Source organism: Podarcis bocagei, assembly GCF_964188305.1.
Source record: "Podarcis bocagei genome assembly, chromosome: 8".
Classification (NCBI taxonomy): domain Eukaryota; kingdom Metazoa; phylum Chordata; class Lepidosauria; order Squamata; family Lacertidae; genus Podarcis; species Podarcis bocagei.
Genome location: NC_138133.1, coordinates 51,558,977 through 51,689,309, shown reverse-complemented (window position 1 = coordinate 51,689,309; position 130,333 = coordinate 51,558,977). Strand labels below are relative to the sequence as shown.

The following is a 130,333-nucleotide window of genomic DNA, read 5'->3' as shown; positions in this document are numbered from 1 at the left end:
ACCAGGACTGATCCATCCAGCCACAGCTGAACTGACATTACAGATTTGGTATGAAAATAAAATGTGACCAGTAGGTTTGCCCCACAACAGGTGGAGGAAGAAAGGGGAAGCAAACAGTTAAAAAATGCACCTGCTGTACACCCCATATTGGTGCCTCAGAGCATGTTAGAAGCTTAGTTATCCCCACCCCACCCCAGCTTTAGCAGGAAGGAAGTTCTGCTGAAATGTTATAAATGACAGAAAACTGCCAAAGGGCATAAAAATATACAGAATGCATTGCTGTGTCAGAGCTATGGCCAAACTAGAGGCTTTTCACTCACTGAAAATGTATTTTTTTAAAAAAAAATACAAGCAGAATCAGCTGGGAGTGGCTGATTATCAGGTTTGCAGCAGGCATGAATGTGAGATTTATCTCGCCCTTTACTCCCCCACTACAGTCCTTAGGAAAATTCCTCCTTGGAAGATGCTGCATACATTTGAGAGGAAATTCCGTATTACCTTCAAGAGGAGATTTTCCACCCCACAGAACAAAGGGATTTTCCTCAAATGCAGCAGGGCAGAAAGGGGTTAAACAAATCCCTCCCCTTGCCTCCAAACGTTGTGGAACCCTGATCATTTATCCGTTCTCTCAGTTGGTGGGTTTTTGTGTTTTAAAAACTGTGTGGTTAAATGGGGCAGGGGTGGGGAAGTCATATCCAGTTTTGGCCTGCAGAGACTAACAAGTGCAGTTTTATTAATGACACCTATCAGCAAAGTAATAAACTATTCCCTGTTAGCTACCTGATTCAGAGTGGTGACAGATCTTGCAACGATGTCCAATGGGGTTCAAAAGCGGCAGCTATATAAATTACTGTAGCAGATACACACATATGCAAGCAAATATACCGTATTTTGCGCCCCATAAGACGCTCCGGCCCATAAGACGCACCTAGTTTTTTGGGGGGGAAATAAAGGAAAAAAATTATTTCCCCCCCAGGCGCGGGGCTGGGGCAGCCCGAGCTTCCCCCGACCCCAGCCCGCAAACAGGCAGCTCTCTGCAAGCCGTGGGAGCCCAGCGGTGGTTCCCGCTGCTTGCGGAGAGATCCGCGAAGCCTGCCGGCGCTGGGATCAGCGCGGGCAGGCTTCGGGATGCCTGCAACTCTCCCCAAGCAGCGGGAACGTTCCCGCTGCTTGCGGAGAGATCCGCGAAGCCTGCACGCGCTGGGATCAGCGCGGGCAGGCTTTGGGATGCCTGCAACTCTCCCCAAGCAGCGGGAACGTTCCCGCTGCTTGCGGAGAGATCCGCGAAGCCTGCCGGCGCTGGGATCAGCGCGGGCAGGCTTCGGGATGCCTGCAACTCTCCCCAAGCAGCGGGAACGTTCCCGCTGCTTGCGGAGAGATCCGCGAAGCCTGCCAGCGCTGGGATCAGCGCGGGCAGGCTTCGGGATGCCTGCAACTCTCCCCAAGCAGCGGGAACGTTCCCGCTGCTTGCGGAGAGATCCGCGAAGCCTGCCGGCGCTGGGATCAGCGCGGGCAGGCTTCGGGATGCCTGCAACTCTCCCCAAGCAGCGGGAACGTTCCCGCTGCTTGCGGAGAGATCCGCGAAGCCTGCAGGCGCTGGGATCAGCGCGCGCAGGCTTCGGGATGCCTGCAACTCTCCCCAAGCAGCGGGAACGTTCCCGCTGCTTGCGGAGAGATCCGCGAAGCCTGCCGGCGCTGGGATCAGCGCGGGCAGGCTTCGGGATGCCTGCAACTCTCCCCAAGCAGCGGGAACGTTCCCGCTGCTTGCGGAGAGATCCGCGAAGCCTGCACGCGCTGGGATCAGCGCGGGCAGGCTTTGGGATGCCTGCAACTCTCCCCAAGCAGCGGGAACGTTCCCGCTGCTTGCGGAGAGATCCACGAAGCCTGCCGGCGCTGGGATCAGCGCGCGCAGGCTTCGGGATGCCGGCAACTCTCCCCAAGCAGCGGGAACATTCCCGCTGCTTGGGGAGAGGTCCGCGAAGCCTGGAGAGCGAGAGGGGTCGGTGCGCACCTACCGCTCTCGCTCTCCAGGCTTCAGCGAAAGCCTGCATTCGCCCCATAAGACGCACCCACATTTCCCCTTCATTTTTGGAGGGGGAAAAGTGCGTCTTATAGGGCGAAAAATACGGTACATACACAAACATAGAAGACAGAGTGGATCAGGAGGAGAAATCCAGCTTGCAAGAGACTCGTTCATTTCTTTCTTTCTTTTATTTTTTTGCTCAGCACTGAGTGTACCCAGGAACAAGTTTGCCACCACCTACCAGAAAAAAAGACTGAAGTAGCCAAATTCGTCTTGCGTATTATTGCTCAAGCTCAGCAGCACCTTGAGACAGGCACTGACCTGCACACATTTTTTCAGTACCTGCCCTTGCTGGTATGAGTAACTGTCAGGCTTTTTATTTTATATTTTATTTCAATAAAAGGGTCAGATGATTTGAAATGCGGCTGAGTCGTTACTATCTGAAAGCTGCTGAATGTTTAGAATGCTATGTCCTGATAAAACGTCTTAGCAAGCTGGGAGGAGATTGAGGTCATGCATGTCACCCAACGCAACTTCTTCATGTGCTTTCCTGGAGTAAAAATCCCCTCGTGATGTTACAGTTTGTTCAGCCTCTTCCCCCACCCCTTCTTTTTGCACTTCCTATGAAGACACTTGTTTTTCTTTCACACACACTTTTGGAACCTGGAACCTGCTGCTGCAAATACTGGTGTGTGTATGTGTGTGTGTGTGTGTGTGTGTGTGTGTGTGTGTGTGAGAGAGAGAGAGAGAGAGAGAGAGAGAGAGAGAGAGAGAGAGAGAGAGGGACCGTTCTGTCACTGAAGCTATTCTTCAGTGTCCGTGTATTAAATCAATTACAGGAATAAAATTTAGCTCCTTCCAACAGCTGATATGAAGTGGTTAAGAATCTCACATCAAACATGCACAACCAGAAGTCAGGCAAAAACAGGGTGGGACAAAATTGAGCAATGTGGAGTAAAACACTTACACATTTTAATCCATCTTTACTTTTCCTCTCCTTGGCCACAAAACAGCCTCTCAGTAGCAAAGTAGTTAGGATGCTGCACTAAGGGGCCCCCTAAACAGTGGCGGAGGAAGGGGCGGGGGGGGCGCTTCACCCCAGGTGCCACCTCTGAGAGGCGTGACAAGTAGGCATCCCGTGGGAGGATTGCCCTGCCGACCCCAGGTGTGGTGGCACAAGCAGCCACCAATGCGCCGCCGCAGCTACATGCAGAGGATCATAGCTGTCAACTTTTCCCTTTTCTTGCGAGGAAACCTATTTGAAATAAGGGAATTTCCCTTTTAAAAAAGGGAGACAGTTGACAGCTATGCAGACGATCCTTCTGCCGCCGCTGCAGCCATGAACAGAAGATCCCAGCGCTGTCAGCAAACCATCCAGCAGCACATGCACGCCACCGCTACATACGGCGCGTGAGCATGAGCCGTACATGTGGCGCACACGCATGTGGCGCCAGACGGTTTGACCCACCCCCGACACCCCACACCAGGGGACAGTTAGTCTTCCTTTGCCCCTGCCCCTAGACATCCTTTGTATTGTGTATTCATGATCATTTGTGTGGCAGTTAGACGCTGTTGTGTTTTTAATACTGTTTACTCCTGCAAAAGTTTTGAGGCTGCTTTGTTTCCAATTGGTGCATGTCCTGTAGCTTCCTGCTGAAATCCTTTTTTTTTTTAATAAATTTTTATTGGTTTTACAACATTTTTAAGAAAAACAAACAAACACAAAACAAAACAAACATACAAAATAATTTCAAAGATATTTTCATAAACCTCTTTTCTTGGACTTCCCCATACCCCCCCTCTCTGCATCCCAGTGTCCATATTTGAACTAGCAACTCCCAGTTGTTACTTTCTAATCTCTGTCGTCTTAGTCCTCCTTTATTGTCTAACCTTGTATCCCTGTACCCTGTTACTTCTAGCAACCACAACATTTTAACATTCGTTGAGTTTATAGTAGTCCTTAAGATAGCTTTTAAATTTTTTCCATTCTTCTTCCACCATCTCTTTGCGTTGGTCACGGATTCTGCCTGTCATCTCAGCCAGTGTCATATAGTCCATCACTTTCATCTGCCATTCTTCCAGAGTAGGTAAATCTTGTGTCTTCCAATACTTTGCGATGAGTATTCTTGCTGCTGTTGTGGCATACATAAAGAAATTTCTATCTTTCTTTGTCACCAATTGGCCGACAATGCCCAAGAGAAAGGCCTCTGGTTTTTTAGAAAATGTACATTTAAGTACCTTTTTCATTTCATTATAGATCATTTCCCAGAAGGCCTTTATCTTCGGGCATGTCCACCAAAGGTGATAAAAAGTACCTTCAGTCTCTTTACATTTCCAACATTTATTATCGGGCAAATGGTAGATTTTTGCCAGCTTGACTGGGGTCATGTACCACCTGTATACCATTTTCATAATGTTTTCCTTTAAGGCATTACATGCCGTAAATTTGATACCGGTGTTCCATAACCATTCCCAGTCATCTGACATAATGTTGTGTCCAACATCCTGCGCCCACTTAATCATAGCAGATTTAACTGTTTCATCCTGTGTGTTCCATTTCAACAGCAAGTTATACATTCTAGATAAATTCTTAGTATTGGGTTCTAGCAATTCGGTCTCTAGTTTTGATTTCTCCACTTGGAAACCGATTTTCCTATCCTGTTTAAAAAATTCCATTATTTGGCGGTATTGAAACCAATTTTCTACTTTGTGCTTCAATTTCTCCTGACTTTGTAGTTTAAACTTGTCTCCATCCTGTTCTAAAATTTCCCAATACTTCGGCCATCCGACCTCCATATTGAGTTTCTTCACTGCTTTAGCCTCCACTGGTGACACCCATCTAGGGGTTTTATTTTCCAATAGGTCTTTGTATCTTATCCAAACATTAAATAATGCTTTTCTAACAATGTGATTTTTAAAGGTACTGTTAACCTTGTCATACCAAAGATATGCATGCCAACCAAAAGCATTATTGAAGCCTTCCAGATCCAAGATGTCCGTGTTCTCGAGGAGCATCCATTCTTTCAGCCAGCAAAAAGCTGCTGCCTCATAGTACAATTTTAGGTCCGGCAGGGCAAAACCCCCTCTTTCTTTAGCGTCAGTCAGTATTTTGAATTTAATTCGGGGCTTTTTGCCCTGCCAGACAAATTTCGAAATGTCTTTGTGCCACCTCTTAAAACATTCCATCTTGTCAAGAATCTGCAAGGTCTGAAACAAAAATAACATTCTAGGCAATACATTCATTTTAATTACTGCAATTCGGCCTAACATTGACAGTTTCAGATTTGACCATATTTCTAGATCTTTTTTAATCTCTGACCAACATTTTTCATAATTGTCCTTATACAAATTGACATTCTTAGGTGTTAAATAAACCCCTAGGTATTTGACTTTCTTAACCACTGTCAAACCTGTTTCCTCCTGAAATTTCTCCTTTTCCATATCTGTTAGGTTTTTCCCTAAGACTTTAGTTTTTTGCTTATTCAACTTAAATCCAGCCACCTGGCCAAATTGTTGAATTATTTCTAAAACCCTTTTCGTACTAGTGTTTGGCTCTTGCAAAGTCAATACTAGGTCATCTGCATACGCTCTTAACTTGTAATGTTTAGCTCCGACCTGCACACCTTTGACCTGCTGGTCATTTCTTATCATATTCAGCAACACCTCCAGAACCGAAATGAAAAGTAATGGGGAAATTGGGCACCCCTGCCGAGTTCCTTTTTCTATCTTAAGTTCCTCAGTCACAACATTATTTACAATCAGCTTAGCTTTTTGTTCAGAATATATTGCAGCCATACCATTCTCAAAACCCTGGCCTACCCCCATCCCATGAAGATTCTTCCTCATAAAACTCCAAGAGATATTATCAAAGGCTTTCTCCGCGTCCACAAAGATCAACACTGCTTTAGTGTTTATATTCACCTCCAGCTTTTCCAAAATGTCTATTACATTCCTTACATTGTCTGCTAGGTGTCTTTTAGGGAGAAAGCCTGCTTGGTCTTTATGAATCTTCTCCATCAAAACTCTTTTAAATCTTTTTGCCAAAATGTCTGCAAAAATTTTGTAATCCACATTGAGGAGTGATATCGGGCGGTAGTTCTTGAGTTGAGTCTTTTCAGTCTCTGACTTTGGTATGAGTGAAATATATGCCTCTTTCCACGATTCAGGTGCCCTTTTTCCCTCAAAAATCTCATTACAAACTTCTCTTAGTGGTTGAATCAACCATTCCTTCAGCGATTTGTAGTATCTAGAAGTCAGTCCATCTGGTCCCGGAGATTTGCCCAGTTGCATATTCTGAATGGCAGCCTCTATCTCTTGTTCTGAGATTCTCTGGTTCAAGTCCATCTTACTTTGCTGAGGGATGTTTTGTAATCCATATCTTCCAAGGAATTTGTCTATATCTTCTTCATTTTGCGGGCCTTGGGTGTAAAGTTTTTTGAAATAACTTAAAAAGCAATTTCTAATTTCATTAGGTTTAGATATGTTCTTTCCATCGACCTCTAGGCTTGTAACTGTATTTAGTTTCTGCCTTTTCTTCAATTGCCATGCCAAAAGTTTACCACATTTATTTGCTGATTCAAAAGTCTTTTGTTTCATTTGCTTTATCTTCCATTCAATCTCTTGGTTCATCAATTCCATATATTGAGTTTGATATAACTTAATCTCTCTTAAAATGTCCTGAGACTTTGGTTTTGTTCTTAGTTTCCTCTCTCCTTCCTTTATCATTTCCAAGATCTTCTCTTTTTTCTCATTTTGTTTTTTCCTCTTTATTGAATTTTGTTGGATCAGAAATCCTCTCATAACAGCTTTACTTGCGTCCCAGATCACTCTTTTCTCCACGTCAGTCCTCAAATTTATTTCAAAATAGTCTTTTAGGGTCTTTTGGGCCTTCGTGAGAATCTCCTTATCTCGAAAGAGGGTGTCATTCATTCTCCATCTAAATTGACCAGTTATTGTGAGTTTCATCTCCATCTTCACGGCGTTATGGTCGGAGCAGGTTTTTGGGCAGATTTCCACTTTCTTAATCTTTGGAGCCAATCCACTAGTAACCCAGATTTGGTCAATTCTGGTCCAGGTCATCATTGCTTGGGAGAAGAAGGTTCCCTCTCTCTCCAGAGGGTTCCTTGTTCTCCAAATGTCTATCAAGTCCATGTTTTCTGTCATTTCGAAAAAAGTCTTAGGGAGTCTCCCTTCTTTAGTGACTGTTAGTCTTTGTGCCTTGTCCATATTAGTGGAGACCACGCCATTCATGTCTCCCATGATTATCATGTTGTAGTCCAGATAGTCCGTCAAAGTTTCATGAAGTCTCTTAAAGAAGTCAGATTTGCCTTCATTTGGTGCATAAATTCCAACAACTAAAAGTTTTTCTCCTTGTACTTGTATCTCCACAGCCAGATATCTCCCTTGTTCATCTTTGAATATCATTTTTGGAGCCCATTTCTCCTTCACATATATTACCACTCCTCTCTTCTTAACTTTGTCTGATGAAATAAATTCTTGTCCTAACCTTTTATTTGTGAGTAATCTCCTGTGGGCTCTAGTTATGTGAGTTTCTTGTAAACATATCAAATCCAATTGTTCTCTGTTCAAAATATGAAATACTTGTCTTCTCTTCAAAGGCCCATTCAGTCCATTACAATTCCAACTAAGGAATTGCAGAGCCATCTTGTTATTTCCTTAAGGCTCCTCCAACAGCTCCAAGTTGTTGCTCTTCTTCTGACGGTGGTGGTTTTTGTCCAAACGAGAAATTCAGGATATCCAGTGCTCTCCTCTGTTCTGCAAGTGCGTCCACAGTCCCCTTCTGTAGGTCCTCCTGATATCTTGCCAAAAATTTGTCTTTATCTTGAATTGTCTTTATTTTCACTTTCTTTGCCTTGTAGTCGAATGACAGTCCTTGTGGGAACTCCCACCTGAAGCGGATAAAATTTTTCTTTAACAAAAGAACCAAATCCTTGTAGAAGTTTCTTAAGTCCAAGATGTATTTTGGTATGTCTTTAAAGATCTGTACAGCTGAATTTCCAATTTGCAGGGCTTTTTCAAAGTGTAGTCCTAAAATTTTATCTCTTTCCTCCTTAGATCTGAGTGTGATCAAACAATCTCTTGGTGTCTTTCTATCTTGCTTTTTGCCCAGTCTAAAGGCAGTTGTAATTTTGAAATCGTCTTCCTCCAGGTCCCAACAATCCGCAAACTCCCGTGTCAAATATTCCACAAGGTTGTCACTTTCATTCTCCGGAATCAGTCTTAATTTTAAGTTTCTCTCTTTCCTCTGTAACTCCCACAAGGCCAAGGTTGCATCATGCTCATAGACCTTCTTGGCAAGTGGCTCTAATTTCTCCTGCGTCTCTCCAGCTGTGGCTTTGGCCTCTTCGGCAATTTGACGCGTGGTGGCGTTTTCCTCGACCAATTTGTTTATAGATTCTGTATTCTGGTTTAATCTTGTTGATATTTCTGTTAATTTTTGTGTGTTCTCTGAAGTCTGTTTTGTCAGAGACTCCAGAGTCTGGTTTATCTTAAGCAAAGCTTCTGTCACAGCTTCCATAGAAACGGCTGCTCCTTTGTCCTGTCCTGTTGTTCCAGCTAGTCCGGCTGTTACGCCTGAGATTGAACCTCTTTTCTTTGCTTGTTGCAGCTGCAGCTGTTGCTGTTGTTGTTGCTTGGTCTTGGCTCTTGTAGTTATCTCTTCTTGTGGCCCACTCATGTCAAGGTCAATTCCCACGGGATTTATTCTCCCTTGGAAAATTCCACTGTCTTAGGCCGTGCTGGACTTCACTTTATCCTCTAGAGGGAGCAAATCAAAATGGCCATAGAAGGAAATTTCCAAATACATGAACAAAGGAGACCATCCAAGATGTAGAAAGAAAGGAGATTAACCCAGTCAAAATCAATGTTACTAAAGTCTTATAGCTTCCAATTGCCACAGTTGCCCAGTATGCTGTTAATACTGTTTCTTCTTATAATGTACAAAAGTCAGGCACTGTGGAAACTTTGTATCAAGGTGTCACTTCACAGGGAAAAGTCAGCTCAATGTACTAAGAAGGCAGACCGTTTCAGACTTTCAAATAGATGAGATAGCAGAGGTTTTTTCCTTCAAGTAAATCATGCAGTTAATAGTCAAATTCACCTCCCCTCTGCCCTGCTTGCTAGAGGGGAGATCAAAGGTCTAAATGTCCGGTTTATATGATCAAAGAGCAGGTCTAAACGGATGCAAGTTTAGAGTTCCGTTGCTTTCACTTTCATGCAGCCGGGGGAGGCAGACTTCCTTTGTTTAAATCTCCCCGTTTTTAGCCCAATTTCCGAAATTTAAAGGGTCCCGATTGTTTTTCAGCTCTTACTCACGGGAATTCAGTCCAGATTTTCTTTTCAGGAAGGAATCGGCGCTCTCCGCTTATGGCGACGCGGCTTCACTTCGCAGGCTGGGTAGCGACTCTCAGCACCGCGCTCTCTCCCGATGTCGATCCGTAGCCTTTAAAAAGGCTCTTTCACGGTACCGGGGGGCGCGAAGGTGCCCACCGAGTCTCCTTGCTCTCAGGCTTCAGCGCCTGGGATTTTAGGGGTCCCCCGCTCGCCGTAGCGGGTAGGACCCGAACTTGCGAAGCAGTCCTTCTCCGGAGCTCGGAGGTAGGACCGCCATTAAGCGCTGGCAGCTTTTTATCCCACCAATGTCCTGAGTCTTGTTGTTTTGTCACGCTTTTGTCAAGCTATTGCACAAAAGTGTCCCTCCAGATGTCAGTGATGGGGTAACGTTGGGAAAGCTTTACAGAACTAATGAAGTGGAATGATGTGTGGACGGTGCAGTACAAAGCCGCTACTAACACACAATTATTGCATCAATCACCCGATAGCCCCTCCGCCGCCAGACCTGAGCCACCCATGTCAGAGCCAGGTCACCTGTGCCAGACCCAGAGCCTGAACCAGAACTGTCCGCGCGCAAACACACAAAAATAAAAATAAAACCGAAATCCAGTACATTTGCTTTCAGATGTAAAATTTCCCCTGGATGGGCTTGTAGGACCCCCAAAAGAGGACATGTCCAGGAATTACCAGACATATAGCAACCCTAGCATCTATAACATGTTGCAGAATACAATCACAGAAATCCGCCAGTCTGACGAAGCCCTTAGATGCCATTCCCAGCTTCAAAACCCTCTTTGACACTGAAGTTCACAGGTGAACCCTGAGCTCACTAGAGCAAAGAGTGGGAAGGGGGCTGGGGGCACACATACCACTTCCAATGTTGTAATAGCACAGGGTTCCCTACAGCTGGAAGGCTTCAGCCCAATGTGTTTAGAAGCCTGTTTCAGATATTTGTGCTAAACATAATAGGTTTTGGAGGGGGTGGTGTCAGCAGACATAGCCCTGGCACCCTACACACAAACACACCCCACTTGCCAGTTCTGGCTGATAGCAATTCAGACTGCTTTCTATAGCTCAGCTGAACCTATCTTTTGTGAGAATCAATTGCTGTAAGAATAAAATGCTATTTGATACTTAAACATGCTATAGTTATACCAATAAAAAGCACATTTTGTTCCCTACCAAATCAAAACACTTGTACTCTTATTCTTAATCTCCTTATTATATAAGCAGTTCACCTCCTCCATCCCATCTGCTTGCACCTGTTTCATATAAAGCTGCCAGCTGAAAAAATGTTTTGATTCTTACTTAGAAGCTGCACATACTGCGCAGACAGAAATTTTCACAATGGGTCTATGTCACAAGAGTTACTGGATTCTTCAATCACGTCTGAATTTGAACAATACCTTCCAGGGCCACTTCTGATGTTAACAAGGCTGGGCTGAAATGCCCCTAAATGGGCCAAACCAAAACAAACGCATTTTGCAATTGCCTTGGCAGCACATTTGCTGCAATTATGAGGAAATTGCACTTAACCACATGTTTTATGAATTTTATTTTTCTCTCTCCTCAATTAACACAACTGTTTCGCATTTGTTTTTTTTCAACAAACTAGGCAAAAAAAGTATTCATTTGGAAGAGACAAAAGGCACAAAGTAAGCAGGTTATTACACTGAGCATAATGAGAGATGCAAGAGTTTGAATGCTAAGAAATTCCCTGTTAAACTGTCTGTTTGGCTGATCATAATTGGATCCTGCATCACTGCATGGCACCTGTACATTCTGATATGTTGTCATAGCCCTCCGAGCTATGTAAACAAGCAAGTCCTGTCGTGTTGCTGGCTGACTCCAGGAATCAGGGAGACAGACAAAGCAAGTCAAGAAGAAGTACTTGCGCTCACACACATAGACAAGTGAAATGACTAAGCAAACAAGATGACTTAAAGGAAAAGTAGACAAAATAGGAAACCACATTAGGACTCCACTGACGTTTTTTTGAAAACGTCTTGTCTTCAGATGCACCATGATTCAGAGCTAATAGGAACAAGGGAAAACTACCTGATATGTCCATCCAGTTCAGTATTGCATTCACTGACTGGCAGCAGCTCTCTGAGGAGATGCCAGGGATTGAAGCTAGGACCTTCTGCATAGAAAGCAAATACTCTGCCCATGAGCTGCAGCCCTTACCCACCACAGTAAAGTAAACCATGTTTTTCAAAACCATGCAAAGATCACATGATGTTGCCTGGTCATTTGAAGTCTTGACGGCACACTGGCATACTCTGAGATCACTCTTTTCTGCAAGTGCAAGTAATGTGCTGCAAAGCTCTATTTTCATATATGTCAGCTAAAGATATGATCCCAAGCTCTTTATAGTTGAGCGTTCTACACTTTTCATTTTTTCATATTCCCCACTTCAGAAATCCTGTGCGATTCCTAATTTCTTACAAATTTATGGACAAGAAGCCCAGTTTCTGATACCCAGCAATGATTTTGTGTGTGGATCATACAAGATGGATCCCTGAGAAACCTACACTGGCAATCACAGACAGACATCGCTTGCTGCTTGTATATATGGCCAATAGCTGTTCATTATAGAGTGCCAGACCTGCTTGAACAATTTGCACCAATGCTTGAACAATTTGAACCAATAGTTCAAGAAGCCCACAGCCTGAGGACAATACATAGGAAACTGCTTTGAGCCATGGCAGACTACTTGTCTATTTAGCCCAGTGTTGTCTACTCTGACTCACAAAGTACCTGCTAACTCTTTTATGTGATGATGTCAAGGATTGAACCTGGGTCCCTCTACACGCAAAGCATGTCACTAGGCTATGCCCCCTCCCCAAATACATGTTGTTTTTAAGTAGTTCATGTGCTTAAGCAATGAAATGGTGCCTCAGGACTTAGCTGCCTAGCCCTGCTGTGAGATCAGAGCTGATGAGCCAATGATTTCTCCCTGCCTAGCCCCACTATGACATCAGGGCAGGGCAGCCAGTAGACTATGAACATGATTGTTCCTAATCATAAGGGAAGGGATTAAACTTTCTATCAGAGTGGCTCAAGCAAGTCAACCAACCTAGCTCTGCCCACTCTTCAGAAACAGAAATACATTTCAACAGCATTGGCACACACCTCTATTTTTCACCATTGCAGTTTAAGTAGGTCCATAAGTTCCTGTTAGACAAATGCTCTTTTCAAATCTGCACAATGCAAACACATAAAATCCATCTAATTAGAACCTGGCTGCAGATCCTGGTTTCTACTCTATTTCTTTCCTCCTTGATATATTACCTACCACATTTAATAATGCAAAGTGTGTTAAGGGGGTGGAAGGAAAACTTCCAGCTAAAGCTTAGATTAGTAGTTTGGGGGGTGAGGGAAGAATTCCAAAACTCTGCCAAAAAACCATTTCCTGCAATTAGCCCTCAAGACTCAAGGATTATTTGGAATCACATGACAGATAAACTTTTGCAAAGCACTGACTGTTCAGCCTTGATGAGTTCTATCAATCCTCTGGGGCAGCCTCAGACTCAGGGGACAGCTCAGACATTGCCCTTTGGGATGAACAGCCGAAAGAGCTTTGCCTTTCCAATGACGCATTTTCTGCAGCTCTACCAGAGAGTCAAACCCTAATCTTTTTAATTTTCCTTAAAAAAAAAAAAGCCTATCCAAAATCCAATCACCGAATTAAGGCATATAGTACAGGCAGTACATCCCTTTTGCTACCTAAATGCATTGAAGTGCTATGTGATTGGTTCGCAGGTAAGGAGCACACCTGAAAGATGTCCTACATCTGTTCATAAGAGTGCCCCCCTGTGGCACTCTTCAATCTTCTTTCAGGGAGGAAAGGAGACACTTGTTGCACTCACGCAAATAACCTGTTTCTGCAAGAAGCATCAGGTTTTGTAGCAAGTAGCTTCACTGTGCCATACATTCAAAGCAATTACAGTAAGCTGTCAGGATCACTCTTGGTAAAGTAAAGCTGGAAATCCCCCTAGAAACATGGGAACGAAGCAACAAAGCTCTTCACAGTGTCTGAGACTGGAGCTTTAACAATGCTATTAAAAGCTGGGTTTAGCCACTCGGCAATGAATTCATTATGGTTTGTTTACTGTTAGTATTGTCTTGCGACGGCTTTGAGGTGTGTGAGCTTCGTATATAAAATGACAATACCCGAATTAATCTGGCTTCTCCCTGCTTAGTTCAAGTTCAGCTGAGGTTGCATCTCATCGCTAGTTCCACTTTCAAGGAATGCATTGATTCCAGTACAATATTCCTGCCTGTATAGAGTTGCCAACACCTGGCCTTTGAGAGCAATTGCCTGCTTTAAATAATTGCAGTGCCAGGAGAAGTTCAGCCAGATCCAAGGACACACTCTCTCTCTCTCTCTCTCTCTGTGTGTGTGTGTGTGTAGCCCTGTTCATTAAAATCCATGGACCACTTTCCCAATTCCTGATATTGAAACAGTGTCTGCCTTTTTATGCCTCACTGTAATGCAGCAGCGATGTGAATGGAGAAGGAACATCTGATGTACACCTTTCCTAGTAAGACTAGGATTTTGCAAGCATGTTGTCTATTAAATGTAATGAGATATGAATAATTCTTCAAGAAAACAGACCCTGGCTTCTAATGCCCATGTTTTACTAGCAGAAGATGGCTCTAAAGGAGAAGCTGTGCTAAGCCTTGCAATTTCCAACTAGTTAGATTTGTACAGCCAAATGGCTAAATTGTATTTCTGTTTCTTTTTCTCAGTTGCAGGAAACTGATGTAGTTTCTCTCTCCCCCCCCTTTCTTTTTGGATGTAGGAATCAGAGTTCCCAATCCCAAAAGCCATGTAAACTTATACGCACTTACCGCATTGGTCTGAATAGAAGCCTTGCTTTCCCCCCAAATTCTGACTGTGAAAAGTTAGAAGTGCAGCTTATATTTGTGACCTTACGGTATGCAGCCAGGAGCACAGGGCAAACAGCGCCAGAAGCGCAGCAAGGCGGTGCCCGCCCCACACATAGTCCCCCATCCTCTCCCCCAAGGCCAGGAAGGGAGAGAGCAAGGAATAGGAAAGGCCGCTGGCAACTCAGCACGGCTCGCCCCCCGCCGCCACCGCCGCCAGTATGCAGCCAGGAGCAGCGAGGAATAGAGCAGCTTATTTTCAGGTTTTTCTCTCTCTCCCCCCCCTCCAATTTTAAAGGTGCGGTTTATATTCGGGCCAATACGATATATGCATATAAACTTATAAGTAAACTTACATGCACATAGTGCACTAATATTTTATGTGTGCAGAAAACCTGGTTCATGTCAACAGAAGAAGTCCATCTGCCTTCACAGAAGAACGAACATATATATTGGCTACCTCCACTGATATGGGTGGAAAGCTGTTTTGGCCAGATGATTTCCATGTACCCAGAATGGCGCAAATGTTGTTGTTTTTTTTAAATTAAAAAAATCAGCAACAGCAAAACAAAACTCACATTTTATCCAACACTGTATAATCTTTGGTTGAGATTCAGCCTAGGAAACATGATACTGCCCAGCAGGCTTTCGTTAAGGCTAGAGGTTCAGCTTTTCTTTGAATCTGAATTTGCTTCCTTAAATCCAGCTTCACTTTTCCTCTTGATGTTAAATTGCATTGAGAAAGATTTCTCATCTCGGAATTAGAATGATATCAATACCAAATGTACATTATCCATCGGAAGGGTGTGTGTGCCTGAAAGAGAACCACAGGCACAACTAAAAATCTGCTTTCTGGTTTTTCTGCAGCAGTTACCATTGCCAAAGCGACAAGCCACTTTTCCATTTGAAAAACCCCTTGCCTCTTCTGCAGTGGAAGCAGCTGCAGGAAAATGAGGAGGCAAACTTATAGCAGTGTACATGCACAGTTCTTAGGATCCCAGCCACAGAACCACATGGCATATCTAGCAGCAGAGGAGATTTTCCCATAATGCACTTTTAATGAATGCCAGATAGGGGCACATAAAGACTTACTAAAAAGCACAAAAGTTCTGTCTGATCTCTACTATCTATCTAGAAAAAAGAAACTGGTCATTTGGCAGATATACATTTATGTGGGGATTCTGCTAGCAACATTACTGTGGTCACTAATTCATTCAACTTACACCACTGGGCAGGGGACTTTTTAAAATGTACTGATTAACTTGATTTGCAGCTGAACTAGGACATTTGTGAACCGCTGACCTAGAAAGCTATCCCATCACCAGAGCACTGAGCCATCTAGTCCTCATACATACTGTTTCACTTAGCAAAATTATTCTTGACAAGTGCTTAATCCATGTTACAGCTTAATCCTTTTTGGTATTTTAGGAGGGGGGAAAAATCAAAATAACTAACCTCCGGCAGGTTAAAATTAGCTACCTACTGGACCCAAATTAGAATTCTGCAAATGAAATTGACTTGGCCATGCAGATTTCATGTGCCTTTTCTTTTTTTCCATCACTAACTATATTTTTCTTGAAATTTGTTCATTACATTGATGTTACTGTTATTGCTTTTATTTATGTATATACCACTCTTTGGCTCAAAAGTCACACCCTGGGTGCTGAGCTGAAGGGGCACCATCTCAAAGCCTGGTAAGGGAGGCACAGAAGCTTTTGTGGGACATAAATTTTCAAAGTGTGTTTGTGTGTTTGTGTTGAATCCAGATTTCCTGTAAGTGGAATTCTATTCACAGAACACTCCTGTCAGAGAAGGGGGGTAAAATTACATTAATTCTCTCTTCTCCCTGAAGTATTGTGTACATATGGGAATTTCCAACACATTTTGTGATGTCGTAGTAACATAGGAGCATCTGATATTGCCTTATAGTGAGACAGACCACTGATCCATCTATCTCAGTATTGTCTACAGGATTTCAGCCAGGGAACATTCCCAGCCCTACATGAACATGGTAGTGGACCAGGGACCTTCTACCTGCAAAGCAGATGTTTGACCACTGAGCTATTATTGTGTATTAATGACAGCCATCTTCCTCAGGAACTCAGATAGAAGGTCTAAACATCAACCCATTGTCTTATGTTTCATTTACTTTCCTACAAGTGAGAGTAAAATCCTTTCTAAAGTCTCCTGAATCCTCAGAAATGAAAATCCAGTGAGTGGAGCATGAATTATTCTCTGGATTATCTTGGTAGAAGATGGAGAGGTAGAGAAGGAAAGAAGAATCAGACCAGCACATTTCATGCAGAAGAAAAGATGTTTGTACCTATAAGACACTAGAGAAATTGTTCAAGGGCAGCTAATGTATCTGAAATATGACTCTTGCAACTGGGCCAAGGTCAACGAGAGACAGAGTGACCTGCCACAAAACTGTTTTTCCCTGTTCATCTGAGCCAGAGTCTCCCTCCCCCCCATTTTCCCCACAATATTTCAGAGATGACTATAACTCCTCCACTTCCGGAATATTTGGCACTTCCTCAAAGATGTTCACAAATGTCTGGAAGCAAAATACAGGCGTTGCATAGAGGACAAGCTGTTCCTTAATTCCTAGACTTGAGGGATTGCTTTTGTCTGTTGGCATTTTGTGTTTTTGAAGAACAAATGCCACTTGATTTTGTTTGCCTGGTTCCTAGGACCAATATGTAAGCCTTATGCTAGATGTGGTTCTTATTTGATCTCTTCTCTCCTTGACTTGTTGGCTGAAACATTGCTAACTACTACTACGGAAACTGGTTTATGTTCCATATCCAGTTTGGTAATGGACCTTTTGAGAACCTGGAGCTGGGTTTCCAAGAGCAACTGTGCTCCTCTCAAGCATTTCTCGTCTATCAATTATACAGCCTCTCCCAGTAGGCTCTTGTCTGAAACCTGGAAAGTCACTACCAGTCAATGTAGACAGTACTAAGTGAGATGTGCCAGTGGTCTGACTTAGTACAAGGCTACTTCCTATGTTCATGAAATCCTGTGGAAACTTGCTTAGGAGTGGAATAAGATCCACTGAACTTAGAGGGCGATTTGATTGATGCTGTAGGTGACAGGTGGACAACACATAACCCTTATCACAGTTTTAGTGAGCCATAGGTCTGGCAAGGAGGAGGAGGAAGGGAAAAGTGGCTAGCAGAAAGAGAAAGAGTGGAAAACAAAGAAGTGGCAGAAATAAATAAAAGGAAATGGCACCACCCATATTTGGTTCAGGCCCCACCCACTTGGGGCTCCTGTTCCACTCACTTCCAATATGCAGTCCCCAACAGAATGTCCCTGAGGAAATGCAGCTCCCATCAGAAAAAGGTGACCTCCTGTAACTATGCAAGAAATCCCTGCACAATAAATAAGGCATTTATGGGACATGATGCTCTATGGTTGCTGATTCTTACATTATACCATGTCTGAAGCTGTTGATTTAAAACAAAACTCTGTACTGAATCCTGTTTATCCACAGGAAAATAGGTAGGCCTTGGCATGCATGTGCTATGGTTGTAGGGAGTGGCTTCATTTTGGTGCTATTTGTGTTAAACTGAGATTTAAATGGGGTGAGAAAAATCATGTGGTGTATGGTGCAGATTATGCCAAGTGTAAGAAGAAAAAAGGACAGAAAAAAGGTGCAAAATTAGAAGAATGCTATAAAGTGGTTGGCTTTTAGGGCCTCATGTTGTAGCCATTTTTAAGAAGCATTGCTTGTCTAAATAGATTTTCCTCTTGTATGCTTGCCCAGAAAAGATCACTCATTTGCACAATGTTTTGACAACCATCTTAATTTCTTTTTGATTGCAATTGTTGGCCATCTGCTTCTATTTCTTCAGTATGTGTGCATTACATATTAAATGTAGTGCACCCCCCTCTTTTTATATTAGCTCTATTAAAACAGCATAAGATGCTACAGCAAGAAGTTCATTGAAAACATTAGAAAATGTCAACAAACCAATTCCCTTTTGGGGAATTATTGCTGAGTTTCATATTTTTATGAGCGCTCCACGTTAGGAGGCGAGTCTGAGTTCATCCCAACCAATATGGAACATTTTGGCCTTGGTAGCATCTGCCTCACGGTCTAAGAAGCAACTGCCTGTATTGTCCAGGGAAGGCTAGATTGCCATTTCCCCTGAAGGCCCTGGATCCCTTGGTCTGACTCACCACCTCGACACAAGTTCCTCCTCTTTGACAATCTCCTCCCATGCAAATCAAGATGGATGGTCATTGTTCTCTAACTTCCCTGCAAACAAACCCAAACGAATTCTCAGTAAAGAGCCAGTATTGTATAATAGCCTGTGATGGGATGATTAGCTGCTTGTGCGTAAAATCGTGGTCCCTCAGAGTTTGTGCAACTCCACAAACCTCTGTGTGTGACAGAGCTCCTCAGACATGTCTGCCCTAGTCACTTGCAGATTCCGACAGTGGTTGTTTTCGGAAGCGCTTCCAGCATAGAAGCTCCTTAACGGAAACACGTCTTCTGGACTCACGACGTGACAGCTTCCGGCGAGGAATGGGTCTCCCTATGGGAGCTTCTGACACCCCCCCACTGTTCTCGCTGGACGTGTCCCTGAGCCCTCCCTCTTGCTCGCTTTCCCTCAGAGATCCTCCCCTTTCCCTGCTAGTTCCTGCTTTAGCTGCTGTGTCTCTCTCAGCCCTCGTGAGACTTTCCTCCAGAGACCCATCTCTCCCCCTGCTGGTCCCTGCTTCCGCTGCTGAGTCCCTCCCAGTCTCCGTGAGCCCTCTCCCCACCTGTTCCTCCGATGGCAGTTCCCTGACATCCACCTCCCCTCCAGGACCCCCTTCACCCCCGCCCATTCCCTCTCCTCTGGGCGGTGAGGAGGTAAAACCCCGAAAAGAATCCTCTTCATCTTCAGACGTCTCGAACATTTCCCTCCATTGGTCACCGTTCCGGCTCGCTGAATCCTCCTCCTCCTCGGAATCTGTGAACCCCTCCAACTCTTCTTCTTCGTCGGTGGTGGCAAAGTATTCCCTCCGGAACCTCGCCACTGGCTGAGGTTTACGTGGGAACCTCTGATGAAAAGTTTCTATTAAAACCTCGTCATTGACATCCTCTGCCATGACCCAGGTGTTTTCCGACTCCGGTTCCCCTTCCCACGTTACCAAATACTCTACTTGATCTCCCTTCCACCTGGAATCGAGGATCTCCGCTACATGGTAGCTGTGTTCCCTTTCCTCCATTGCTGGTCCCCGAGTGACCCTCCCTTCTCTGTCCCCTTTATACGGTGACAGCAACGACCTGTGGAACACTGGGTGCAGCTTCATGTGGTTCGGTAACCGGAGTCTGAAAGCCACTGGGTTGACCTGTTGCGTGACTTCAAATGGGCCCAGTCTTTTGGGTCTTAACTTCTTACAACCCCCTTTGAATGGTAACCCTTGGGTTGACAGCCACACCGGGTCCCCCACCCTAATGGTTTCACCTTCTCTTCTGTTTTTGTCTGCCTGCCTCTTATATTCCTCCTTGGCCCTGTCTAAGTTAAGTTGGAGCTGGCGATGGATCGCTTCCATTTCTTCTACGAACTGTTCGGCAGCTGGAACGCTCCAGTTCTCCCCTTCCCCCCCTGGGAAAGCCCGGGGATGGCACCCGTAATTAGCCAAAAAGGGGCTCATCCCCGTGGACACGTTCTCCACATTGTTGTAGGCAAATTCTGCCAACGCCAGCTTCTCCACCCAATCATTCTCTCTGTCATTCACATAACACCTCAAATATTGCTGGAGGATGCCATTGGCTTTTTCCGCCTGCCCGTTGGTTTCAGGATGCCGGGCAGTCGAAAAATTGACCTCTACATGCAGTAAGCTCATGAGCTTCCTCCAGAACCTGGAAGTAAATTGTTTCCCTCGGTCTGAAACCACCCTCAAGGGGGCGCCATGCAACCTAAACACATTTTCTACAAACAGTTTAGCGGTTTCTTCTGCCGTGACAGCATGTGAGCAGGCTATAAAGTGGGCCATTTTGGTTAACAGGTCTACCACAACCATGATGGCTGTTTTCCCTCTGGACTTTGGCAGATCAGTCATGAAATCTATTGCCACTGCTTCCCATGGTCTTTCAGGTGTGGGTAGTGGTTCTAATAACCCTGCCGGTGCCCGCCTCTCCCCCTTGGCTCGCTGGCATTGGTCACACCCTCTCACATACTCCCGCACATCTTCCCTGACCTTGGGCCACCAAAATTCCCTGGTAACCAGCCACATGGTTTTGTGTTGCCCAAAATGCCCTGCTGTGGGGCTATCGTGCAGTTGCTTGAGTACCTTCTCCCTCAAATCACCTTCAGGTATATATAACGCTCCCTTGTAATACAACGCCCCATTTCTCTCCTCAAAACCCCCGGGTTTGTCTCCCTCCCTCCTGAGACCCCTGAGTTTGTCCTGGGCGTATTCATCATGCACCGTTCCCTCTACCAGTTCCCTTTGCCCCACCAATGCCGCCCCACACACCCAGCGGTCCTCTGGAATGACATGTCTTTCTTCGGGTGCTCCCTCCCCCTCCAAATATTCAGGTTTGCGTGAGAGAGCGTCCGCCCTAACGTTCTCTGGGCCTGGCACGTAACAAATCTCAAAGTTAAATTTGGAGAACTCCTGGGCCCATCTCAACTGCCGTTGGTTGAGCACTCGCGCCGTTCTCCAATACTCTAGGTTCTTATGGTCAGTGCACACTTGCACCTTATGTTGTGCACCAATTAGCAGGTGCCTCCATCTCCGGAAAGCCTCATGAATAGCAAGAAGTTCTCGGTCGTACACCGTGTAGTTCCTCTCGGATTTGTTCAGCTTTCGCAAAAAAAAGGCACACGGTCTCCACTCTGACTCCTCCTTCCCTGGCTGCAGAAGAAGCACCGCCCCTATGGCTCTGTCTGATGCGTCTGTTTCGACCCTCATCTTTTTTTGTAAATCCACATGCAGAAGTTGTCCTTCAGAGGCGAAGGCCCTTTTCAGTTCCTCAAAAGCTCGCTCCGCCTCCTCAGTCCAAACAAATTTCTTCTTACTGCTGAGACAGTCCGTAATGGGCGCCGTCAGGTGTGCAAAGTTTCGGATGAACTTACGATAAAAGTTCCCAAACCCTAGGAACCTCTGCACATCCTTCTTGGTTTTGGGTGTTTTCCATTCCAGCACTGCCTGGACCTTGCCGGGATCCATGGCTAATCCCTTGTCTGACAGGCGGTACCCCAAGAATTCCACCTCCTTGGTATGAAACTGACACTTCTCCAGTTTCACCCACAGCCTGCTGGCTTGCAGCCTGCTCAACACTTCTCTGACGTCTCTCACATGCTGCTCCTCATTCTCAGAATACACCAACACGTCATCTAGGAAGGCCACACAATTCTTGTAAAGCAAAGGCCCCAGTACGTGGTTCATAAACGATTGGAAGCACGCCGAGCCTGCTTGTAAGCCAAATGGCATCACGAGATATTCAAATGCCCCCAAAGGGGTGAACATGGTGGTTTTCCATTCATCCCCTTTCCTTATACGTATCAGGTTGTACGCCCCCCTTAGGTCCAGCTTTGTAAAAATCTTTCCCTTCCGCACCCTGGTCAAAATGTCGTCAATCCTGGGCATAGGGAAAGCCAAGGGTTCTGACACTGCGTTTAAGGCCCTGAAGTCACACACAAGTCTCAGCTTGTCCGTGTTTTTTTTATCCACAAAAAACACTGGGCTACCTCCCACTGCTTTGGACTCTCTGATGAAGCCTCTCTTCAGGTTCTTGTCAATGAACTCTCTTAGCTCCTGCATTTCTCTGTCTGACATGGCATACAACTTGCCTACAGGAAGCTGTGCCCCAGGGAGTAAATTGATTTGACAGTCAAAGGGCCTATGCGGGGGTAGTTGGTCAGCTTCCTTCTCGCTGAACACGTCGCTGAGATCTGCGTATTGTGGTGGTACCTTCACCTTCTCCATTACTTCCGTCCCTGCTAGGGTGGCTTGGGCCCCTGCTGAACCCTTTCCCCCTTTGCAGTGTTCTAAGCAATGTGCTGAACCAAAGGAAACCACTCTCTGATGCCAGCCCACCAGCGGATCATGTAACGCTAGCCAGCTCATCCCCAAAATAATAGGAGCTCCTCCCAAGGTGGCCGCATTAAACGCTATCAGTTCTGTGTGCCTTGCCACCTTCATTATCATTGGGACGGTCTGCAAGCTGACTTCTCCTCCCAACAACTCCCTGCCATCGATCGTGGTCACCTGCAGGGGGTTGCTTAAAGGGATAGTCTGTATCTGGTGTTCAGCTGCAAACTCTTTGCTCATGAAATTGCAGGAGCTGCCTGAGTCCAACAGCGCCTTTATCTTTAAGGGGTGTCCATTTTGCAGCTCTAGCGACACTTCAATCACTAGGGCAGGTTGAGGAGCTTCTGGCATGGGCACTTTCACTGCTCTTTGGCCTGGCTGCTGTGCCCTGACTGTGGCAACCAGGCGTTGGCTTTTACCTGCTCCGGTTTTCCCTCCTCTCTTCCCTCAACAGCTCCCACCATCCCTTGCCATTCCTTGCCATTCCTTCCTCTGGGGGCAGACTCTGGCAAAGTGACCTGGCTGTTGGCAGAGATAGCATTTCCGGGCGCCTTTTCCCTCCTTCTTTCCCCCCTCACTGGGCTTTGAAACTGCGCGCGCGCGCGCTGTTCCGATTTCCATCGGCTCTGCCGGCGGGAAAGTTGTCTCTGGAATGTCAGGAATGCGGAACTCCTTCCAGCGTTCCCCCTTCCCTTCCCGCCTCTCCAAAGCTCTCGCCTCCTGGCGCGCTCCTATGGTCAGCGCAGATTTAGTCAGCTGATCCATAGAATCCGCCCTAGGACCCCGGGAAAGTTCGTCTTTCACAGCCGAAGCAAGGCCTTCTTCAAATAGCATTTGAATGGGTGCCACCGATAAGTCCCACCCCAATCTGTGAACCAGCATGGTGAACTCAGTCCAGTACTCACGGACAGATCGGCTTCCCTGCTTGCAAGCCATTAGCTGTCTGCGCACCACTCCCTCCTCAATATCGCTGGAAAACATGAGATCCATTGCACGAAAGAACTTCATGGTGTCCTTTAGGACGTCACTGTGCGTTGCCATCAGGGGTCTAACCCAGTCCCTCGCCCCTTTTTCAAGATGCCCAATCACAAAAGCCACTCGCGATTCCTCGTCAGGGAATTCATCAAACTGCACATTGAGGGCATATTGCATCTCTGTTCTAAAGGCATGGTAGTCCTTGGGGTCCCCCCAAACTTCTGCACCAATCCTGGTACCTTTCTGGTGAACTGGGTGGCTCTCCCCTTCTTGTCTGCATCCTGAGCCCTTCTCTCCTCAAGCCTCGCCGTCTGCAGCGCCAGTTGGATTTCCAACGCTCGGTACCTTTCTTCCAAGCTTGGACCCGCTCCAACTCCTGCCTCTCCGGTTCCGGCTGGGTCGCTCATGATGCCTTCTCCTGCACAGGCAGCTTACAAAGACTGTCGGAATGCTGTGATGGGATGATTAGCTGCTTGTGCGTAAAATCGTGGTCCCTCAGAGTTTGTGCAACTCCACAAACCTCTGTGTGTGACAGAGCTCCTCAGACATGTCTGCCCTAGTCACTTGCAGATTCCGACAGTGGTTGTTTTCGGAAGCGCTTCCAGCATAGAAGCTCCTTAACGGAAACACGTCTTCTGGACTCACGACGTGACAGCTTCCGGCGAGGAATGGGTCTCCCTATGGGAGCTTCTGACACCTCCCCACTGTTCTCGCTGGACGTGTCCCTGAGCCCTCCCTCTTGCTCGCTTTCCCTCAGAGATCCTCCCCTTTCCCTGCTAGTTCCTGCTTTAGCTGCTGTGTCTCTCTCAGCCCTCGTGAGACTTTCCTCCAGAGACCCATCTCTCCCCCTGCTGGTCCCTGCTTCCGCTGCTGAGTCCCTCCCAGCCTCCGTGAGCCCTCTCCCCACCTGTTCCTCCGATGGCAGTTCCCTGACATAGCCACATAAGTTTTGTGCAAGCAAAATAAAGATGAATGCCCCATAAGCAGATCATCTGGGGGAGTCCATACAGACTCAAAATATCATGGGGAGGGTCACACGAGTACTGTACTCCCAAAGATTATGAGCCAAGCACGGGTCACTTTCAGAAGCCTGCCACTGGCGACCATAAAGTAAGCACTCTCTTTTCTTCCCACCAACACCAGATATATAGCCATTCAGATTCCACATCCCATGCTGGTTCCAATAGTTTGCCTTTGTGCAGTAAGAACTAGTTCTGTTGTTCTGTTCTGTTGGCCACTACTCACAAATTATTGCACTTTGTTTTTTAAAGTTAGGAGACATTCCAAAAGTTATCCTGTTAATACTTACTTGCCAGACTTTGCAAGAACATTTGTATGGGCACATGCAGATTTATTTTTGTACAAAACAATGCCCACGGAAGGAAGTGAGCTCATGATGAGATTTGCTTCCTTAGCCTATCAACAGGTAATTGGCTATAATGGCCATCTGGAATTTTGAAACTATTAGTAAAGGTACTGTATTAAAACACTTGGTCTTATTACCATTTCTATTCCTTTCTATTGAATTTTTTTCTGAGCAGAGATTGCATTGCAATTGTTATCTCACCTGCGCCTCCCCTGGGATGTCTATGTGGCCCCTTCACACCTGCCTTAATGTCATTATATTAAGACATTTTTGCTTGAAAAGGCTTTGCAGAGAGAGGGTGCTTTGCATCCCCCTATTGGGTTCTTCCATTTTGTAGTCTCCATGCTGTTTAGCTTGTATATTTTAATATTGTTTTATTGCATTTTATTGTTTTTAATGTTTTCTTTTAATTTGTGAGCCATTTCGATTTTCTCTTTCTTAACAAAAACAAAATAGCAGGGTAGACATATGATAAAAACAGCTGCACAGCAATCCGGAAAGGGTGGGAAATATCCAAAGATTCACCCTATGCATTTCACAAAGGTGCTAGAATGATGAACCTTGGTATGCTCAGGCTCCACTGGTCCACTGGTTATCACAAAGCTGTGATTTGTTGGAAAGCAAATGCTGTTGTAGCTTTTTGGTGCAAATAATTAAAGGAGACTGACCGTGACAAAAAAAAAACCCTCCTTGTTTTCAATGCTAACTGTCAAAAAGCAAACATTTGGACATTATCCATTCATCTGGAAATGCTTTTGTGTCCTAAACATGCTAAGGTGCACACATGCACACACACTTCGTGTGCGCACAAAAACACAAAAGCTAGCCAAGAAATCAAGTTCTAGTGTGTCTCTAGAGGAGGAAGCTAACATCTCAAGTGCCTTCAGGTGACCACGGCACCATATAGGACTGGACCACTCGCTGCCAAATCCTTCACTCCCACATACTGTATTTGGCTTTAATGGGAAAACATACAATAGCAATCCAGAGATAATACAAATGTATAAAAGAGAGAACGACTGAGAGAAACTATAACCAATTTACAATGGCATGTCAGAAATTAATGGCCAAATGTCAGAGCAATATGCCAACATTTTCTGAAAAACCATTCTATATCATGATACAACTGATAACTGAGAGGTTGATATTTATAACTAAACAGGTAGCTCAATATGCATCATCTTTACTAAATAAATGAGATTTCAGTTTAGTTTAGTTTAGTTTAGTGGAAACAGAAGATTTTTAAGTGCATGAATAATGAAATATCTTTGGGGACACCACTGGAGCGAGGTTAGTGTTTGTTTTGCATCTGCTATCATATCATTCTGTGCCTATTTCTAGTTACTACTGATATTGACATTGGTTATTTGTCAGGGTTGTTCAATACTGTTTATGATAAGAATCTGTGATTGGGAGTTACTGAAGTAGTTTTATAACTCCACCCCACCCAGTGAAAGCATACAGTACCTTCAGTAACTGGAGCCTTCCAGGGTTGAGAGGTGGAGGGGGTAGTATTTGATGGTGGATGAGGGACTTGGGCCCATTGCAGACCCATTCTCAGTGTCCCCTCCCTCAGAAGCAAGGCCTGTGAAGGAGAACAAACTGTACAGGACAATGTTCTGGGATTAAAATTAGCCACAACCTTATTGATTCCAGATGTTGGTTGGACTTGGCTTAAGCATTGGGTATATCTCTCTCACAGCCCTGCTGGTGGAGCACTATCACATGACAGGGTTAACCCCAGGATTAATGGCTCCTCTGCAAGACACAGGTCTACACAGATGACCCATCCAAGCCTCTGAAGGAAGCTCTATGGCCCATCTGCCGTACACCTTGGCTTTGGGGCAGAGAATTCCAGTGAGACCCCTCTAATGGCGTACCCTGTTAGCACACTGTTCAGAGGTAGGGGGATGAACCACTTCACCCATACCCACCCCACCCCCTGCCGCCTGATGTTAAAATAGAAGTATTCCACCCAATTCGCCAGAGCTGTGACTATTGCTATGGGGAAAGCAAAACCTGCAAACAGGGCCAATCTGTTTTCAGGCAAATTCCTTCCCAACTCCGAAAACAGCAACCATTACCAAACCACAGTAAAGCCAATAAACACAGTGCCCTAGGAACACCCATTGAAAAACCCTACAAACACGTGGTCATGCACATATTGGATGCTCCAAAAATGGCCACTGCCTATATGTATAAGTAAGTTCACAGTGCCAACCTGCCTTGAACTTTGAGGCTTCATTGCAAAGAAAAAGAAAAAGAAATCCTTCATGGTAAATATTTCAGACAATGAGGACATTATATGCCCAATCCATCATATCACATAAAAAAAAACCCAAGTTTTACTCCATATGCCTTCAAGTGGCCTGCACAGGCTATTGACAATATCTGTCAAAATGATAAATGGTCCCAGGCATGTTTGAGACCATCTTGCATGAGTGTAAGCATGTTCTGCTAGTAGAGCCACCATGCTTTGAGACTTTAATGGAAGGCTAGGAAGTCCCTGTCAACCCCCATCACAATTATGCAATCACTTTCCTTGGGAACTTTCATCAGCAGGTTGACACAAGCTGTTGGTGTAGCAAGTGTTCTTAAATAAACACGTTTCTTCTTTTCCTCTGTTTATTTGGAGTGGACTAAATTGTCAAAACCTGTAAGGGCAGCTGCCACAAGCTGCCTTTAAGGCTTAAATTTGCTTTTTAAAGGGTTTACCCCCCCCCCTAAAAACAGTAAGTACACAATGTTGCTAATTTCAAGAAGATGAAAAAAGAACGGTTTTTTGCATTGTAAAGAACTTGTACTGCAGTGAGGGTTATTTTGGATGTGAGGGGGAGAGAAGGCTCAAGAGCTGTTTTAACAGAACGGTAACAGATTGATCAGATTTGGTAGCCAGAAGAAAACCCATCTTTTTGCAAATATCAAGGGCCCCATTAGAACAGAAACAGAAAAAGACAAGTAAGAAATATTCATATACACTTAGAAAGATCACAATATAAGTATAAATATTATCAAGACATCATTGGAGTTGAGAATCCTGTGAAAACTTCATTATCAACCTTTATATTTAGGAGTTGATTGTAAAAAAAAAAAATCATTGCTGAAGCTTGGCATCTGAACACTGATTCCCTCAAAGCCACACACCCTCTCCACAGTGCACCTTGGCAAACAGCAGTTGGTCCTTTGAGAAGTGTAAACATCTAGCCCCCTCCCCAAGTTGCATTTGCTAAAATCATTGTTTATGATTTCTGTACAATTATTTCAGTATTGACTATATGACTGACTATATCAGTCTGGATCTAGGGATAGGCCTATTAATCTGTTATTTTGGCATGTGTGCTCACAAAATGACATTCTGTCTCATTTCTGCTTTGACCTACTTTTAAAAAGAAATATGAAAATTCACATTTAAATGTGTATGTCTATATATATTTAAATGGGCATGTCTATATATATTTTCTTCTCAAAATATTACTCACTTTTAAATGCACTTCACTGTGTATTTGTGTATACATTGAGCTGAGAACTGCATCAGAACATTTAGAAAGTACAAAAGTCCATGTTATTGGACTACAACTCCTATCAGCACTGAGTGTTGGCCATGTTGACCAGGGCTGATGGGCATTATAGTCCAATGAAATCAGGAAAGCACTACATTGGCTATCCAATCATATTATCCAAGAAAGACACAGAAAAGCTGTGTGTGCGCGCGCACACGTGCATGTTGACGAAAATAGAACAGTGGCTTGCATACAATGGTTGATCTAACTTTTGCCAACCCTCTGCACTCTCTAACCCATTGCAACCCTCTATATCATATTCTATATTATTTCAGAGGGTCCCTCGGCTCTTATGGGCAGCTTGCAAGGGAGGGGAGCAAAAATTGGGTGCCTATTTTGTAAAAGCATATGTGCACTGACCTAGTACAAACCAATCACTTTTAAATTAAAGCTCTCATTAAAACAAAACAAAAAACAACTTGTATTTTGCTTTTCTTATGGTTACAGTGAACAATATCAAGCAAGGAAGGTGTTTATCAGTCTTCCTTGTGCTGCTTTGGCTTCTTTTGTATAATCTGACCTTATGAGCTCAGATGCATGAACTCTGGTCAATAAGCTCCCTTTAGGGTTGAATGAAACTGCCTCCTGCTTTGCTGTCTGTGGGTGGGTGTCTAATCATTGTGACACCTGCAGTCGGACAAAACTATTATTGCTTAGCCTAATATAGGCATCTTGTTTTGCTAGCCTGTCTCCACGTCTGGTTTGGGATAGCCTTTGAAAACAGGAAGCAACTGCTATAATTTTGAAGAATTCTGGCAATCAACCCATTAAAAGAACAAGAATTCTAACTTTTTAAAAAAAGAAGAAGAAGAAGAAGAAGAAGAAAGAGTTATATTTGGAAGCATCCAAAACAATCTTTCCTTAGCTAATCACTGACAGTGATTTGAATAAGCACTGAAATGGGGAAGGGAACCTGATTTAAATTAGCCTGTTTGGAAAAGAATAGAGGAAACAATATATTATGTGAGGGGATACAGAAATGATGAATAACAATTTATTTTCAATTACAACTGTTTTCCAGTGAAAGAAAACAGAACAACACCATTATGTCTAAACAATTATTTTCACAAAGTAAATGCATTCGCTGTGGAGAACTGAGTTGCTAGAAAAGAAAGTGAAGAATCACTTTATATTCATTTCTAGCAGAATTGCTGCAGAATTACAAGGCGACTATTTCGGCAGGGGCAGCTTAACACAACAAAATGTAGCTTTGGGTGAAACTTTGGACTAAGGACATGAAATTTACAGCATGCGTTAGCCTCCGTGAAAATATGGAAAAAATGATGTATCGTTGGCATATTACTCCTGTTAAGCTTGGAAAAATGTACAAGACTGGAGACAAAAGATGTTGGAAATGCAAAAAAAAAGAGGGCGACTTCCATCATATGTGGTGGTCATGTGAAGAAGTGAAGAGGTTCTGGGGTTCTATCTATGATGAATTGAAAAAGATACTGAAATACACATTTCCTAAGAAACCAGAAGCATTTCTTCTGGGAATGGTCGGTGAGGAGATTAGAAAAGAAGATCAAACCATGTTCCAGTATGCAACGACAGCAGCAAGACTGCTGTTGGCACAGAACTGGAAATCATCTAAAATCCCAACTATTAGTGAATGGCAAAACAAGCTATTTGAGTACTCTGAGCTAGCAAAAATGACACAGAAGATCAGGCATCAGAGTAATAAAATCTTTATTAATGATTGGAATAAATTTATATCATACATGGAGAAAAACTTAGGTAATATTAAAATAACAGTAGGTGAATTATAGAATCTGCGAAGTAAAGATAAAGGTAAAAAGAAGGAACTGCAAGAAGGGTATCAATGGGATATAGCTTAAATCGTGGTGGAGGGAAGTCAGAATGATGTTTTGATAATTAATACTTTTGGAGAAATGTATTTACGTCTTGATATTTTATTGTCTACATCTGTTTATTTTGTGATGTCTTTTTTTTTTCTTTCCTATTGTGATTTTAAAAGAGTGAATATTGGAAATAAAAGTTATTTATTAAAAAAAAAACAAAAAAAAAACAAAATGTAGCTTAAGACTCTGTTACTAATCACAGTGATGGTGTGAGCCCTTGATTAGTAGAAGCTTGGAAACCGATCTCCTCATCGCACAAAATAAGCCAGCCTCATTCTGACTTGGTCTCAGTCCACTTTGAGCTAGGCCCAACTCAAAAAGATACTCATACCCTACCTTCTATCACCATCCTATTTCTGCCCCCCCACACCACCATTTACTACCCCTTCCTCAAGGTAAGGCCAATTTTGCTCAAGGAAGACAAAGGGGTGGGGCAGAAAGTGGAAGCATATTTCAACCAATTAAGCCTCAACCAACAAGAATGCTAAAAAAAACCACACCTTTGAGCTTGATTGGAGCAGAGCAAGGTGAACTAGAGGTGGACCATTTATCAAATCATTCCCACTATTTCCAATTTTCAGAGGTGAGTACTGTGCAGCCAAAATGACAGTATCTGTTTCCAAGAAGGATGTTTCAGTGGGCTTGGGGCAGGGAAGCTCAAGGTTTGCAAAAGTAGAAAAGATCTTTAGGAAAAGAAGCCTAATGGGTGAAAAAACCCCAAATAGCATAATGAGGACCGTGCACATACAGTGGCCATGAAACACTGATTGGCCATTAGGAAGGAAGAAAGCAAAACTTAGTGGAAAGGGGAACAGATTAACATATCATGGCTGAGGGTATAACTGGATGACTGAAACACTAACAAGGAGCACTTCACACTTCACACATTTTGTTGCCGGTCCCACTCATCACTACTTTCAGGTTCCCAAATATATTTCCTCAGTGTATGCTATATTACATTATTCTTAGAACTTGTGTTCTCTTGTTAGGCACAGGGAAGAAATTTGTTTCACTTCACATTTAAAGGCGAATCTAATTAGCACATTGCAAAGAGTGTGACTTTTGAAGGAAATACGTATCACAAAAAGGATGGAAAATATGCAGAACACGAAGAGCATCTTGGTCACTTTGCTAAACATTTAAAAGCAGCAATCAAAGCAAATTCCTCTGGGGCTTCTCACCCATTGCTATCTAAATCTGGCTACAAAATTGTACACACCCCACCACCCTCCCCGCAGTCGGGACTATGAGCATGGTTTATCTAAATGTGGAATTACTTTTGAGAACATGAACCTTTTGATTAGTTGGCTCTGCAGTTTGTAAGCATTCTTTCCTGTCAAAACAATATTCATATAGGCCAGTGACTGTGCTGTAGTATTTCAGTCCATGGGGCTGAATATATAGAAAAACACTTCAAAAACAACCTTCTTAAAGAAATAAGCATCCTTACTCTTGAACTTTACATTCATAGTAATCTTTGCCCTCATTAATCACTCTCAACATTGGACTTTAAAGCTTGAAGAAGGAAACACTGAAAAGGAGAAACAAAGAGTGTTTGAGGACAAGGGAGGGAAATTAACTCTTGATTAGAAGTATTCTGAAGTGCTGAAATCCACTTTTCCATCCAGCCCGAAGTCCTTTCACATTTTATTCATGTCTAGGAGGATCCACACAGATAAGCATCAGTAGGCTTGTGCTGTTGGCCCCACTCCTGGTGTTGTGCAGTTTCCTGGCCCCTCTCTGTGACATTCACACAGAGGGACCCTCTGAAATAATATAGGATATGATATAGAGGGCTGCAATCAGTTTGAAGGTGCAGATGGTTGGCAAAAGTTAGCTCAACCATTGTATGCAAGCCACTGTTCTAATTTCCTCTGCATAAGGGAAACCTGCATACCTAAAGCTTAGGCATAGAGACTTTCTGATGGAAACCTGCACAACTGGGGTTCCAGAACACATGAAATCCTACTCATGTATAGAGATATCATTGCCCAGTGCACATCCATGTATTGGATGGGGTGGGAAGTTGTGCTACATCAGGACTGGGACCACGTGAAGAGAACTCAGCTGAAGGGGCAATTTATATGCCCCCAAGCCAGCCCAGGATATGTAAGGCCTTGGATGCAATCTTGATTCCTTCATTAAAATCCACGTGAGTTCCCCTATTAACTTAAGAGGGGTGAGTACCATTTTGCATGACCCTAATTACATGCATGTGCACAGCTGTGTGAAGTCCATGTTAAGGCAGCATATTGTGCAACATTAAATGCAAAAGTTAGATGACTTTAAAAGAGAATTAGAGAAACTCATGGAAGAGGAGGCCACCAACAGGTACCAGCCATGATGGCTATGCTCTGCCTGCCTGGCCAGGTGTAATCATGCTTCTAAATGCAAGTTGCTGGGAAGTGCAGGTGGGCAGAGTGCTGTTGTCCTCAGGTCCTGCTTGTGGGTTTCCTTCAGGCTTCTGATTGGCCACTGTGAGAACAGGATGCAGGACCAGATGGCCTCATCCAGCCGGGTCTTCTTGCATTCTTAAGAAGGTTTATCAGAAATGCCGTCCTAAAACTAAATTCATATATTTTTCACACTTTCCCCTGTTTCTCCTAAATACAAATACAAAATGATGCCTCTTATTGCAAAGGAAATTAATGAGATTTGGAAATTTTCTCCAACTGTTTTGGGTTTTTTTTATGGCAGCTCAATAATTTATAGTGCTTACTTTGCATCCAAAGTGCTGTCTTCCACTTTGGATTACATCACAAGCCATTGTTCAGACATTATAGAGGTATAACTCCTTTATGTAAAGGGAAGACTGATATTTCTATAAGTAAAGGGCAGGCTGACATTGTCAGTAAAAATGTATTTTTTATACTCGGGTCTAATATCACTTTATTCTTATCTGGCCAATAATATTGAAATATATTACCAAAATTACCTTCCTTTCTCCTTAAAAGAAAAAATCAGCTGAAACCAAAAAAAAGGTTTGCCATTTTTGCCAGCAGGCAAATCTACTCACTCAACTAAGGTGGAGTTACTTTAACCACCCAAGAAGTATAATTATCACCCTGAAATTCTCTGTCTGGAATATATTATTTCTGTCATGAAATGGAATTTCTACATAATAATGAAAACAGGCCCGTGGATTTACCGGACTTCATTGGCATCCGTATGACACTAAGAATAACCAATCAGAACACTTAGCAGAGTTTATTTTTTTTTAAAATATTTTTATTGGGTTTTCACATTTTATATAAACACAAACAACACACATAACACCAAAACAAACATAAAAAACAACAAACATGAATAGTTCCCGAAAATCTTATTTTCTAACCCTAGTCCTTTACTTCCCCCCACCCCCTCCCCTGCATCCCTGTTCCCAGATTTGTGTCAGCAAGTTGGCATTTCTTCCGTCTTAGTATTAGTCCTTTTATAAAAAACAAAAATAAATTTTCCCTAAGTTGGACCCCAATTCTCTTCCCTCGATTTCTCATTTTTTCTTACATAATTTTCTTATTACTAAACCCCCTGGTCTTGAGTGTTGTTTAAATTTAAATACTTCCCTCCCTCCCATCCCCGCTTTGCGTCCTTTCCCAAGACATGTCCAAAATAACAGTTTTTAGCCTGGATTCCGCACATCCGAGGCTCTCAAATCTCTTTCAGTCCCTCTCCGCCAATTTTGTTGGTAGTCCTTTTTGTCTATCATCGAGTCTCGAAAGATTTCCTTAACCATCAATCCAATCAGTCCATAGTCTCTTCCCATATTTAAAGGCAACTGCTGAGGAATTTCCACAAGGCCTAAGTCTTGGTGATAGTCAAAATCAAAGTCTATGTGGAGGCCCCAATTGTACTTCTTTATTTCGAGTTCCTGAATTCCATAAAGTCCCAGGGCCTCCACTTTCGTCTTCTGTATCTTTCGTAGGCTTAAAGTAGATTTAATCCAATAGTCTCCTTGCTTGTGTTCTCCAGATGTCGGCTTCTGGTTAGTATTTTCCCAGATAACTTGTTCTCTTTCTTGTTTTGTCTTCTCCTCTTCTTTGTTTATAGTTTCGAATTCAGCTGTGGGTTCTTTCTCACTCAGGCCCTCATTACATTCAGCAGAACTACTTGTTTCCAAATCCAAGGTCGTCAATTGTTTACTCATAGCTGTAGTCTGCTCCTGTAAGGTTCCCACCAGTGAAAACATCCTTTCGATTTCTCTCAGTATCTTTCCACCCACAGCCATTGTAATTCCACAGAATTCCCCCTAGAGGGAATCTGGTTACTGAGTAATCTTTTCTCCAACAATCCTCTGTCCTATTATTGTTTCTTTGTTTCCCAAAGTTTTAGTTCAATTGTAACTCCTTTTAATCCGGAGAGGTCTTAAACAGCGATTTTTTTCACTATTAATAGTCCATTTGACAGCTTTTGACAGCTGTCAAATTCTGCTCCTCTATACAGGCTCCAAAGCAGGTCGCTCCCGGGCCCGGGAGGGAGGGTTGTTTGCCACAAAACAAAGACTCTTCCAACACTCCACTCTCCTGCTCAAATTTACCTTTCTAAATCTTGGAAGTTACTGTCTTTTTAAAACTCACCCTTTACAGGGTAGGCACTCCAGCTTAGCTCTTATTTCGTTGCTCTGGATCGTCTGCAAGGGGGGGTGTGGGGACTTCCTTTTGGCACACCCCCCGGTCGTCTCAAATTCAGAAGGTAAAAATTTTAAAGTTCAGTTCCAAATTACTCACGGGTTCTTTTTTCAGTCCGAATTTCAAGGAAGGAAGTCAGCGCTCTCCAGTTATGGCTCGCGGCTTCGCTCAGCGGCGGTAGCGGTCGACTCTCAGTGCCACGCCGTCCCCTGTATCCCCTCCGTAGCCTTTAAAAAGGCTCATTGCGAATCAGGGGGGCGCTTAAGGCACCCGCCGAGTCTTCAGTCCGCAGGCTTCTGCGCCTGCGGTTTTTAAGGGTCCCCGTGTCGCCGGCACGGCAAAGACCCATCCACCGCTGAGCCGATTCCCTCCGGAGCTCGGAGGGAATCCGCCATTTCCCGATCGCGCCAACCCGGAAGTCCCAGAACACTTAGCAGAGTTTAGTCTTTCTAACCATATCCCAATTCTGTAGAGTTATTAGCCAGAGAAAAGACAAAGAAGAAAATACATTTATTTAGACTGATGGTCTTGTGATCTATTTGGCCTTTGCAACCAATATCATCCACCGTTATAAAATCACCAATGCTCTTCCTGGGTATCAGCCCATTCAATATTGTTTCTATCCCATTTCCACTGAATGGTGGTGAATAATGATGGATGGTCTTAGGATATGTTCACATTAGCAGCATACTACACTATCTGAAATCTTAATATTATCTGCTCTTTTCTTTATTTTCTTCTCTAAGACATAGGAAATGGACCCAATGGCAGACAACTAATAAGCTGGTCTGATGCAATAGAGACATTTTTTGTATCCTACAGAAATACAAAAAAGGGGGGGTTTCTGAAAGCAATCCTATTATTTTTACATCTCCCTAGCTTCATTTCTTTGCTCAGGAAGTGTTCTACATCCCTGAAGCATTTATTATGAATTCTAATTTCTATCAAAAGTCCCACATTAGCACTAGTGGAAAAGGGTGTTAAAACTTGCAGCCATCTGACTATAGTATTCGCCTTCTTCTTTTAAAACTGAGAATACCCTGAATACCTTGCAGCTATCAAGAATTTCTGGTCATTATTAGCACTAAATGATGTGGCATGTTTTTCCTCTTCATCTCTGGCTGGCAGCACTCTGGTTTCCTTTCTTTCGTTCTAAGGGGAAGGTGAGAAGCTGCTTTGCATTGTCTGGCAAGAAACACTTTCCCCATGGGATAGACAATGCCTTCCTACAGACAGGAAGAAGGCTTCAGCAGACAGGATGCACAGCGCTCCGAACTCAACAGTTTATTTTATTGTCATCAGTGAGACTAGAGAACCCGTAACCTAAGGCATTTCTGAGCTTGACACAATTCCCGCTGAGCAGTGAGATACAACCCGATACGGTAAGGATGGGAAATGGGAAGTCATCAAGTAAAAGACACAGGTCACATATAAAGACACTTGCACAAATATAAAATTCAAGATGCAAATAGCCTTCAGAGACACAACGTGTTCCAACAGTCTTCACCAGTTGATTCAGTTCCTCTGTTCCTCTAGAAGTGGAAGTATCACTGATTTTATCATCTCCACCAAGGTACCAAGGTGGTGTAAATAATATGCCCTGAGTAACCATATAAACAAATAGCAGGATCTTAGTTTTAAATAGTGTCCAGGATCTTGTTTGTGACCTCAGCCTTACGAAATTCAATATCTGTGAGTAGGGAATTGCTCAGTTAAATTCAACATAATCATATTTAATCTCAAAAGGAGAAATTTCACTCAAAATGGAAGGGTAAGTTAAAGGGAAGCTAAAATGTATATTTATGAGGGTCAGGAAGTTTGTTAAACATTGGGTAACTATTTATAAATATTGATTTATAAATATTCGAACAATTCCGAAGTATGATATGGGCATGATTGTATGATATGAGGGTGAGTTGCCTTCCAGCAAATGTATTCATCTCATTCACTAATTCTTGAATTCATGGTGGCCAGATTTCCATGATTACACAGAGCTGTTGTAAAATACTCACTTGTGCACTCAGGTATTTCCATTATTGCGTGTTCAGACCCAGAAACCTTCCCCCCTAAATAAATTCACACTTGATTCAAAACTTTGGTTTGGTTTTTGGCAGAATTTAGGCCACAACTTTATTGATTACAGAAAGTGACTGGTTGCATAGGCTCTGGTTCAACTAGCTCCCTGCCATGCAGGTAGCGCTGACCCAGGGTTCCAGCATAGGTCAGCCAAGGGTGAACACCTAGATAAGCGGAAAGCTGGGCACAGGTTAACTCCGCCACCCAAATGTCCCCCTGGACTCTGGCACGGGCACAACCCCCTCTCAGGGGTTGACCAAACCACCAAGTCCCTGGATTCCTTTAACGGAATACCCTTCACATAGGGATGGCGAGAGCGGGCGAAACCCAAATGGCAACAGCCAATCAGCCAAGGGGGGGAAATTCCTGCCATGCCCCTGTCCCAATGACAGACGAGACACGACGGCATAGCAAGGTCAAGCGCAACAAGTCCTAAAAGTAGGGAGAGGTGGGCGGGTGTTCTGAATGCACGTGCCGAAAGAGGAAGCTCTGGGTCACGTGCATGGGCATAAATAGGTCCCTCGAACCGTTTAGACTGCGTCCCATTGGCCAGATGGTACCCAGCTTCGAGGGACCTACCAATCGGGTGTTGTGGCTAACCAATTGTACCCACCCACAACACAAGGTGTCGGTTGTCCAGGTCTCATTGCAATATGTGCCCTCTTTAAGGGAGGACCTGATTAATCATTAGAAAAGTCTCAATTTGAGACAGTGAGGAGTATTCAAAGGAATAACTATGGAATAACTGTGGCTATCAGACTTCAGAACAGTCAGATTTTCTGACCTAGAAGAGGCCTTGAAAATAATCTATGTGAACCTGCTCAGGAATTGTATTGGTACTTCATCTGTTAGCTGCTAAGAAGCATGGTAATTTTGTATAGCAGAGATGAAAGCTAATGGCGTTCATATTGGGAACGATGGTCTTAATTTTGCCTTGTGTTTACTGAGATTCAGTGGTAGATTCAATGTAGAATTCAGAGCTAAAAAAAAACAACAATAACCTGGGCATATTGGAATGGAACCCAAGGTATGCCTAGCTGAACTTTCCAAATTGTCTGCATTTGTAGAAGTGGATACTAAATAATGATGTGGGAAATGTCTTTCTTGTGCTTCTCAGAACATAGTGTTCAAGGTTTTGACTGGTGTTATATGTCGGCACAACAAATTACCTTGATTTCCTTCCATCTAGAAAGATTTGGCCTAGTTTGGATCAATATTAGTCTTGCTTCTTGATCTATACACCGGCTTTATCAATACAAATACTGAGTCAGACTTCAATGCATTCTCTTTTGTGGTAGATGTCCAGAACAGAAGCCCAGTTTTAAATAACATAAAGGCAGAAAACACATGCAGATGAAAATAAAAATAATAATAACCAGGAAATCCACACTTAAAGCTGCAATAATGCTCCTGTGGAAAATAAAAGGCACAGTGGCTTGAGTTCAGAAGGGGATGCCAACCACAGCTCTGAATTTCCAGGCTGTGTGTCAGGTTCTGTCAGTGTTACATTAATTCAATGGAGTTTTATGTCTGTGATTTCAGGATGCTTGAATAGTGGGGCTATTTTAAGAGAAACAGTAACAAGAAAAAAATGATTTCAGGAAGGTTATTTATTTATAAAAATGTGTTTATGTAGACCTGAAATAATACAGTGGTACCTTGGGTTACATACACTTCAGGTTACAGACACTTCAGGTTACAGACTCCGCTAACCCAGAAATAGTACCTCGGGTTAAGAACTTTGCTTCAGGATGAGAACAGAAATTGTGCAGTGATGGCGCAGCGGCAGCAGGAGGCCCCATTAGCTAAAGTGGTGCTTCAGGTTAAGATCAATTTCAGGTTAAGAACGAACCTCCGGAACGAATTAAGTACTTAACCCGAGGTACCACTGTAGAATGGGAAACCATATAACAATATTTTTTAAAAATAAATTCATGTTTCCTCTTGGATCAATATATGCACATTACAAAGACTTAAAAGACATCTAGTTACCCGGTACACTGTGTTTCAGCATATATTAAGTAGGCATCTTTTTAATGTGATAATCTTGGTGAGGTCTGTGGGATAACCTTCTGGTGACCAAATGGAACCCCAGGTCTAGACCTGCAAACTTGCAGTCTACTCAACTTCACACGGCTATTCATTGACTCACTGGAAATGTTTAGGAGAAACTCTTCAGGAATCCAGTGAATTTATATATTCATAAGAATATATTTATGCACTCCTAAAAAGGACCAAGTAGATCTTCCACATTCTAAAAGCAGAAAAATGTCTTGCTGTGCTGTTTCTATTCTCATTATCAGTACGTTTTAAACGTATTTTATATATGTATACAGTTCTTATTTTATCAATGGTTAATTGCATTTTAATTATTGCTCTTTCTATGTTTTCAGCATTTCTTGTTTTTATCTGTAAGTTACCTTGAATCCCGTCAGCGGGAAAAGCGGGGTATTATTATTATTATTATTAGGTTTGGCTCTTCATATTTACTAAGAAGAAGCAGGGATATCTGGTCCCATGTACCCATGGTGACACAACTTGTCAGCAGACTCTTTAGTTCAGGGATGGGGAACCAGTGGCCCTTCAGTTGTTGTTAAACTACAACTCCCATCAGCCCCAGCCAGTGGTCAGCCATGATGGATGTCCATCATCTGAAGGTTCTCATCCCTCCTTCAGGAGTAATGGGGTGAAACTTTACCTCACTGCCCTGTACCCCCAGGTCACTTCTCAAAGTCACCTTTCTCCAAGATCACTTTCTCTGGCAAAAGGAAAGTTGGCAGTAATTTGAATGATAATCACAGTGGTTTCTCAGGTTTTGTTTATGTATATTATGCTAATAATAGCAAAAAAGCATGTTTAAACAAGCAAAGGTGACCTCTGAATGTGTAAGTGTATGTACTGCTTTAAAATCATTATTTAAATCTTTTACAGCAGCTTGGTGGTTTTCATCAAGATAGCATTGTCGACTTTTCTAAAGGGAGTCAAACATTTTCCTCCCATGCTTCTAGGTCTTGTATGAAAGGGAGAATTTCATTTCTTCCCTGAAGTTCATTTCATGGGGTGCATTGCCCACAATATGAGACTTTACATGATAATCAGAAGAGAACAAGAACAGTGATCATCACATTCCCTGAACGTGCTTCTGCCCCCTCTATTTTTCCTCACAACAACCCTGTGATGTAGCATAGGCTGAGAGATAATGATTGACCCAAGGATATTCACTGGGCTTCATCAGACTCGCAGATATTCATAGATGCCACCACACATTCAGCCATACTGACTACCACATGAAAAGAAAGGAACATTATGGCAAACATATATGAGATTTACTTGAACTCTCGTTGACTGATATTTGGTGTAATCATGTCTCTGCTTTTTTATTATTCCCATGGAGATATTGTATTTCTGAGATTTATTACAATTTCTCATCATTTTCATTTTACATTTCCAGCAGCTCTAAAGAACTTTACACTGGAAAATAGTCCATCAGGGGAAGGTTTAAGATAATATCTTTATTTCTTTCAGACTTTTACAAACAAAATATGAGATAAAGGCAATTCTGAATTACTTACGCAATGCATATAGTCTGGAAGAGGAAATGCTGGACAGGGTTTAATTCATATAATCCTATTTGAGATGGAAAGTGTGACAAATCCTTTTCGCATTTTTAAAGAGTAAGATCACCATATATTACCACAGATTTTCAACTTGGCTGTGAAGCTGCAGCTCTCAATAGTAAACTGGATCAGAAATATATTACACAAGCAATATTAATAAAAGCAGTATTTATTAAGACTGCTCAGCTGTTCAATATATGTATGATATCATATGCATGATATAATGCTCAGTCTATGTATGATAGTGCTATCCCACTTCTTTCAGGTCTAGTTTGTAGGGGAAGTGTAATTCAAAGCAGCGGTACTGAGTGCTCTGCTTGGTAAAGAAAATGCAGGAGTTTTTGATAATGAATTGTCATGGGGATGCTGTCGAAAATGATAAACCCCTGGGCTGATCTCTCTCTCTCCTCTGTATAATGTGTAATAACACTTAAATACCCTCCAACATTCTTCAGCTGAAAATCAGGATGACGGTCTTTTGATGCTGTGCAAATCAGCTGGAAGCCTCCTCCGCCACAGTCTCTGCCTGACAGCTGCCCACTCCCTTCCCTCCTCACTTGCTTCCTTTGCCCACACTGCACCTCATGCCACCATGACAGTGGTAGCAGCTTTGGCAGTGGCAGAGAGGGACTGGCAAGAGCGCTGCACTCATTCTCCACCTCCACTTCAGTGGGGAACTGCCTCCCCCCACACAAGGGTTCCACTTCATGATGGTTCCACTGCAGGCGCAAACACTGGGCTCATCCTCCTCTCTGAGCTCAGTAGCGGCGGTGGCAGAGAGGGGAAATGGGACATTCCAGGGTCAAAAAGAAGCTGAGATGACTTCTGTAATTCCAGGGATGTCCTGGGCAAATCGGGACACTTAAAAGGTATGCACTTACCCCACTTGTGACATCATCACCCTGAGCCTTTCACCCCACTCCACCAATAATGATCGCTCACCTATCCGTTGGTGGGTGCCCTTTGCGGGGCCACGCGCAGCACCCCCAATCCGCTGGAGACTCACTGGATGGTCACGCTGGCCCGCCTTCTCGCATCACAACCATTGGGGTTCCCGCATACCCTAGTTCAAATGAGCCAACCCATGGTGATGGCGGAGGCAGGGCCAACCAAGCAGACCGAGAGTGAGCAGGCTTCACTCCAGTCCACTTTAGGGGTATAAAGAGAGGGGTGGAGCCAACCTGGGAGCGTGCAGTTGGCTTCGGAGCGTCACCCACCCAACCCTCTCTCTGTTTAATGCTTTGATTACAGGTTAACCTTTTTTCCTTCCAGGTCAGAGGGCATTGCTACAGTCTTATGATGGTTGCTGTTAAAGAACTGGGAAGGAATTTTCCCTGCCGTGCAGGTTTTGCCTTCCCCGTAGCAATTGTCGCAACTTTGGCGGTTTTAGGCCTTGGGCAGAATCCTTTAGTCTGTCTTCTCTATAAGGGGGGAGAGGGGGAATGATACTGAGCAGGGATAGCAAAAGGCACAGTGTGGCAGTGCCTCAACATAGGTTGGCATTTCCAAACATTACATGGGAAAGAAGGCAGCTCAAAACAGAGATGCCATTTCATCAGCATCCCGGCATTGCTCATAAAACGTAGTTCTGCCCTAATTCTACGTGACCACACTTACTTCAGCCAAAACAACTGCCATATCTCCCTGGTAACTTGTAGAATAAAAGAAGTGTGGCAGCCAATGAACCAGAGCAGGGGAATGGGCGGGTGAAAACTAACGCAATGACATCACGTTGTGCATTTTTTTCAACTCAACATTACCAAGGGGATGTGAGCCAGCAGCTCCCACACATAATCCCATAAAATGTAGTTTGGGCTACAGCAGTGCATTTAGTTGCTGCTGCCAAGGGCGTGAAAATGTCCTTATTATATAAATGGAAAACAAAAAATGAGCTGCATTCTGTACATCTTCCCATAAAGCATTGTACAGCTTTATAATTTATGGCCCCTCTTTCTTCAATCCCATTTTAATGAAGTTAAAATTAAAGGCAAAGCTATTTCTAGCCAGGGCTATTTTAACAACATTCTTTAATAGCAACCTCAAAAATATCGCACAGATGCAAGCCTTCCATATGTGCTTGAATAGTGAACTCCAACTGATATGTGTTTGAACTCAAACTCACTTTTCAGTGCCAACTTTTGAACTATTGAGCAAGCGAGTGCAAGGAAGCCAAAACAAATCTAATTATCCCACAAGTACAATGTGAGCTGCTGAACTAGCATTTTAAAAAAAGAAACCAAAAACACCACAGTGTCATTACAACCATTATGAGCACCACGGTGGGAATAATAATGTTGACAGTGACAGACACAAATTTGCTTAGCTTTGAAATGTTCCTTCCAGAATTTGAGCAAGAGGTAGAAATCCAGCTATCCTTAACACAGGAACTAGCAACACCTGTCAGTGGAATTCAAACCACCTGCTTGGGCTTCCTTGGGGAATTTGGTCTGCAGCTGGCGGAATGCACTCCAGCACAGAGCCTGGATCTTCCCTACAATCAGAGAGAGGGGTGACCCAGGCTGCTTTCTTTAAATTTTTTTATTATTGTTCTATTTGTAAAATTTAAACCTTGCCCTTCCTCCCAAGAGACAGTTTACAGCATAAAAGCAACACAGAAATATCAACAAAACCTCAGAACCTTTCTCACTTAAAACACAATCCACTCATAACATAGCACAGTGCAACCTATCAGCAATCAATACAAATATCAAACAGGGAGGTCACAACATACAGCAAGAGATACAAACCAATCAAAAACCAGAACAGCTTCCTGCCATCTTTCCATACAAATTTTCTCCTTCAGCAGCAGACACTATTCATACCTTCTCCTAATAAAGTGCAGAGTGCGGGGGAGCTAGTTTTAACTTTTGTACACTTGCAAGATCTTAACATACCCAGAGTCTATACATCTCAGGTATGTCGTATCAGGAAATCCCCCGTCCTTTCTGCAAACCTCCCAGCCTTAAACACTCACAATCACATTGGTCAGTTAGTCCATGCATAGCAAGGAAGATCCAAACAATCTGGGGAGAAAATGCTGGATGATACTTCCAGATTAAGCAGCTGTTCCTGTTATGTTATCTTGTTCCTTTCCTTGTAGATACTAAGGAAAACCTCTCTGTAGCTGACAAAAATAGCAAAATTAATAAATAAATATAATAAATAAAAATCAGTTAGCATATGTAGCAACCACCAAGAGAGAGATATACTGTATAATTAGTTTCCTATTGGCTTTATGGTGATGCCTTAAAATACAACTACTAAATATTTACATTGCATTTCCTATAGATGTATAGCCCTGAGTGGGCACTGGAAGGACAGATCCTGAAGCTGAGGCCCCAATACTTTGGCCACCTCATGAGAAGAGAAGACTCCCTGGAAAAGACCCTGATGTTGGGAAAGATGGAGGGCACAAGGAGAAGGGGATGACAGAGGACGAGATGGTTGGACAGTGTTCTCGAAGCTACCAGCATGAGTCTGACCAAACTGTGGGAGGCAGTGGAAGACAGAAGTGCCTGGCGTGCTCTGGTCCATGGGGTCACGAAGAGTCGGACACGACTAAACAACTAAACAACAACAACATAGATGTATATGAATTTTATTTCAGGGAACAGGGGCATTTATACGAACTTGCACCAATTGCAAAGCTGCAAAAGGGCCAAGAAAGTTGCAGTTCTGCCCAGGCCATCATCACAAGGCTTACTTGTCTAGGGTCAACCCACTGAAGCGAAAGATACACTTCTGATGGCCCTTTAGGTATGCCAAGTAAGCAGACAGTTCCAGCAGGATGTAGATAAAAGGTGGACTAGCTAGAATGTAGGAGGGAGACAGGCAAAGAAAAAGAGACAGAGCTCCATCCAGTGAGGTGCAGTGAGCATAGTGATGACCTTAGACTGCAGAAAGCTGGCTTCATATCCCTGCTTAGGTGACTGTGGTGATCCTGAGTCAGGATCCACTTCTCAGCCTAATAACACACTGGGTTGTTATAAACGAAATATAGGATAATGGACACATGTACTGCCTTCAGAGAAAAGGAACCCCCCACTATCTATAGGCCGACACATCATATCCAAATCCAAAACCAGGTGCCCAGATATTTACGGTTGGCCATTACCTAATCCCCTCATGCATTGCAGGGGGTGCATCAGTTTGGGAAACGATGGTTGATGCAAAGTGTCAGCACACATTAATGTATCCAGTACAAAATGAATCCTTGCCTTGGGAGTGGACAGGTGCAAGTGAGAACTGTGTCTGGCTTTTCTCCTTTAAAAAAAAAATGTAACCAGAATACTTCCAAAACAGGTAGCTGTGCCGGTCTGTTGCAGCAAAAATTTAAAAAGAGTCTTGTGAAACTTCAAAATCATACAAATTCATTATGGCATCACCTTTTGGGGACTATAGTGCACTTCATCAGATGTGTTATTGGATGCTGGGGTGTTTCTGAACAGTAAGTTCAGAGGAAAATTAAAAGATGTTAGGCCCTAAACTCAGGGCCCATCTACCCCTAAGGCAGGGGTCTGCAGCCTGCGGCTCCGGAGCCGCATGTGGCTCTTTTACATCTTTGCTGCGGCTCCGGGGCGGATACTAGCGAGGGGAGGAGGCGCATTGTGCGCCCCAACACTCCTCACTGTGGCGGGCGCTGTACTGGCTGTGACGTCGTATGGGGGCGGTGCGTGCATTAGTCACGCACCGTCCCGACGTCACCTTCCCGCCCGCTATCAGATCGTGGCTCCGGAGATATATTTGTTTTAAATGTCGCAATGGTTTTGCGGCTCCCAGTTGTTGTTTTTTCTTCGGAAACGGGTCCAAGTGGCTCTTTTTGTCTTAAAAGTTGCAGACCCCTGCCCTAAGGCAAACGGAGGCAGCTGCCTCAGGCAGTGGAACCCCATGAGTGACCCACCTGCTGCTGTCGCCACCAGAAAAACAAGAAGTGGTGTGGTGCTTCCCTTCACTTCTCCTGCAACGGGGGGGCACTTGGGGTGCCACTGGATAAGTTCCCTGGCGCCACTGTGGGCACCTCCCCCCCCCAGCATCTCCGGAAAAGCAAGAAGTGGCGTCGGCTTCCGGGTTCTGGTGAGATGTTGCTGGAAACCAGAGGCCACTACTGCTTCTCCCATGAGGTAGAGGGCGCTGCCATCGCCAATACCTAGAAGCCAACACTGTAGCTGCACAACCCCCCACTTCGGCAGTGAAATGGGATGAGCCAAACTGACCTTTCTCTCCCCAACTGCCATGTACATGAAGACTGTACTCTCTCCCCATTGAAAATAGCCTTCTATTGACACCAGTAGGCTAACTCCAGCGTAATTTTAAGCCCCATTCCAGGACAGGTGGAGAGTCTTGGGGCAGGGGCAGAATGAGTTTGGGGGGGGCAGTGAGGGAAGGAGTACCCCCTTCCCTTTTCAGCTGCACCACCCCCTCCACAATGGAATTAGGCTTGCAAATAGTTGTCTATTGGTGTTAACTGAATGCTGTTTCTAAACCTAAATAACACATGTAAGGAAGATGAGGAGGTTGTGTGCTGATTAGGGAAGCCCAATGTGCCATATCTGGCCAATGTTCCTGCAGCCCCTCACTCAGGGGCAAACTACTAGCTTGAGTTCCAGTACATAATTCATGCTCTTTTCTTCTTTTTTTTAAGACTCCAAAAATAAAGAAAATCAAATATGCCAGAAACATTGACATCAGACTTATGCATAAGTGATTAAATGAAATGCCAAAAGTAACAGTTTCAATTGGATCTCATTACCTTTCTGTGAGGTGGCTCAATGTTATTTTTGGTTTAGCCTTTAATAAACTGCACAACCACACCAGCCTAATAAGCATTTGCTTTGCACTTTCTTTTGTTTAAAAACTGTGTTCTCTGTAGAAGTGGTTACAAAATACACTGGGGTATAAGGCAGAATGTTTCCCTGTGTGAGGCCTGCCTTTCTTTTTTCTTTTTCTTGACGGATAACAAAGGATGGCGGAAATTGCGTCCCCAGCCATTTTCTTTCTTTTGGATTTCTACAAAGCATGAACTTTTTATTTAATGGTCTGGAACCAAAGGTTCCAAAGTGTGGAGGTGAAGAAAATTTAAAATGAGGAAAATCAATCTCACAAGTCAAACATGTGCAGTGGGGAGTGATTTCATAGCATAAAACAGATTATTTATTCCTTGGGCATATAATTGTGCAAGGTACCTTAGATCTCCTTGAGGAGAGGCAGGCAGAATCCCCTACGTGAGATACGGTGGCTTACATCAAAAAGAATTTCAGAACAGAGGGTTAGATCCAGACTAAGTTAGTAGAACTTAGTAGAATTAAGTTAAAGAATGACTAATTGCCCAACTGATTTCAGTGGGATCTAAATTACACGTAGTGTAAATAAGCAGAAATATACCCTACTTGTCAACGAGACTGCTTCTATGACTATGTTAGATAGGGATCATTATAATGAACCAAGACAGCTTGACTATTTTATCTGCACAAGATGGCAACTAACAGTGGAACTTTTCGCCCTTGGACTTCTGCCATGGTCAAACATCTCCAAAAAGCAAGAGCTTCTTATCCAACTTGGCAAATATTTTAATGGCTGATGATAAGCTGGTACCGAGTGTGTTTAAAGCTGGACAGTAATCTTGTTAGTATCCTACCAGGGTGTTTTTTTTGAGGGGGGTCTTTTAGTTGAATGCTCTAAACCATCTTGTGGTTTTGTATGACAGAGGATAGGAAAAGAAAAGGAACACAATGAGGCTGTTTGTTGACACTAAAAGAACTTTATGCAGCTGTGGGCTTGTTGGGGAGGAACAAAGTACTGCCATATCATGGTGCCATAGGGGTCCGTCATTGGTCATGAAAGAGCTGCTGTTTCCACTACTGTGCAATTGCACAAAGGAGGAGCCCTGGGGATTCATACTCCTGTTGGATCAATGAGCCACATGGATTATATATCTCTTATCTAAATAAGTGACATATGTCAGATCGTCTCTGTGACTTAGGCTGAAAAAAAATCACATATGGTGCAACAGTGTCAACAATAGGTACACCTGGGTACAGGTAACCCTATTTTCCAGAAGCTGATAGCAGTAGCGAATCTCTGCACTACATCATTCTGTAACCTTGGTACACAGCAAAAAAGGTAATTAATGAGCAAAATAAGAAAATATATCTGCTATCAGTAAAGCTGGCATCTTTCTCCCAGGGACAGAGTATCAAGGCCAAGGAAGATGTACAGAAAATATTTTACCTATTAAGAGACCCATGCAATTTTAAAGCCAAAATATTTGTAGTTTTTGCTTTGCGTTATCTCTGGGTTTTCTGTACAATTTGGGAGGTCTGAGTGATAGAGAGGCTTCCAGATCTTCTAGACAGGCATATTTAATAATATCCTGATATATTGTTACATAGCAGCATCCCTAAGCCATAACCACATGTGAGATACTTGTATTTTCTTTGACAAAGTTTGCTTTTATGGAATTATAGCTTGAAAGTAGACAAGCTTTTGGAATTTGTTTTATATGTTATTTATCCTGCTCCCTGTGCCTTTCCCCAGTATATCTAGAATGTCCACTATAAATGCCCTGAGTGCCATTTATAAGTAGAGATTAATACAGCATATGTGTTAAGGGGAAGCTAATAAAGTCCAGAACAAATTAAACCAGAAGTACAACAAAACTCTATTAACATTGGTGCACTGGAGACCTCTAAAAATGGCACACAAATCCAATGGTTTCATCCAGCAAAAATACCTGGGATAGATTGCTAGTTGAGAATATTTCACAATGCATTTGGCTCTCAGTAAACATGCTCCCAGTTGTTAATATGCTGCTTGGTTTTCAGTGAAAATGTCAAGTAATTATGATTCCCCAGGTTGAGTTCCTTCAGAATTCTGTTCTTTTTATTAGCTTTGGGGGCAAGGTTTATCTTTTTTTTCCCTTTCTTTTTTCTCAACCTTAACTACCCCCAAAGTATCACTTAATCATTGCAATTGTGCTAAAAATCTGACCTCACAGTTAGAGGAAAACATTTGCTTTTGTTACAACACTTGGTCAGATTCAGCCCACTGCCCTTAGCCAGTCTCAGCTCAATTCCTCCCTGATGTTTCACAGGCGCTGTATTGGCAAATGGGAAATGGGTAAAGGGTGTCTTTCCCTCTTGGCGTCCTAGGTCAGGAGTGCACGATTCAAATCACTCTGAGGACCTCTTTTACATTTTTTCCTAAGCCAAGAGGGCTTTATCATTACAACAGTGCAAAAACATTTTTGTTACAGTTTTACCTCCGTCTGTTCTGTTTAAGCCGTTTGCTGCTACCCCTGTTCCCTCCATAGTATAGGCTTTCTTATCTGTATGAAACTATAGGTCTCAGTATTCTGCTGGTGGTGACATTTCAGAGATGCTCCGAAGAATTCTGATCATGACTTAAAGGCAGTATTCAAAGCATTTTTCTCTTTTTGCCTTACATCGCTTTCCATAATGGTGTGCAGCCGCTGAAATCTTCTAAGAGCTATGCAATATTTGAAAGAGCGCACAATGTCCTACTCAGGTTTAAATTACAGGAGTTTAGTTTCTTCCATTCCCAACCGCAAGTCAAATATAATAACGTAAGAAGCGCCATGCCAAATTGGCAGGTTTATTGTGTTGCTTCATGCAGAACACGTCTCATCTGTTCTTCTGTCTGTGGAGGAGAAGATGTGGTGGCAGGACATAGCTGGCAAGATGCCACCAAACTGAATTAGTGGACACACAATGCGACTCCCTCTTCAACTTTGTTCTGCCTGTAATGCTATATACAGCAACCAAAGTCCGTTGCTGTATTTTTATACTTTAAATAAACACAACACTTGGGGGGGGGCGTAATTGGGATTGGAGAAGCAGCTGGGAGAAGGGAACTTCTTTCTCCCAGCCTCTGTTTCCCAAGAAAGTGAGTTTTCCTTTGTTCTGTTAAAGAAGCCCATGTTTGGAACATCACAGAGGAAATGCCATTTGAGGAGACCATTTGAACTAGGGAAGTAGAAGGTGAAGAACAAGTAAGACACCTCATTCTTCCTTCCACTGAGGAAGCATACACAGTATACCTTTAAAGCACATTCAAAGCACATTATTTTCCTCAAAGAATTCTGGGGATTGTGGTTTACCCCTCACAGTGTTACAATTCCCAGCAACCCTTAACAAACTACAGCACCCAGAATTCTTTGAGGTGAAAAATGCATTTCAAATGTGCTTCATAGCATGTACACAGCATTGCTCCGTCCTGAAGTGGGTTTTTCCGTTACAATCACAGTGGTACCTCGGGTTAAGTACTTAATTCGTTCTGGAGGTCTGTTCTTAACCTGAAACTGTTCTTAACCTGAAGCACCACTTTAGCTAATGGGGCCTCCTGCTGCTGCCACGTTGCCGGAGCACGATTTCTGTTCTCATCCAGAAGCAAAGTTCTTAACCCGAGGTACTATTTCTGGGTTAGCAGAGTCTGTAACCTGAAGCGTATGTAACCTGAAGCGTATGTAACCCGAGGCACCACTGTATACATGTTTATGTGTAATGTGTAGTTTGGCCCTCACAGCTGAAAACATGATGTGGTAGTCATTTCTATCAGCCATGTGGATGAGTAGGGAATAAGTGGTGGATGAAATCTCCCCTATATGGGAACTTCAGGAATTGGCTGAACTGCAGACAAAGCGCTGTTCTGGCCTGCTCTTAAGACTGATCCTCAGAACTTATGGAGCAGCTTACAGAAGAAAACTGGGAAGAGAGAAGAGGTAACTGAAAGCAACTTCAACTCAGTGAAGTTATTTACGTCATTCAGTGAATAACGTAAAAAGCCTATTAGTATCTGTTTATTTCTGAATATTGCTCAGCAAAAATAATTCAAATCCATCAGCTTATGCTAGCTGAAGTTCTGGAGTTCTTAGGGACTTATTAAATATTTAGAGATGGTGCTGACACTCATAAATTTCAACTTTGGATACAAACAAGCAGTAGTGAGGATGGCTGGAAGGAAGGTTTCTCATCTTCCCTCCATCTCCCACTCTCTCATTTTCCCTGAAATGTGTTGTTACAGCAGCATGCACAGGGAGCTCTGAGAAATGTATTATTTCCCAGTTAGTCACATTTGGCTTTTTTGGGGAGGGGATTAAAATATAGGATTATGTTTCAAACACCATTACTGATATCTAATCTCAAAATTAACTTCAACAGCGTTTTCAGAGATCAGCAAAACATGCCTCTTTACCACTTGATTCTTTACAATTATTCAAAGCGTCTTATTTTAAAAAATGCCTCTTTATTGAACTACCATGTTTCATTTGAATTTGAACCTCCCTAGTCAGAATGCTGCAGTGGATGAAGTAGCTTATGTCATGATAGATATTTTGGTCTTTAAGGTGCTGCAAAACTCTATAATGTTCTCACTATGAAAAGCCATCTTGCAACCATTATTGTAGACTAACAGAAGTAGGGTTACAAGGTTTAGAACATCAGTTCCATGTCATGTAAAAATGATATGTGTCATACTTTTACATCTTATGTCTACTTCCATCTTAGATCTACTCAGACTTGTATTTTATCATCTAAATGTCTCTGGAATCAATTTTTACATATTCAATAAATCCAAATAAAGAATATCTTTTCTTCCGGATGTTGCTAAGCCATTCTTGTGATTCATCTTGTGAATTCTAACAGTGTTTCTTTTTCCAGCTATGGAAACCCAACACATGGCTAAAGCTTTTTCCATTATCACCAGCAACTGTGGAACTTGTACTTCTATATATTATTACCATGCCATGTTTTTCCCCAAGCATCAGGTTCAGCTGAAGGAAGGATGGGATCCAGAACACCAGTACTCTATAACCTAGATCATTTATCATCCTTCTTGACACATAAATACTTAAGTGGTTTCAAAGACATGCTGAGAAAACCTCAGCAAATTGGTGGTAATCAAGTAAGCATAAGAAATAAAATGTCTCCAAGTCTGAATCCCATGAAACACAATGACAGTTTCTTGAAATGAGATGCTTTTTTCCCTTTTAGCATCAAATCCTGACACTGATTTGAAAACCTGACAACGATTATTCAACCAGTGTGTGGAATGCCGTAACTCTTGACAAGCCAGCCAGGAGGACTGTCTTAGTTCCATACTGCCAGAAAACAAGAATTGTGTGTTCCTTATCCATCTGATCTACATGTGTATTGTCACTTGTCAGCACAGATTGCAAAGGCTATCTTTTTACAATAGTCAATATCCATGCCTGTGGCGCTAGCAGGGTATTTCTTCTGTTAGCTTTTGTTTACCCTGGTGATCAGTGAGACTAGAATTATATACCATTGGTTCAAGTATAGGAAAACAGTAGAGTCGGACAACATTCCTAACCAGAAAAGTCTGCAGACCTGACATCAGGTTCACTATGGAACACAAGATGTTTGTCACTCTTAATTGAAGCTTGATTTACACATGCAGCAAACTAAGAAGGAAATGAGTTAATTGAATGAACTGTGCCATTCCAGACTGCAGGTGTATCACTTTTGTATAGCTCCCCATGCAAAAGGAAAATGGCTAGCTGTAAATAGCTAACTAGCGTATCAGGGGAATTTGTGGTAACCCAATCCTTTGCCTCCTGTGCTGCTTTTCGACTTGCAGGACAGTTTTAACATATTCAAAACTGTGATTTCCTACAACTTGTTTAATAAACAAAAGATGCAGATCTGCTGGGGGAGTGCATTCCATAACCTGGCTTCCACAGACAAGAAGACTCAAGCTCATGTTCATGGTCTCTGTGCCTCACAAATTAGAGGAGCATATAATTCCTGATGTCCACAGTATGCATGCAGGTCATGTGGAAGGTGAGGGCCCCAACTGGTTGGGGACTTTAAAACAAAGAACCAGCACCTTCAATTAGACACTGCCTAAGAACTGTTCCAACTGCTATCGTAATGATAAAATATGGTCAAAGAAACAAGCTCAGGTCAGCAAACCTTGATGCTGCGTTTTGTACCAACTGAACATTTCAAGGGCAGCCTCATGTAAAGCGCATTACAGTAGTCCATCTGTGACCAGGGCACGTGTAACTTAACTATCACAAAATCAGCCTTCCTCAGGAAAGGCCATAGCTAGTGGACCAGGTAAAGCTGGGCAAAAGCACTTCTGGTTATAACCTTCTCCAATCTGCCAAAGACAACACTGGATGGGGTTCAGGACCACCCCAAACTAAACCTGTGCCCACAACAGAGGTGGATTTGGGGCAGCACAAGTGGTTCTGCCACACTAGGTGCCATGTCTAGGGTGTGTTGCAACTATGACACAGTGAATTGAGTACAACAGAGGGAAAGCGGCAAGGGCACTTAATTTTGGCCTTCTACAAGGCGCTGCAGAAATTTGAAAGACCAAAGTCTGCCCCTGCCCACAGAACATATTGAATACTTCTTCCCAGTTGAACCCTCCCTCCTACCATCAGTACTTCCACCTTGTTTTACTACACCTGTGCTAATAGTTGAGTGGGACTCTACCATACTTCTTTTTAGGTAGAATTAAAACCATCCCACTACTTTTCAACAGGCATAATTGAACCTGGTTTAATTTAAACCTAAACCAACATCCTTCTCTTTTTTTCATCACTTCAAGCATTTGGGGTAAGGGATGAGATTTTATTTTTTTTAAATGATACATTTCTCAGAATCAAATAGCCAGCCATTAACTGGCCAATATCTTCTTTACGACTAGCATAAAGAGCAGGGGTGAGTAACATGTGGCCCTCTAGTTGTGTTTAGACCAATGGAAATGATGGGACTCAAACATCTGGAGGGCCACAGGTTCCCCATCCCAGTATACAGTTTCTGTAATAAGAGGTAGGGGTGTTATATGTGAAGTGAAAAAAGAACACTGTAGCTTAAGAAACAGAGATAAAATTTACAATGCTAAAGTGCTATGGGGTCAGAAAATCAAAGTGACAAAGAAAAATAATTAATAGGGAATTGAAATCCCTAGAAAAAGAACCTAAGGCACAATATCAGCCTCAAAGCAATCCACAAGAATGTTATTAATTATTTTCCATATAGTCATTTTAGCAGACAATGTTCTTTGCAACTTTTATCTCAGAACACTCTTGTTAGGAAAGATATTATTTCTATTCCCACTGTGACAATATATGTAGCATCACTAAGAAAGATCAGAGGAATCATGTTCCACAATTGGGATGGGGTGTGATTTGCCTGTGATCGTTCATTTAATTCAAAAGTCAACTGACATTTCAAATCTGGTCTCCTCAATTCAAATCCAAAAGCAGACCCTCTGGGGGCATGCTAACTTCAGAAGAGATAAGAGAACAGAAAGTTTTGAAAGCAAATTAATCAAAAAATATTGAGAAGACAAATAAGGAAAGGTCCTATGAGCCTTTAACAGTACAATCCAATACATGCCTACTTATAACTAAATCCCATTGTGCTCAGTGGGAACTACTCCCAGGTAAGTGCCTTTGAACTGCAGCCATAGGAGGCTAGACATATAAAGTCACCCATAGTAATTGCTATTCAACTGACTCTAAAAAAACAGTTCAGGTCAATTCATTCTAGGAGACATAGATAGTTCACATGAATATGGCTAGCAGTCTCTGGACTAGTACATGAAGTCTCAGTAAATACTCTGAGCCAGCACTCATCATAACAAATTACTAGGAATAGCGGAACAGCTTGGTCACCTATAGATGTTCATCACTTGTGCACAGCATGAAAAGTCTGATCATCAAGATAGAATCAAAGAATAAGAACTACTCACCAGGGTCATGTGCAGTACAGGCAACTCCCTGTTTCAAAGCACGTGCTGGCGGAGCAGGCATAAGCTTGCCCTGCTCCATTACACCCCATCCCACCCCATTCTTCCCTCTTCCAGGTTCAAAAGGACCCACATGTCAGTGGCCATGCACCAATTGGACACACCTAAACTCCTCGTCGTCTGTACTCTAAAAAGAAAATGAGTGACAGTAGGCTTCAGGGAGATGGGGAAATACTATTGATCTCCATTCAATCAATATGTAAGTAATTGAAACTTATAAAGAAAATTTCCAAAATGGCAGTATTTTTTTAAAAAAATAAAGAAATTGTGCCACAGTTTCCTGCTTAATGGGATCCCATGACCACATTTCATTCATAAAGCTCAAAGGATGTTTCTGCTTTTTGAATCTTTCATAAGGTGTTTACTAAAGAAATAGTGGTGTCAATATTGCCTCAGTTACATATATGTTATCTTTCCTTTTCATCAGTTTTGGAAAGTATGGGTCAGATTCTTGGCATAGCTGCTTGGTCTACCATAGTGAAACAGGGGCTTGTGGGCAAATCACCCACCTCGTTATAGCATCCAGTGCTCATTTTGGTCAAAAGGAATTCCAAGCATTGTCCCTATATGAAGAGCAGGTGGAATAAAGTAAGGTCACAACTTTATTACATACAAAGGATATGCAGCATGCCTAACAGTTCCTATGTATTTTCCTGCAACCTTCAGCCTTTCAGGATTAACAGTTACACCTTCTTAATTCAAGGAGGAAAGCATGTGTTGGCCTTTTCCAATAACCTCTCTAGGTGACCCTCATCCAGACTTGATATCTCCACTTTTCCCAGTTTACATACATAGAAGGTATTCTGAGGGAGACCAGCAAATATCATTATCCATAAGCTGGAATGCTGTGAGCCGCTGTGACAGTAACCTCATGAGGAATTACCAGCCCATCTTCCCACAAGCTCTTTGGAGGTGATGAGAAAGTTCCCTCACCAGCACAATGTCTTGAGCTGCTCGTCCTTGTAGCCTTTGTGCCTTAACCCAAACCTGTATTGGCAACTATTTATATTTGCAACTCTGCCAAATATCCCAAAGCCTTACCTCTACCTAAGTCCAGTCAACCATCTGGTTCTAGAACCTGTAGAAGCTGCAGAGGCAGTAGGCAGAAGACTATTATCTTCCGTTTAATATGGATCAAGGAGAAAAATGATCCCTGCTTGACCCCAGAACTGGCACTCAACTACTCTGACACTGCCTCACTTGTAGGGCTGTTGGGATGTCATGCTAAGTTCCTACAGCAGTGGAGAGGCAGAGCATCAGTCTTGAACAACGTAGTCTTTCAAAACAGTCTCATCACACAGCCTGGACAAACTCAGCCAACCTATCCTTGAATAGGCTATGAAAGAGATCACTGATCAGACTCTGACACATGAAGAGGCAAAGCCATGGCTGCCACCCTTCTCTTCAATGGAAGCAGGCAAGGTGCTTGCCCTGATGTTGTGGTACATGGGAAAGCACAAATGCATTCATAAGATACATTCAGTGCCCCTTAAGAAAGGTGAAAAACATTTAAGGGCACAACCTGGTTTTTTATCAATAAGTGCCAACCATTCTGAAGTGCTGATTAGCCTGTCCACATTTTCAGGTCACAGCATTTTCAGACAAGAGATCGATGTAATGATGCACAGACTTTTTTTAAATAGGGAACAGATCTGCTTCTTCACATTTGGCCTGCAATTAATACCAGGGGAAGGCGAAAGGGTGATTAAAGAGCAAGTGCAATTTCTGAGGACCAGGGTAGATTGTGCTACAAAAGCCTAATACCTTGGTGTAGGATACAAAGCAGAGCCATTGCTTCATCATGCATGTGATAGTTTGATTAAAGTGAACACCACAGCCAATAAAGTTCTTAAAACCATAAATATTATCAAAGCCATAATATATGGAGAAAGAAATGCAAAGAACAGATTTAATGAGCCCTTGAATCAGACTTCGGCTTCTTGTGCCACAGAATTGTTTTCTCATGTTGGAACTGCTATTTGCTCTAAAGTGATTCTTACGAAAGGGCAAGTTCAGTGTAACCTTTCCCACACGCCTACACTGTAGGGTGTGCGCAAAGCTCACAGAGAAACTTCCATTCTCAGAGAAGTCACCACCCTTAAACTCCCCAGTGTGTCCCTAATTTCAATTTCATTAGTGTTGTTAATTATTTGCATTATTTGTCATTAATATCAAACTACTCAAACTGCTTTCAGACCTTCTCTTGTCTGAGGCATCTCTTAATGCCTAAAGGTTTCAATCTTAAAAACTGAATTGTTTTGGAAGCAAAACAAGTGACTGGGGGATTTTGGACAGGATAGTTAAAGAAGACCACCATCACAAAAAAGGAGGTATATGTATATTGAATTTAAGATGGTGCATTTGCTTTCAAGAGAGCTTACTATTTAGGCAGAAGTTCCCTGTAGTTTCTATTTTAGTTAAAGTACTTTCCTCTGACCCCAGTGGATTTGTGATAACATTATTTTTTTTCCTGGAAACATCTTCTGTGTCATAAATACTACATGACTTCACTATAAGTTCAAGCCAAGGAGAAGTTGGGTTATGAAAGAGCAAGTTCTTCTTCAGACACTAATATATTCCATGTTCGTAACCAGAATATAGGTAACTTGTGGCTTCATAAATTTGAATTTCTTCCCTTCTAGTCCTTCTCTTGGGACACAATTTTAACTTGTGGGGTGTTTTCCAAAAAGGAACAGGGAACCTGCAGCCCTCCAGATCATCAATTCCCATCATCCCTGACCACTAGGCATGCTGTCTGGGGCTGATGGGAGATGGAATCCAAGGACACCCGAAGGGCAACAGACTCCCCACATCTGCTCTATAACATGGAATGCCAGTGCAGGGGCTGCCATGGGAAATAAATAAAAAAAATTAAGTGCCCAAGGCAATAAGTTGGGTAGCACTGAAAACAAAATCGTATGTAACTTGATGATGCATAGGTTATCTATACTCCAGAGTCCCTGTGAATTACTAAAACTGATTTTTTTTTCTTTCCTGAGGGGCTGATTTCAGTCTTTTTGGCATTGCACACACAGCTGAAGTGTTGACTTACATGAAGCGGAAAAGGTGCTTTAGTGGTCAGGAAACATGCTCTGTCTCCTGAACCAGGAATGCAACATTCATGCAAAAAAGAAAAAAGAGAAGCCCACCAGAAATTCTTCATGATTTATTTTTCTCATATGCCAGCCTGACATTTGTGCTTTTATTTTTTTTTCCAAGCAGACAATCACTAATATATTAGCACAGGGGCTGGTAATACACAGGAGACTCTTAAGGCATGTGTGATAGAACATTAACTTTGGGAAATATATTCTACTCTGAGGCTGAGCTACTAGAAGGGGGCACAGGCAGGCACCAACATTTAGAGAAGTAATATGGAGGGGCAACGAAAACTGAGAAATGATTCTTTAAAATAAATAAAAAATCAAATTCTACCACAGTTGCTAACCCCATATATATTAATTGCAGCTGAAATTTTCTAAGTAGGTGCTGTGATTCTCCAGTGGTTTGACTTTGCCCCTGGAAGAGCACTCCATTGTCTCTCGAGACAGATAGATGCCAACCAAAAAATGATTCTATTATTCTGGTGGTTGTTAACCAGACACTGAACAAGTGCTTCGGGAGCAATTGGAATTTGAAAGGGCAATGGAGCAAACTCTATACACATTCCACTTCTCTCCTTCCAAATACTTTTCAGAGTCAAGACTCTACTTTCTTTTAAACCCCAACCAATTTTGGTGGATATTCAAAAGTCATTAAAATGGTTTATTGGTGTAATGAAAGCTGAAACAATTGCATAGAGCCATTCCTGAAAGAAATTCCAAGAACACAAAACTGGGTATGGCAGGCAGAAGTTGTCCCTGTAATGCTAGGGTACACGTGACTTGATTATAGAAACACACTCCAGCAATGAAATTGAATAAGCTTTTTAAAACATTGACTATCATACAAGTTGTGTCTGTGCTGAATAAAATGGAACATAAACTATTAATAGAAGCCAGGGTAGCCCTGCTTTGAGAAATGCCAATTTGTTGCTGTCTCCCAGGGTATATAATATATTAGAAATATACTAGGTCCAAACTTCTGTTCTGCAGGAAGGAAAGGCTGTATGTAACTGCCATCATTTGCAGAGGGGTTTTTTTAGCCTGCTTCAACCCATTTTCTACAAATGCTAACTTCTGGTAGCCCATGAAGTGAAGGACAAGAGGTGTTGTCAGCCAAACATAGCGGCGGCAGCTATGGGATTGTTCTTAGTGTACTTCCTTGTTAGGACCAAAGCTCAGCCCACCATGCCAGCCAGCATAATCTCCAGGAGTTTAGCAGAAAATATTTGCTGTTATCTTCAACTCCTGGCCTAACAAGAGTCTGCAACCCTGACTCATTCCATGGGTCATCGGTTTTGGAATAAAAAGTTGGGAACCCGATTGTAAAATCTGTATTACTTAATGCAACTCTAGTAAAGAAAAGAGAGCTAGTCTGGCATGGTAGATAAGGGAATAGGCTTTAAGCCAGGAAATCCTCACTTGAAATCTTGCCTCCGCCAGGAATTTACCCATGACCCATGCCACTTTTTCTTAGCCTCCCATCTATGACATGAGGGTAATACTGGATGACCTTGCAGAACTGAGATAAACGTGTACAAAGTGGGTATGACCACTTTGAAAATATACCATATAAATACAAAACAATATGCCAGCAACACCCGGCCTCTATACAAAAGAAACGATGGACACAAATCTGACATCAGAAAGGGCAATATTCATAAACTAGTAAGATAATTTTCCATCTTCTGGGACACTCTGCCAATGATCTGAAGGTAAGCATGAAGCTGAAAAATGGAAGTTCATCTGGAAGTTCAAATGCATCCATTTGGACCTGTATAAAGACAATGGCTTCCTTTTCGCCTGCAGATATCAGTTAACTCAGCCTTGCCAGTTTATCACCTGTTATTGTTGTTGTTGTTGCCATCATCGTCACAGTTATTCTGACTGCATTCTAGCTCCAATATAATTCTCTGTTATACATTATAGCAAATCCCCCCCAATAGTTAGGAGATTCGTATGACCCACACTTCATATAGTTGGTCTGTGGCAGCGTGATGAAGGACCGGCCTAATCCTCTCCATTCCACAGTTCAGGTGATCTCTCGTGCAAACTGCGCCCTCTGAATAAGAACCCAATAGCACAGAAGCAGGATTCACATGATTTCTCCCTCTTGCCCTTTTGAAGCGGAGAAAGAGGCCTCCGTGCTGTTGGGTGCTGATGTACAAGGATTAAGAATCCAACTTAATTAAGATAGTTCTTTCACCACAGGAGACTTATCAATGCCCTATCTGGACTGAATTATCAGTCTACATGCACGAAAACATCTAATATTAAAAACGTATTAATTTTATGTGCAGTCCTAAACTGTGACATTTTTGTTCGTTTCAGTCAAGGTGTTGCCCAGCTGTGGATTTTGGAATCCTATACATGTTTACTTGGAAGCAAATCTCACCGAGTCCAATTAGTCTTACTCCCAAGTAAGGCTGTATACACTGCAGCCTTGATAACAATTTTCTTAATTTATACAGAAGAAGAAGAAGAAGAAGAAGAAGAAGAAGAAGAAGAAGAAGAAGAAGAAGAAGAGTAGTAGTAGTAGTAGTAGTAGTAGTAGTAGTAGTAGTAGTAGTAGTTTGGATTTGATATCCCGCCTTTCACTCCCTTTAAGGAGTCTCAAAGCGGCTAACATTCTCCTTTCCCTTCCTCCCCCACAGCAAACACTCTGTGAGGTGAGTGGGGCTGAGAGACTTCAAAGAAGTGTGACTAGCCCAAGGTCATCCAGCAGCTGTATGTGGAGGAGCGGAGACGCGAACCCAGTTCCCCAGATTACGAGACTACCGCTCTTAACCTCTACACCACACTGGCTCTCAAATGTAGCCTATTGCTACCTTCATTCAATTTTCTCTCCCTCAGATTTTGAATCCCCCCTCCCCTGCATATGCTGTAGGCTTCTTTGCCTAGCAACCCTCCTTGCCATATATTGGGAATTATCTGGGTAAAAAATAGCCCCATTTATTGGTGAATATTATAGAAATGCACACACAGGGAAACCCAATTGGTTCAGCTTTATTCCTTCCACAAAACAGTGATTAAAGGAACACCAACAACAGGCAAGCCTTGCCAAAAGGGAACGGGAATTTCAAAGTTTGGGAAGACTTCATGAAGGATATGATACATGTTTCTGGCAACAAGCCAGCAAAGGCAGTTGCCTCTGGATTTTTAACCACGGCGGGTATATCGAAGAAACCTTGCAGACCGTAATCTGGCCATGTTACACAACTATGTCTGCTGCAGCATTATTAAGCAGGTGTATTTCCAGCTGGAAATAACCATGTCATTCTCCAAATCTGAATCACTGGTAATTTCCATCACTGTTCACCCTTTCCTCTGCCACCTGTACACTCATGTGTTAGTCAGAGGGTAGAGACAGTGTGCCGGCGGAGAACACAGGCTCAAAAATCAAAGCCAGGAGGCGGGTGATGGCATGAGAGACTGAGTCTGAATTGTAACAAGGCTTCTGACTAACATTCCATCAGGGAAGCGTACAGGAAGCCCGGCAGAGCCAGGAAGGACACTGCCCTGGTGCTTCCTTTCTGCCACTTCAAAAATATCAACTTACAGGCCGTTCAAGGAGTGCTTTGGACAGATCCTGACATAAACTCTTGGCCTTGGCTTCGTATTACATTGCTGAAAAATGGAAGGAAAGAACTGCTAAGAATAATTATTGCAAACTAGGACTCACCAAGACTGGTAAAGAAACAGCAATTTATATGCGTTGCATGTGCGATATAACATTGTGCCACCAAATGGTGATGTGGAGTCCCGTTTTTCTCTGTTTTCCCTGTTTAAATTTACAGCGCTTTTAACTGAAACGCTTCTTTGAAGTGTCTAGATCCAGCCCTAATCTGTACATATTAAACATTTTATCAACAAGAGCATTGTTAGGGAATTTTTAAAAAACCAAAGCATGGTATTTTATCTTCACATTGTGCTGATTTCCTCTTTTGAAAACTTATTTTAGTTTATTGTAGATGGGTAAAGGTAAAGATAAAAGGACCCCTGACCATTAGGTCCAGTCACAAAGGACTCTGGGGGTTGCAACGCTCATCTCACTTTACTGGCTGAGGGAGCCGGCATTTATCCGCAGACAGCTCCCGGGTCATGTGGTCAGCATGACTAAGCCGCTTCTGGCGAACCAGAGCAGTGCACAGAAATGCCGTTTACCTTCCCACTGGAGTGGTACCTATTTATCTACTGGCACTTTATGTGCTTTCGAACTGCTAGGTTGGCAGGAGCAGGGACTGAGCAATGGGAGCTCACCCCATCACAGGGATTCAAACCTCCAACCTTCTGATCGGCAAGCCCTAGGCTCAGTGGTCCCCTGTAGGCCCTAGGCTCTGCGCATCCCCTGTAGATGGGTAGTTTCTGAATTTTCAACCAGTGTCACATTCCGTAAACGGGAAATCCTGTTATCTAGGGGTAATGGTACCTCACAACATAGAATCATAATAATTTCTTACTGTGCCTCCACAATAAACTAAAAGGCTGCAGCTGACATTACCCCTTTTCTGTCCCCCCGTCACGAGTACCAATTTTTGTAATGCAGTTCTCCAAGCAAATAGTGTTTAGAAAAATGCATATATTAGGGGAACATATGCATAAAAATGAAGGTATTTTTAAAAATAACATATAAAAATCCACTATATTGGGAGAAATTATTTGCAAAAATGTATACCTTAGTCAAAACTGCACACAAAAATGCAGAAATTCAAATTAAAACAGAAAATTTTTCATGAAGATTAAAAAAAATCACAGAAAATTGCTACAGAAAAGTGGGAAATTGGGTTTAAGATTGGAAAAATAAACTGAGAAAACTGAAACTGACAGATCATCTCATCCAGCATCCCAAAGAGTAAGAGATTAATATGGGGGGAAGAAATGTGACAGTGGCCAGGAAGGAATGGGTCCAATTCTTCTTGAATGCCCTCCTTGAATGTTTTAGCCAGGCTGAAATGTGTCCCTAACTATGGTAATGTCTCTTGCTTGCCTAGATGAAGCATCGGGAGGAGGTGAGTTGGAAGCCTCTGACTTCTGTGTGGCTGGAATGCAGCTCAGTGTACAAAGGTACAATGTTGTCCCACCCACTTTTTGCTTCTGTCCCCACCCACCACTGGCCTCTGGAAGGTTGTCCATGAGGAAATGTGTCCCTCAGGCTGGAAATGCTTCCCTAACCCTTAGAGCTAGAAGGTCAAAGGCTTGGACATTCCTCCCAACATATTTTACACCTAAAAGTAGTTTCTTCTTGTTTACTTTTACCACAAAGTGGCATGTCTTTTGCTTGGTAGGTAGGAGAGAACGGGATTCCTTGTCCCCGTATAGTTTACAGCCGTGACGCTGTGAGAGATTACCAAGGGAGTGGTTTGGACTGTCTTATTATCAGTCATGAAAATGGCTTGCTTTGGAAACTCTTTGCAGTATAATTAGAAGCCAGTCAGTTCAGGCCTATATTATGCATTAGAAGATAATGTAAGCACACTATTAACCAGTTGAAATGCATGAACTTGATACTTGCTTGTTCTTAAATCAAAAGGTTTCTCAATAGTCTTTCAACTTTTTAAAAAATATGGGATTGATTAACCAAGTCTAATTAAATTTATGAATTCAGAGAAAAATATTAAATGTTATTAACTGTGGAAGGAATGTGCGTCCTTAATAGCCCAGCAAGTTCACAAAGACAAATGAAATCAGTTTACAGGGGTTAAGTAAGCACAATATTTTATATATTACAGTTCAATTTGATCTAATTTCAACAATGCTGCGTAAGAGTTTCAGAAATAATTTCCCAGACTGAACATTTTTTAACAAATGTTACTACTCATATCATTTCAAAATTGCAGCTACCAAACAACCAGAGCTTCATGAACAAGATGTTTGCTTTAGCCTTGTGGATGAACTGCTTTTTGCCTCTTTGCCATTTCACGCATTAAAGAAGCCCTCTCTGTTTTTGCACTACACTCCGTTCTATGTTCTTTTAGATTGCAGAGGCTCTGTAAGAGGAGGAAGAGAGGAGGAGGAGGAGGAGGAAGAGGAAGAAGGAGATGATGCAGGCAGTCCCGAGTTGGCTGCCATAGTGAGATTTTAAAATAGCACCAGCAAACAACCCTGACATGATACTTTTTCAGGCAAAAACAAAACAAAACCAGTGAGTAACTGACGAAACATATTTCTACTAATGGTGGGAGACTCTATAGATATCAAACTGTTGGTAGAGATAGCAGATTAACAGCAATGGAGCCTTCTATTTTTTTATTTGCCCACAACAGAGGTCCCTGCAGTTGAAACCTTATTCTGTAAAGGAATCTGCGCCAACAGAACACATGATTAACTGGCACCTTGGAAGTCGTCCCACTGAGCACTACACACATTCCTTAAAATTATGGGCTTTCACGATTGAAATATTGTGCTCAGCACTTCACAGAATCCAGTTCTCAGTTATCAAGCTCCCTCATATCCTCTTTCTTATGGGCAAAATCCACCCCAATGCCAAGGCTCTGTGTAACTTGCATTCCCACAGAAACGTTTAGTCATAAAGCTACTTCAAAGAAGACCAAATTAAACTCTTCTCCCATTTGCACTCCTTTCAAGCCCCTTCGTATTGAAGGGGGGTGGGGTGCACATGTTTTTGAAATCCACACTTTCTCTCCCAAAGGGTTCAGTCAATAAGACAAGCCTCACTTAGTCTGCCTGTTGTGTTCTCTTGGACCAACACAGCAACAAATATCAGATAGGAATTCCGTAAGAATAATACCCATACGATGTGATAGAAACAGAAGAGTTGCAACCTAGCATATTTTCTAAACAGCAAAATGCATTTCAATCCATAGCAAAATGCTTTTGGGAGTCCACCCTATTTTGTACTCATACTTTATAAATAACAAGTTTTATGTAAGCAATGTGATACTGTGCATATTATCAAAATTTCCATGTCAACAACCAGTAGCAAAACTAATTTAACGGTTAACCCCACATTAAAACAAAACTACATGTAACAACAACCTATTTACTACATTTCATATCAGTGTGAATCCAAGCAACAGTTTCTACAAACTACTTGTTTGCAACTGAGGGCAAAACTTCAAATTCAGAAAAAGCAAGTGGTATAGCCCCCCCCCCCCCGAGACTATAGCAGAAAAAGAACTCTTAAGTCAGTCTTTCTCAACCTTGGGTCTTCAAATGTTGGTGGACTACAACTCCCATCATCCCAAACAACTGGTCCTGCTAGCTAAGGATGGTGGGAGTTGTATCCCTACAACATCTGGGCACCCTAAGTTGAGAAAGACTGCCTTAAGTTCTGATAGAGAAGCAAGCGCTCTGCCTAACTTCCCTTTACTCATACAGGAGTTACTGTAAGATCGTCTCATCTGGCAGCCTTTTTTTCCACTAAATGTACAAACTGTGAGAAATGAAGCAACATGCTGGCATCTGTACTTGCCATGGTAAAATTACTCAGACTTAGGAAGAACAAAGTTGCTTGTACAATTTATTCTAGAAAGGGAAGTGCCTGATTTGTTCTTTTTAAAGCTTCCTTCTCTCTGAGTCTCCACTTAATCAGATTCATGTTTGGCAAGCTACCTGCCTGGCTAATTCTTCATTAGGCAGAACCTGAACTGGGTGCCTGCATGAAGGCCTGGCTTTATTGGAGCAAACACAACCAACGTTTTCAAGGGAATCACTGCCAGGAGGGCTTGGTGATGAAGAGAACCCCCCCCCAAAGTGTCCCATATTTTATTAGAAGGCAGGATGAGGAAGCCACCCCCCCCCCATGGAAAGCGCACAAATATGAGCTCTCTGGGTGGCAGATTTTACTGCTGGTAAAAATGAGTAGGAACTGTATCATATGATCTGGTTTTGAGAAAGATTGCCTTGAGTTGCGGTTGCGGTTTGAACTTACTTCTCTCCGTTCCTTCGTTGTACGGGTGAAAATTTTGAAACTTAATAAATAGAAGAGGCAATTTGGAAAAGCCAGATTAAAGCAGCAGAAGAGCCATCATTATCCTTAAATCATGGGGTAACCTTTGGGCAGGAATGATAGGAATATATTTTTTCGATCAGAAACATCCACAATCCCCTCTTAGTCGAAGAGCAAAGGAACTCTCTGTTCTTCTCTCCCCTGCAGTCTCCTCTCCGTCCTGCTCTCGCTCTCGCTCTCCTTGCCTGCCTATCATCTTGCTCTAATTGTTTCCAGATTTGTGTGGGAGGTCAGGGCCCGGGAGTGCTGCTTCATGCCAAGTTTATAAACAGAGCAGTGTTTCCAGATGGCCACTGGCTCCAGCCTGGCTAGCAGGTTGATTGGGACCAGAATAACAACAGGTGGAGGACAGACAATGAATTCCTTGACACTTATTTTACTCCCTTTGCTTCCCTGCTCCCCCCACCCCACCCCATTCAGCAGCCACCACAGTTATTACCAGGCTCACCAGCAGACCCAAATATATTTCAACCCAGGGAAGGGATGGAACGCACCAGAGGCAAACAAGTGACTTCCTCATCTCCAGAAAAGAGAAGGGCATGGGGTGAAGTCTGCCTTATTTTACTGCCACAGGCTACTTATTGCTGCTGTTCATTAGAGTTGCCTGCTCAGCTTTGCAAAAATGGTGGTGGGGTGGCTCTTAAAGGTAAAGTAAATGAGAACTGGCATACACGTATATATATATAAAACATTATTTTTACTGCATACCTCAGGTGCATGAGTTCTTTTTCTGTCCACCAAGGACCCCACAGTCCACTCTTTAGTTTCCCAGCTGTTGTTAGATAAGATGGATTTTAAAGCAATATATATTTTAAAAATGTTTTCTGTACCCCATTATTGTTTCAGACTGTGTAGGCACATAAAGATGTGCTTTGTTGTGCACCATATTGCAGCCCAACAAATGGTGCCACTCTCAGACCATAAAACGTAATGGGGTGGTGTCCCACACAAACAGAAAAATAAATCTCTTCAAGTAACTGAAGCAACTTCCTCCTTCACTGCTACCATGGCAAAAATCCTAATCCAGCATTGCTAGCTTTAAAGAAGTTCAGACAGGGAGAGAATGTTACGTCCATTTCCTAATTTCTAATTGCAGACATTTCCTATAGTCCTGTGTGTACCAGTGGTGCACTGCAATTCACTTTACTAAACTGGAGAAACACCTCCTCTGTACTGTTTTACTCAAACTGGGAGCATTTCACTTATTTTCTCTTGCTGAACAGGAGCAGTTTGAAACATATGCCACAAGGAGGAAGCTACTAATTAATGGTACAGTAGCCCTGAAAACTTTAAATAGTACTTTTACAATCCACACTGGGCAGCCTGGCATTGCAATTGCATTGCAAGTGAACAATTATTAAAAAAAACTAGCCTGAAAAAAATATATTCAAAAAACCACTAGAATAGTGTCATCTGGATTCTTCATTTAAAAAGAATGAATAATAGATGACAATTCCAGACTAAAGAGCTATAATACGAAAGCATCAAGTCTTTGCCTGTCAAGCTATCATCTAAAAGCTAATAGAGAATTGCTAAATTTCACCCTAGTAACAATGAAGCACATCGACTATTCACTGTAATTCTGTATCTATGTTAGAAATGCATGAATGGCAACTTGATTTCTAACTAAATGTTAAAAGAAACCAAACCATTAAACATATAGATTCGTAATCCATCTGTCTGCTTGACATGTTTGTTTCTTTTCCATCCACTAAATATTTATTTAATATGCTGCATAGTCACCTGGGAATGCTGCTATTATTGTTAAATTCGGGGGAGGCAGTTCAAAATGTGTCCATTTTTGATAGCATCTCTTTCCCAGGGTTTGTACAAATTCATCCCAAAATGTGTTTAGAAATGAACTACATAGCTGACTTCTAATGTTCCTGCAAGTAGCCAGCTATGCTTCTCCTCAAATAACTTCTGAAACACCTCAAACCAAAATGAAGTTATTTTTCCCTTTCAAAATCTTGGCAGGAGGGTGAAAAGACTTGTGTGGAGGAGGTGAGAAATACCATTTCCAAATGCTGAAAAAGCCAAGTAAACTGTCTGTGGTAACAACCCAAAGTCAGCGACAGTACATTATTTATTGCACTCATTCAAAACCATTGCTGTACAAAGTTGATGATAAAGAAGTTGAAGCATAGATACTGCAAATATAAGCCTTAACTTCACAATTTGATTGGTTGAGGCTTTGTTCCTAGGATATAGCAAAGGCTACACATCCCTGTGGTAAGAACACTAGGGTTTATTATACTACCTAGGAATTTCTCGATTTCACCACATTATTGTCATTTGATAACTTTTATTTCTTAATGCCATTTTTAAAATGTTACTATACATGATTCCTGCATTGCAGGAGGCTGAATTAAATGACATTTTTGTTCCCTTCCAATTCTCTAATTCTATTATTATTATTACTCTCTGTGTTCCATGGGCATCATGCAGTGCAATAACCTATGATATTTTTTTTTTTCAGCCACAGACTACCAGATTGGAGCTACATGTTGCTTGGTTCTCACTGTTATCATGGTCTTTGAATACCGACTAGAAAGCAAAACTCGTTCTATGTCAACGTTCTGTACTGCAAAGTCTTTCACTCAAAAAAGAGAAACATGCTTCTTTGTAATTATTTGCATTTGGTTGTGTTGTGCATTCTTGAATTGATTTCCCCCAGTTATGGTATTTTAACATTCACAAAATGATAAGAGTACAGCATTGCTGCTGCTGAAATCCAAACTTTACTTTTGAAAAGAAGCAAAGGGATACCTAGAAAATGAAGAAATCAGCCATATATGCATGGGGCAAGGAGCTTCACTGCAAACTGAAGTCTAGACCTTTTCAATTCCCTTGGGGGGTCTATTTGTTAGTATCCTGCCTAATTCTTTCTGGCTTCATGTGCTTCTGTGCAAGGCCACAACAAGCAAATGTGCCATATCAGGGATTCGAGTTTTCCAGGTGCAAATAAACTATTATGAGTGACAATCTTCATGCCCCCTTGTATGCATCTTCTGTAGAGGGTTCCACGCAATATAGTCTCAACAGTATTGAAAGCCCCCCCCATGATATGCCTCTGGTTACATCTCATCAGTGAAGCTCAGAGTTCTGCTCAGTGATGCAAGGGAGACAGTGAGTTGGCTATCCATCCATGCTAGTCCTCCTAGGCAACTCTTCAGAAGGGGCCAGAACCATCTCCTCGTCTTAATTGATACATGCCTTTCATGTTCCCTCAATAAAGTTGTGGCCTGTTTAACCTATTATTCATATCCCTCTACAATATGTGTTCCTCAGAATAGCAGAGCTTGTGTTGATAGGTGTCTTGGTGCAGACCTGCAGAAGGCTGAGGCATCTTGAAATCAAAGAAACTCTCATTTAAAATCAGTCTCTGTATTAATAGAGTTCCATTAAAGCTATTTCTGCAAGCAAGATCAATGGGGAGATATTACAAGTATTTATAGAGTTCAGTAGCAGCCACTGCTAGGTTTTCTTTGTAGTAATGTGGTAGCAAGAGGCTGATATCTTAACTCTAAATGGTAAAAAAAGAGGGCCATATTAAGCTGAGGATTTGAAATGTACGGGTTTTGACCGCAACAACATAGAAAATGTCCACATTTCAGCCGCTGGTCAAATGTGTCTGAGGTTTTCATCCAGATGATCTTTCCTTATATAGCGATAAGAGTTCCAACCTCACCACCTCTAGTTACAGTATTTCCAGAAATCAAACTCCTGTTGCATCATAACACCACACTTTACAATTCCACATCTGAATCCACTGGAATAAGGAAACAGAATCTGCCTCAGCTAAAGGGATTTATTACTTTCTGATTCAACAGTAAACTTGTGGTATTTTTCTTCCGTTCTCCTCACCTAGTTGTACTTTACAGCATTCTTTGCTTACTCAGCATATTACTTAATGCCTGCAATTCCAATTCTCTCCCCCCCCCCATTTTTGTGGTTTCCTTTCCCTATGTTTTTGTTCTTCTTCTAGTGGTTCTCTCAATTTCTTTGTTTTAGTTCGTGCTTATTCTAAAATGTACCGTGGTTTATTTTAGGATATTTATATTTGGAACGGAATTATAGTCTGAAAATTTATGCAATAAGTACATATTTTGGTTGGAGAAATATTACCCTGTCTGTTTTGTTTTGTTTCGAAATACTGTTTACAGTTGACAAGTTGTAATTCAATTACGGTACTCTGCTGCTAAACAGGCAAAAACAAAAACAAAAAAACCAACAATGATAGTTATAGAGGCTTACAGCTCAATCCTATGAATGTCTACTAAGAAGTAAGCACCATTCCTGATAGCTGCATCAAAAATCTCAGGTGGTCATAACTGGGCTAGTGAACATGTAGGTTTTTTTCTAAAGCAGAAATTATTTGTTTCAAGTTTTTATAGGATGCATTTGTCCTTCAAATATGCCCATCTTCACATTTTCTTAATCTTCTCAAGCACCTGAATTTGTATGCAGAGCAGTTATAATATATCTGCACACTTTCACACAACTATTTCATCACAATTCTGGTGTGATTTATTTATTTGTTTGTTTGTTGGTTGGTTGGTTGGTTGGTTGGTTGGTTGGTTGAATTTATACACCGCCCTATACCTGCAGGACTCAGGGCGGCTCACAGAATAAAATCAAAATGTAAAACTACAAAATACATAATCAAAATAAAAGCAACAACCCAATGACACCCCCTCCCTACAAAAAACACATTTTGAAAGGACACAGGATATCAATCAAATCAACCAAAGGCCTGGTTAAAAAGGAACGTGTACCTTTATGGTACAGAATCTCTTCCAAAGAATAACTATGTTTATAAAGTTTATAAACACCTGTACCATGCAACTAAATAAGGTTTTTCAATCCAAAATAAATTGGCTCATTTCAGTATTGGAGACTTACCTTCAGCAAAGTCAGTTTGCATGGCTGTAAGCCACAAAATTTATGCAAATGCTTCCCATTTTTGTACACTCTGAAACCCATGTTTAAACATTTAGCTGACTGGAGGTCTTAAACCAAATTCTGATAGTAGTTTCATATGTTTCCAAATCAATGGCTCCATGGTGTCTGCGATGTCATAGTACTTCCATATCATGTGTCTGGAAGAGGAATTATATATCTGTTCTTGAACGGCTGACACAACCTTTTCAGAAGTCCTGCTCTTCTATTAATATAAGTCTTTATGGAATAATCACTATTGCCTGTCTTCTCTACTATTCTTGTCTTACAGTTTTCCTGTTTGGTATTTTATGTTACATGCATTATATTTCGAGTTGCATACCTATTCAAGGAAAGGGGGCTGCAAATGGCTTTTTTCCAGATTTTCTGCAAGTATAATCCATTTGGAGAAGGGAAAATCAGGTAAGGCAAGTATTTGTGGCTAAAGCGTGGTTTTGCATAAACCTACTGTTTAAGTTTGGATATATGTTATTAATCTAACTGCACAGAAATAAATAGTCTGCAATTTATGAGGAAAATGCATTTTTACTCTAAATTCAGACCCCCAAGATTGTGTGGGCTAAAGTAGAAAACCTATCAAGAAAAAGAAAGGAAAAGAAAATTACATCTGTAAATCAATCTATACTATGTTGTTTCAGTTGTGTAAATCTTCAAGTAATCCCACGTGTAAATTAGGAGTCAAATAATTACTTTGTTGTTGTTGTTGTTGCTTCAGAGTTACCATTCTGCTTAGAAAAGCATATTGGCTGGAAAGTACTGGTGACAATTTTAAAGATACTTCCAGAGAGGAATGTGTTCTGATAAATCATTAGGCTTAGATGCTTATCTAATCCGTTTTTTAAGCAAATACAGTATATCACTTTTGTCCTTTAAGGTAATTATCTCATCCTATGATCCATTCAAAGCATCTTGTCATATGAACAGCTGGTTTGAATGGTACATACACAGATTAGCTCTAAATAATCTTACAGAGTCTAACAGGAAATCTAACATATTTCCTAATTATCTGTGCTTTTATCTGTAGCATTTTTCTCATTCATCTTCTTGCTGCTCAGCTTTTCTTCTTTCTTTTTGGCTCTGTATGCAGTAGAAGGTAGATATCTGGCAGGGGTGAATATTTTACCGAAGCATTCTTTTATTTTTTTTGGCATTGTCTGCTTTGACAGAACCAATCCCATTTGGGGTAGTTTAAATCCAGCGGGCACACTGAAACTCAACACACAAAAAGGTGTTTGGTACTGTCAAAGCTGTCTGTGCTGCTGTGTACTGTTTATTCAGTGGGCATACAGGCACAGATCTGTATGCAGCCTTTTCAGGTTCATAAGAATATTTGTGTTAGTGCCCTATGTTTCGTATCTAGGGATAGTGAATTAACTGCATACAGCTCCTTTAAGAAAAACCTAGCCACCGTTCACCTCCATCCAACTAGGGGCCAGACTAGATGGGACACCATTATTTTCTTAGAGTAAATAACAGGTGCAGGGGACACTGGTAGCACCCATTAACCCTTTTGTCACAAGGCAAATAGGAAGCCCAGGGACCTAATGCAGGTGGTTAAAGCTCCCTTCCTGGTCGGGTCCCAGCCTGGATTAAGCGGCCCCACAGGTGCTACTTCCTTTTAAAAAATCACACAATAGATGACTGTGTAAATGTTGCCACTTCTGGTTTGGCCCTTGGAGAAACGGGGCACCAGCAATGCTTTTCTAGTATGCTGCTAGGGTGCTGTATATTGTTCTGTTCAATAAAACGGTTACGTTGTGGAGCATCGAGCGAGATTCAACGAACAATACAAATGCAAAGACCAGAAGAGCTAGAACAAGTGCTCACAGACTGAACAAGTCTTCAGCTGTTGAAAAGAAAAGGTACCTCAGAGACTGAGGTGCTTAAACCATGTGGGCTGAAAGGCCACACACCCATCATATTAATTCATATATACAAGTCTTATTCACATCTTTTTCATGTAGGAGGCACTCATGTGTAGACCAAGGAGCAAGGCTGTGCTGCTGGCCCTGCCCTTGTCATCATATGACCACTTTAGCCCCGCCCCCTGACATCCTTGTGGTGATCATGGACCTCTGAAGAGGAGACTTCGCAGCTCCTCACCATCAATATGCCTGAACAAACAGGGTCCTGGTTGCATGTAGAGGTTCCTCTTCAGACACCCACACTCAGCATTTTACACATCAGTGTCCTCCACGCAGCATTGCAGGACCCTCTGGAACAAGTGTGCTTTTCTTGATGAGGACAAAACAACGTTTTTCTCACATCCCTGTTAGCCCCACCAGCTCTTCTAAGTGCAAGAGTCTAACTACTGCTCCACTTACTGCGAGATGGTCCTCCCACCAAGTCACAAGTGGTTATCTGTAGGGCAGCTCTGCAATAAATGTCCACCTCCCAGTTTGAGAGCTGGAAGAGGTGGAATAGCAACACTCATTCCAAGAATCCTGAGACAGTTGCTGCTTGAAGGCCTCAGAATTCCCCTCCCAATGAGCCTTGTCTCTTAGACCCCCAGCAATGGTGCAAGGGCCTCTGTGATAAGTTCTCATCTACCCACTAGGGAAGAGGTTCCTAGAAGGAATGGGGCAGCAGGAACTCTCTTGTACTCCATGAAGCGAGACAACCGAGTTGCTGATCTCCTCCTTCCAGGCATCCAATAGGAAATGGGAGATTGTGTGCAGAGGCTCCTGTCACAATACCGAGACACTGTTCAACATAAATGAATCACTGTTAATTTAATACAATTAAATTAAATCATTTAATTGAAAATTAATTAGAAGTGTCTTCTTTTATTTAAGCATTCCCTTTTCAAAGGGGGTTCAATTATTTTGTTTATATTCATTATTTTTAAAGACAAAATTTCTATAGAGTTCTGTTTATGCAAACCCTTCCTCTTTTTTTAGTTTACCTATTAAGAGATGCTGAGTACATAAAAAGCAGTGTGCAAACTAACAGCAGAATCCTGTTCACGTCTACTCAGAAAAAGCCCCAGTGAATTCACTGAGGCCTACTTTCTTGGTAAGTGGGTATAGACAGGATTGCTGATTTAAAATGACATTTCACCAGAGACAGGCAGCAATGCTCAGAAACCTTTAGCAAGTTGTGGTCCAAATAACACTTTTAATACATCCTTTTGCATTTGAGAAACCTTAGATGGGATTTGAAAGGCGAGCAAAGGAAACAGGTACATTGGAAAAACAAGATTTCTGAATGGCTGTGTGAGTCTCAGATTTGTTGTGTGGGGCTCCATACTGCAGTCAATATGCCATATCCTCCAGCTCTCAACACCAGGCTAATCATGTTCCGACTAAACTTATGTTGTATCATTATCTTTAATATGGTAGGATTAAAATTGAAAGGCCCACTGAGTGTTTTAAAAATTCAACCCATTTCATTTTAGTGATTATGAAGTGTAATATGAAACCCCTATCACAATTTCTCCCTTCTACCCACAGCTCTTCTGTTTCATTTATATGCCTTCCCCTTTAATTAACTATGAAATAAGATGTCAGCTTCTCATTCCATGCAAACTTCTCATTCTGCTATTAAAAACCTCATATATTGTTAGCAAATAAATAACTCAAAGATTCAGTTAGGAAATCAGTCCATCCAGATTAAGTAGTAGATAGGTAGCCGTGTTGGTCTGCCATAGTCAAAATAAAAAAATTCCTTCCAGTAGCACCTTAAAGACCAACTAAGTTAGTTCTTGGTATGAGCTTTCGTGTGCATGCACACTTCTTCAGATAGCTGAAGGTATCTGAAGAAGTGTGCATGCACACGAAAGCTCATACCAAGAACTAACTTAGTTGGTCTTTAAGGTGCTACTGGAAGGAATTTTTTCATCCAGATTAAAACAACCATATCCTCTGGATGTAGAAAAGAAATTAAGAATCCCCCGAGTTCCAGTTGGCACCAGGATGCACAAGTTATTTGCTGTTCAGTAAAACAAAGCTTCCATCTATAATCTTTTTATTCTGTTTTCAGATAATATAAATGGAGGGTTGGAGGGATTTATTTTTTAAAAATCAGAACAGATGAGTTTGGCGAATCTTTTTGTTCTTTTAGATTTTTACTGTTTAAATGGTACATACAATAAACAGATATGTACCCTTCTTGTGGGTTAAAGCATCTTCCTATACATTAAAAAGAGGCACTGAGAACTTTAGCAGAGACAAATCGTTTTGTTTTTTCATTTGGTTCGGGATAATGAAATTATGCCCCTAAATGATAATAAAAAAGGAACAAATAAACACCAAAGTGCCACTTTTTCCCACTCTAACCTCTTGGAAGGAAGGAAGGAAGGAAGGAAAGAAAGAAGGAAAGAAGGAAAGAAAGAAAGAAAGAAAGAAAGAAAGAAAGAAAGAAAGAAAGAAAGAAAGAAAGAAGGAAGGAAAGAAGGAAGGAAAGAAAGAAAGAAAGAAAGAAAGAAAGAAAGAAAGAAAGAAAGAAAGAAAGAAAGAAAGAAACCACTATAGTAATACGCAGGCTTTTAGCTATTTAGATGAAAAGCAAAGCTTCTGTTTTTCTAAGGCACTATTTTGACCTCAAGTAGATAAAGCACATTAAACAACAAACATTCTGCAAAGAGTTACTGTGTTCTTCCCCCCATCGACTCTGTTTACATTAGGAAATCTACCCAGGGACTGAGGGGAAGGGGAAGGCGGGAAAGCTGCCTTTCATCGGCTGCTCTCAGTTCCACTGGCTCCAGTTAAAGCTGGCCCCTGTTTCTCGGTAAGCTTACTCCACTCCAGATGTGCCTCGGCTCCAGAGTGGCTGCCATGTACAGTAAATCGGCATCTGAGGGCTCGTCAATCTGTGGAGTAGAGCAATTGTGGTCTCGCCAGGCCGCCCCACTGGCACAAACAGAAAGTTGTGCTGCTAACTGGTGAAGGAGCGCGGGGGGGGGGCGGCAGGGAGAGGAGCAGGCAGGAAGGACTGGGTCGCCGGCAGTGTGTGAGAGGTGAGGGGTTAGTGCCCGACAGAAGACGGGGAGGGCTCCTGGGGAGGTGGTCCTCCTTAATGCATTTGCAAAATTACTCGTAAATGTTTTACGCATTAGAAGCAAAGGGGAATGCTATATAGCGTTTGGAATTGTTGGCCGTCTATAGGTCCCTGTGGAGACGCTGGTTTAGTACGACTTGTAACCAGAGCAAGAGAAACATAAAATAGCTTGGGAAACTCAGCCAATTAGTCATTACATTGTAGAATGTAAAGTCGTGAAAAAGAGGGGGAGAGCAAGCAATGGCTCCAAACCATTTGCGTTTTGGTGTGTATAATAAGAGATATATATAGAAATACATTTCATTTACATCGTGGGAGTAAAGTGGCAGGAACAAGGTGCTTTGTACTAATGATAATGTGGTCATTTGCACGAGTTAAAATGTGATGATTCTAACCTAATCCTTTATGTCTGCTCACACCAGCCATGCTGCATTTGGGAACCTCGCTGTGGTGGACCCAGGATGCAGTGAGCACACATTGGTATGGTCACAGACTTTATGTGCCTTGGTTTATTTTCACACCCTTCCTGCCAGCCAGTGTGGTGTAGTGGTTAAGAGCGGTAGTCACGTAATCTGGGGGACCAGGTTCGCGTCTCCGCTCCTCCACATGCAGCTGCTGGGTGACCTTGGGCCAGTCACACTTCTTTGAAGTCTCTCAGCCCCACTCACCTCACAGAGTGTTTGTTGTGGGGGAGGAAGGGAAAGGAGATTGTTAGCCGCTTTGAGACTCCTGAAGGGGAGTGAAAGGCGGGATATCAAATCCAAACTCTTCTCTTCTTCTTCTTCTCTGTTTCCCTATAGGATCACCAGCCATGTCAGGGTTGAATAGGAATTTTTTTGCCTGCCCTGAAGTACTTTTATTCACCTGCTCTGTACTGAATTTGGGAAATATTGGTGTTTAGTAGTCAGTGCTGTAAAACGGATTGATTTGGTTGCAGGGTTAAATATGTCACATTGTTGGCATGAAGGTGCAAGAAAGATTAAGGTGGAGATCAGGTAACAGGTGAGCGTCCTTAGGCACCTTTGAAAGCGAACGGTGTTTCCAGAGGTCAACTGTTCAGGGTTGTGGTGCCCATAGCCTGGATGTGAAATGTTCCTGAGGCTCAGCTGCTGCACCTGCCCAAAGTGGTCCAGGATTGGTTGGGGCAGGTAGGCCTCCCTACTCGCCATAAGGTAGGGCCCAGACTTTCTGCCTCTTGGAATGGGCAGGGTTTGGCTCACCCAAGGTTGAAATTGTTAGGTTCCTACTCTTCTCATTTGCAGATACTATAAATAAACTGTGGCTCTAATTCAACCCATCACTTGTGTCTTGCCTCTTTATTTCTGGGTCTGTTCACAAATCTGATTTCTCTTCTCAACATTTATCTGCTGTCACTTTGGAGACTGACAGAGTATCTAGGTTGTTTTCTTTAGTATAAAATGCGCTTTACTTTCTGGCCCCCTTGCTGCCAGAAAGTAATGATGCTTTTAGGAAAGTGAACTCATTAACATAGTGTCTGATATAATTAAGGGACATTTGGTTCTGTTTTCCAATCACAGATTTTATACTCTGCGAATGTAAATTAAATTTGCTGAGATGATATTGCCCAGTATTGACAATTGAAATAAGCAATTTTTAAACAAAACAAATCATTCAAAGTCACGGTTCTAGGTTATGTTTAATACAAAGGGAGGAATTAGTGCACCCTATGCCCGCTGCTCTTTTACACATACTCACACCTGAGTAAATAATTTAAACAGGAAAAAGAATCCACAGTGCAGGCCTCATGGAAGTATGACACTGGATATCCTTCATGTACCAGACCACAAGAAAAAGCAACAGCATGCTTTATAGTACAATAGTCAGTTTGATCCAGCCTCTTATCTACTCCTGATAAGATTCTACAAAGACCAATAGGTCACCTCCGGACTGTCAGTATTTTTCTGGAGGGATTCAGGCACATACAGGAAAGATAGGTTTGGCAGTTGAAATGAATTAATGTGCTCTGCTGCCGTGGTGCAACAAATTCACTATTTTCCAAAATGGAAAAAAGTGTAGGAGAAATGCAGTGAGAAGTATGAAATGAACAAATTATTAACAGGAAGATGTATAACCACCACACAAGCAAATCAGGATGAATTCTCATTGTCCAGGCACCAGGTTAGGCCATCCCCACAAACAAATTGGAACAAATGCTCAAGAAAGACGAGGCATAAGCTAACCTCCATACAAGTTTTGTGTAAGCAGATCAAGGTGAGGGCTCAATAAGCAGGTTGTTTGGAGGAATCCAAGGAGACCCTTCAATTCTGTTGTTCTTTGTGGCTGATGTTAGTGCATTTCAATGACCTAAACATAAAATCTGTCAGTGATTGTTCATCGTATAAAAACCAGACCATTCCCAATTGTTGTCCAGTGTCCAATTAGTGGTATGCTCTTGACACCTGCAAAGCTAAGTGGCATAAAATCTGCATCAACACTATTCGGTAGTACAGCAGAGTTACAAAACATCCGGCTGCTGCAGTCTCGCTCTTTGTTGATGTTACCAAAAGAAGTTAAAAATATAGGCTCTTGATGATGTGCCAGACTTAGATGGTTATATTTACTGGTGTGCAATTTATAAAGCTGCTTCCCTGTAAGTGTTCTTTAAAACTAAATAAATAAATAAATAAATAAATAAATAAATAAATAAATAAACAAACAAACAAATAAATAAATAAATAAATAAGGAAAAGTATTGTGAACTCATCAACATCAGCTCTGTTAAGGAAACAAATTATTTGAGCCAATTTATCAACACTGAGAATTTCTTCATGACAAGGAAATACGTTATTAATCAAGATTCAAGTTGCAGTTAAAGCACATTGTTCAAACCTCAGAGTTCATTATAAAGCTATAAATGGAAATTTGAAAAAAAGGAAAGAGGATGCTGATTTTTTAACTAGCTAGAGCTGAGGCTGCATTTTTACTCCATACTAGGTTGTTTACACATCAGACATGTTGCTGATGTAGACTCAGGCAATCTGCACTAGGCATCTGGACAGTTGTATGCATACAGCCCATGCAGTCTGAACTGAAGGTTATGTTGGTGGCTGCACTGTGTTGGAAGAACCATTGTAGTACCAAGTCATCATGTGTCACTCTTCCTATGTTCCTGATAGCCTTGCCTTCTCATCTCTTCAAGATGCAATGCCTTCTGAAGCTTCAAACCAGCCTGCTTTAAGGGCTGCTGTTTTCCCTGAGTTTGCTGTACCTTCCAGCATTTGAGCAAAAGCTTGAGGGAAGGGCCATAGCCCAGTGGCAGAACATTGGCTTTGCATGCAGAAGGTCCCAGGTCTCAATCCCTGGCAGCATCTCCAGGTAGGGCTGGGGGGGGGGATCCTGCCTGAAACCATGGAGAGTCACTACCAGTCAAAGTAGACAATACTGCACTAGATTTTACAGATACATGGTTTAGGGTGATTTAGATTGCAAGTAGTCACCAAGCAGTGCAATACATGTCAATTTGGACTATCTGCCAGGATAATCAGAAATAAGAGCCAGTGTAGTATGAGTAGACAGTTGGACTGGAGGTTCAATTCCCCACTCTGCCTTGAAGCTCACTGGTTGGCCATGGACCAGTCACTCTCTCTGCCTAATCTAACTCATGGGTTGTTGTGAGGATAAAATGGGAGAAGGGAGAACTACATATTCTATACTGAACTCCTTGAATAAATTATGGAATAGAAAATCTATTTAATAATTGGTATCAAAATCTTCTTCACAGTAAAGATTTGAATCCATCATGCATTTGAATCCACCATACACAAGACTGCAAATATTAATGTACAATGGGGGGGTCATACTCCAAACACACCCTTAAAAATATTCAGCTAAGAGGATGGTCTTCAGCTCCCAGTGTTGTTGATTCTGACTGAACATCCAATGTTCCCTAGCCACAGTCTTAGAATTCCTAACTTAGGCACTTGGCAAGCAATCTCATGTTTCATACATTTAGCATCCAGTAGTTCTCAGGCAATAGTTTCACGATGTAAGATGCTTTAGAAAAACCAGGCCATTAATTTTTGCAGCTAAATGTGGACTTTGGAAGCCAGCTTTAGATCCTTTATTTTGACAATCTGAACCCAAAGTTCACCCATCTCAGACTTCTCTGTGGTTTTTGGTATCTGCAGCTTTTATTGATTGTTGAACATTGATGGCTCTTGGCACTTGTTTGTTGATTAACTCATTCCTCAAGATGCTTAATTAGTAAAAGATCTACATTGTGGAAAACACTGTTTACACAGAGCAGTCAAAGCCCTCTCAATCAATTAGATATGCTTTCTGGTTTGTATTCTCCTCAGAATCAGTGCCTTTCTTTTTTCAGCCCAGAGGGCCAAGAATCTGTATTCTGGTCACCTCTCTGAAACCACAGGAGATCTTGTAAATGCCCTGACCCCTCACACTAGGGCCTGATATATCATGCGAGGACTGTTCAGAGGATCTGTAGAGGAATTTCTTCAGCACAGAGGGAGGCTGACCAGCAATGTGACCTTCCATAAAGACAATATGAAGCAGCTCCCATTGACAGACTGAAAAGACTTCCTCTAAAACTCATTTGTGGGCACAGTCTGCTCTCCTAGAGCACTGCAGATTGATGTCCTTAAGTCTATGTTACTGATTATCCCAAGCAATTCATGCTGTGTTCTTTGTCTTATTTAATGAACAGAAACACCAAGGAGAGCTAGTAAGACATGTTTTACATCCCAAAATGTCTTGACAATGGGCGTAGACAATTGCTCTAAGTACAGGTTTGAAATGTTGCATTGTTTTTATTTTCATTCCGAGACCTTTCTGTCGAGAGTGGAGCAAAAGAGGAAAAAAGACAGCATACTGGATTGGATCCAAACTTACGTTATTTGAACTTACCTTCCATTAACATCAATGGGCATTAAGTCCTGACTAACTATCCCAAATGGTTTCTATGGTAATTAAATGTAACCTACTTAGTCTAAGTTCACATGTAACAGCTTTGGAAAATGTGTAAGTGCACCTTGTTGTCCGCGTTTCATTAGCTTTCCATATATTTGTAGTTCCTGTTATTTATCTATGTATTCATGTTCATGTGCAGGCACATGGTCCTATGTATGGACTTCCAGGCTTTTATGATCCAAAGTGGAAGAAAATATTTAAATACAAAACATAGTCACCTCTAGGACTACCTTTCCCCATATGAACCAACCTGCATGCTGTTATCATCATCTGAAGGAGCGTCTCCACCCCCATCGTTCAGCCCGGACATTAAGATCCAGCGCTGAGGGCCTTCTGGCGGTTTCCTCACTGCGAGAAGTAAGATCACAGGGAACCAGACAGAGGGCCTTCTCGGTAGTGGCGCCTGCCCTGTGGAACGCCCTCCCAGCAGACGTCAAGGCAATAAACAACTATTTTACTTTTAAAAGACAACTGAAGGCAGCCCTCTTTAGGGAAGTTTTTAATGTCTGATGCTGTACTGTTTTTAATATTTTAATATTCAGTTGGAAGCCGCCCAGAGTGGCTGGGGAAACCCAGCCAGATGGGCGGGGTATAAATTATTATTATTATTATTATTATTATTATTATTATTATTATTATTATTATTATCTGAGGCCCTTCTTCATGTGCCTCCTCCACCAGAGGCCTAGAGGGTGGCAACACGAGAACAGAACTTTTCTGTGATGGCTCCCTGTTTATGGAATGCTTTCCCTAGGGAGGCTCGCCTGACACCTTCATTACATATCTGTAGGTACCAATTCAAAACATCTCTCTTCCATTTCTCTTGAACATTTTATGGCCTTTGAAATGTGTTTGTGGGAGTGGGGTTATTGGTCTGTTTTTGCTATTGTTTTATTATATAACTTGTGTTCTCATTGTGAACCAGTCTGTGATCATCATATGAAGAGCAGTATACCAATTTAAATAACAACAACAACAACAACACTAGCACATTAGCACATTAAGCTTTAGGTACATTTCAAAAAGTACTTAATTGCAGGATGTGTTTCCTTCCCACTTCCATTACTAAATGGAACAATTCAGTAATGCAGAGCATCAACCAAGGTTTCATCACAGTGGCTTGGATGCTGCAGTTCTGCTCAGAGAGAAACGTGATACAGTGGTGTCATGTTATATAGAAAAGACCAAAGTGTGGTGAGCCACATTGCAAGATTTTTTTGTACTGTTTTACTGCACATGCCCCTTTGCATAAAAATGTGATTTTATTTTGCTGTTGAATCATCCATTAGGTATGCCTCTGCTTTTACCTATAAGATCACCAAATCTAATACCACTTCCTATACTTGAGATACCACCTATACTTCTGTGGGGAAAGAATGAAACCATCCAGGTTTGCCAAATTACTCCTACTCAAACCATCCATATGCATTTATGAAGCTGACCTAATTCAGCCACATGAAAGGACTGGAACATATGAGACTCCCTTATAATGCAGCAGCCCTCTTAGGTTATTCATGGCCCAGGACAAGATAGCTGGTGTGCTGCTGGGCAGGAGGTGGAGGAGATAGGGAAGCATGGGGACTGTTCTCCAGGCAGCCAAGAGGGCAAGGAGGACAAGGAAGCAGGAAAGAGGGGCTGAACTTTACATCTTTATCTGAAGTCATTCGCAACTTCTTTGGCTGAGCCTGCAAGTCGTAAATATTAATGACAGATGTTTGAACAATTCTCACATTTAAAACCTGTTATTCACAAAGTCACAAATTACAGTTCAGGGGGAAGAATAAAGGTCAATGGTGCAACCAATCTGGGATGTGTGTTCTTCTAGTCCTAAATATACATTTTGTGCTCACAGTTTGCGAGGTGCTGAAGTGAGTGGCAGCTCGTTTTACAAGAGCATGGCATATTGGGGCTAATGGTAGTGAGGTTCCCAGCTTTCCTGCTTCTCCGCTAGCATCTTCTTTGAGTCTGCAGAAAAACACTGTGAGTTTTCAGATATAAATTCTTAAGGGAGCTAGAGAGCTGCACCTTTCATGAATTAATCCAGGGTTCTTAAAATGCATGGTTCTGTTTAATGTGGAACATCTGACACTAGGGTTTGCATATCTCTTTGTTCACATGCAGAGTATTAAAGGGAAATGCTGTGTAATCAGTTTAATCAGGTCAGGGAGGGAATCAGGACACCCATTTACTGGCAAAATCCCAGACTCTGTGGGTACAGAGTTTGGAAATCCTATAAATGCATTTAGTTTTATATTGAATGACTTAATCCTGTTTGGCTGCCTATATGGGGACTTGAAGAATAGGCATGGCTTTACACCAAATCCCATTCTTCACCTGTTTTTTGCAAACTGTTTTTTTCTTAAACTTCAAAAGACAATCGCAGATGGTTGGCTGATGGTTACGCTATGTTGCTGCTTTAACCAGATAAACTATTAATTGATATTATGCTTCTGCAAAGGAGATGTCTAGCCACACAGGATGAAAATGTTGCACTTAGGAGAAGACATGGAAAACTACACTTGAAATCAATGGGTGTATGCATGCAAAATTACAGGTGCAACTTTATGACAAATTAATATGGGAGATAGTACATTTCTTAGCTTGCTCTCTGTTTCTGCTCCTTTTAGTTCAGCCACTACTCAGTCAAATACATAGGCTGATAGCAGACATTTGTCTGAGTAACCTAAGCAACTGCTAGCCATCAACAAGCCTTACAAGTGGAGGTTTTTATCAGTCTGTATCTGTATTGGATTTGAAATTGTTTATATATATGAAAATGTTTATATGTGTCCTTTTTGTTGATGTTTTAAATTGCTTAATTACTTTGAAAAGTTTCGTAGGAAGCAATTTATAAATGGAAATGAAATTCACTATGCCAATTGTAAGCAGAGAAATTAGAGGCACCATTTTGCCAAATTTCTCCAGGGAGAGAAATTATTCAAAGGTTCTCATGAGTGGAGCTCACCATTAGCAGTGGCCGTAGCATAGCTTGCTTCATTTTAATTAGGTAGTTATATCATCCTTCAAAAGGCTTTCCCACAGCAGTTGGGGAATTAATCATATGCAACTACATATGGAGATCCTGTTGGTGCATTTATTTCATAAAATTTATACACTGCTTGTTTATATATATAAAAACACAACCTCAACATGGTTTACAAAGAGAATAAAACAATAAAATTACCAGTAAAAACAATTAAAAACCACTATTTTAAAAATCAACAAATTGTTGTGAGAATAAAGAGGTATCAAAAACTGTGTACGCCATCCTGAGTTCCTTGGAGAGAGGAAGAATAGGCCAATAAGGAAGAGCTGCAGACCTGCTCTTCTAACATCAGAATTGCTACAACTCATCTGAATGGAATCAGCTATATTTATTATCAACCCATAGGTTGCACAAATTAATTGTGTTATACCATGGTACTATGTTCTAGATGTGCATGCCAAAGGAACAAAGCAGTTTACTAGGATTGTACATCGGATTTTGACAAATCCCAAATCCTGAACTAGCAATGTACCACATAGGGATTATGGGCTGATGAGATAGATAGATAGATAGATAGATAGATAGATAGATGATAGATAGATAGATAGATAGATAGATAGATAGATAGATAGATAGACAGACAGACATACAGTACACACACACACACACACACACACACACAGCTGCTCTTCTGGGAAACCACTGCATCTAAACTTCTGACATTTGGCAGAGCCTTCAGAAGGATCAACGTTGCCTAAAAATTTAATCCAATTCTGCTCAACAATTAAGAAGTTATAGATATTCCTTTTTCTAAACAAAAAAACAAAAAAACCGCACCAGCAGCACTCATATTTTAAAAGTGCCCCACTCAGAAGGTCCTGAACATATTTAGGTATGATCTGGCAAGCTTTATACACTCTGGAGAGGTACTATGTCTGCAAATTTTACCTACTTCTGCCATAAAGAAAATAAATTATAGCATGTTTTACATTTCCCAATAGTGAATGGAAAGAGGCAAAGTAGAGTTGGACAGAACCCAAGCTGTAAGCATATAGAAATAAAGAGGGGTCCCTTTACCTTTACCTTTTCTGTGTTGCTAACACTAAGTTGTCATCAAATGAAAAATCCCCAACAAAAGCTCTTAATATTCTTAACTACCTCTAAAAGTAGATCTCGGCATCTTGCTTTGATACTTGCCCTTTAACTTTCAGTGCTAGCCTTAGACCCTTTTGTACCTAAACACACAGTCAAAATGGTGCCCATTTGCTCAGACCAGGGCCTAGATACAGGAAACTGGCATTACTTCTGGATTCTGCTGTTTGAAAAAACTGCATCATTGTAAAACTGACTCTGATTACACAAAACTTCCTTTTAATAGTCTGCACGGGAAGAAAGAGATCTGCAGGCCCTGCTGTCAGATGTTCCACCAGATGTGCCTCTTGGCTAAACTTGCTGATATGCCCACTTCCATTTCTTGAAGGCCACATTTTAGCATAGCTAAAGATGGATTTGATGAAGTGGTAACAGATTTGGTCGATTCCAAATCTTAACTCCTTGCAGTAGATTTTTGAAACCAAAAGTTTAAATGCAGCATGTCTTGCCTTTCATTAAAATATCTCTCACCAAAACATTTAATAAAACAAAACTAGGATTTTACTGAATGGCTGATACCCATGGACATCTAATATACCTGTGTCCCTTCTATCCAAGGTGGCATTTTATGGACTTGATTTGCCTGGAGGGAACTGTGGTGCAGGGATTTACTCTAGTAATTCTCACTCCCACACACAGGACAATCAAAACAGTGTAAGAAAGAAATTCAAAACAGCATGATCATCCCAATAACTGGAAAGGCATCTTGAAAATCTTAACTGTCCTTATGGCACAGAAGCCATCAAGCGACTGCTCTTTGTTACAACAAGTATTGCTCAATAACCAAACTCTGCACAAATTAACATACTTGGCAGAAATATCCTTGTTTTCTCATTTCACGGAAAGACACTGGCTCACTCCCCAAACTGGATTGGTAGGTAAAATAACAAAAGCACTGATCAGACTATTTTTTAAAAATAAGAATGGCAATGTGTGTGTCTCTTGAGGTTCTCAGACAATGAGTAAAAAAAAGTCCACATTTCTTAGCCTGTTATAGCATGTTGCCTGTTTGGCTGTTGATTTTAATTTAACTGAGGGGCATTCACATTTAGCCTTTCCTGCCTTTTCCCTTAACTTATTTTACTTGCTGTTTGAATGTACTCCCCTCTTCCACAGCAGCTCTTTGAATAATTATACATAAACTGTGATTCACAGTGTTAGAATTGTTGGACTGGAGAACATTCTGCCCAGGGGCGCCGACTTATAAAAAACATTGGGGGAGCCCGCGAAAGCTCATGAGTAATAAATAAGCTCATGAATATGCAGATAAAGTGGCGCCGCCTCCTCGTGAGCGAATAGGGGAGAGCGTGCTGCGCCTATTAATCAGCTCCGAAGGAAATTGGGTGGAGCTTTTGCTCGGGAGGGAGGGCAGGAGGCATGCAGCCCGACCCTGTGCATTTTGGGCTGGGGGAGGGGCGGCGGTGGCGCTCTGCTGGAGGGGCGCCTGAGATTATTGGGGGGTGGAGCCCCCCAAACGAATTTTTGAGGGGGCTCGGGCCCCCTCAGGCCCCATGGAGTCGGCGCCTATGATTCTGCCTAATTCCCTGCCAAACAGGGGGTTCCTCAAAACATCAGCCCCTGCTTCCCAAGTTAACTCCACAAAATCCAGAATACAGTAGTATCACAAAGCCCAACTAATAAAGCAAATTTGGTACAGAACACCCAGGTTAACTTGTACCAGTGCCAGTGATGGGGAACTTGTGGCTCTCCAGAAGTTGCAACAATTCCCATCATCCACAACTAGTGGACAAGCTGGCTGGGGATGATGGGAGTTGGAGTCCAACAACATCTGGAATACCACATGTTCCCCACCCCTTCTAGGGATTCAAGCAATGTCTGTTTTTATGCTAAAGGGGAAGTGTGATGGCCTGGGAATCGGATTCAGAGGCTGAAACTGAGGAATCCCAGCCTGCACAGGAATCCCCGCCTCCAGAACCAGCTGAGCTAGGGCTGGGGCTTGAGCTGAAGGGTCCTAACCTGTGCTGGATCCTCAGGTGCAGGCATCAGCTGAGTCTGCTCTGGCCCCTGAGGAGATGGAGGACCCATTGCCTGCAGGTGCTCCACCCTCAGCCGCGTCAGAGGAAGCTGAGGTTGCCTCTGGGTCTGGTCACGCTCCAGCCTCTCCTGAGCTGCAGAGGCTCAGGGCAGAGAGGCAGAGGGAACTAAGTTCCCGCAGGAGGAGTGCTCGCCTCCAGGCCAGGAGAGGCCAGTCACCTGTGGACCGGGGCCGCCCTATGCCTCGGGGCAGATAAAAGCCAGCCAACCCCAGTCCCAATTTGCAGGAGCAACATCATTGGTAGCCTGTTCCTGCCTGCACCCTGTCCTGCCTCTCTGCCGGAGCTCCTGAACTCACCTGACTCCCTGCCTTGGACCCAGCTTCAGCTTTGACGGACTGCCTCCATATTGCACCCTCGACCTCGGACTGGACTCGGACCTCGCCTCTCGGTTAGCCCCTGGGACCAGCACAGGAAGCAAATGATCTATTTGTCTCACCTGGGCAAAATTCCTTTCTAGCATCACACATGGCAATCAACAGACATAAAGCAAAACCTCATTTCCATCTGATATTCCATGTCAATTTCGAGTTCGAGCCCCACATTGGACAAAAGATTCCTGCACTGCAGGGGGTTAGACTAGATGACCCTGGTGATCTCTTCCAACTCTACAATTCCATGATTCTTTGATTTCAGTGTTGGCTCCTTGAAAGCTGGTGGCAGTGAGGATTTCTTGCCCAGGGCCCTCTCAAAACATAGCACTGAATAATAGGGTCAATGGAAAAGGGGCTTGAAGAATAGCAAGATAATGAAACAAGGCCAACAGAGTGCTTTTAATTGGCCATGCAATAGTCATTAAGCTTGCAGTCGCCTTTTCAAAGTTGCCACTGAAGATTGCATAATAGAGCTAGCATTAGTCATCCAGTTCTTCATCTTCCTTTTCGAAAAAGGAAGGAAGAAAAGATGCATTTTATATTTACTGCAATATTTAGCACATTAAGTGCTGCAATTACAATTGCATTTGTATTTGACAGTAAATGCTACTTTAAAATAGTGTTACAGAAATTATTTAGTACAGTGTGTTGATGTGACAGTTTTTAACGTTCTCTATTAAATCATTGTTTTACATTTTTCTTTCAGAGTGCATTTTTGGGGGTGGGGAGGAATAGAAACCCATAAAATTATTTCAGGCACATTTAGGAAGGCAAAATTAGAGGATAGTGCATGCCAATACACAGTAGGCAGAGAGAAGTGACAGGGGGTTCATCCATATACTCTTTTTGCCCTGTGCTTTCTAGGCCCAGGTCCACACTTTAAAGCTCCATGTCCAAGCTCTTCGCCCTGCTGTTTCCTCCTGGAAAACACACTCTTTAACACTGAATTGGTACGAACAGCAATTAGGATTTTCTGCAGTTTGCAGTTTGCTCTGATTCACCAGTAAAGAGCAGTATATGGAGCTTTAAAGCACAGACCCCTTTGTCTAGAAAGCACAGGACAAAAGGTGAGTGTGGATGAGCCCTTACACAAATGCCCTTGCAGTCTGTTTCACTGGGCCAATTCACTGCTGGAACAAGCATCAGGATGGCATGCTTCCTCCTGGCACTCCTTATGCTCCTCACACTCATACTACCTTCTCAATCTAAGCACTCAGTTACATCCTCCTCCTCCTCCTCTCTCACCTCATAATTTACCTTTTCATCCAGGCAAAAAAAACGAACCTGATTTTCAGATGCCCTCCAAACAGCCTGCAAACTAGCTTCACACGGTTTGAGCTAAAGCTGAGCGTACACAGGAAGGAAAGAATACATAAGCACATGACTCGTTCACACAGTGCCAACCTGTAGTTTGTCATTACAGCTGAATCAAGTGGCAGTGTCTGGACCTCTGCTTTCCCAGGTTCATTCTGAGAACTGTAAGAAAAGCAGGGAATTGACTCAAGCCAAGTAAAACCAAAGCAAAAAAAACGCACAACACAACCCACTATGGAACAACACAGAAAACAGCTCCCCAACAATCACACAGTTAAGCTGTGGCTGGGGTCAGCCTGACCTAAGTGGCTACAGCAGTTGCTCAAGAATGGGGATAAGACCCAGCAGCTTAAAAAAGAAAGCGATGTAAATCCTCATCTCCCAAGAACGGGTAAGCAGAGCATTCACTCTCATTAGGATATTTCTTCTTTAAATAAACCCTATGAATAAGTGCTAGAAACCCAGCACTTTATATATATATATAAAACCTTTTGCTTTAGCTTTCCATTCCAGCTCATTCTTTGTGATGAAGAGGTCCGAGCATTACTCTGAGTGGGAAAAGATCAGGCTGCTGGAAAGGGACAAGAAAGGGAATGTGGTTTCCTGAAAAGTTTCCAGAAACGACATGGGAAAATAACTCTTGAAAGCGATGTGGAACTGGAAACACTTCCTTTTGGAGCAGCATTTCCACAGTGTTGTTTTGTTGGGCCAAAAGTAATAACAGTTCTGCTATTATTGTTGCAAATAGAGAGAGCACGGAGGGGGAGAAGTAATTCATGCAACAAGCAGCTATAATTTCTGGGGCTACAGGCCATGTCTACAATGCTGAGGCATGGTATTCATGTGGTTTCTTTAACCTGCAACTCTGCATTTAAAAAAAGATGGGGGGGCGGTTTCTTCACATCCCACCAAAAGCTGTCAGAAGCTGTGTTTCCAGGAATGCTTTGGGCAGCAAGAATCTTAGCATAAAAACATGTCTTCATTCTTTTGTTTTTATGTCTACATATCTCCCATTTTCAGACTTGTATGGAGCACGTTGACTCAGTTTTTTCTGCACTGTTCCCTTTAATGCAGCAACAGCCTACTGTGAGCCAGTTACCATGCAATCTTGTACGTTGAGTTCAATGGGATTTACTCCCATGAAAGCAAAGAAATGCTTGCAGCCTTAGCTGAGGAATCTATGTGGCCTAAAAACATAACATGAACTGGTTGCTGTTACAGCTTCCACAGGAGAATTTTAAGAATCTGTTTTCTCTTCTAAACAAGACCAGAGTTTTACAGCAATCATGGCTGCAGAGAACTGGGAAATGAGTGGTGTATTTTTGGAAAGCACAAAAGGCTCTGGGGAATCCTGGGATGAGAGGAAGGAACTTCCAGCACAGTACACACACACACACACACACACACACACACACACACCCTTCTATACCCAATCTCTGACATAAACAAGGAAAACACTGAAAGTAGATCAGCTGCAGTGCATGCAAAACTAACATATTTATTGTGGCATAAGCTTCCAGGGACTCAAGCAAAGCTTATGCCAGAATAAATTTGTTTGTCTTTAAGGTGCCACAAGACACTGTTGATTTTGCTGCAACAGACTAACACAGCTACTCCTCTGGAAGTACACGAAAGGTAAATATTATGGTTATCAGCCTAATAAACTGCTCAGTTTCACTGATTCCTATCAGTCTATTCCCAGAACAGGGGAAAGCTGAGTTCTCCAGATGTCCCTATCATTTGAAGCTGGTCTGTGCTACCAGCACATTGGTGGCACCCTGGCTATGGAATTCCCTCTTCCAACATGTGCACTTGATGTATTATTTATGATCATGTACACACCAGGTGAAGTATACCATGTTCTTTCATGCTTATTAATATTTGAGACATCTTTTAATTGCTTTTAGTCGATGAGGGGCTGAGACATCCATGCCCATTAGAGCAACTGCCTGCATGCTGAGTAGCAACTCTGTCCATCTGCATTCCCAAGGAGTGTGGCTCAGCAAGCCAGAAGCCTTGGGCAGGGTCAAAGGGCATTGCCAGTTTGGTGCCGATTTGATGAAAACACAGCAGTTTTGGGATTCCCTCTTAGAAGAACAAACTCTATTAGTTAGTAGAACTGTCCTGCAAATTTACCATCAATTAAACCATATAGAAGATAAGCTTGAGAGTTTGGTTGTTTGGCCAAAACCATCTGAAGAAATCAAAGAAACAAGTGCATCAATATGATAAATGAAAATCATTTGGGATGGAAGGGGGAACTGAAAATATAAAAAGATGAGTCTATGAAGCTGTATGAATTTGGAAAACCTAAACAGCTGGGTCAGTTAACTAAAAGTCCCCTAAGTGGTTTAGTATTGCAGCCTTCTAAATTGGCTTTGGCCTTTCTTCCTTACAAGAGGAATGTCCCTTACTGGGACTCAAGGAAGCTGGCAATTGACCATGTAAGCTACCTTCTTGGGATACCCAAAAGTAGAACAGATCTCGCTGAAAGGAGTTTGCAGGGTAGAGCTTGGGTAAAGAGATCCTATTTAACTTTTAAAAACAACAAAGCTTCCAGCTTTAATCCCTGGGGGGAAAACATGTATTATGTAAATATGGGGTGGTTCCATCTCAAGTATTTTATGGCAATATAAAGAAACCTTTGTTAAATGTTTGGAAGTGCATTCCTTTTGGGAGCCAGCATTCAGAAAGCCAGAGTTAAACCACCTGTACAGGAAGAGCGTGATCCTCCAGAGGATGTAATCAACTGGGATATTCCAGCTGTTGTTACACCAATTTGGTGCTCTTTAAAGCCCATTGTAGTGTCCATTTTACAGCATGATAAGGCTGAAAAGCATACCGCTTCACTTACTGGTTATCCTATGGAAACTCTGGAGGAAGAGCTTTTGATTTCTTACTTGGACCTTCCATACAATGAGCAAAGGGCTATTTTGTATGGATTATTTGGTTAGGTCCTGCTGCTGGGCTTTCCATGGGTGTATGGTTGGCCACTGTGATAACAGGACACTGTACTAGATATGCCGCTGGCCTGATCCAGTAGCGTTATTCTTATATTCTTACGTCTGCTCAGAAGAAAGCCCCACAGGGTTCAATGAGACTTACGCCCAAGTTAGTGTATATAGAATACAGACTATTATGTGCTTTGCGGAGTACAACTCTAAGGTTCCCATGCTCTGCTGTCTCCTCTCCATTTGGCTTTTCTCACAATGATTTAAAACAACAGCCAATATACTCTGTGACAATGATATAGTCTTTCTTTCTTTCTCTTCCTTCCTTCCTTGTTTTTAAAGTATTTTAATTCATAACTCTTAAACTTGATGTTAATTTCATTCGTATTATTTTTTGTGTGAACAGAGTTTGTCTTTGCCTTTCTACTATTCTACTGACCTTTGGGGAGGCTTTGTGAGTGGTCTCCCATGGCTCAGATGCATGGCTCATATCCACCAGAAGCATTCAGCATTGCAGGCCTTATTCTATAGGACGTCTGTGAGCCAAATGTCCAGTGGGGGGCGGGGAGATTCCAAGGGCTCCAAAATGGCACATGGGATCTCTTGCTGCTTCCATGCTACCCCACTCAACAGCTGTTGGGTGGGAAGTTGTATGTACTGCAGCAGGCTCCCAACTTAACACACATTTCTCTTCTGCTCACAGGGGCCTGGAATGTAAGCCCCACATAAGTGGAGAGTTGCCTGTATTCTAGAACATGGGTTTAGAGGGGCGCGTGTAAAGATAAATAGTGTTACAAAAGTTTTGTTCCATCCCCAATCTCTGCCAAGTGGTAGCAAGATTCCAGGCACTTACCCAGGGTTGTGTTTCTGTAGGAAATCAAGACGCGGTGCAGACTGTTGTGTCTAAGAAATATAGTTTATCCTACACATATTTACACTGGAAGCTTTCAGTGGATGGAGTGCAGAGTTTACAGCATTCACATCTCAAGAGGGGCTTGTTCCCCTCAAGAGTGCAGCATCAGATTCCCAGACATTTCCGTGTCTCTGTCCCCCTGCCTGCCAGCCCGCCTGGATGGTTCTGCCCTTCAGCCCCTGCATCAAGTTCCACCAACTTCTTCCTTCTTGTTCCCAGAAAGCCCTTTGCCAAACAACTCCTCCCCTTCTGTCTGCTATCCCAAGCCTAGTACTAAAAGGTGACAATTTTTCTGTAACCTACATCATCGCTCAGCATAACCTTGGCAACCGTCTGTTGCCAAGGGACCCAAGGACTTCTCTGTGATGAGCCATCAACACCTTTTGTCATGCTTAATGGCCTCAATCCCAAGTGCCGCCCTGGTCTGAAAAGGAAACTTAGCCTGTACTTTTTTCCACTGGTCTGGCATCTTCCCTTTAATACTCCAAATGTCATCGAAATTCTGCCATTTTACTAATTTCTAACTTTCCCTAACTCTAGATTTGCAACAACAGAGTGGGTGCTGGAAAACACTGCAATCTGAAAAACTTTGATGAAACAATAAATAATTCAGTAGGATAAGGGTGCCAGTTATCCAGTGAGTTCTCTGCTCTGTCAGAACTGTGACAAAGAACAGCAGTGTTTTCAGGTCCATTTGAAAGAAGAGTTACCATTTTTACAATAACTGTTCACCCTCTTCTACAGTCCCCCAAATAGGAGATGGTGGCAAGGCACCTGATTGGTTGTCCCTTCCATTATTCAGTAAAAGGTCCTCTTTCCATACAGCTATGAAAGCAGCAATAAAAGATTTAAGGGACAGATCGGCATGAAATTGACATCCTGAATGGTCAGTCAGATTTAGAAGACTTGGCAGCTATTCCACAGAATCAGACAGAACCAAATGTTGATAGCCATAAATAGCCAAATGCCACTCATACCTCTTCTCCCTAGCTTGCATAACCATTGTAGTTCTGATCATATCTTTAACCATGCTTTAAAAAGTAATCTAAGAGACCAGTTCATACACTGGCTGGAGGAAAGAAACCCTTGGAATGTCACTCTTCAATAACTGCTAAAATGCATATTGAAGCAGCTGACTGGTAGCTAGTTATAGCTGCTGTAAAATTAACATAGCAGACTTTGATCTTTTCTTTACATATTTTCACATTCAAAGTGTTGCCCATAACCCTGCTTTAGTCTAACGCTGCAACACCTTTTTTCTAAGTTAAGCACAGCCAGTCATACACAGTCAGAGCTCAAGGAGGAATCAAAATGAAAAAGTCACAGTTAGGTGTGAAGTGGCTTTCCCACTTAAATAACTGGAGCCCAGATTAAACACATTTATTTGGAGGTGAAAAAATACCTCCAGAGTTCTTTGGAAACTTATTTCCAATAAAATGAGAGCTTCATCCTCAGACTGCTTGCTCTTGAGTAATCTCATTAATCACATCTCGGTTCAAATTGGCAAAGAGAGTCATGATTGCTATGTGAAAAGTCTATCCAAAGCAGCTTGCAACAATAAAAGCTGCATTTATATTACAAAATAGTACAAAACACACACAAAATAATAAAACCCATTCAAATCCTTTATACCATAATCCACTCTAGTAAATAGACGGTGCCTACTCAAGGAAAGGCCAATCAAAACCAGAACATCTTTGGAACTTTTCAAAAATCCTGAAGAGTAACAGATTGCTACTGGAACAGAGTTCCAAAGCCATGGGACTACCACAGAGAAGGCCCTGTCTCTGGTGGTCACTAATCTAGGCAAAATACACTAGAGACGGAGGAGAAATTCAACTCAGTTTGCATTTATAGCTGAACCTACCTAATTCATACTTTTTGTAACAGTTTGTAAACCAAAACACAAACATCCTTCAAAATGTACACTTCCTTGCATCTAACAGTGCAATTCTCTGGCCAAGTAATGTATACAAAAAATGCACATACTAGGATAAAGTGTGCATAAAACCACATATATTAGTGGAAATAGCATGCTTGAGAAAGCATTATATAATGGGAAATTGCTTTGCAAAAAATGCGTAATATGCAAAGTTTCATAAAAGACTCTCTAGTTGGAGAAATTCACACTAATAAACATTATTTGGCTGAAAGACAATTTTAACCATTATTTGGTGCAATTCAGCCAATTGATTTCAGAGTGCAACTGATTTCAGAAGAGAGAGGTAAGAAATCTTAGCTGGAAATCAACATGTTTTCAACAGCACCTGACTTAGCTGAATCATGCCTCATACCTGTTTGGGCTCAGTTGTTTGAACAAGTATATAAATCTTCAAATACCTTTGGGAGTCCCCATCCCCTATCCTTCTACCACCAATGCTCATGAAAATCACAGTGCTTAAGCTCGCCTTAATCCTTCAAGGCATTCTTTGCAGATGGTGAGAACTGCCTTCAGATGCACCTGTTATACTTCGAACAGCACAATGCCATAGAGCCTAAATCTAATGAGTCATTCTGCACAACCAGATGAATTTACAGTAATAACTGCTTGCAATTTTGCTGATTATTCCAGGGTGTAGAAAAAGCCTGTGTGGGATCGCTTCAGCATAGGGATCAGCCAGAACAATAATTTAGCTTGCAACTCATGCCAAGGAATGATGCCAGTTTTTACCTGTTGGGAAACTGACACGGACATGATGGAAATCAACTTGTCTTTGCATGTCAGGTACAATAGTGTGTGAGCAGGTGTTTTCGAACTATAGCTGGCTTAGATTTAAATAAGTAATTCCTGGTACCCAGAAAATACATTGCAGTTTATTGGGGTGTCCTAAATGCACAATAACGGCAGACAGGCAGCACTGAAAAACCATTGGTTTAAGTTTGCACATTTTTCTTAGGCCAGCTAAATATTCTCTCATATTTTCTGCACTTAGCACCAGTCCAAGCCAGGGAAGAGGAAACACTTGCTTAATATCTTTTTGTGGTTTCTTCTACCTAGAGCATCTAGATTAATTCATTAGCAATGAAAAGGAACCCCAGTAGCAATAATGAACAACTAATACTTAAAGAGACCTGCTACAAGTAAATTTTAGCATTAGATAGAACTAAATCCTGCTAGATGGGAGTGGGGGGGTAAGAAATAGATGCAATACATACATGAATGAAAATATCACATTTTCGCTATCAAAATGTTACACTGTTATATAGTTAAGATTATGACCAGAAGTCAGAAAGATCACATGTTATTTTTACATTTCTTCCTTCTGCACACATAGTGAATATATGATCTCCAACACCAGTGGTGACCAGAAATGTAATTATGTCACCCAGCAGGGAAAGCTTCTTGTATACTTTATCATAACAGCTGGAAGAAATAAAGCAAGACACTAACATTTGAGAATGGTGCCAGGATGTGGAGATACAGGGACCTGGAGTGGAATGGGGATGGGGTTGCTACAAATATTTGCTCACCTGTCTGCAGAACTGGCAATGTTACAGGCAACACATACTGTAATACTCATTCCATGCTCTTAAGACATTGATATTTTAGTGTGCACACTCACTTTGGAACTCCCTGCTTATTGACATCAGACAAGTGGCTTTGCTGTACTATTCTAAGCACTTGCTAAAAACGTTTTTGTTTAGGCAAACCTATTCGAACATGTAGAAGCTGTCATTTGTTTTAATTTGGTTTTAGCTTATTGTTAATTTTATTGATTGATTGATTGATTGATTGGGAAAAAACCAGAAAAAAAGATTTCCCCTGGACACCATTTTAGGCGTCCAATTTCCTTACATGTCCAGAAATTTCCAGAAGTATGGCAAGCCTATTGTTGTCATTTAATTTTTATATCACTTATATGTCAAAATAGTTTCTTAGTGGTTTACAACTAAAAAAAATCCCACAGTTAAAATACACAATGACATTAAAACATCCTGAATTAAAACATACAATTAAGCAAACAATTAAAAATGAGTCTATATCTATCAAAAGTTAGTTTCAACAACTCAGTCTGTCAAAAAGATCTGAGAAGCACCTGTATTTTCATTGGCAGGTGCCTGACACAATGTACTCCAAAATTGTCATAGGCTAGGAAATTCAACATGACTGTAACAGCGATGTCTGTAACCATCCAGAAATGACTCAACCTTTTGTCTCTTAAAGTTTTCTTCAGGACCGAACAAGCATAGTCAGCATCAACACCAATAGTTTATTTCATATTGCAGTAACTGGTATGTGTCTTCTTTAACCAATATTGCTAAATAAGTATATAATGATGATAATCTTCCAAACGAAAAAGAAAAAAAGAAATCTGTAGGGGGGGACACTAAACTTTACTAGGGAAATCTATCCTTGTTGAATCAACCACACCATGCAACTTAAAATGTGAGCATTTATCTCACACAATTAAAAACCCACATCCTGAGTTCATCCACTCATCTGAGTGTGGTGCGCAGTGTTTTCACATCATAGAAATTGTTTTAATGCAAGGTTTTATTGCTAATTATTTGCAGAGAAGACTTGTGGAATTAGTGGTGGTTTGTAGAGCAATCTTCCCCTGGCACCCACAACTTTTTTATTGTTTCTCAGCCTGTTTCAAGCACAGATGAAATTCATCGTTTCTGTATGGGTCAGAGGGTGGGGGGAGATGTGAAAAGAAGAGAAAATAGCTTGAAACTACCATTGTGGAGAAAATGAAACCAGATGCATGGAACGGGAAAGATGCTGGTGGGAACAACATTGAAATAAAGCACATTTTTCCCTGGGAGATGACAGCCTTGTGCAATCCCTCAAGGCTTCCTTCCCACAGACATCTCTCCCCTGCGGAAAAGATTCTCAGGAGGAGGCACAACCTAACCTCTGGGAAGAGGCGTCAACAGGGAATGTGTCACCATCGCCAGTGAAATATTTCACTTCAAACCTGCATTGTCCTGTATCCCCCCCCCCCCACCTGATTCTTCAGGGAGGAAAAGAGGGGGGTAAAACACCCCAGCGGCTCCTCAACAAGAACTGAGGAGAGAAGCACCCTCAAGGTGGAAAACAGAAAAGAAAAGATTTTGTCTAATCCTGTTTATTTGGAGAGGCTTGGCCAGTGCTTTCCAGCAGGGTGATTCCAGTCTGCTCTGAACTGACACAGTGACATGATGACTGGGCTTTGAAGATAGAGTAGCAGTGTTTATGTGGAGAGCAGTCGTGGTGGAGAGGGAAAGGAGGGGGGCAGGAGGCGTTGGGAGGGAGATCGGGAAACTGTAACTCATTGTGGATGGGCTGGCCTGGCCTGGGTGGCAAGCTCTTAAAGCTCAGAACATTCATCAACCTGCCTAGCGGGCCGACATGCTGGAGCCACAAGTTGCTCTCTCCCTCTCCGACTGTGTCAAGCGTGATCTAGTCCAACTGTGCGGAGACAGCACAGCCCCGGCCAGACAAGCCCTGGTCAGTGCAAATAATCACAGCTCTGACTCCTTTCTCTGTTACTCAGCAAAGCCTGGCCACCGAACACAGCGTTCTCACAGGAAGTTTACGTCAATTCTCTTCCACACATACACACACTCACACGCACAGAGTCCGATTCATCTCAAACTCCATTTGAATCGCTCAAGTTACACCCAGGGCTCCATTTGGCCTTCTGCCTTCACTTTTAGACATTCTTCACCAATTAAAGCCTCATTTCTTTCAAAGCTTATATCCCTAGCGCAAGTCTCCTAATGTCTATAGCACTGCTTCTGGCTTATCACCAAGGGTACCGTACTTTTGCCATCCTTTTCACAGGGCTAAGGAACTGCAGCAGCCTTATACTGACCTCAAGGAGAGCAGTTTTCCCCCCATATCTACCACTCGTTTCTTAGCAATTAGGTTATAAATATGCAAAAGTAACAGACACAACTCCCGCACACACAACTCCCGCACACACACACACACACAAACACAAAAAACAGTAAGATGTTGAGAGCCATGCAGGAATCCAATATCTCTGCTGGAATTTTATTCTAAGAAGTCCAGTCTCGCTGTGTAATGTGAACAGATTTACATATTTGGAGATCTGTCACATTCTATTCTGGAAGCTTATGACAGGAAGCAGCAATATGACGTTTTGGGTTTTGTTTGAGATCAGTGGGGCTTACTTTCAGGTACAAGTGTATAGGACTGTAGACTTACACATTATTATTTCAAAGTAAAATGAGTATGCAAATGACAGGCAGAATGTGACAAGGACAAGAAGTCTTAAAATAAAGTTCTTTGGTCCATATTGCAGAGGAGAATCGGACAAATTTTTCCCAATTACTGCCATGTTCTGTAACCTGCTGAGAACCCATGGCCCTCCAAGATGTCAACATCCAACTTCTGTTAACCTCAGAAAGTGTGGCCAATGGTCAGAGATGATGGGAGTTATAGTCCTGACTTCCCACTCCTGCTGTAAACAGGCACAAGTTAGCAAGTATAATAATAACATGTATATTCTAACTTCTTGTATAATTGGGGGTTGTCAAAATAGCCAGGTTTAATTTATCCATCTCAGCCTTAAAATAAAATCCCTTATTAATGGGATTTTCAAGGTGCTTCATATCACAGATATACTGAATCACAGTATACATACAACAAAAGCCATGCTAGCAACTGATGCTTTGCCACTGATACCCAACAGGCATTCAAACTTGTATGAATTGATTTGGCATTAGTGAAAAGTGCAAGTGCTAAACAACTCTGGCATTTAGGAGCAAATAACTTACTTGTCCTAACATGGAAAAATTACATCATTCTAGAGATGGTAAAATATCTCAGGGCTATTAGGCCATGGCATTACTATACATTGGACTAAAACTTCCATCAGCCCCAGCAAGCATGGTCAAAGGCCAGAGATGATGGAACCTGTAGTTCAGCAACTTCTGAAGAACCACACCTACTATTTGAAGTGGGCATCTAAAAGCTGGTTTTAAGAACTGACATCCTATCACTTTTGTTATGGGGTCCTGGAAATGCTTTAAGGGTCACATTAATTGGTGAAGTCCTATTCATTTAAAAATTGTACTGTCATGTGTTAGGTCAGTTCACAGAACCGTCAGTCCCAGGGCAATGTTCTGCCATAGAGGCAGCATGATGGCACTTTGAGACTGCACCACAGACTATGCCCAAGCAACATGAATTTTAGTTTTCAGAAAGAAGTGCCCATGCTGCATGGCAAGATGATTAAAAAATAAATAAAATTATCCAGCCACAATCCAGGAGCCATGTTTAGGCCCAGAAAAATCAACAGGCTTAATTGCATCCAGCTTTACACGAGATGCTAACTTCTGACTTTTCCCATTAGGTTTCAGTGCTATATAGAAGGATTACTGTACATTTTTTTTCATAAAAAAAACCTGCCTGAGTGCCCCAATCTACTGCAGTTGGGATTGCAACCTTTGGCATGTCACCAGGTTTGTGAATGGTAACCCAAAAGGTATGACTGTGTCATTAAATATATAGGTGTGAAGTATGTTTGGGTTATTCTTTTGTGTTTTAATTTATTTGTATTGTAGTGAGAAATTCTTTGAGGGCACAAAAAAGGGCTGGATTTTGCTTTGCCAGTAGTTTGCCCATGAGTAAAAAGGAGTGTTCTTAAGGCCAGTGTTTACGTGTACTTATTTGTATGTGTATGAATTTGCAAAATCAAAGCCTGGTCTTACAATGCAGCCTGTTGTCTTCAGGTTAGGCTTGTTAAATGATGACAGAGAAGTCACACACCGAAAGAGTGACACCACCCTTAGAACTATTCCCAAGGGAAAAAAAGAAATTGGTGCTGCACTAGACTTAAGGTGACCTTTTCTTAAGTGATAATATATGTGCACAATGCTAGCAGGTTGCATCACGATGCTAAACCTTGTGATCTAATTATTCAACCCTAATATAAAGGGCAGGGCTTCATGGGAACGATACATTCAGAGCAATACCAAGAACTCTGTTTCACAATATCAAGGGGAAATAGTGTCAGGTGATCCCTTAACATGGGAAAGTTCTATTAATAAAGGGTTTGGTTCCCTAGACTTCTTGCAAAATGAATGCTGGACTACATTAACAATATAAAATAATTACCTCTGTCTTTGAAATTAACTTTATTGTAATTTATGTTTATTTTTTATGTTTTTATTTTAATTTTTGTGTTTGTTTATTTTAACTTTTTGCATGAGTCAGGATGCAGTGATTTGATGACAAAGGGTATAAAACAGGTATGGGAAATGTTTGGCCTTCCTGTTGTAGGGGCCCATATAGTCCTTCCTTCTTAAACACCAGTCAGCTCCTATTTGTATCACACAATGTGGTACAAAATATGTTGATCAGTTCTGATTTGTACTATCCTTACATATATTTGCTGACTGATTAAGACCAGCTTGTGGGGAGGGGGATGCGTAAGGTACATTTCCTAATAACTTAAATCTGTGATAGTGCAGCTCCTGAATAAATCAGTTATTGACACCAATGTCATAGCCAGCTGATTAAGAGATGTAAAATTGGAACTCATCAGGTCACCACTCCAGTGGCAGCTAAATCAAAATCAGGTCCTGAATACACGTTTGATCTTAGAACTTACGTGATGCCACTCATGACCACAGTTCTCACCCAGTGCTATGTGTTTGGATGGAGACATTTTCCTTTGTTAATTTTAATTCAATCTTTCAGCAGCATTTAACCCTATTGTCCATGAAATGTCACTTTAAACACTGCAGGACCAGCAGGTGTCAACTGGATGACTCACTGATGGATTGACTTTTACCTAGCAGGATGTCTGAGAGCAGAGCAATTGGCCTTAGACTCAGCGCTGCCCTTGGGAAAGAGTAAATAGGTAAATCATTGGTTCCTTATATCAGTATGTTGCCCACATAGTACTTGATGGCAATGATTATGGAATTAGAAATAAAATATTGGAATGTACACTGAGCACATATGGACAGTGGTGCAGAAAGGTAATTTTAGACCCTGAACTTAATGGTCTAATGGGGAAGGGGAGCTTTAGATAGCCATACATTTTACTTCATTTGTGATGCACATAATTAACCTTTCTCTTCTCTCTCCTCCTCAATTCCATGTTTTACAACTCCTTCTACATTCCTGACCTGTTAGAGCAATAACAGAAAACAGTGTGCAAGCCCTGATTTTTGTTTTAATGCATGCCCAGGTTTGCATTTTAAATTAACTTAAGGCATAGTACCATAATGATACCAAAAAATAGGATTTGCTTCTGCTACCCTGAGATTCTGTTTACTTGTAAATATGTTTGTCATGTTTATTATGGCAAACAGCCAGCATATTTTACTTGGAAATAAGCCCCATTTTGTTGCAGAAAAGGATAATAAAAATAATAAAACGAGGATCTGTAAGCATGCACATGCCTTGCTGGCTACCCATCTCCCCCAAGTATAAAATGCTTCTTATTTTCAAAATGTCTGCTACATTGACCAGCATTGGCCTCTGAGGGTTCCAGCATGTGGTTGGCAGCCCAGGGCTGATGCCAGATGTGCTTGCCACTGCCCCCATTGTCTGCCATTCTCTGAGTGATCACTGGGGGGGGGGGGCTAGGCTGTGGTGCCCGGGACTTAGGTCCCAAGATCCAGGCATAGCTGAATCACTGCATACAAAAGGTTCACACACTCATAAGAATGTAAATCTACCACAGGCTATTAGTATGTTTCTAAATAGAGTGTGCCTCTGGAGTCGGTATCACTGGCAATGTCTCTATGCCCCACCAGGGGCCCACTGCCAGTCTCTTCATAGAATCATAGAATCATAGAATCATAGAGTTGGAAGAGACCACAAGGGCCATCGAGTCCAACCCCCTGCCAAGCAGGAAACACCATCAGAGCACTCCTGACATATGGTTGTCAAGCCTCTGCTTAAAGACCTCCAAAGTAGGAGACTCCACCACACTCCTTGGCAGCAAATTCCACTGTCGAACAGCTCTTACTGTCAGGAAGTTCTTCCTAATGTTTAGGTGGAATCTTCTTTCTTGTAGTTTGGATCCATTGCTCCGTGTCCGCTTCTCTGGAGCAGCAGAAAACAACCTTTCTCCCTCCTCTATGTGACATCCTTTTATATATTTGAACATGGCTATCATATCACCCCTTAACCTCCTCTTCTCCAGGCTAAACATGCTCAGCTCCCTTAGCCGTTCCTCATAAGGCATCGTTTCCAGGCCTTTGACCATTTTGGTTACCCTCCTCTGGACACGTTCCAGTTTGTCAGTGTCCTTCTTGAATTGTGGTGCTCTTGAGCTCCCTGGCCCTGCTTCTCCTCCTCTTCCACCACATTCCCATCACTGCCTGCTCTGAGTAAACCACAAGACAAGAGGCTTTCTTGGTTTGGCTTGCCCTTTTCCCTTGGACCAGGCCTAGAGGAATGGGGCAAGCAAATGGGTAGTGGTGGCAACAGCAGTGAGGAGGCCTCTGAAGACATCTTGCCAAAGGGCCCAACCCTACTGGACCTGGCACACTTTCTACCTACCAGCTCACAATTTCCAAATTTCCCTTTTTTAAATAAAGTAATTGCTCTGATTTACCAGCCCGGGAAATCTGGCTCTTCCTTCTTTCTGCCCCCGCCCCCTGCAACTCCACCCTAGTTCCTCATACTCCCAAATCCATTTCCAACTCTTTTCAAAGAGAGAAGGGGAGAATGCACATGTTTGCATGAGTTCTTGAGGAAGAACAATGCTCATGTATGTTTTTTGGCATGGGTCACTTGGCAATTTAAAATTGGCAACGTGGCCCTAGAGGTTCCCCACCCTTGCAGAAATACCTAATAGGAACCAATAGCATAGCAGACGGGGAGTTAGAGAGTCCAAGCATGAAAAAAAATAATGCATACAAGATGTTCAACACTTTCCCACATAATAAACGTGGGAATCCCATAGAATTTGTCCCAGGACTTGAGAGATTATTTTTTTTAATGAATCATGTTTGCTACATCCCCAATTTCACCAACCCACTCCAACTGCAAGACGCTAAGTCTAAGGAGCCAAAACATTTCAGCAGACACCTCTAAGTTGTCCACAAGCAGCAGAATACAGTGGAACAGAGAGAAGCAAAGAGGCTAACGCATTTCTCAAATGGAAAAGCTACATTCACAAAGTGCTATCACGCAGGGAAGATAGAATGGTTAGGTTAGTTCAGATATAGCTGAACAACAACTTCCATAATCCCTGCCCATTGCTCATGCCGTCTAGGGCTGATGGAAGTTGTGGTTCATTTGAATTGCTTTTGAACTGTTTTAAATGTATCTGCTGTTCTTTTAATATTCTAAATTGTGTTTATTTTATACCACCTTGAATCAGTTGGGTAGAAGATGATTAATAAATTAATGATACTAATAAAAATAATAACATCTCGTGAGTCAAAGGGTCCCCACTCCTGGGTTAGCCATAACTCAGACTCTCATGGGAGAAGATCTGTTTTTATTGAGAGAGTTGAGTATGTTAGAGTAACAGGAAAAGTTGGGGAATAAATGTAAATGAAGAAGAAGAAGAAGAAGGATGTTAACTCAGAAGACGTCTTATTGAATGTACTCGAATTTACCATTTTGTAAGCATGCTCAGCACTGCAGTCTTTTATTATGCCTGATGTTAATATTTTCACTCCATTTCCCCTTCCAAAAAAGGAAAATCTGTCAAGTTAGTTAAAATATATTTATATAGTGTGGTTTTTGTTGTTTTTGAGCAAGCATTTCAAGAAGCTTCAAAATAAGATTATCATCTAGTTTTGCAGACACAGCAATTTACCAACTGCCTGACAAGTGTTTTCATATGAAGAAATAATAAATCACAGCATTGTCTGTTTTGGGAGGGTAATGGTTTTAGTTTGGTGACCCAAACAATCATAGTTTCCTGATTTGTGTCAGCAGAGCTAAGGACTAACCAGAAGTGTGTCTAAATTAATCCAGTTGTGCTGTATTCATTCTTTTAATCCCCTTTTTTAGATGATAGTTATTTTGAAACTACTGCATTTGATGCTCCATTCTGTTGTTCCCATTGCTAAGACTTCCAGATGCCCCCTTTTGAAGAAGGTTCCTTCATTTCAGAATTTGCCTTATCAGGTGTATCTACAGTGGTACCTCGGGTTAAGAACTTAATTTGTTCTGGAGGTCCGTTCTTAACCTGAAACTGTTCTTAACCTTTGGTACCACTTTAGTTAATAGGGCCTCCTGCTGCCGCCACACGATATCTGTTCTCATCCTGAAGCAAAGTTCTTAACCTGAGGTACTATTTCTGGGTTAGCAGAGTCTGTAACCTGAAGTGTATGTAACCCGAGGTACCACTGTAGATTAATTTGGTAGCTTTTAAGGTGCCACAAGATTCTGTGATGCTTTTACCAAATGTTTAAATTCATAAAATGTTAAGGCATTTACTGGTGTGGGGAACATAGTTTTCCATGCTCTATGAATTGTAGAACTGGAAGGGACCCTAAGAGTCATCCAGTCCACCCCCTTGCAATGCAATTAAATTGGAAGCAGCTAGGGCTAGGAGAAGCTTACACCAGGTTCTCTTTTCAGTGCTAAATCATCTTAAGAGCTCCCTTATGTTTTGTTTCATGAACGTTCTTGGAAAGAACTCAGAAAATCCCAAGAGTTGGGGTTTTTTTTCAGGATTCTCCCAAAAAGCAATTAAAAAACTAATTACAAGCCAAGCCTAGAGGAATGGAGGAAGGTGGCCCATAACTAGCTTAGCTGAAAACCTTCAGTTTGTGTTAGGTTGCTTTCAACAGCATGTTCTTAAGGGTCAGGTGGGGACAGCCTATTGTACTCAGGTCCTGCCTGTGGACTTCCCTTAGGTATCTGGTTGGCTACTGTGAGAACAGGATGCTGGACTAGGTTGGCATTTGGGATGATTCAGCAAGACTTTCCTTATATTTTTATGACACAAACAGCATGCATGCTGAAGCTAAGGAGTCTGGGTCTGGTCAGTGCCTTGATGTGAGACTGGTTGTGTGTTGCCGTTATCTCCATGATGGAATAAAGGTGAGATATAACTTTAATAAATCAAAGCTCATTGTTCAGCAGCAGAGTGGCTGTGGGATCACTAATTGCAGTACTTCATTTTCTTTAAATACTTCAAAACACACTATTCAGATAAGTTTTTAATGTCTGAAGCTGTATTGTTTTTAATATTCAGTTGGAAGCCGCCCAGAGTGGCTGGGGAAACCCAGCCAGATGGGCGGGGTATAAATAATAAATTATTAATTATTATTATTATTATTATTCAAATAAGTTTTCTTATGATATGTATGAATTTGATATTAATTCCAGGCAGGATTAAGTGGCACTGGCAATCAGCTCTTTTCTTTATGGAATGTGCAGGCATGTTTGTTTCCTGAGAGAAAAGTTGCCACTTACATCTTTCATGAACAATCCAAATAGATATATGTTTTCAATGTCCTAAAAATATACTAAAATGCTATTTTTTTCCCATACTGCATGTCTTATTTTCCGTTTGCTTGTTCTCTTCATGTGAATTGTGTGTTCCAACAGAGTATTCATCACCTGATGGGAATGCCACAGATTGCTGCAATCTGCTGAGATATATATTTCTGAATCACCTCACATACTAGCCAGAAATGCATTATGTCAATGATTTATTGTCTCTGGTGAACTTCTCATTGCTGCTGAGAACTTAAACTAGTTCAGCTGCTCTGGTTGATGAGGTACCAAAGCAGATGACAAGCCCACAACAATGTCTGGAAACCCAAGCTGGGAAAAGATGCACCTAGAGTGAATTGAGAAATACTGTCTTAAGGATAGGAGAGAATCTGAGTCTACATCTGAGCCCTAGTGCATGACCTATAGTGGTTTTCAGGGGCCAGAACTTGAGATCTTCCTTCAATTGTCTCTCAGACCTTATTCAGGTGAACAGCAAATGGTGCCTTCATACCTCCACCTTTGCTACACACCTGTATCTGCAAGTATATCTGCAGGGGTGGAAGCATCCCACCTGTGGCCTGCTTAGATCTAGCATGGTCCCAATTTGGCCCATGGGGCCATTTCCCCCCCCCCCAAAAAAAAAACCTATGCCCACATGTGATGTCAGATGTGGAGCAGGTAAGGACATGGCTCGGGAGCTTAAAGGGAGCCCCTGATTGTTCCACTGGGATCTGCTGCATTAAGGAATTCCCCTTCAAGAACTCCCTAGTGCAGCTGAAGAGGCACAGGGCTCTGCAAGTGCCAGTCATCGGCTGATCATGGTAGCACTTGGCAAAAGCATCAGGCAAATGCCAGTTTACACTGTCCTTTGACTTCACTCCCAAAGGCACACTCCTCCATTGTCTCCCAAGAAAGAGGGATGCCAACCAAACCAACCAATATATTATACTGCCATGTGCCATTGCAAACATTTATAATGCCTAGACTGGGGACACCACCTTTTTGGGGCTCATGGGCACATCTGCAAACCAGAGAAACTGCTGGGGGAACCACACCACACTGCAACCAAGCACACACCTGAGCATACTCTGTTTGCTACAACAGAATGCTTCCTTGAAGCCAGAAAATGCCTTTTTGGGCAAATGTGTGCCCATCTGTTCCATGTTGGCAGTCACTGGCCTGGGCTAACAAATTTCACCAAATGCTTATCAAGTACTTTGGTTTTCAGAGCACTGGTGTTATTATTTCTATTAAGTGAATGACACACTAAAAAGGTAGAAACACCCACCTCCATTTTTGAATGGGAAGAGAACACTGGCTTTTAAATCATTCCCAGGACTGACTCTATGACATATTTCTAAATGGTTTGCCTTTCAAAGCATCTAGTAAATTTTTCAACCTAAGTACTTTTTGGCATGTTAATCAAAAACAGATCTTTCCATCAAACACAGTCATCCTGACTGCAAAGGTCCCATCTTTCTTCTCTTTGCACATTTTTTCATACAGATTTGTTTTTCCTTTTTAAGGTTTAACTTTAAAACCTTATAGAAACCTTCAAAGGTTTGCAACATGGAAGTAACACTAAGAATAAGTTTTTTTCTATTATCTCCACACACACCCTTAGTGCTTCAGGTGCTAAGTAGGCTGATATTGTGATCTACATTTCACAGATGGCAGTCAGAGGCAGAGAGAAGACCCTTGCCAAAAGCCACCCAGTGGGTTCGTGACTGACCTGGATCCAATTCATTGCTCAGGTTCTTAACCACTAGGCTCTAACAGTGTTTCAGTCTGTTAGTCCTCAAAATAACAGCATAATAAAAATCTACATTAATATGGTGGGTTTGATATTTCCTAAATGAGGCAAAAATGGAATTGACCTCTTACTCTTTATGAGTCTGAATTATAAGAACTTATCAGCAAAACATGCTGCTATGATTTCATCATTAAGTTTGTTCTGTCATCATATATTTGTGCAAAAAGTTCTTCTATGACAACAAACCCACTTCCATGAAATGTTCAGGTTTGCTGCTTGACTGTAACATCACAGTTTATTTCTCTATGGCCAAAATTAGTGGTATAGTGACTCAACACAAAATTAACCCTGGGATGGTTCTTCATATTCATTAGCTGCTGCTTCTGCCCTAGCTTTACCGGAGACGGAGAGAAGCGGATGCAATCTATTTTATTTCTTGCAAAACTCAGAACCATCATCCATAGTACCTGATCTCCATCTCTGCTAGTAAACCACTGGGAAACCCAGTTGAATACAGCGTCACAGTCATTTCAGCTTCTGATTCAGTTCCTGGTCTCGCTCTGATAGGAACTTTAAACTTCCTAAGCTGGTCCCCCTCACATACACACACACCCCGAATCCATCACATATGGTGCCTGCTTTCTTTCTATCACTATCTCCTTTTTTTGTTATTTCAGTGCACCGTAATTCTATTGGTGGTGAAAAGCTGCACTAATGCTTGGCTTGCAGAGTCTCATCAGAATACCTTTGTTTGTGTCAAAGGTATCTGAAGTCTATCTCCCTAACATATGAAAAAGGAGAAGTATTTGCAGCCCAGTTGTTAAAATATACCACCACACTATGTTTATGCATTCAGACTATATAACAGAACAGAACTAAGCTTCAGCTTCAATGCTGGTAACTAAGCAGAGAATAAGCCTTACACAGAAAAACTAAGAACAAGCTACAAAACACCAGGACCCAGATGCAGATACTCTGAATTGTGTTTATCAGCTCTTTGGCAGGAAGGAAAGAGCAGGGAGACTAATCCTGCTCCCTGATCCAAACAGCAATTGCAATTTAAATCAGATTAGGTGTGCATTGCCTGGGGCTGGTCAATGTGGCTCAGAAATCATCTGTGCACTTGCAATAGCCCATTCATCTAGGGATAGAAGCGCAGAAGCAAGCTCCCACAATCATATGACAGTTAGCTGGATCAGATCAAATGTGGTGAGCCTGCTTCTCTTGACGTTCAAGAGGGGGGAGGAACCTCTCATCCATGGGCCAAATATGCCCTGTCCCAAGGTTCAAATTTGGCCCATGAGGCTGTTTTCCCCAAACCACACTCACCTGCCCCACATCTGACATCATATGCAATGTCAGGTGTGAGGCAGGTAAAGACGCAGCTGCCAATGCACAATCAAGAGCCTTAAAGTGCACTCCCCAATTGGCAAGGGAAAGCAGGCTTTCGGTCTTCTGCCAGTCAGCTGCTGGCTGGCAGAGCCAAATCCTGCTGGATCATCTTTGCTAGAGAGATCCCCATAGGAACTCACACACACAATGCCTGCAGGAAGCAGGCCTGTTCTCTACCAAACATGCCAGTTGTGCAGGACATGAAGCTATGGAGGTAAAATTGCAAATCTAAGGCTACCTTCACATCATACATTTAAAGCACCATGATACCACTTTAAACAGTCATGGCATTCTCAAGAGTAGTTTAACAATCAATTCCTCTGCCCAGGGAACTCTGGAAACTGTAGCTCTGCGAAAGGAATAGCAGTCTCCTAACAACTTCCAGTACCGTTAACAAACTACAGCTCCCAGAAATCTTTGAAGGAAGCCATGTCCATTATGGTATCATAGTGCTTTAAATGCTGTTTGTCTTAAATGCATTAATTGTTGCTTTACTTGTTTTAATTTTGGTAGACTGCCTTGAATTTATTAGTAAAATGCGGAATGTAAATGTTTGAAACAGATAAATATGTTTCCTAGTGGCGGGTGCCTAGCTTCAGCCATGTAATCCATTATTTAGGAAGTCACTTCTTGTTATCCAATGTTCAAATATGCCAATTTGGATCAGTACTGCGGAGACACGATGTCTCTAAAACAGGCCACATATTTAGTCATAAATATGTGTTTCTATGACCCATTTAAAGCATCTATGTTATTCTGTTGCCTAAGATGTGGTTTAGTCAATTTCAGATGGACTTCTGAAATGCTTAAGTTCATGCTTAAGTGCTCTGCACAAGGATGAAAGTCTGGAGCAGTTAGCAAAAGCCCAGGTAAAGCATCATGTTTCAATATACAGTACTTCCGTTTTTAACCTGAATGTTGATTCTAGGCAATATAGTTTTTATACTGGAATTACAGGCATGGGAAATGTCCAAATGGATTCAATTATCACTAGCAAAAACAGTGTTAGAGACAGCATGAAAGCCAGACCAAACTGCTTCCAATATACAAGCTGAAAAGAAAGAATGTATCTACAGCCCCAGCTCACCCAAGAGAATTACACCTTGTGGCAACAACAGTGACAATTACACAGTGACAATAAAATCTGAGGATCCCTGCTGTTACAGACACACTAGTGTCCTCTGAAAATGTGAAGTTATTTTCTCTGCACCATCGAAGGCCTGTGGTGGGTCGGCTCCACTGATCAGTTGGAGATTTTGTTTAGAAGTCTTCTTCATGCTGTTTATGCCGCTAACAGACCCAGTTCACCACAAACCTAACACTGCCACCTTTTCTTGTTTACATACCTCCTTTCCAGGACATTACTGCCCTCATCTACTAATCTAGCTCAGCGTGTGAGAAAACAGTTTCTTTTTTATGTGAAGTTTGTTAATTATCTTTCTGGAAGCCATTCACTCAAAAGCCACCTGAAGAGACCTCTTGCTGTCTGTGTTTAATTAATACTCACATTCCTGTATACAGAGAGACTTCATCAAAACACAACTCTCTTTTTCACAGGGCAGGAGCATCTTGAGAAGAAAAAGCAATTTCAGCAGCAGCAGCTAATCTTTGGGATGTAAATAATTTCTGAATGTAAAATAATGCATATGCTAGATGTTAGATGCAGATCACTTGCCCTTTCATGGAAGCTAATGTTTTTCTACTATGAGGGAGCATTTATACTTTGCATGAAAAATATGCTGTCCACTCATTTGTAAAATAAGTGTGAGCTCAAGCCATGCATGTGTGATTTACGGAGTATTGCTTGAACTGGCAAAGCTCTTCCTCAGTGTACACTTTATGTAAGGTTCTGTTAGAAGGATTAGATATAAAGAATAATTGTCTGATTTTGGACCAGGCAACCCCAAGATTCCACCTGTAATATGATCCTTTGCTACAAGAAAACCAGCCTAACCATTCATCCTTTCCTTCTTAATGTGAGTAGCCAAATTCTTTTTTTATATTCTCGTAAAATAGCTGGACAAATAAGGATTATGAAGTTCTGGCCAAAGACAGGTACACTATACCCAAGAATAGTATTGGTAGGTTGCCATTATGCATAAAGAAGGTGACAGAAGTGATTGCCAAGTGCTCTCACTCCCTTTTCAGATTTTGAGGGTCAAGTACCATTCATGTGTTTTAGTATTTTGGAGGTTGGTCCAATGTTAACAGAAGCAAATATCTGCAGCTTTTGAGTTGTTCAGAATCTAACTTGCAATAAATAAATGGGAAGGGGGAAAGAAAGCAATTCCCAACCTAGTGTTAACATAAAATATGATGTAAGGAGGGAACTGCGGCCCAAGATAGGAAAAGAGGCTATAAGGGAACACTTAGCTACTTTAAACTAATTCCAATCTCCAGGGCTTGATCAGCTGTGCCCAAGGGTACTAAAGGAGCTTGCAGATGTAATCTCAGAGTCTCTGACTATAATCTTTGAGAATTCTTGGAGAACAGGTGAGGTTCCTAAAGATTGGAGGTGGGCAGTTTCCGCCCTCCCTCCCCTACAGGTGGGCGGGGTTTGCGGCACCGAGTGGGGTTCACCTGGATGGGTGCCTCCCACTTGCTTAGGTTGGCCTTTGACCCGCCCTTGGCCAGGGAGGACAATGGACAGCCAGCCAGGGGTGGGGCTAAGGCCAAAGAAAAGAGGCTGACCCTTTCAACCAAGCCTCACTTGGTTTTCTTCCTTCCAGGATCATCTTCCAGGTTGCAGGACATGTTCTGGTGAGCAACCAGGTTGAGGTAAGTCTTTTGCGTTGTTTACAGGCTGCTTGCCAGCCTTATTTGATTGTTTTTCAGTGGCTGTGGTACTGGGGAGGAGGCATAAGGCCCCTCTGCTGCTTCCACTCACCAGGGGGCGCCTCGCCGGGTCCAAGAGGGTGGCGGGCGTCCCGGCAGTAGGCCACATGGCAGCCTTTTATTTCGGCGGTGGCGCTGGGGAGGGGGTGCAAGGCTTGCAGATGTAATCTCAGAGTCTCTGACTATAATCTTTGAGAATTCTTGGAGAACAGATGAGGTTCCTAAAGATTGGCGGTGGGCAAATATCCCTATCTTCAAAGGGGGGCGGAGAGAAGACCAAGGTAACTACCAACTCATGAGCTTGACATCAATACCAGGAAAAGTCTTAGAAGAAATCCTTAAGCAGTCAATCTCTGAGCACTTAGAAAAGGATGCTGTGATTACTAAGACCCAGCATGGGTTTTTCAAAAATAAGTCATGCCAGACAAATCAGGGGAATGCTCTGGATTTGTAGCTGGTTGACTGACCAAACCCAGAGTTCTCATTGATGGCCCCTCGTCATCCTGGCCAAAAGTTACAAGTGGGGTGCCGCAGGGTTCTGTCCTGGGCCTGTTATTGTTCAACGTCTTTATAAATGACTTGGATGAAGGAATTGAAGGGATGCTCATCAAATTTTTCCTTGACACTGAACTGAGATTCTTATAGTGGCTCCTAACCCATTTCCAAGCACAATTTCAACCTAGGGAGCACTAAACTAGGGGGTGGTGAACTTTTGGTCCTCAAGATAATGCTGGATCCCTGCTCCCATCATCTCTGACCATTGGACATACTCATTAGGGCAGATGGGAGTTGGAATCCAACAAAACCTGGGGAGCCACAGGTTAGCTACCCTTGCCCTAACACACTGTCTTTTCCCACAAGAACTTGCCCAAATACTAACATCAACCCCTGATGCCCTGCCCTGAATCCCTCGTCACCTGAAGCTAGGGGGATGGTAACACTTTTAGAATTATCTAAATAATTTAAATGAATGAATAAGTAATGAAATCACATATTTTCTTTGTATTATTTTTATCACCACCACCATCATGACATCACTATTCTTTCTTTCTGCTGGGAGTGCATAGAATTGTGATTACACTTTGCTGGTGTGGTTATGGCACAGCTGCTGCTGGTGGTGTAGTGGGAGCATATGATTGAGCTGCCTGTCTTAATGAACTTGACTTGGATCAGGGCCACTGTCTAAGTGCTTTGCACAAGTCTCAGTACTCATTCTCCAAGGCATAACATCAAGCTAGCTTTACAATTAATGTAAAGTGGGTTTGGGGGTGTTTTTTAAAAATAAAAATAACAAAGCATGAAGCTCCCAAAGAAACTATAACATACATTACATTGTTGGTTTGATATATCACTTGTGTTTTAAAGGATAAATCTATGTCTGAATACTTTACTTAAAATAATAAGCTAGAACAAAAGACAAAGTTTATGCTCCTTGGTTTAGACGTGTCTTTTTCTCAACCTGTTGTTCCATAAGCTGTGTCCAGCTGAATCAGCTTACACTAAGTTTCAACATTAGTCAGCAACATGGTGGTGGGATGCCACATGGCACATAGTATAATTCTCTATACTACAAAGCTAGCATCTTATACAGTATAGTACTCAAATACCTGAAAATATTTTTTTAAAAAACAAAACAAAAAACGCCCATCTGACTGGGTTTCTATGTACAGTGGGTGGGATTCTGTAACACTGGTTCATGCATTAATTTCCACAGATTATTGGTTGTTGGTGTGTTCAAAATTGCCTTCTCATTCACTAGCCACCTCACATACGCAAAGTGCATAAGTAATCCACAATTGTCATATATTATCAGAGTTGCCATTCATCTTTCAGCCATGGGGAGGGGAAGAAATAAAACAAGGAAAAGCTCGCATCAGTGAACTTAGCCTCATTAAGTCTGAGCACACATGACATGGCAATGCAAATGTCCTTGTAAAATTCACAGACCCCTGAGTTCACAGGAATGGCAGCAGCAGAGGAAAATTATTCCACATCCTGCGGAGAGGAAATTAAAGGTATCAGAGAAAAAAGAATTTGCTGCATGGTGCAAAATGCAAGTTTTTTGCCTCCTGATGCTGAACATCTGCCACATTTGTGTGTTGACTCACTCAGTTGAGTGAGAGAGTATAAGCATCTTCAGGCTTACATGAAGCCTATTCCAGACGCAAGCTGTCTATGCTGGCAGCTGTGGGAAGACCCACAGGAAGCAGGGACCCTGGAAGAAAGAGTGTGGGAGTATATCCTGTGAAGACAGATAACAAGTCATAACAGTACTATGGGAACTTCTTCAGCACCCGTATGAGAATGAAATTTCACAAGTCAAGGCCCTGGTTGTTTGTTCAAGGAGTGTGTGTGTGTGTGTGTGTGTGTGTGTGTGTGTGTGTGTGTGTGTTTCAATAGTCTGTTTTACATTTGACTGAATTAATTAAAATGTATTCTTTTTTATATTAAAAAAAATCCAAACTTTTTTTTTGCAGTTTTTCTTTTCTTTTATCAAGCAGAATTAAACTAGCCAACACCCTGGCTGAGATATTTGCTATGAAGCATAGAAAAAAGGCTCATCAATTTTAATATGTTACCTTCAAGACTGATAAATTCAGCAATGAGATTTCATTATTCTTCACAGGGCAGATGAAACTTTGCATGAATGTTAGGGGTGTATACATACCACAAAATTTGGTTTAGATCATGATCTAACACTTTGGGAAACAGCCCACCTTGATCTAAAGTGCTTTCATCATTTCTTCCAAGAGAATGAAGCTTGCTAAATTTTAAAAAGATAGCCACAGTGATTTTCCTGTAACAGCAGCTCATAAAATTTAGGGCCCACTTCATTTCCATACCCCTCACTCCATTTACTCTTGGTAAATTTATAAAACAGCTATCGTGGTTTTTTCCCTCTTTTTGACAGAAGTGGGTGGAATTTGCAGGGGAGAGAACTAAAAAGGATTACGTAGCTTTCTAGGTAAAATTGTTCCCTTGGATTACAGTGTTGACCTGCCCGCCATAACAGATCTCTCCCTCCCCTTTCTGGTATTTGCAATAGTGGATGACATGGATGGGGTGGCACTGCTCACCTGACCTGCAGTCACTTCTGTCACTGCTGCTTACTGGGACATAGAGGGGGAGGGGCAAGGGCAAGGTGGGAGTGAGGTCAGTGTAGATGCACCGGTGGGAGCACCAAATTGGCTATTCCAGGGCATTTGCACCATGCCAACCTCACAGCTGCCTTGCCCCTTCCACTCTACCTCCTAGTGAGCTACAGTGACACAGTTGACCAGAGGTCAGGTGAGTGGCAACACCCCCCTACTGGATATTTGTTACCCCTTATCTCATCACTCGACTTAGGTGTTTGTCCTTATATGGCAAGCTTAGAGCCATTTAATTTTTCTTTGCTAGTTGCCTCTCTTCAACATTTTCTTATGTCAGAATCACCAAGTAACCAGAAATAATTTGACTTATGCTGCCTTGTACAGATGCTCATTTACTTCCAGCAAGCCCCAAGTCCTTATGATTCACCCTGCTTCACCTCAAGATTCATCCATCACAAATTAACATCCCTGTGGTATATTAATTGGTATCATTCTTTAGCATTTCACAGTACAGTATATTCTTTTATTCAAACTCCATCTTACATTATAGTTTTGTGGCTGGATCTCCCAGTGCACTTTTCTTCTCCAAAAGCTAGTCACACATGTCCATCTGCATCATGGACCTAAGACAAATCACTCTTCCCTGAGCTGCGCTTAAGTGCAGAAGGAAAAGCATGAAACCACAAAGCTGTGCTTGTATAGTTTCTCCTCTGTGAAATAGAGCAGATTAGAGGAACAATTTAAGTCACACACAATGATCCAAATCACACAAACACCACACACAACGTTTTAGAAGAAATTTCATGAGGCACTCCAATTGCAGAACTCCCAACCTAACATGTAGTGTGGCCTTTATTATCACTTCTTAATAAAACCTGATATATCACTCCTTCCTTGAACATCCTGAGCAGATGTGCTTTCCTTGGGGACAGCTTTTCCTTAGTGACAACTAAAAAATGTATCTGAAAGATTAATCAGTAGAACCTATTAAGACATCTACAAATAGCAGGTCAATAAAAGGATTCCTTTCATTATGAAGGACCATAGGTTTGTAATGTTTGGTCTACAGCAATCACATGCCTTAGGTAAACCAGCTTAAAAGAGCAAGCTCTCTTGCAAATTACAGTGAAGCATGAAGAATTGGTGAGCATCTTTCAAAGCATCTTTTGATTCCCCTAAAGCTGATGGGAAGTACTCTGGAGGCATAAATAGAACGCAGATGTTCAAAAATGCATTTTAGTGTTCTGCTGAACATATTACCCTACTGGGAGGCTGTTTCTCCTCTCTGGGGACATTCCAAAGAGAGCTCAGCTGATTGTCTCATATTGAAACAACATGTCCAAGATAAATTCCAAGAGAGAAAAAATAAAGCAGGACTACGCTTGGACCAAACATAAATCATGAAGCTAAAAGGCAGTTTATCTCTCTCTCTCTCTCTTTCTATCCTTCCTTCCCTTGTCCTGCCTCATCTCTTCCCCCTTTCCTCCAAATTCACTAAAGAGCTGCCCAAAGGGAACAGAGTGGTGGGTAAATGACTGCCAAACCTGATGATTCAGGCACTCACCACTGTTCCCAAGTGCTGCACAGATGGCTGCTTGATGGGAAGTCTACAGCTTTCAGTGCTGGAGCCTTTCCTTGCAAAGAGGAAGTAAAAGAAATTTCCATGCAGCGTTACTTCAGATCTCCTGTACAGCTCTTACAACACTTATTTCTCCAAAAGCTTGTATCTTGACCCTATAAACAAAACTCCGCAAACACATTTTTAATAATGAAGATGGGGGGGGCAGGGGAGTCTAGCACAGCTGGAGCTAAGGAGCAAAGCTCAAACATCATTATTGTATATGCAGTAATGAAAATGTACTAAAACATTAGAAGAACAAGGCATTATGTCACAGGATGGCCCAGCCCACCCCTATGTTCCAATGAGATATTTAAATCTACTGAGAATATGCTGTTAATTATTTTATGTATGTTGTGTCGGGAAGATAAACGGTGTTTCCATGCACTCTGGCACTCGTCACGGTGTCCTGTTGCACCAGAAGCTGTTTAGTCATGCTGGCCACATGACCCAGAAAGCTGTCTGTGGGCAAACACCAGCTCCCTTGGCCTGAAGCGAGATGAGAGCCACACCCCACAGTCACCTTTGACTGGACTTAACCATCCAGGGGTCCTTTACCTTACCATATAGAGCTGTTATTGGTGGCTGTCCCACAATCAGGAGTTTCTTTCAGGAATGCAGACTTTTTGTGTTTGCTATTATTTGTGTTATGCAAGAAGTTAAGAGCATCATATATACCCACCCATTCTACTTTGCCAGCATTTGTATGGGTTAAGCTTTAATTGACAAGAGTTGTTAAAAATTGGCTAGGCAAATTATAATTTATTTGCACATTTCATTATATACTTCCCCATCCTTGGGAAGCTGCCTTATACCAAAATAGTCCATTAGTCCATCTAACACAGTCTTGTCTGCATTGACTGGGTGTGGCTCTCCAGAATTTTAGACTGAGATCTCTCCCAGTCCTAGCTGGAGATGCCAGGGATTGAACCTGGGACCTTCTGTATGCAAAGCAGATGCTCTGCCATTGAGCTATGGCCCTTACTGATGTATGGAGAGAAGGAAATGGATACATATTGACAGTGCTTTTTTCTGGGGGGATGCAGGGGTACGCACACCCCTAAACATTTTGTGAATCTAGATTTGGCCTCATTGAGGGGCAGTATTTCAATATGAGTAGGAAAATGAGAGTAGGAAAATTTTTTTAGGGGGGAAAGCACTGCATATTGAGAGAAAGAAGGAAACTGGAACAATGAGAGCCTGAATGAAAATGGTAAACTAGATCCAAGCAAGACATTACAATAAACACACAACTGCAAAAAGAAAAGGGAAAATGCCTGTTTTCATCCAATATACAGTAGTACCTTGGTTCCCGAATGGCTTAGTTGTCAACCAAATCAGCTCCTGAACTCCACAAACCCAGAAGTAAGCGTTCTGGTTTGCAAACGTTTTTCGGAAGCCGAACATCTGATGCAGCTTAAGTGGCCTCTGATTGAGTGCAGGAAGCTCCTGCAGCCAATCAGAAGCCGTGCCCTGGTTTTCGAATGGTTTTGGGAGTCGAACAGACTCTCGGAATGGATTATGTTCAAGAACCAAGGTACCACTGTACATACTAAAGTTTATCCATGCCCTGATGTCATAATATACTGTATTTCACTGCCTCCACTTGACACTGTCAGCTACTGCTGGCCTGAGGATCAGGATATGTGAGCTTTGCACTAGAGATTACAAAGAAGGAAGGAAATCAAACATACAGCTGCCTTTTTTGGTGGCAGCTACTATATGCCCTAATGCAGTTTCTAGTTTGGCTGTCAAACAGCTTAAGAAAACTGAGAAGCCAGTATATTTAAATGATGATGGCAGATTTACTTCTTAGAATAAATACATAACTATTTATTTTTTACTTACTTACCGGTACTTACTTACTTACTTACTTACTTACTTACTTATCTACTTACAACAACAGCAACAACAATAACGATTTATTTATATGCCACCCATCTGACTGGGTTGCCTGGGCACCTTCCAGCAAATTAAAACATCATTTGTATCCCACCTTTTTTCTCCAAGGAGCTGAAGGTGATGCACATGGTTCCCCACCTCCTCATTTAATACCCACAACAACCCTGTGAGGGGGGTTAGCCTGAGAGGCATTAAATGGCCCTAAGTCACCCAGTGAGCTTCATGACTCAATGGGGATTTCAAACATGGCCTCCCTGGTCCTAGTCTGACATGCTAACCACTTCATCACACCGTCTCTGCTTTTAAAACAATTAATAGGACATTTTTAAAGAGACTTGCAGCCTTTACCTCCCAGACCCTCCTGGTGTTATTCCCTTTTTAGAGTTGTGGAGTGAAGGATGAAAGATAATTGCTTGCCCAGGGATACCAAGGGAGTCTGTGATCTGAAGCAAGTTTCAAAACTGGGTCAGAAGCTTCCATTCTATCTCCTGAACCACACTGACCCCCACCCCCCACCCTCTCTCACACACACTTAAGTTGATGTTCATATTCCCAGAGTGTGATAATCCTTGGGATCCACATATTCATGTGAAGCAGCTTGGGTGGGTAGAGTGTAAGCTGTTTACTTCCCTAACACTCACTGTTTACACTTCACACTGGGAAAGTCTGTGGAAAAGGAACACAGATATTTCTCTCTCACACACACACACCAGAACCTAGGCTTAGGAAAAGCTCTGTGGGGACCAATAGATCATACACTATAAATCAAGCCATTACAACTGTAAACATATATATACCATGAGAAATGGGAACTGGCCATTGCTTACTAATACACAGACACAGGTCCAGCTGTGGGGGATAGAAGTGGTGGGATAAATCAGCAGCTGAGAAGAGCCAGGGTCTCCCCAGCTCCACCCCGCTTACCTTTTAGGAGCTATCAGCCATTTTGCGCAAAATGATTATAGCTCTGTGTGACAGCTATATTACCGCCAATTCATGGGACACTGTATCGCATGGTAACTGCATGCAAACATGACATGAAAGCATTCTCAAATGCCTCACAGTGATACAGCTTCCTTGTGACAGGAAGGCAAAACCCATCAGCGGAGGCAAGCTTTAAAAGTGATAGATTTACTGCTACTCCGCTAACGTTCATCGGCCCTAAATTCAGGGAGACGCGGAACTGCTTGTCCCTATTTCCACATTGACTTTAGACAAGGCACGTAATGATTCATTGAACTATAATTATCTGTTCTAAATATACACTTCACCTAGTGTGCCTTCCAAAATTATCTCCATAACTGCTAATATACTGACTTGCCTAAAGTGCCGGGATGGAAAACTTGTTCTCCAAATGTAATTGGACTCCAGCTTCCATCAGCCCCAGCCAGCATGGCCAATGGTCATGGATTGTGGGAACTGTAGTCCAGTAATTTCTAGAACGCTGCAGGTTCTCCATCGCGGCTGCATCTGTTCAAAGTGGCATGCATTGTTTTACTGGCATTTCATGGATTACAATAATAATAAATAACAATGCAGGTTAGTTGGTTGTTCAGCAGAAATGCACTTAAGTACATCAAGCTAAAAGCCATGGTTTAAAAAACAACTAACCCTAACATCACCTCAACATTTGAAACATTACTTCAAAAACCTTCATAAATAAACATCTGCATTCTCTGTCCAAGGCAAGAAGGCTTGGACAAAAGAAAAGCTCTGTAGTCAATATATTCCACAAGACAGGGGCTGCCTAGTGTTGCCAGCTATCATGCATAATGCAGGATTGTCCCGCATTTCAATGTAAAATGCTATGTCCTGTATTGGTACAGTTTTGTCCTGTATTTCAGGTCTTCTCTCTCTCTCTCTCTCTCTCTCTCTCTCTCTCTCTCTCTCTCTCTGTGCCAAGTTAGGGATCCTCTCCAAATGCATGTGTTTGAAAGGCTGTGTGAAAGGTCATGTATTTAAGCTTTGGGTAGAAGCACAGACAGATTTACAAATGTGTGTGTGTGTGTGTGTGTGTGTGTGTGTGTGTGTGTGTGTGTGTGCCTTACCATAGAAGGCAGCCAACAATGTCTGTTTTTCTTCTTTGTATTGGAAAATTTCAATAAATACTACAGTATTTCTAAAGGAAACATACTTGGAATTTTAAAATTCTGAGCCCAGAAACTCCCAAAACTGTACTGAGCTTACAGTCTTCGACACAAAAAGCCACCTCAGCTTAAACACATGCAATAACCACACACAGCTTTCTTTGCTGCAACAGTATCATTTTGGGGGTATTTTTTATTGTTGTTAAACAACCGAGAGTCAGAACATTTTGGTCATCTACTTCCATTATCGCCAGAAGATTCTGGTCTACCTTTTCTCCATCCCTTCCGTAAGTGATTCGCCTGACACCAAATGGCAGTTTTGCTGCAATGGCAGATTTAAGCTCTAGACCTTCTGTATCCTTGTCAACAAATCCACTTCTTAGATCCAAAGTGTTTCTCAATAAATGTGCAGGTGTATTAGACTACCCATGAATGCAAGAATGAGTTAAGGGGCCCAACAGAAAGATGTGTGTGTGTGTGTGTGTGTGTGTGTGTGTGTGTGTGTGTGTGTGTAATCTTTGCAAGCTTATATATCTATGTCTCTAAACTCTACAAGCTTAGAAGGAGGGAGTTTCCACTGTAGGCTGAAAAGAACAATGCACTAGGCAGAACCAAGGTGGCACTGTGTGCTCCTAAGTGGACCCTCCCATTTAGGCCTTTCCTTTCCTAATAAAGGATCTGAAGTCATGCTATTGTCACTGGAGTTTGGCATGCACTCAGCCACCGATACCGTGGCAGCAAGTGTGCCTGGTGCCAGTCCTTATTGTCACAGCAGCCATTGCACTGTATGAAGAAGGGCCCTCCAGGATGCAGGACAATACTGGGAAGGAAAAGGAGGGAATCCTCGACCTTGAGGCAGGGCCTGGTGGCAGACTATTGAACCTGGTGTCTCGACAAGCTGCTAGGAGTGAAAAATAAAGTAAAATATTGGAAGCTGCAGAGGTTGCAGATGAAAACAAAGGATTCTATCACATAGGAAATAGAACAAAACACTACAAAATTTGCTTTGTTTTCAGAGATAAAATAAGCACAGAGCATTCCAGGAGGGTCAGGAGAGATCTGCTTCCTTCAGAGAAACTGATGAGCGCAGGGGAGAAGGGGAAAGGAACGTGTGCATTTGAGAGTTGATAGCAAATTCTCAAATAAAGAAGGGGTTTATTTAAGAAAAAAATCCTTGCAAGTTCACTTTTCGAAAAGCACATAGTAGGGAGGGAAAATAGCAAGGCATTTCATCCAGACTGAGAAGTGCTAAAAATCCCAGATGGGGAACCATCATTAATTTATATAATGGCATCTGTACATATAAATTAGCATATGCAAATTCTATGCAGATCTTTCATGGTGGTATCTTCTTTCTTGTTGATGCATAAGTGGACCACCCTCATACCAAATTCAGACACAGAAGAACAAACAGGTGAGGGACGTTCAGAGAAGATAAGCAGACCCTGGAGTATATTTGCCATAGAAACTGCCAATGAGTTCTTTGAACAACTTTTGTTTCATTTCTCGCACTGTGGACACTGGATTGACCATACTTATATTGAGCTCTCAACCTTATTCTGGTTTAATCAGAGTTGTTGCACAACCAGGTGATGTAACTGAGGTCAATGAAAGAGTGTCTGCTGCAGTTGCTTCATACCACAAAGAATGCAACTCACTGCTGATGACCTTCCTAGATTTTTTGTCTGAGCAGCTTTGTAGATTTCGAAATACATTTGAAGCACCTTTAAATTATGTCATTCAAAAACAGCCATTGAACTCAGATATATAGCATCAGTTGTAGCTGTAGTCCAAACTGTCTACTTCCACCTTGACTACCTAGCTCAGACTAGAAGGGAATGTCAGTTGCTCCAAGACACCACTAAAACTTGTATTTCCTGCTTCAGGTGCAGTACCATTGATTGACTGCTGCAAGACAGACTTGCCCAAGGTCCTGGGTTTGCCATAACTGCCATTTGTTACAGAACTCTGGGCCTGTTTATCTGGGCAGCACCCCATCGTAGAGAAATACCTGCAATTTTATCTACCCTTAGTCCCATGTGTCCTCAACCAGTCACACTACTGGCCTTGTTTAGCCAACGCAAAGCAAAGAACAAAATAGTGGCTACTCTATCCAAAATATGACTGCAAACGTTTACCCACTTTCCATGGAATAAGCCCCATTGAATTCAATGGTACTTTCTTCTTAGGAGACATTTATAGGTTCATGCTGAGCTAAACCCTATTATTAAGCAGTGTGGAGTGGTCACCTCAACCACTAATTCTATCATGGAAGGGCAGCCACTTGTTATTTAATGTATTACTATTGTATATCTTACTGCTAGGAGAGGCCCTTGTAGAATTTTATGCCTCAGGCACCAAAGTAACTTGACCAGTCATGAGTACTATGAACCTTCACTTGAGGGGTGAGAGATTCAGGGAATGGACACCACTTGCTGCTCTGCCTAAAGCAGGAATATGTCTTGGACTAGCCCTACTTTAGGTTCAATGACATATACATGTGATCCACATTCAAACAACTTTTCCACTTTGTGTGTGTGTGGCCCAGATTTTTCTTTCCATGCCTTCGGCAGAAGTTCATTCAACACATACAAAATGGCCTCCTCCTTCCACACTCTCACATCCTGTCCTGCCTCATGTATGGCAAACTCCATTCTGTTTTTACCTCCCTGGTACTGAAATAAGAACAACTTATTTTCTTGACTACTCATCACATCTTCTGTGAACTTATTCTAGTCATTTTTTTAAAAAGGCAATGAGGAGGGGGAATGGATGTGGCATTGGCTTTTCAACTGTGGTTTTCATTTCCATAAACCTTACAGCACAAGAATGCATGAGATATTTACACAAATCTTTCCACAATTCCTGTGGCCTTGAGGGGCATTGCATTTGCATGAGTTCACCACTGCGGCTCATTTGTGCTTTCTCAGCATCATTGCCTGAGACAAGGAGCCACCAGACCCATTGCTAAGAGTTTTCTCCCTCCTTCCCTTTCTCAAAGAGCAGATGGCACAAAACACTTTAATGCTCCCAGAAGAAATTGTTGAAAAAATTTATTGGCCACCCTCAAAGAGTTAATTTGATATGTTTTGTTTATCAGATTTCTGTAGCATCTCCAAGGTATACAGCGTGGTACACATGGGGGTTATCCCATTTTATTCTCACAATCTTCATGTGAAGTAAGTGAGACTGAGGGACTGTGACTGGCTCAAGGTTACCCCATGAGCTCCAGGGCTCTGCAGGGATTCTTAATCCTTATAGTCATTCCTCCACTGATGTATATGTGGCGTTCTTAGTCCATCGCAGGAAGAAATTAAGAAAGAGTGACTTCCAGGTCAAAGGTCATGTCTACATCAAGCTCAAGATACTGGCGGGGTGTGTGCCTCTTCTTTAACACAACAGGATGAACATAATTCAGATAACATGCAAAGAATGTGTGTGGTTCTCAAAGGTCCATTGCTCTGAAACGCAAAGCCTTCACCTTTTTGATTGTTCTCTCTTATTCTGTAAAATCTAATTGCTTTGCCCATTAAGAACCATTCACATTTGCCCAGTTTGCAATGTTGAGCATTTATCAATTTCCAGACTTGTTTAATCTGCAGGCAGTGGTGAATTCTTTGTCAGATTTGAAAATCCTTTTCACACAAAGGATGTTCTGATGTTCTGATGAGGAAAGTTTAGGTGCCTTTAAGAACTGAACATTCAGGAGTATCATTACTCTAGGTGTCATATACTATTATAATATATTAATCATGTCTATAAAGCTGGTAATGTATTATGTGCTGTACCAGCCATGAGGCAGGTGAGGCTGCTGCTTCAGGCGGCAGAAACCCCCATGGCAGCATGCCCATAGATGCCCTGCCTGCCCTGCCATGTCCACCACCTGCCATTGGTATTGATTTTGTGGCCATTTGGGGGGTGATCTCACATGATTTGGGGCAAGATCACACCAAAAATTGGTGTGATCTTGCCCAAAATTGGCACCGGTGGTGGTGGTGCTTCTCCACCAGTGGAGGATGGAGCAGGGCACATGGTGGCAACAGAGCAGATAGCAGGAGCAGGAGCAGATAGGTTATGCCAGGAGCAGCAGTGGCAGCAGGGCAAAGTAGCACTCCCCATTTCACCTCAAGCAGTGAAACAGGACACACCATCCCGGCTATACAGAACCTATTAACATAGGGCTAATAACGGACATATAACTGTATAATAGTGTGCTAAGAATAAAGTTTGCTCTTGTGCAATACCCCTTCGTTTCCATTGGGGACTTGTGCAGGAGACATTTCTGGTCTGCCAGAACAATATTACATTTCTGAAAGCTTACCAAAATGAGCTGCTAAAATTATCCTGGAAAGTAGCATGGCTATGTCAAATCTGGTCTCAGCTAAATCAACAACTCAGCTCATTCTATAGATACTTTTGCTAACCTCCTGAAGAAGTGCATGAATGGTTTCCCGAAAGACTCTTTCACAGCCTTCCTCTTAAAGTGATTGTTGGTATGATCCTTGTGTGTGAGTCACAATTTGGAGACAACATAACAGAAGGGACTAAAACAGAAACTAACATCCAAGTGAAGGAAGATTCCAAAGAGAGTGTTAGTTAACACAGCCCTTGAGCAAAAAAAAAAACCCTTCAGCAATTACTTTTATCCATGTCCCAAATTTTTTCACCAGGCTAAGGGCTCGTTCACACTTCCTTTGTCGCACTGCTTTTCCTCAGGAAAACTGCTCTTTAGTTGGAGCATTCAGGTTTTCTCCAGATTTACATTTGCCCCAATTTAGCACTAAAAGGCAGGTTTTCCCTGGGAAAGGAGTGAGACATGTGGAAAACAGTTGAGATCCGTGCCTGGAAAGTGCAAGGCACAGGACAAACAGAAGTGTTGATGAGCCCTGAATTTTGATATGCCCGCAGTAAAGCGGTCATTGGAATCTTTCACCATGAATGTAAAAAAGGATTCAACAGACTTGCACTCCGGTGTTTGCAGTGAGATTGCAAACCTTTGCAATAGGTGCAAAAGAACAGGGGGGAGTGGGATCAGTATTGACCAAAAGACAGGGATAGCTATCACGGTGTCCTCCAGATGTTAGACTTAAACTCCCATCATGCCTGGCCATTGGCCAAGCTGAATGGGACTGCCAGGAGTTACAACATCTGGAGGGCACCAAGTGGCTACCCCTGATCTAAGACATGACAACTACATTCCCATTTTAGGGTGCATTCTGCAACTTCCCTGCTATAAAACCTAGATTAAAGGGCAGGCATGCATTCAGCTCCCAGAATTCCTCAGAAACGAATAGCCTGAACCTTCTTAAATTTGCCAGTCACATCCTATGCCAAAACCGACTGCATGTTGGACCAAATTCTATGTGTGGTATTACAAATCCATTCTAAGTGCTGCACCAACAGGTAGGTCCCAAAATCCATTCCATTCTGAATATTTCTCTCAACAATTTAGCCCACAAGGCAAGGAGGAGCCATGAAAAAAATAATGTACAGTGGTACCTCCGGTTAAGTACTTAATTCGTTCCGGAGGTCCGTTCTTAACCTGAAACTGTTCTTAACCTGAAGCACCACTTTAGCTAATGGGGCCTCCCGCTGCTGCTGTGCCACCGGAGCATGACTTCTGTTCTCATCCTGAAGCAAAGTTCTTAACCTGAAGCACTATTTCTGGATTAGCAGTGTCTGTAACCTGAAGCATATGTAACCTGAAGTGTATGTAACCTGAGGTACCACTGTACCTCAATTGGAAACATCAGCATACTATGTGTGAACTGAAGCAAATAAAAAACTTTAGCTGCTATAGAAAATAAAAAACAGTCCACACATATCTGACACCATATTCATTTGTCTTGTGACCAGTTTAAGAAAGCTGTTCTTAAGGGGCCAATCCAGACTGGTGTTTTATTGCAGGTATATTCTGCAACATATTATCTTAACAAAATAACTAAGTAATAGTGCATTACTGGTGGATTTTTTCGGCTGTTCTGTAGTGATTCCCTAATGCTCCCACATCATTGCTGTCCAGTAGGGCTATAGCACAACAAAAAACGGAACATTTGTGGTATGGAAAGTGACAGAATTTCAGCAGGAAGTTACACGTTACGTACTTTTGGAAAGGATTACCCTGAAATTTTTGCAATATAGAAAGCGAAATCACATATGGGTGCCCCTATAGCATCATAAGCACAAATAATTATGAATGCACAATAAAAAGGCCATCTGGAGAGGCCCTGAGTCTGTTTTTTAAAAAGAAAAAGACTAGCAACTTTGTCTAAACACATATTTGTTTTTAAATACATAGTATTTTCTGTATGTGAATGTGTTCAGCAAGGCGCAGTTCATTATAGTTCATCTTGAAAGACTCTAGTGACTGCAAGAAAATGTCAAAATTACAGGCTTATGAGGTACAAAGTGTTGAAATACCATCCTAATGCAACATTTGGTATGACTTGACCTTGCTATTTCAACACCTCTGAGGTCTTTCAAAAAGCACCAGGATTGATTGGAATGAAAGCCAGTACCCTAGTGTACAAGAAGAATGTGGTGGATGATGGATTTCACTGTTTGGCACCATACAGTTGTACTTGACTTTATTGCTAATGTTAGATTAGTATTCTCAAAGGAAAGGTGAAAATATGGGTTGGATGTCAGATGAAGAGACAGAAATGTAAAGAGTCCAGGGACAGGGCTTCCCCCTTAAATCTGTTCTCAGCATTGATCCCTTGTGATATGCACAGGGAGAACAACAGGTTGAAAGGTTAATAGTTTCAATTGACTATAGCCTGGAAAGAAGCTTAGATCTCCTATCTTAAAATGTAAGCTGCATCCTACAGCTCATGCATATTGAGGAAAAGGCTGCTGAAGAACAGAAGAACAGTCTGCAGGATCAAGTCAATGGCCCGTCTAGTTCAGCATCTGTTCTCATTATGGCCAACCAGATGCCTGTGGGAAGCCTGCAAGATGGACATGAGTGCAACTCCTTCACTTGGAAGCAGCCACTGTCCTCGGCTCCTGACTTTTAAACAGCTTAAACTTCAACACTGCACATGCCTTTTTTAGCAGAATATTTGTTTCTCTCCCCAGGAGGCATTGGAAAAATTCCCTCTTTCTCCTGGAAAAAAATGGCTGCTATCCTAAAAGATCTGGGACAAAAGCAACACTGCAGTAGAACAGTCATTGATAAATCTGGTTCTTAGTACATATGATTATATTATTTGGCTCTGGTTAGATCCAATTCATTCCTTTAAAAACAAAAGGCTTTCAGAAAGGAAGATTTTCAGTTGCGCTGTGGGGGGACTGATTTATGATTGTCTAGTTTCTGGTGATTGCTCCCCAGATGGCAGAGGGTGTGATCTTTATTGTAATCCCTTCTCCCTCCACTCTTGTTCAGACGTCAGAGATTTTTATTGCAAATCCCTGCTGGTATTGACCTTCATGTTCCAAGTCTTGTTTCCCACTAAATTTCCCTCCTACGGCTGGCCACAATTTTAGCATCTGACTCTCACCCTCTTCAGCAAGGACATGTGGTGTTACCCATGACTGACATTAATGCCATTGTGTGAGTCATGAGTGCATGTAGCCCCATAATTCCCAAAGAACCAAATTATATGCTTTGCAAACTAGTTAGAGGTATGCCATTAATCATTCTTGGGGAGGAATTAGTAATATTAGGGGAAGATCACTGGTTGAGACATAGGGAGTGTGAGGTTTATTGCTTAGCATCAACAGCAGGCCTTTGGTGGTTCTGCTGAAAGAATACCCCAAATAACTTTCTTGCCATTTCCCCTCCAAAATTTCCCAACCAGCTTGTTAAGGTTATTTAGAAGCTTGTGCAATAGGTTCCTACCAAATATGGCAAAAGTACTGAAATACATTATTCTAAAATTTTCCACTAAAGTTGCATTTCTCCAATGAGACAAGGCAGATTTTGTAGTGTATCATTGGCCTAGATTTCTTTGCTAGCAGTGAATATGTGAGGGATCAGTTCCACCACATGGCCAAATCACCGCCATTTTATCATATTGCTTTCTGAGCCAAAGCTCTCCAGTGGCCTGACACTATAATTTGATGTGCTGAGGTTCCTGAGGCTGGTATGAGGTGAGCAGTGCTGGTGCAATGGGACAATTTATACCTCCAAGAAATGTTGTAATATTGGTGCTGTTGTTATCAATCCATCCTCAAGCATGGTAAACCTGTATTAAGTGATGGTATTTGGGTGTAGTATAGAGACGAGACAGGGATAGAGAAATGCTGATGAAGTTCCCTTGTGTCAGAGAAGTGGTTAACACCTGTTGTTTTTTTAAGGTTGAGGGCCATAATAGTTATTGGCCAGCCCTCCAAATGCTGCATACTGGCAGAAGGCATCTCCAAAGTGCTTGTTGCCACCCCATACTCTCTTAACACATACACACAGGATGCACATGCATTCACCACACACACACACACACACACACACACACACACACACCTCTCACACACATACAGACCACATGTATATCTCTCACACACTGTAGACAGGTCATATACAAACCATACAAATGGAGCACAGCAATGATGTTGGCAGGAATTTAAAGTGCTGCCCGAGCTCTTGTTCTTTCTATTCAAAAAAGCAGAGCTAAAAGCACCGCACACTACTAACACCACATACTAACACTCCCATCAAATGCTGGCTGTGTTCGCCTCTTGGCTGATGTTATCCAGCTCCAAACACAATGACAGAGAGATACCATCTATCCTAACTGATGCCTAGAAGAGTCAAAGGAAAATGAAGGTTTCCTGAGTACTGCAGAAGCACTCGTATGGCAGTTTATTCCGTTTCCCCCTAAGTATTAATTTCCACATTATATTTGAGCTTTCACATGATGTAAAAGCTACTTTCAGAAATATAATGAAATATAGCACAAGCCTGGATAGCTCAGTTGGCTAGAGAGTGGTGCTGATAATACCAAGGTTGCAGGTTTGATTCCCTTAAAGGACAGCTGCATATTCCTGCAATGCAGGGAGTTGGACTAGATGATCCTCAGGGTTCCTTCCAACTCTATGATTCTATGAGTCTAAGTTTAGTGTTCATTTCTGTGTTATTTGGTTCCCTAAAAAAATTACACAGAAATGAATGCTAAACTTACACTATATTCTGCTATATTTCTGGAAGTAGCTTTTATGTCATGTGAAATTTCAAATGTAATGCAGAAATTAAGTTAGGAAAACATGAGGAAACTATAATAAACTGCTGTGTGAATGCAGCCTGAGAAGGACAGCTGAGAATAAACAACAACATTTCTTCAAAAATAAACTGCTGCCATGAAATTTTGGGTGGATTTTGTGGGGTCCATATGAAACCATTTGAGGGGGATACGAATCATCTCTGTACCGTCCATTCACAGCAGGTGTGCAGAAGCCCTGGCTCTCCAGGTGTTGCTGAATCAGCGGTGGAGGAAACCGCTTGGGCATCTGGGGCGGCGTGCCCAGGGGCGTGGCGACCCACTCATAGGGGCAGGGCACACCGCAGGGCCTCTGGAGTCTGCCTGCCTCCTCCCATTCAGCCGCCCTACAGCTGGGGGGAAGCAGTGGGTGGACCGTTTGGGGCAGCAAAGAGCCTGTGTGCGCCCAAGCCACCGCGTCACTCCCAGGAAAGATGCGTGGCTCGGGTGTGCTGCAGGCCCTGCGGTGAGTGCCGCCTGGCATTTTGTCACCCCCCAGTGGTGACACCCGTGGTGGCCTGCACCCATTGCAACCCCCCTTCCTCCACCCTTGTGCTGAATTAAACTCCCATCACCCTTAGCTACTGACTATGCTTGCTGGGGCCAATAGGAGTTGTAATTCAGCAACATCTGGAGAGCCAAAGCATTCCCACCCCTTATTTACAGTATGGAACCAAAACTCACTCCATTGGATCAGGTTTCCCTACACAAGCTAAAAATCACTTAGAGCAATTTAGAAAAATCCAGTTTCTACCATTTTCTACCTTACCAACAAAGGTCCGTATAGTTAAAGCCATGGTTTTCCCAGTAGTGATGTATGGAAGTGAGAGCTGGACCATCAAGAAGGCTGATCGCCGAAGAATTGATGCTTTTGAATTATGGTGCTGGAGGAGACTCTTGAGAATCCCATGGACTGCAAGAAGATCAAACGTATCCATTCTTAAGGAGATCAGCCCTGAGTGCTCACTGGAAGGACAGATCGTGAAGCTGAGGCTCTAATACTTTGGCCACCTCATGAGAAGAGAGGACTCCCTGGAAAAGACCCTGATGTTGGGAAAGATGGAGGGCACAAGGAGAAGGGGACGACAGAGGACGAGATGGTTGGACGGTGTTCTTGAAGCTACCAGCATGAGTTTGACCAAACTGCAGGAGGCAGCGGAAGACAGGAGGG

At 42.2% G+C, this 130,333-nt stretch overlaps 2 long non-coding RNA genes across 3 annotated transcripts; one reads left to right on the top strand and one right to left on the bottom strand.

Moving 5' to 3' along the window:
• Window positions 1-18,269: 18,269 nt before the first annotated feature.
• Window positions 18,270-75,076, bottom strand: LOC308593384. Of its 2 annotated transcripts, XR_014010934.1 has the most exons (4): window positions 74,958-75,076; window positions 72,544-72,922; window positions 70,749-70,792; window positions 68,513-68,606 (listed from the first exon to the last, which is right to left on the bottom strand). It is a non-coding gene; the product is annotated as an uncharacterized lncRNA (long non-coding RNA). The 2 variants fall into 2 exon arrangements; XR_014010933.1 differs by lacking the exons at window positions 68,513-68,606; window positions 70,749-70,792 and adding an exon at window positions 18,270-18,533.
• Window positions 75,077-81,981: 6,905 nt separating this feature from the next.
• Window positions 81,982-108,437, top strand: LOC308593385. Its single transcript, XR_014010935.1, has 4 exons — window positions 81,982-82,144; window positions 100,612-100,727; window positions 104,797-104,887; window positions 106,957-108,437. It is a non-coding gene; the product is annotated as an uncharacterized lncRNA (long non-coding RNA).
• Window positions 108,438-130,333: the final 21,896 nt, after the last annotated feature.